This window comes from Jaculus jaculus, chromosome 17, assembly GCF_020740685.1.
Source record: "Jaculus jaculus isolate mJacJac1 chromosome 17, mJacJac1.mat.Y.cur, whole genome shotgun sequence".
Lineage (NCBI taxonomy): Eukaryota > Metazoa > Chordata > Mammalia > Rodentia > Dipodidae > Jaculus > Jaculus jaculus.
This window is the reverse complement of record NC_059118.1, coordinates 9,577,591-9,713,864: the sequence shown is the minus strand read 5'-3', so window position 1 is coordinate 9,713,864 and position 136,274 is coordinate 9,577,591. Positions and strand designations below refer to the sequence as shown.

The following is a 136,274-nucleotide window of genomic DNA, read 5'->3' as shown; positions in this document are numbered from 1 at the left end:
TGAATGGGGCAAGAAAGAAGAGCAGAGAGTGAAGTCAGACTTCCCTCATAACGCTTTCTCCTTGGGACAACCATCCATCAGGCTTCTAAGAGGCACGCGGGAGTGGAGGGCGTCCTTCCTCCCCTCAGACGCCACGCGCGGGAGGCTGCTTGACTCTTCCCGGCCATCGCCTGACACGGATTCACACGATGAGTGTGGTGTGTGCAGGTGAGTGTGCATTTTTGTGTGGGGCTGCACATATGCATGTGGGTGCATGCATGTGTGTGTGCACACACGTGCATGTGGACATCAGATCAGAGGACAACCTCAGGGTCATCCTCAGGTATGCATTCCACTTCATTTTATGTTTTTCTTTATTTGCAAGCAGATATATACATTAGATAGACAGACAGACAGACATAGATAGATTAGATTAGATAGATAAATAGACAGATAGATAAATAGATATATAGGCAGATAGATAGATAGGTAGATAGATAGATAGATAGATAGATAGATAGATAGATAGATAGATAGATAGATAGATAGATTGCCATCCGCTGCAAATGAACTCCAGACACATGCACCACTTTGTGCATCTAGCTTTACATGGTACTGGGGAATCGAACCCAGGCCATCAAGTTTTGCAAGTAAGTGCCCTTAACTTCTTAGCCATCTCTCTAGCCTCCATCTACCTCTTAAGACCATGCCATTCATAGGCATGGAGCTCACCAATTAGGCTAGACAAGCTGATCAACACATCCACGGGATACTGCTCTGTCCACCTCCCCAGCACTGGGGTTTCAGGCACATGTCACAGCTCCCACACCCACCACTGCCCAGCGCCCACATGGGTTCTGAGCATTGTACTCAGGTTCCCATGCTTGCAAAGCAAGCACTTCACCAACTGAGCCATCTCCCCAGCCCAAGGCTCACTTAAAATTTTTTTTTGTTTATTTTTTTTAAATATGTTATTTTTATTTATTTATTTGAGATATATATATAATATATACAGAAATAGGCAGGTAGACAGAGAGAATGGGTACGCTAGGGCTTCCAGTCACTGCAAACAAACTCCAGACACGTGTGCCCCCTTGTGCATCTGGCTAACGTGGGTCCTGGGGAATCGAGCCTTGAACCAGAGTCCTTAGGCCTTATAGGCAAGCGCTTAACCGTTAAGCCATCTCTCCAGCCCAAGGTTCACTTTTTAAATATGCCAGACTTTGTGATTCCAACTGACAGCCAACAGCAGGACAGAACAGAAGCAGCGGAAGCTATGGCTCATACCGGACCTTAAAACCTTGTATTCTTTTCCTTATGCGGTTTGGGACATCTGCTGTGAGTCTTCCTATGAGAGAGACCAAGGGATGGGAACATTGGCACATTTCTAACAGAAACAGTCCCTTTCTGACTGAGGGCTGAGCAGGGAAGGGAAAAAGCAGTAGACCCCTGAGGGAACCATACCACATTCTTCCCTCCTTGGTCTTGGGTATCATTTAAGATCTGTACTGTCGGACTGGAGAGATGGCTTAGTGGTTAAGTGCTTGCCTGTGAAGCCTAAGGACCCCGGTTCGAGGCTCGATTCCCCAGGACCCACGTTAGCCAGATGCACAAGGGGGCACATGCGTCTGGAGTTCGTTTGCAATGGCTGGAGGCCCTGGCGTGCCCATTCATTCTCTCTCTGTCTGTTGCTCTCAAATAAATAAATTAAAATGATTAAAAAAAAAAAAAGATCTGTACTGTCTAAAGAGATGTCTTCTATCTCTCATCGTGGCAAAGTGTGAAAGGAATATATGGGGGTTCCATGTTTTTTAGATAGTGTCTCATGTAGCCAGCAATAACCTCAAACGCGTTCACCATTATTACTATGAATATTTGTGTTTTATTTTTAGTTTTCCAAGGTAGGATTTCACACTTGCCCAGGCTGACCTGGAATAATTCACTATGTAGACTCAGGGTGGCTTTGAACTCACAAAAATTCTCCTACCTCTGCCTCGGAGTGCTGGGATGAAAGGCGTGTGTCACCACACCCAGCTACCACTATTTTTTATTACGTGTGTGTGTTTTCATGTGTGTGAGTATGGGTGTGTTAGTGCCTCAGTGTGTCTGTGGAGGTCATAGGACAACTTTCCAAGGTCATTCGTCACCTTCCACCTTAGTGGAGGCAGGATCTTCAGAGGTTTGGACCTCACCACTCCCCTCCCTTTGCCTGGCTTGAAGATGGTCTTCAAGCTCCCACAGCCCTGCCCTCTCGTGCCTCCCATTTTTCTACTGGAGTGCTCAGGTTATGGAAGCCATTCATGGCTCTTGGCTTGTATGCAGAATCTGGGGATCCAAACTGCAGCCTCAACCTTGAACTCTTTTTTTTTATTTATTTTTTATTTATTTATTTATTTATTTTGGTTTTTCGAGGTAGGGTCTCACTCTGGTCCAGGCTGACCTGGAATTAACTCTGTAGTCTCAGGGTGGCCTTGAACTCATGGCGATCCTCCTACCTCTGCCTCCCGAGTGCTGGGATTAAAGGCGTGCGCCACCACGCCCGGCTAACCTTGAACTCTTGATCCTCTGTCTCCAGCAATCAAGTGCTGGGATGACAGGGTTTTCTTTTCTTCTTCCCCTTTCCATTTCTCCAGACTGGCCTCCAAAAAGTGCTAATCCTCCTGCCGTGACCTCCCAAGGACATGGATGGCAGGAATGAGCCACCACACCCAGCTATGGAGTTGATATTTTAATTTTTTTATTTATTAGGGAGACAGAAAGAGGAAGTGAGTGAGGCAGAGAAACAGAAAGAGAGAGAGAGAGGGAGGGAGAGAGAGAGAGAGGGAATGGATTTTCCATGGCCTCCAGCAACAGCCAATGAACTCCAGACGCATTGTGCCACCATGTGCATCTGGCTTATGTGGGTGCTGGGGAATGGAACCTGGATCCCTAGACTTTGCAAACAAGTGCCTTAACCGAGTTAATTTTTTTTTTGCCAAGTGATCAGGTCTGGTGTTTGAAGAACCGAGACACCACATTTCTTTACGGCTACTCCGATTTGGGTGTATAGGAGGGAATTTTCTCATTCTGGGACCAGGAGCCCTAGGTCACTGTTTTATTAGCTTCTTTCTACAGTCTGTGGACAGTTTTTATATTCCTCATATCCACAAGGAAAGAGACATGCAACAGAACCCACGCACGTTCCCTTCAGAGAGTTTTACAAGCACACGGCAGGGACTTGCTGTGGTGTGTAGATCCGGGGACTTCCTTTGTCACTCTGTGTCACTCTTTTCTCTGCAAGGTCAAGGAGCGCCTCACGCTGTCACCACACAAGGAAGTCAGAATTTCAGGACTGTTTCTTCGAATGCGGACCGTTGATGATGAAGAGCAGGTCTTGGAGACTCTACACCGATTGCTTATGTAGCACACAGGCCTGCTCCGCTATTGCCGCGCTTAGCTAGGCCACCAGAACAACACTGTGTGGGAGTTTGGCTCACCCTGTTGATTTCTGCTTTTGTGCAGCTTCCCTCACCTGTGCGGAGTCTACGTTGTCAGATCATAGAAATGTGAAATGAACTAATTTGGATTTAAGACAAAGGACCAGCCTTATGCATGCCATGCATATGTGTGTGTCTGTGTGTGTGTGTGTGTGTGTGTGTGTGTGTGTGTGTGTGTGTACAGGCTGGGGACTGGGTTGTAGGAAGGGGGTTTTAAGGCCAGGGCTGACTTAACCAAGTTATTGGCAACACAACCAGGTTTTCTGAAGTCCAAAAGGGAATAGGATATGTTAACTGGAATTCTGCAATCCAGAAATATCACTGTGGTGAATACCTTAGGAACTGCTTCCAGGTCAAGCCTAATCAATCATAGCCATTAACAAAGGTGAGGAGCAAGGAAGAGCTGACAGAACCTGCCTGGTGAATTTACTTCTAACTGAGACCATATTGGTCCCAACATTATTGATCAGAGCAGCCACTGATGGTGGAGCTTCCACCTCAAGGTGAGCAGTTCAAAACATGCAAGGTGGTGGCAGGTGTCTCACTGTCCTGAAGGGCCAAGGTCTGGGTGCTTTCTCCTGAGCAAAGCACCTGTAAAAGACTAATGCAGATCTTTGATTCTTGGTAAGCAGCAACGCGCTGGGGTTACCGGGGAATTATGGAAGAGCGCTCATTTAGTAGGCAAGAGGGTGAAACAATTTAAATGAGCAAAAGACGGATGTATTAGAACTCAGAAACTAAGACAAGCCAACAGTCAGAACTTGCCATCACGTATGAAAACTGTAGGAAACTGGGTCACCAGCCGCTGTGCCCACTGCTGTCGGGCATGAAGTGCCTGGCAATTAAAAAGCTGTGACTGGCATTTATGCTGCCCTTGCTCATCTCAGTGTTTTTGCGAAGATGCCTGCTGCACTCATAACTAATTCCCTTGGAGTCTTGAGCCTGATTCTCCATGAAAGCTTACCCTGCTTCTCATTTCCCTGATAACGATAATGAAATAGAAGCAATGACTGTGCTGAAGTCAGATCGTAGCTGTGTGTTTGAGTAACTTTGGACTTTTCCAAGAGCGTGATGGCTTGTCACTGACTCTCCTTAGTTGTAGAGTCATTGTGTTATTGACCTCTTTTCCAAAGGAGCCATGAAGTCCTGAAAATGAGGAGGGAATTCTCAGCAGTAATTATTCTGGCCAAATGTATAAAAGCATATTTTAATATTTTATTTATTTATCTGAGAGAGACACAGAGACAGGGAATGGACAAGTCAGGGCTTCCTGCCACTGCAGACAAAGTCCAGATATTTGAACCATTTTGTCCATGTGCTTTTATGTGGATACTGGGGAATTGAACCTGGCTTTGCAAGAAAGAACCATTAACTGCTGGGCCTTCTCTCCAGCCCTAAAAGCGTATTTTATTCTACTGCAATGATATATCAGTTTCCTTTCTGAGGGTGAGTTAACCTAACAAGTTTCAGTGGGGATGTAGGATGTCAAGCATTCATGGGCTCCCCAAGAACATTAAGGCCGCATCTGAGTGAGCAGGCTGGGAGAAACATGCTTATAATTTGGCCTCACACACCTGCTAAGAAGTAAAACCAAGCAAAGAAGTACAAAGGAAAAAGACAAGGGTGGGTGAGGTTTTAAAATAGAATGTTTTGCATGCATATGCTGTAGGTTCATATGCATCTTCATATGTGGGGGGCACATTTGTATGTGCACATGCCTCTGTAACTGTTCACATTATTTTTTGGAGACAGTATCTATCCCTGATCCTGTAGCCCACTGATTCAGCTAGATTAGTGAACCCCAGGAAACTTTCTGTCTCTACCTTCCCAGCACTGGGATTACAGAGGCACCACCACACCTGGTATGTTTTGTAGGCACTAAGGATCTGAATTGAGGATCTCTTACTTCTGTGGCATGCACTTTACAAATTGAGCCATCTGTGCAGCTCCAAAAAAAAAAAAAAAAAAAAAAAAAAAGTTTTTTTAAGGGCTGGAGAGATGTCTTAATGGTTAAGGTGTTTGCCTGTAAAGCCTAAGGACCCAGGTTCAATTACCCAGTACCCATGTAAGCCAGATGCATAAGGTGACACATGCATCTGGAGTTTGTTTGCAGTGGCTGGAAGCCCTGGCATGCCCATTCTCTCCCTCCCTCTCTCTCCTTCTCTCTCTCTCTCAAATATAGAAAATATTTAAAAAACATTCTAATGCTAGATGTCTAGCCAAATATTACTTGTGAACTTGTTCAAAAACTCTGAAAAAGGAGCATCATTTTATCACTTAGTTCCTGTATTTTGCACATTCTGTGTGCACTCAATGTTTCTGCACCCCAGCCTTGCACTGGAGATCATAGATATTAGCTGTGACACTTTGATCCTTACAAAACAAATGAATAAGTACAAAATAACATGGTATAGAGATGAAGTAAGCTCAGCATCGACTTTAGAAACTGGCTATATGTAAACAAATTGAACAGAGTCAAAACAATTAAGTCGCGATGATAGAGGCAAATGGCCTTGAGGATTCCTACTGATGGTCAGTTTTGCAGGACCTAGGCTCACGTGTGAGGGATTACCCTGACTAGGTTAGTTGGTGGGGGAAGAGACACCCTTGCAGGCAACACCATCCCATGGCTGGGACCCCAGATGGGATGTGAAGGGGATTGCTGGCTGAGCAGCAGTGTTCAGCATTCTCTGCTTCCTCCCTGCTAATGCCATGCCAGCTTCGACGTGTGGCTTCAACCCGACCAGGTTTCCCCCGTCATGATGGACTCTGGAACCGTACGCTGAAATAAACCCTTTCCTTCCCTAAGCTGCTTTTGGGTTTCCATTTTGTTCTAAACAACGAGAAAGTAACTGATACACCATTGGACTTTCGGCAGAGTATGACCATGTCTGAAAAGTTGGACTTAGGTAAATTCGCAGCCAAAGATGTCTGAGGGAAATCTGTTGGGTCACTGGACATCTCGTGGACAATAAGCTACCACATATGGGAGCTTCATGTCAGATGAACTTCTTGCTGGGATGGAACACAGGGTGATATGTTCCCTTCCCGTCATACCCTATCATGGATGGCACCCTGTGACAAACGACAGCTTAACAGGAAGCCAGCCTAACAGATTCAACAGCACACACATGTCCACAAGCACACGATGATATCTGACGTTCAAAGAAGGGCCAGACGACCCAAGGTTCAAAACCTGCTTCCGAGTGAAGAGGGAAGTTGGGCAAAAAGGCACTGGAAGCAACTGTAAAGGGATGCTAGGTGATTTGGGGTATAGGGGTGGGGCCCAAGGGCCAGGGGCAAAGATCCTCTGTCTCTGTGTTGAGTGTTTGGTTTCCGTCTTTCACTGTCTCATGAGTTATTCTTCCTTGGTTAAGGACATCCACATGAGAAGATGTGAATAGACTTGTGTTATTTTTTATGGTGGTTCTAGTCTTCCAGAGAATGAGGAAATTTTATGAGGAAGCTTCTCCTTGCGCATTGGAAAAGGACTAACAGAAGGTCTAGAGAGACGATGGACCGCAGGAGGGTCAGCGAGCCCTTGGTTCAGAAAGCAGGTTTCCAAGCCGGTGCGCATTGTTTCCAAGACCACTGACACAATTCCAGGGCTCCGCGACATGAGTGGATCCTGGAATTCTGCACTTTTAACTTAGCACTTGTGCGATGCCCGTGGATGGACAGATGCCAGTCGGGTATAGCACATGGATTATTTTGAGAAACAGCACACGTAAGAGATGGTATGAAAACAGCGTATCAATAGCGTTTTCAACCACAACCCCCATTTATGGAAAATATCCTTTTGTAAGGGCTTCCCAGTTTGTGTGACAGGAAGTAAAGGATTGGGCTTTCACATGTAAAGATCCATCAGTGGAGAAGGTACTGACCGAAAGCTGTGCGTCCAGCCTTGCTCTTGCCCACTGAACCTACCCTGGACCCCCATGACTACTGTCCACATTGCTTTTGTCCTTAGCTGGGTATCTCCATCAGTACATGAGGTATGCAGGGTCCTTTGTTTCTTTTCTGTCTTTGCTTGTAGAGGTATCAATTATGGAGCCGGGCGTGGTGGCGCACGCCTTTAATCCCAGCACTCGGGAGGAAGAGGTAGGAGGATCACCATGAGCTCGAGGCCACCCTGAGACTACGTAGTGAATTCCAGGTCAGCCCGGGCTAGAGTGAAACGCTACCTTGAAATAACAAGACAAAATAAAACAAAAAAATCAGATGGTATGGTAAGCATCTGTCATTCTAGCACACCCTGGAGAGAAAGAAGGCAGAGACGGGAGATTGTCTGAGAAGTTCACAGCCACGGATGAGCCAGCCTGATGAGCGCAATGGCAAATACCAACGTGAATAGGAGTAACGGGAACAATATGCTATGTAACATTTATGATGGAGTGCAACAATAATAACGGACAAAAGAGACCTGGGTAAAGCAAAGAGAGACAAAGAGAGCTGGCCTTGAACAAGGTGGTGAATTCCCATTTCCACCGCACCTGAAATTGTTCTTTGACTCCACATGCACACCGTGGCATATGCATGCCACACTCTCACATGCAAACCAAAACAGTGGATATCACGTAAGAGAATTACCTAGCTCATATGTGTATGTGTTTATCCTGAACTCTATTCATAACCAGCAGACAGATTAGTAAATCCAGAATTTGAGGGGACTGTTAGAAAGCCACCATGATAGTAGGGTGTGACAGGCCATATATAATACTTACACCTTATTCTCATTAGTGTTTTTACTATATAAAATGGAATGGGAGAGAATAGGAGAGGGTAATAGGGGACAGAATTAATATAAACACATTGTTATACTGTGAACATGTATGAAAATATCATAATAAAGGCCAATGTTATGTATAATTAGCATATGTTAACAGAAAGAGCATAAAATATATTCACTCCAGTGAAATGGAATAAGGACTATAATTAGATACACATCATTATAAATTAGATTTATAAACCAATGATCTAGAAAATTCTTTAAGATTTTTCTGAGCATTTGGATGTAACTTAGGACATACCAATCATGAGCATGTGTTGGATCACCATTTTGGTCTCTTTGAGCCATTTCTTCACTGTCTCCAGCCATGAGTGAGGCCGCTCAGACCCAGGCCCAGGCAAGTGAAGAGGCCACCAAGCTCAGGCTCAAGGGGGAAGTGGGGCTCCCTTCCTTCCTTCTGCTGGGAAGCATGCTGTACATTAGTAAACCTGACAGTGGGACGGGGACATTCGCTTTCCATGTGGGGAAACAATCATTTGATTCTTCTCTCCTCTCTCTGAATAACCAGGCAGATGGGAAGCAAATGTGGTCATCTCCAGGGAAAGTATGAAGGTGAGTGAACTCTAACGGGTTACATGCATCGTGGATAGACTACTAAGGAAAGAATAGGAGGCCAGCCTAGGCAAGCAAGCAGTGCCAGGTGAGAGTCCTGAGGACCTGAGCTGGACAGCTGTAGTGCTTTCTGCAGGCAGCCTGGGCTACCAAGCAAGACAATATATATATATATTTCCAAATGTCTGCCCTGCGACTGCTGAATGGCGGGCTGTCTGAAGCTCACACCTTGCATCAGCGATCTCATACGACGGTCCTCTCAAGTGTCTTTGCTCATGAGGTCCTTTCCTTTTTCTCGCTTACTCATTGACCCAAGACGGGTGATTCTCAGATGGTTCAGACTACAAGCTTAGGGGCTGTGGTGATGTGTTAGTACATAAAGTGCTTGGCACTCCGGCATCAGGACCCACGTTCCTCTCTCCAAAACCTAGGGAGAATGCCAGGAGTCGTTGTGTGAGCCTCTCATCCCAGTGCTGGGGAGCCAGAGACAAGAGGATCCTGAGGCTCAGTAGCAAGCTTGCCTAAGTAGATTGGTGAGCTCTACATTTAACCAGAAACCCTGTCTCAAAGAATAAGTGAAGAGCAATTGAGGAAGACACCCAGTGTCTACCTCTGACCTCCATACATGCTTATACATGTATGTGTGCACCTACGTATGCACACTCTTCACACACACACACAGAGCAAAGCAACAAAGTTCTAGAAGAAATAGTGTTGAACATAAATGAACATCTAAGAGTTTCATCTCATGGGGCTAGAGTCATGACATTCACCAGGATTAAACATCTCCCTTAGTATCAGGGAAAGATTGCTTTCACAACTACAGGAAGCATACAACTCAATAGTCTTGGTACCCAAAGATTTGGGGTTTGGTAAGTCTTTATGATACTATATTGTCACAGCTTCATACCAGGAAATTCAACAAATTACTGGAACTGGGGAAATGGCTTAGCGGTTAAGGAATTTGCCCTCAAAGTCTAAAGACCCTGGTTCATTTCCCAGGACCCATGTAAGCCAGATGCACAAGGGGTTGCATGTGTCTGGAGTCCATTTGCAGTAGCTGGAGACCTTGGTGTGCCCATATTCTTTCTCTTTGCCTCCCCCCAACCTCAAATAAATAGTATTTTTTAAAAATATTTAAAAAAAATTTTTATTTATTTATTTGAGAGTGACAGACACAGAGAGAAAGACAGATAGAGGGAGAGAGAGAGAATGGGCGCGCCAGGGCTTCCAGCCTCTGCAAACGAACTCCAGACGCGTGCGCCCCCTTGTGCATCTGGCTAACGTGGGACCTGGGGAACCGAGCCTCGAACCGGGTCCTTAGGCTTCACAGGCAAGTGCTTAACCGCTAAGCCATCTCTCCAGCCCTAAGTAGTATTTTTTAAAGAACTGGTAACTACTGTACTTGCATCTGTCCTACCTTTAAACTGTTATCACATCTAATTCTCATGATTTTCTAAGTATGGTCTCTCATCACCCTCTACACACTAGAAAACTATGAAATAAATAACTATAAAAAGAAACTGAAGACATTGCCCAAGGGCACACCATCAATGACGGAGCTGGGAACTAAACACAAGGTATCTGGCTCCAGGGGTTCCAGCTGTAGCCATTATGGTGTGGGTGTGAAAGTTCAGATGTCTTTACGAATATTCTGATGACCCTGAGGGACCAGGCCTACAGTTACTTTATCTTGCAGTTTTCCACTGAGGGCCACAAGTTGGGGCAAGACTTTGGCAATATTTTCAGAATTACTATGTTACATGTGCTAGATACATAATTTAAGATTTTTGTTATTTTTAAAATATTTATTTATTTGAGAGGGAGGAGAGAGAGATAGAAAGGGACCAAATGCATGTGCCAGGACTTCCTAACACTGCATATAAACTCTAGGTATCTGCAGCATTTGACATATGGCTTTGCCTAGGTATTGGGAACTTGAAGCTGGGCTAGCAGGCTTTGCAAACACGTACATTTAATTGCTGAGCTCTCTCTCCAGCACCAAATTTTGCATTTTGAAGCAATGTCTCCCTCCATAGCCCATGTTGTCTTGATAATTCACTATGTAGATCAGGGAGGTCTCAAACTGGTGGCAATACTCCTGCCTCTCCCTCCTGAGTATCAAAGTTATAGACATTGTGTATGTGCGTGTGTGTGTGTGTGTGTGTGTGTGTGTGTGTGTGTGTGTGTGTGTGCATGTGTGTGTGCACATGCGGGCATTATGGGGAAGGACAGAGGACAACCTGGCATGTTATTCCCCAGGCACTGTCTACATCTTATGAGATAGGATCTCTCATGGGCCTGTGCCTACCAATTAGGCTAGGCTCTCTGGCCAGCAAGTTCCAGGGTTCCTCCTGTCTTGGCTTTGCCACTACTGGGATTAGAAGTGCACATGACTACCTTGACTTATTTATTTACTTTTATCATGGGTTCTAGGGATCAAGCTCAGGTCTTCATGTTTGCCAGACCAGCACTTTATTGACTGAGATAGCTCCCCAGAATGGAATCACAAATCTTGCCAGGCATGGCGGTGTACACCTTTGATCCCAGCACTCCAGGAGGCAGAGGTAGAAGGATCACCGTGAGTTGGAGGCCAGCCTGAGACTACATACTGAATTCCAGGTCAGTCTGGGCTAGAGTGGGACCCTACCTCAAAAACCAAAAACCAAACCAACAAACAAAAACAAGTCTTACAAATAAATTTTTCGTGTGTGTACATAGAAGGACAGATTGCCAAAGAGCAAATATTACAGTGTGTGCAATTTCAGCTTAATTAGAAGAGAAAAACTATTAGCGCATTATTTTAAGTAATGAGTATCAGGAGCCTCATAAGAATTAAATGACAGTGTGAGGCTGGCTGGCTGGTCATGTACTGTGGGCAAGTTTGCAAGTTTGTCTTTATCAGCAGAATTTGCAAAGTAGTCCTGAAAGGTATGGACCTGGATCCATAGAGTAGCAAGATATAATTATTCAGGTTGAAAAAAAAACCAAAACTAATTAGAAATGTGATAAGCAACAATTAGGCAGCTATTTCAGGAGGAAAATGAACAAAGTGAGTGAATTTCAAATCTGGTGGTTTCACTGAAGGATAGACATGCTTGTTTCAATGAAAATTTCCGTCTGTCACATAGTGACAGGATTTCCCTCAGGACTAGGTGATTAGCATGTCTTCCACATAGAGAGCTTAAGACAAAAACAGCCACCAAAAAACAGGACCGAGGAGGCAAAAAGCGAATCTGGCATCTAAAGATGTTACCCGGTCGAAGGTATTTGGGAGTATATTGCCAACTGCCAATGCCCCTATCCTTGCCTGGAGGAAGGTCAGAGGACCTTGGCTCCTGTTTGGGCTCAGCTGTTGGGGCTGAGACCAGAGCTCTTGTGCATTTTTTAAATTTTATTTTATTTTTAATATTGTTTAAACTTTTGTTTTATTTATTTGAGAGAGGGAGAGAGAGGGAGAATGGGCATGCCAGGGCCTCCAGCCACTGCTAACGAACTCCAGACACATGCACCACCTTGTGCATCTGGCTTACGAGGGTCCTGGGGAATTGAACCTGGGTCCTTAGGCTTCGCAGGCATTGGCCACACATGCTCACTCATTTTCCAATCATTCTTTCAGAATTTCAACAGCTCTCTTTAAGGTCGTGCAGAACTGACTGTGCAACAGAGACGAAAGGGCATCTCCTTCGAGCAGAGTCACGGGGAGAGAGGCGACAGCGAGGCACGCTGCGTGGAAGGAGGTCTGAGATAGGTCCTCATGGGCAGCCCTTTTGCCTTACTGGGGACACCAGTTACTCCAGGAACCAGTGTAAAGAATGGAAACGACTTGATGGCCACACACCAGCAGCAGCTTTCATCTGGGGTTTACGACCCTCCCTGCCATAGATTTTGGACCAGGGTTTCAGAATCAGGCATGAGTTCCCAGCCGTGGAACCTGCCCCAGCTTCAATCCAACAGCATTTTGGTTACCATACAACATACAAGCCACTGTCACTGGTGAGCACGTCTTGCCTGCTGGTCAGCTGTGTAGTACTTAGGATCTACTAATGATTAAAACTGTTGGTAGAGGGCTGAGCAGATGGCTTAGTGGTTAAAGCACTTGCCTGCCAAGCCAAAGGACTCAGGGTGGATTCCCCAGGACCACATAAGCCAGATGTATCAGGTGGCATATGCATCTGGAGTTCCTTTGCAGTGGCTGGAGGCCTTGGCACGCCCATTATCTATGTATCATCTATATTTCTGTCTGCCTATCTATCATCTATCTATCTATCTATCTATCTATCTATCTATCTATCTATCTATCTATCTATCACCTACCTACCTATCATCTATCAACATCTATCTATCTATCTTCCTTTTTCTCTCTCAAACAAATAAAGAAAAATATATTTAAAACTAGCTCCCTCCTTACTAGCCATCAGTGTCTGAAAGTCCTACGGGACCCTCTGGAGGACAATAGTCACCAACAGCATGGATAAGCAGAGCGCCTGCAGACTACAGTCAACCAATTGGAGAAGAAGTGCCCACTTGAGCAACAGCGGCATGTGGCCTCAGTGGGTAACCAACTGGACATGAGATTTCTCAGCAGGTAAGGTGCTTGCGAGTGAAGCCTGATGACCTGGGTTCAATTCCCCAGAACCCACATAAAGCCAGATGCACTGTGGCGCCTGCATCTGGAGTTTGTTTGCAGCAGCTGGAGGCCCTGGTGTGCCCATTCTCTCTACCTATTTCACTGTTCTCTCTATCCCTCTCTGTTTGCAAATGGATAAATAAAAATATTTTCTTTTTAAAAAAATGGAAGGGCTAGTGGAGGAAGAGGGGTTGTCAAAGAAGGGAGGTAGAAGGGAATTATGATCTAGATATATTATGTGCATGTATGGAGTGGTTAGTAAAAAAATAAAATAAAATAAAATAAGTGAAGGAAGCCCTTCCCTTGTTCTGAATTCATTTCTAGATGACCTGACTGTGTCCTGTGAGATTGGCTCTGAGAATCCCTGCGAGGCTGGCATCCGATCTACCCACCTTACAGGGATGGTGGGGGATTAAGTCTAATGCTCAGTGAACGAGACTTTTTCTCCAGACCACTGATAGTCACACTGACAGCCGTTTTCCTGTCAGTGGCTGGATAATAATTCTTTCCCTCCGTGTTATCATTACTCTCTTCCAAATCCACCTTTTTCCAAAAGTGACAAGTGATGCCGACTAAGCAACTTCCTATCAATCGGCTAAGGTGTATTGAAAGCTTTCCAAGTTTAAGACATGAGGGACTGGTGTTTGCTTCTTACCACAGGGTGCACCCTGCCTGTGGTGAGGTTGTGAGCTCTGTTTACTGTTGAGGCCTGGAGAGGCTACTGGCTCCACCAAATAGCTGGTATGCAGCCATTGAAGCTAACAGCTACTGAAATCTAATGATAACAATGCCCACAGAAGAGCCATTTGATCCTTTCTCAACTGAAACGTATTTTGTTCCCCAAAGAATATCTGGCTGTGTCTGAGATGTCGTTGCTTGTCACAGCTATACGGTAGGCATTACTGGCATCTAGGGGGTAAAGGCTAAGGATGCCAACAAAAACCCCATGACAAGACCACCTCTTTCTCTCCAGTGAAGATTCACAACACAAAAGGTCAGCACCACCCTGAGATAGTGAGAAACTTGACAACATAAAACCCAGTTGATAACTCAGAAGCTACCCCAAATCTGTCAGATTCCCGAACAAGTGGCTGATACCATCTTCATCTTGTGACCTGGAGTCAACTGTCCAAGGCGCAGTGAGCTTCCATGGAGAAAAGCTGGTATAAGGCATCCGTAGGACTCGGGGACTGATCTGAAGAGGTAAGGAGAGCACGCCACCTCTCAGCAGTCACCTGCGTGCGAGCCAGGGGACATGGCAGGTGTGCACAGTCTTCACTGTGACAAGCTCTCAAAGCAACAGCCATGTGGACCAGAGCAGTTCCTGGGGTGGAGAGACAGGTCCAGCAGGCACACTGACAGCCACCATGTCAGGACACCGGGAGAAGCTGCAAGCCACTGGTCGCAACTTCTTCCCTTTATATTAGTGAGCTTCTGGTGTGCATTTAAAAATAGTTATTGCCCGTATGGTGGCACACACCTCTAATCCCAGCACCCAAGAGGCAGAGCTAGGAGGATCCCCATGAGTTCAAAGCCAGCCTGAGACTACATGAATTCCTTCCAGGTCAGCCTGGGCTAGAGCGAGACCCTACCTCAAAAATCAAAAAAAAAAAAAAGAAAGAAAAAAGAAAAAAAAAATTGTTCATTCATTCATTCATTTGCACACACGCACACATGCAGATGTGTGCACACACCACGACATGCGTGTGGAGACCAAAGGACAACCTGGAGGTGTTGGTGCTCCACCTTTTTTGAGACAGGACCTGAACAATCAGGCTGCAATGCAATGTCTACCTAGCTGGCTCTCCAGCTTAGCGTTCTGCTAACTTGGCCTTCTATCATCATAGGATCGCAGATGTGTGCTCCATTTTCATCCAACTTTGCATGGGCACTGAAGAACTGAACACTGGCTGGCAAGCTTTGCAAGCAAGCAACTTTAACCACTGGGCAATCTCCCCAGGTCCCTGTACACATTATATTAAGGGACCTGTGATTGCCAGAAGGCAATCAGTGTGGGAAACCCAGAGGTGATTTGCCCACTTATGCTTACTGTGTCTGCTGGAAAATGATTAAGTGAGGCAAATGGGCTTAAGCTGGCTGCTAGGAATTCCAACGAGAGGCAAGAAACTCACCTGAGGACTTTTGCTTTATTCAATCTATTAAACATTTTATATATAATCTATATATAAAAGACAAACAATGCATAGGATGAAAATAAGTGCTTGAGTCTTCTGATATCAAAAGAGTATTCAGAATTCACATTCCTATTTTAATACATGAGTATGGCTGAAGTGTTCCATATAGAATAAAACTTTTTGCCCTTATGTATAGTAGTGAACAAAAGTCAGTATTTTTAGGAACTATAGAAAGTTATTCCTTGGTCTCTTTCTTGAATAAGAAAAATAATAACACAAACAAAACAAGCCACAGTATCACCTGTGTTCCAGTTTAATGCTGTAGATAACCCGGAAGTGAAAAATAAAACACTTTGGAACCCCGGGAAATCCCATTAGTGGGCCAGCATTGTATAAATTCACCACTAGAGGGCGGTGAGCAACAGCTATTTGGATGGAGCAGCAAGCCCTAAGGTGCAAGTAGGATTTGGGGACTTTCCATGGTATTGCAACTAAAGTGTCCTCTGCTCTCCAAGCCCACACACATGGATGGAGCAGGGTGAGTTGAAGTGCCTCCCCTCCTTCCAGCTTGAACATGTATCCTAAAACCCTAGTGAGATGAGACCCTGAACAATGCAAACAGAGGCCACGTGCTCACTGCTATTCCTCACTCGTATTCCTATTGTGAAAATTAAGTAGCTTCAAAACCATGTTTTAAAAAGAGATTTTGTTTTTACTTGCAACACCAACATTTGTTGGCAAATAAGCAAGTTTCCTATTAAAGCTCTTTCTTTGCTCTTGTCCAACTGGACAGATATTTCCTGACTGTCCACTGGACTCTCCTGTGTACATTCAAGTCCTCACTAATAATTTCTGCAAAGGTGGGTACCATCAAGAGACTGGTAACCATGAAGAAAGCTTCTTGGAGCAAAAGTTCCCCTCTCAAATGTGGAGGAAACAATTATTAAGATGTAAGTACAAAAGATTTGGCATAACCAGGACCTCATGCAAGAGGTCCTGTGACGTCCTTTGAATGGTCAGTTTCAAATTCTAACATCAGACAAGGTAGGGACTGTCCTCTTCTGTATCCAGAGAAGGACCCCGTGCACGCATATTTCTTACAAGGAAGCTTGGTTATGGGCAGGTTTATTTCCAGACGTGGGTGGCTATAGGCAGCTAGAAACATAGATGCTTACACTGCAGAATGGGTCTGTGCCATCCTGTTGGGTCTGGAGAGAAATGTGGTCTGGATAGAACCATAAATCATCACCTACTCCCACCTGAAATCTAGACTTTTTTTTTTCTGCAAAATCTCCAAATAGTGCAAAAGTAGCTCAACTCTTTCAAACGCTATGCTGAGCAAGCAAAACAAAGGGGCCAAGTGCCAGAGGACACAGTCCGGACAGTGGCCGTATTGTGTCATTCCAAGCCCCCAACAGGCCAGAATTTGTGTCAGCATTTGAGAGCTCAGGAAGATGGAACCCACGGTGTTGCTGTGGCCAACAGGAGGTGTGACCAACATGAAGCATAATGGCTCCCAGGGGCTGGTGGGAAGGGAGCTGCTTTCACGGAAAGGATGAATTTTGGCAGAGGACAATAGCAATGTAGTTACAGGATTTAAGAGAGAGAGAGAGAGAGAGAGAGAGAGAGAGAGAGAGAGAGAGAGAGAAGAAAAGAATCTCATCAGTAAATAGGGTGGCAATGTTATGAGTAGGGAAATGATCTTTTTTTTTAGTAGCCTGGAAAACTGAAAGCCAAGTGTGCAATGGGGTTGAGTTTCTGAGCTGGGTTGAGCAAAAAGGTTCAGGTTCACAAGGTCAAATATGGGGTCTGGAGATCCAGGGCAGAGTCAGGAGGAGCGAAGGGCACATGGAGTGCTTAAACTTAGTTCCTAGGCCAGGACAGAACTCTTGTCTAGAGAAAAGGAAGGTCAGGATCTGAGACATGGATCCTTCTTGCTAATGCAAAGGTCTCCTCATCCTAGCATCCCAGAGAACCATGGTGTGTGTGTGCGCGCGCACGTGTGCATGTGTGTGTGATTGTCATGTGCTAATGACGTTTCTAAATGGCTTCCTTCTCTGCTTCATTCTGGAGCTCTCCAATAACACCAATTTTCTGGGAATACTTGATCTTTTTTCTTTGTCTCTTTTCAGAATGAATATATATATATGTATATATATATATATATATACATATATATATATTCATATATATATATGAATAGATAGATATAGACATATATAGATATATATATAAAACATAGCTATTCCATATTTATATACAGGCATCAATAAAGTGCAAATGTTATTGGCGGCTGTAAAAATCAACCTCATCTCCTGAGGAACTGCTGGCACAGCTTATCCTATGACAACGTCAAAGGCATTTTTGTCACCCACTCCCAGCTGCCACTGCTTCAGAGGTGCCTTGCAGCTTACAGGGAGGAAGTGAGCCCTTGGTTTTCCAGAAGCATCAGTCAGGGCACCATCCTGCTGCCTCTGTTCTTTGGTAAGAAGGCGGCCTCTGTAGGCTTGGCCCAGCATGCTCAGAAGAGCTATTTGGTAGTGTTCAGCGAACCATCTTCTGGAATCTTCTCCTCTGAGCAGCTCCTGCCGGAGAGTCTGTCCAGATGTTCCAGCTCGCTGAAGCGCTCTGCCACACACTGGGCTGTGAGGCGGGCTTCTGGGTCATGGTCCCAGCACTCAGTCAGTGTCTCGCAGACTATCTGGATGCCCTGCAGAGGGAGGAAGGAGGGGTCCCAAGGTACCATCAATGGGTGAGCTCTACAGAGGTAGCATCAGTACATCATTAGTCAAACTCCAGATTGGAGGTGTGCATTTTACAGGTTGTGAAAAATACAAGGTAGCATGTACCCACCATTACAGATATACACAATAGATTCTGTCTTAAAACCCACACTCTCCTCTTACTTATTCCTTCTTCCCTCCTTCCCTTGCCTTTCATGCTTCTGGAGTTGTAGCTTTTGTAGAATGGCATATGGTTAGATCATACGTACTTGCATATTGTAAGAGGGCTGGGGTGTCCCCAGACTGGCATATACATTAGCTTGGCATCGTTCTGTAAAGTCCATGTTTCATGGAATGGTTCACGAACAGCTTTCAGAGTTGCCAAGGGTGACCCCAGAGACGCCCTGTTCCTCTCCAATGAAATTAAGCTGCGTGACACAGCGATCTTGGTATGTCAGAGATGTACTGTGTATCACAGGGATCTTCCTACCCAGCGACCCCCCACCCACTCCATCCATGAAAGAATGTCTGGGAAGATGGCAAGAGTATTTTTCCCCTAGCTTTCAAGTCTTTTCTGAAAATAAAGCAGGCGGAAGCTAAGTAAATAGTCAGATATATGGAAAGAAAATGAGATCCATCCAACTGAGCAGTCCTCATTCCCAATGGAGATCTACAGATGGTCAAGTGGGACAGCTGCATTTAACACTGTCTTAGCTGGCATTTGCTTGCCAATACGAACACCTTTCCAAACACCCGGGAGTCCCTTCTCCCACTTCTCTAGCCCAAGAGATCTTGATTTTTAAGTTAATTGCATAATTCACCTAATTGACTGTATTGACTGATGGCCCTGTTAAGAGTAGAGTATGATTGTTGGTGTACCAGTAGCATTTATTTTGTTCTGACACTGTAATTATAGGCAGTAAATTAAATTAAATATTAAGCATTAACTTGAAATCAATAGGGCAACAAATCTCATTAAGAGAAAAAAATGCATTATGCAAATTCTTCCTTAAATTTTATCATCATGAATAATGGTTTCATTATAAGAACTTTATGGCAGAGGAGGCGAGAGTTGAAAGGAACATTCACGGCACTCGGGTACCGTCAAGCTTTCAAGTTTATGCATCAATTTTTCATTTTTACGGCCAAGCACTGTATACCTGAGACCCTGGAGGACCACCCAAGCCTGGGAAGCCTGGTTCACCCACATCCTCATCGCGGCGGGGCTCTGGGCGGGGCTGACTCAGAGCACGCTTCCTGCCCCATTCATCTTTGTGAGTGTGCCTCACTTGCTGTTTCTGTTTCTTGTCTGAACTTCCCTGGCCTTTAGGGAAAACCTGACAGCCTCGAAGCCTATGGATAAGGGAGTCTGTCCAAGAGAGGGAATCTAGGGTTTTGTTTGGTGGCAAGAACCAGTTTGCCAAGGAGCCGGGGCTCACTGCTCACCACATACTTCATGGACGGCTCTTTCCTCGGGGTGGTGCACACATGTGGCCAATTCTCTTACTCATTACCCATTGTTGTTTTTACATGCCCGACCACCGTCCTCACCAAGCAGCAACCCCCCTAAACTGCCCCTCCTCCAAGAACAGGGCACTGCCCTGCCTGGGAAGTACTATGGGCAGCCTAACTTCCAGCTATGAGGAAGGAATACCACAGCCTTGGCTTTCCTGCGATACAGCCACCTGTTCCTCAGGCATGCTCACGCAGGGACCCCCACCCAAGCTCTGTGTGTACACACAGCCTTCCAACATCTAGACACCATCAGGGCATTACCTTTACTTCTAGATCCAGCCACCTGATAGGCCTGCTTACTGTCAAGTGTCAAGCACCTCTTTCTGAAGCTACCAAACCCCTGGAGGGAAATATTTGGAACCCAGAGGGAAAGGGACATAATCTCTCTAGGAACAGGCATGGGAGTGGACAGCAGATACTGCAAACAAAATCATCTTCACGCAGAACCAAGGAGTTGAGAATGTGACCAGTGCCCTTCAGTGGCTGCCCGAGATCGTGTGAATGCTGCTGTACTCGGTACATTCTTGTTGAGGGACAAAACTGCCTGGCCAGAGTCAGCCGAAGGGAGGAAGGGTTTTATTTCAGCTTACAGGCCCAGGTTATAGTCTGCCAGAGCAGGGGAGGCGTGGCAGCAGTAGCTTGAAAACATAGCTACTCACAGTCAGTGTACAGCGAGGAAGCAGAGACCAGGGAATACTGCTCAGGCAACTCTCTCCTCTCTACCCCGTCCAGGACCCCAGCCCACAGTTAGGGTGGGTCTTCCCACCTCAAGTAACCTCATCAAGAGAATCCCAGAGGCTAAACCTAATCTAGATAATTCCTTCCAGGTGATGCTGAATCCTGTCAAGTTGATTTGCAACTACTGACTTGTAAGGTGTCCACTGACATCGACATCATCCTTATTAACAGCATCTAACAGAGGTGCAGAGCTTTACAACTGGACCTGCCCTCAGCGGGGAGCCCAGTCTCCCAGGACTCACTCCTACCCACGAGGCTCCTCTTCATGCATCTTTTGACCCTGCAAAGCAGGCACTCCTTACCTGGTGGTTGAGCCAGAAGCTGGGAATTTCTGGCCGTCCTCGGTCTCTCAGCACATTGTCCTTCATGCTTTCCACACAGGGGTGCTCCCTCACCTTGGACCCAAATGGAGGCTCGTAATCTTTCACTTCTGTGAAGAAAGCAGGGCAAACAGCGATCAGCTGAGCAGGTGCATGTGGCTGACAGAAATGAGTTTGGTTAGACGTTTGAGTGTGTAACACGAGGCACTGAGTGTCAGGACACACCTGCAATTACTCAGAATGAGAATTTTTTGTGTGCACTTTCTCTTTTTCCAAGGTAGGGTCTCACTCTAGCTCAGGTTGACCTGAAATTCACTATGGAGTCTCAGGGTGGTCTCAAACTCTCAGCGACCCTCCTACCTCTGCCTCCCGAGTGCTGGGATTAAAGACATGTGCCACCACACCTGGCTGTTTTGTATATTATTTTTTATGAAAGACAAAGAGTGAGAGACAGAGGGATTGAAAGAAAAGAGGGAGAGAATTGGCGCACCATGGCCTCCAGCGACTGCAATTGAGCTCCGGACACGGGGGCCACCTTGTGCTCATGTGCGACCTTGTCCACGCTTGCATCACCTTGTGCGTCTGGCTTATATGGGATCTGAAGAGTCAAACATGGGTCGTAAGGCTTTGAAGGCAAGTGCTTTAAACACTAAGCCATCTCTCCAGCCCCCAACTGAGATTTCTTTTTTAATATAATAGTGAATAAAAACAGGAAGGAAGGAATGGCTATGGAAGTAGCCTGGGAAGTATTCCACTTATGATTTTTCAGTTTTTCCTTCTGTTCAAACCTCCAAAGGCCATTCTTGGAGTGCATGTTTATATGACAGGCATTAAATTAAAGCTGAGGGATCTAACTCTGAATTAAGAGTTACAAAGTACTTGACATTGAAAAAAACTTAAGATTCTAGGCCAGGGATGTAGCTGAGCTGGTAGAGTGCCTGCCTCGCCGTGGGTTCAATCCCCAGTACCGCATGAACTGGCCACTATGTTGCCTGTGATCGTAGCACTTGGGAGGTAGAGGCAGAAGGATCAGATGTTCAAGGTCATTCTCGGCTACCCAGTGAGTTCCAGGCAAGCCCGGACTACATGAGACCCTGTCAGAAAACAATCAATTGACCAATCAAAGTTATCTCGGGTTAGAAGAGGGGAGGACTTGAAGTCTATACACATTGCAAGCCAACCTCGCTCCACTGTCTGAAAAGCACATATTCCTATATCCTTGCACAGCAGATAACAGCACATGCTCTCACTCTGCCTCTTTCCCTCTCTCAAATAATACTAGTAATACAGTGGATGTCTCTGCTAGAAATGTTTCACAAGGAATGGGAGCTGCTTCTGGTTGGTTGTCTTTCATCCCAGCAATGAAAAGGTAACCTCAACACGTGCTTGTGCATATGCACATACGCAGAAGAAAGAAAGAAGGAAAGAAAGAAGGGACTGAGGGAGGGAGGGTGGAGGGGAAGAAAGGGGAGGAAGGGAGAGAGGGAAATAGCAGGGTGGGAGGGTGGAGGGAAGGAGGGCAGGAGAAGGCAGGAGGGAAGGAAGGAAGGAAGCAAGAAAAGAAGGGGAGAGGGAAGGGTGGAAAGGAAGGAAGGGAAGGAAGGAGGAAAGGAGGGAAGGAAGAAAGGAAGGAGTGTAGAAAGGAAGGAGGGAAGGAAGGGAGAAAGGAAGGAGGGAAGGAAATAAGGAAAGAAGGAAGGAAGGAAGGAAGGGAGGGAGGGAGGGAGGGAGGGAAGAGCATTCAGAACCGAGGGCGCTATTCTGCTGAGATGACTTTGTTTATTTATTTATTTATTTATTTATTTATTTATTTATTTATTTGCACACACACAGAGAAGAGAGAGAGAGAGAGAGAGAGAGAGAGAGAATGGGTGCGCCAGGGACTCCAATCATTGCAAACAAACTCCAGATGCCTGTGCCTCTCTGTGCTTCTGGCTTTATATGGATCCTGGGGAATCAAACCTGGGACATTAGGCTTTGCAGGCAAGTGCCTTAACCATTGAGACATCTCTCCAGTCCCAGATACTCATTAATTTATTTTCAGATTGAGAGAGTAGAGAGAGGGCTTTGCCTTCTTAATAAGCTTCCGCGAGTTCTCCGCTCTACTCAGAGCAAGCACAGCTGGCTAGGGAAGCCTGGAGTGAGAACTTGCCCGTCACAAACTGGACAGGTGCGGGACCCACTCCACCTCAGGACATGCAGACCTTTTGCATGGTTATGGCTTAGTTTGCAATGTCTAATGGAGCAAAAGGTACTGACTGTGAAAAAGGTCTCCTGTCCACTGCGGTTATTTACCAGCAGGAAACCCAAGCATGCATACTTGCTGAGTCAGAGAAGGCCTGGCGGCATCTGGGGTGCTGTGGGTGAAGACAGAACAAGAGCCTCTTTTTAACCAAGGGCACCAGAGGAGGAAACAGTGGGCATGGTGTCAGTGCACTGTTTATTCAAGTTCTTGATCCAATGATGTTCCAGTTCTCTTCTGTAAAGAACCCCAAAGAGGACACAAGAGGCTGAGGGGCGTTAATACAGAGAGAACCCTGGACCTGGCTGACCTGTGTGGTGAGAACCATCTCTTAGGGAAAAAGTAGGATTGTTTCAAAGGAAAAAGGAACAGAGCTTAGAAAGACTAAGGTACTAACACGGAAGCTGGAGAGATTGTCCAGTAGTTCAAGGTGTTTAATTGCAACGTCTGATGGCCTGTGGTAGATTCCCCAGGACCCACATAAAGCCCGATGCACAAAGTGGCACATGCATCTGGACTTTGTTTTCAGGGGCTGGAGGCCCTGGGGTGCCCATTCATTCCACCCTCACTCTCTGAATGAAAACAAATATACATATACATATATATATATATAAAATGTGCTGTCTTGGAGCTACAGACATGGTCCCATAGATGAAGCACTTGTCTCAGCCAGTGTGAGTTCCTGAGTTTGAAACCTCAGCACCTAGGTTACAGTAAAACAGGGCACTGGACTGGAGAGACGGCTCGGCAGTTAAGGTGCTTGCCTGCAAAGCCTATGATCTGAGTTCAATTCTCCGGTACCCAAGTAAAACCAGATGCACAAACTGGCACATGCATCTGGAGTCCCTTTCCAGTAGCTTGAGACCCTGCTGCACCCATTCTCTCTGTCTGTCTCTCTTCTGCTTGCTAATAAATAAATAAGAATATTTTTTAAAATTGGAAAAAAAATCAGGACACTGACTGGAGGCATTTGTCATCCACGCCTAGAGGCAAGAAGGCAGGCAGAGACAGGAGAATCCACCAGAAAGCTCAGGGGCCAGTTAGTTCAGCGAATAAAGAAAAACAAAACAAAACAAGAGCGATGAACAACGTTGAGACCCTGCCTCAAAGCAGGTGGGAAGGGAAGACTTACACGCCCACCCCCTAAAAGGGCTGACATTACACATCACACGGACAGGCCATGCTGCTCAGTGTTACCTTGGTCTCGTCATGAAGTAGACATGAGAAAGGGGTATCAAGATTTTCTGACTACAGTGAACAACAACTAATTGTGTGCTTGGAAATAGCTAGTAGACAGGATTGTAAGTGTTCCTAGCAGACTGAAAGGAAACATGTTTGGGGTATCAGGTAAGCCAGTTACTTTGTACTGACACTACATATTATAAGTCTTTATTGAAATATGACACTATCTGTCCCCTACAAACATGTATAATTATGTGCCAGTTAAGTTAGGAAAAAAATGGACAGGGAGATAGCTCAGTTGGCTAAGTAACTTTCTTTGCAAACAGGAGAACCTAAGCTTGATCCACAGAAGCCATATTAAAAAGAAAAATAAAATCAGGGCCGAAGAGATGGCTTAACAATTAAGGTGCTTGCCTGCAAAGCCTAAAGACTGAGATTCGATCCCACAGGACCTAAGTAAAGCACAAGGCGGCGCATGCATCTGGAGTTCCTCTGCAGTGACTAGAGGCCCATTCTCTCTCTCTACCTGCCTCTTTCTAATTCGTTAATAAATGAAATATTTTTAAAAATCACAGGTGTGGGAGTGCATGCTTGCAATCCAGGCTCTGGGGAAGGGGAGATGGATGCCAGGCGCTCACTGGGCAGCCAGTCTGGACCAGTTAGTGATGTCCAGGCCAGTGCGAAATCTTGTCTCAAACAAAGGTGACTAGTACCCGAGAAACAACACTCAAGATTTTCCTCTGCACTTCACATGCCTAGCACACACTTGTGCCCAACCCCCTCCTCCAACATGCACACCCAAGCACGCACACACTCAAACACAGAGCACATCGTTCAAAGACTGTATGCCCTGTTTGCGAGCATTTACAAAGCGCAAAGGGCCGTGGGCGTCTTTCATCTCTCAAGTAGGATTTGTGTCCCAGCTACATTCACCTTCCTGCAGTGGAGACCACTGGACACAGTAGCTTTCTCCAGCTCCCTCCCCTTCTCTTAACTAATCTCCTAATTCCCTCCTGCACTGGCTCTTCCTGCCACCTCTTTCCAAGGGAAGTACTTGAACTCAAATTCTTTTCTCAGCATGGGGTGGGGGGCACCTAGTCTACGGTAGATGCTCCCAGAGCAGTCAAACTAGCCTCGTTTGCATTCTTGGAATGCCGCAGCTCCACCAGGAGTTCTGCAAAAGAATGCCTCCAGTCATCAGGAGTGTCTCAAGCCCAGTCCTCAGTGAGAAACCTTTGGCTGCTCACAGAAGACTTTCTTCACTTTCTTCCCTTCTCCCTTCCCCTGCTGTTCCCAGCAGCCTTTGCACCATAGAAGGCATGGCTGGCGGGCTCTGGCCCCTGCTATTTCTTGCTCTCAGGAAATTCCTCAGCTTCCCTGAAAGAGAAACACCTTGCCCCTCTTAGCAGCTTGGGAGACACGTCCCTGGGACAGTAGCTACTGACGGTCGCGCCCAAGGTAGTACCTCTCTGATTTTATATCTGCTTTCCAAATGGTGCCACCCTGAACTCCAAAAAATAAAGATTTTTGTTCTTGCTCTCCCAGCAGGCTTCTCCCCACCCGGTCCCCCACCTTCCTTTCCTAGTCTTCCTCCAGCCTCGTGCCTTTCTTTCTTCTCGTCGCTTGGCCTGGTTAAATGCTCGCTCCCAGGCTGCTGTCTGGCAGCTACTATTCGAAGGCCCGGATGGCCAGGGACGACATGCCTGAGGTACCTGCTGTGTTACCCAAAGGGGGTCAAGGCAGTGCCCTCACCTACCTCCCGTGCACCACACTGCACACTCTTGCCAGGACCCAAGGCCAACTGCCTGCCCAGGACAGAGGCTCTTTGTAAAGGGAACCAGTCCCCAGGCCTGTCCTTGCTGAAGGCTGTCCTCTAACTTCCCTCTGTGATAAAGCGGTCACACAGCAATCACTCCTCCCATTGTGCCCTCTTTGTAAACATAGTCTCTTCGTTTTCCTTTTTGTATGTGTTCAGATGAATAAATACCAGATTTAAAGCCCCATGTCATCTTTGTCTATCCCTTAAATCTACTGTCTTTTTCTTTCTGAAAGCATCACATTCATTTCATCCCTCCCTTGACATCATATCACTGGTCTGTTCGGTATGTGGTTTTCTGGAGTTTTACCTCTTTACTAGTATTCTTTTTTTCTTTTTTTGTGTTTTCAAGGTAGGATCTCGCTCTAGTCCAGGCTGACCTGGAATTCACTATGTAGTGTCAGGGTGGCCTCCTTCCTGGTGATCCTCCTACCTCTGCCTCCCGAGTGCTGGGATTAAAGGTGTGCGCCACCACGCCCGGCCTAGCCCTTACTCTTAAAATGACTGCTCTTACCAGGTGTCATGGCTAAGGCAAGAGGGTGAGTGAGAAGCAAGTGTGGGGTACAGAGAGAGACCCTGTCTCAAAAATAAAATTACTGGACTGGAGAAATGGCTTAGGGGTGAAGGCGCTTGCCTGTGAAGCCTAAAGACCCATGTTTGACTCTCCAGATCCCCCATAAGCCAGACGCACAAAGGCGAGGCAAGCCCAAGGTTGCACATGCCCAGTAGGTGGCGCAAGCATCTGGAGGTCGATTGCAGTGGCTGAGGCCCTGGTGTGCTAATTCTCTCTCTTACTCTCTCCTATAATAAAATAAAATACTTTTATTTTTGTTGGGTGATGGCTTGGCCGATAAAATATTCCTATACAAGTATGACACCCTAAGTCCAAAACTCCAGCACCCAGGTGAAAGCCAAGTATGGTGTCGTGTGCCTGTCACCCCAGTGCTGGGGAGGCGGAGACCGGAGGCTCCCTGGGGCTCTCTGACTAGCTCAGCAAAACAAATTGATGAGCTCCGCATTCACTCAGAGACCCTGTCTCACGAAAACAAAGCAGACAGCAACGGAGCAAGACCCCCATGACTGGCCTCTGCCCTCCGCTTGCCCACTTGCACGTTCACCTGCACACACGTGTGCCCACAAACCCACACACACATGAAACAATGAATAAATGACTGCTTCATAGTACCATGAACAGTGCCTGACACACAAGAGGTGCTCAGTACATACTTCTTGAGTAAGTGAATGAGTAAATGAATGGATGGATGGATATTTTCTTGGATAAATAAGGTTAACATAAGGGAATTATTTTATTATTTATTTTAAGGCATTCATGCCCATGCAATGCACAAAACCATCTTGGGCTGGAGAAATGGCTTAGCGGTTAAGTCGCTTTCCTTAGAAGCCTAAGGACCCATGTTCAACTCTCCAGGTCCCATATTAGGCAGACGCACAAAGGTCAGGCAAGCGCAAGGTCGCACATGCCCACTAGGTGGCGCAAGCGTCTGGAGTGCAATCGCAGTGGCTGAGGCCCTGACACGCGGTTAAGGCACTTGACTGTGAAGCCTAGGACCCAGGTTCGATTCCCCAGTACCCTCACAAGCCAGATGCACAAGGTGGTACATGTGTGTGGAGTTCGTTTACAGTGGCTAGAGGTCCCAGAACACCCACTCTCTCCCTCCCTCCCTTCCACCCACCCTGTCTCTCTCTCTCAAATAAATAAATGAATAAAATGAAATAAACACAATTTTTTGGAGTTGTCGGAGGTCCGTGGTTGCAGGGAACGCATCGGCATTCACACTTCATACCGGTTCTGCAGGCTCTGTTTTTTTTCTTTTTTTTCCATATATGTGTAGTGTGGATGTGTGTTCGCATGTTTGCAAGCATGTGGGAGGGCACATGTGTGCTGGGGGGAAATACATGCTCACAAATGTGGGGGGTCAGAGTTGACGCCAGGGCTCTTTCTCAGTAGCGTTTTCCTGTAGTAACTGAACGAGGACGTCACTGCTGTAGCCGGACAGCTTGCCCGGCTGTCTGCTTCCTGAGGGCTAGGGTTAGAGGTGGGCCGCCATGCCCATCCTGGCATTTCCATGGGTTCTAAGGTTCTGAACTCCGGGCCTTAAAACTTGTAAGGCAAGCAAGTGCTTCATTGAGCCATCTCCCTAGCCCTCCAGGAGCTCTTTGAATAGAAAAGAAAAAAAAAGAGAGAGAGAGAAGAAAGGAAATGTCTTTGAAATTGACTAGGCTCACCAACCCATCTTGCAAGTTGTTAAGATGAACCAGACAGAAGTCACATCCTTGATCTACTGATGGGCTTTGTGCCAGGAGGAACGGGGGGGGGGGGGGCGAAGGGGGTTGGCTGGATAAGTAGCCTCCCGTTTCTGCAGGGGAAGGAGGACTCTGGGCTTGGATCAAACAAGAGGGCTGGGAGGGGTCCTTTCCGGTCCTGTTGAGGCCATCTGTTCCTATCTGGAAGATTGTAAAAGGATTTTTTTTTCCCCCGAGTCTCACTGATCAAATCATATCCTGTCCCTTCCTCAGGAACATTTGTTTATGCCATCTCTCTTTTTTAGAACTCGTAAAAACGGATGAACTTGGTTCTTCACCTAGATTCTTCCACGGTCAGCAAATATCAACAGGAAGCAGATTTAGTGGGTGACCACAGCGCTAGCCGGGCCCACACAGGGACCCTGGGAGGCTGGCTGCACTGATGGCCGCGGACGGAGCCACGACCCCGGAGCCCGTTTATGGAAGCGTGGCTCAGAGAGCCCGGGGAAGACGCGTAATTCCAGGTGAATCTCCTCCCCCAGGGACGAGGCCACCCTTCCGACTGCACCGCTCTCAGTCCAGTGACTCGTCGTGTAGGCCTGCCAGGGCTTTCAAGCAGAAAAGTGTCTGCAGTTGCCGAAACCTGGTGAAACGAATTTCACTGTACAAGGAGAAATGGAGTTATTTTGGGGAGTGTTTTGTGGGGGGGGGGGGGGACAGGGAATCGCAGGTAGAAAACCAGGATATAATTGAGTCAGCCAGCTAGGAATCGCTGCTCTCTGCAGCAGGGCCAGGCAAAGAGGTGACATGTCAGTCATGGGTGTGGAGGAAAGAGGAGAGCCAGGCTCTCCCCAGGGTGGGGTGGTGGCAAATATATTCTGCAAGGGCTAAAAGCTCTCAGCCAGCAACGAGGCCTATCAAATGTACCCTAGACGATATACTGGCTACATCAGGAGACAAAACTATGGCTAACTGGGCAAAAGAATAACGGCAGTATTGGTTGGCGCACGGTGGCGCACACCTTTAATGCCAGCCCTTGGGAGGACCACTGTGATGGTAAAGTGCCTTGACTTAGGACTTTCTTCTGTTCTGTGCCCATAAACCTTCATGAAATCGGTAGCACGTTGGAGCACGGAGTTGGAGTAACATAAAGCTATGTCCCCGGGCCATGGTCACTCACATCTGGATCGAGAGTACGCTGTCTCGTACGCCCTTTGAGGTAAGAGGTGCGACTTCGGCGTTGGCAGTCTGGACCTACCTCCCACAGCATTGCAGCGCGATGTCATCTCCCAGAGCACCAGAGCCATGGAGTACACGTCCGTCTGCTTGAAGGACTCAACGTTCTCCAAGTTCATCCTGGATTCCAGAACTTCTGGGGCCATATATCTGGCAGTTCCCACCTACACCCGGAAGAGACACCACGTGACATTCACTGTTGGATACTAGGCACATATTTAAGTCTACTGCAGAGCTAGTGCTTACCCGTCTCTCGTGTGCAGATTGTTTTTAATTTAAATTTATTGTTCTTTGAGAGAGAGAGAGAGAGAGAGAGAGAGAGAGAAGCAAAGAAAGGGAGAAAGAAAAAGAAGAGGAGGAGGAGGAGGAGGAGGAGGAAGAAGAGGAAGAAGAAAGCACGCCAGGGCCTCTAGCCACTGCAAACAAACTCCAGACGCATGTGCCACCTTGTACATCTGGCTTACGTGGGTCCTGGGGAATCGAATTTGGGTCCTTTGGCTTTACAGGCAAGCGCCTTAACCACTAAGCCATCTTTCCAGGCCAATTTTTAGTTTTTGAGACAGGATCTCATGTAGACCAGGGTGGCCCCAAACTCCCTAATAGAAGGAAGTGTCTCCACTTCCTGAGTGCTGGGATTATAGGCATGCATCACCACACCCTGTTTATTAATACTGTGCTGAAGCTTGAATCCAGGCTTCAAGCACGCTAGGCAAGCACTCTGCCAGTAAGCTTTGTCCCCTCTGTCCCCAGCCTTGTTAAGACGATCTTTAAGAAAAAAAGAAAAACAAATACAGGCTGGGGATATAGCCTTCTGGTAGAATGCTTGCATGGTATACACAATAGGCCATAGGTTCCATTCTCAGTACTGGAAAAAAAATCGATGTCAATTCCTATGCCATGTAGCTTTTGGGCTGGGGAGATAGTTCAGCAGTTAAAGGTACCTGTTTGCAGGCTGGAGAGATTGCTCAGCAGTTCAGGCGCTTGCCTGCAAAGCCTAAGGACCCAAGTTTGACTTGCCAGTACCTACACAGAGCCAGATGCAGAAAGTGGCACATGTGCCTGGAGTTTATTTGTAGTGGGAAGAGGCCCTGGTGTGCCCATTCTCTCTCTCTGATTCTCTCTATATAAGCACTATATATAATAACATTATATAATATATATATATATATAATATATATATATATATAATAGCTAAATAAAGTAGCATGTTAAAAAGGTTTCTGCTTACAAAGCATTTCAGCTTAACTTTGACTCCCTAATACTCATGAAAAGCCAGGTCTGCAAAGCAAATGACACATGTGTCTGAGTTCATTTGCCACAGCCATTTTCTCTCTCTCTCAAAGTAAAAAAATTTAAAAAATCATAATGCTGTTTTAAATAATGAGAACTACACAGAAAGACACAGCATATATGGTTATTTAATAATAAAAAGATGTTCTTTTTCTGAAAACTCTTTAAAAATTATAAGTAAATCATTCCCAAGCAAGAAGTTCCACAGCTCAGTCACCCTACCTTGCTGCATATTTCATCACATTATTTAGCAATATCTTCACAGATAACCTCGCAGATCATAACTGTGATATTTTAGGTGTTTATGTTTGCTTTTGCAAATGAAACATTTTTTCATACTTGAAACTATAAGACTTTTGATGAAAATAACTTCCATTCCTTTGTTCTGTTAAGAACTATTTATTTCATCTTTTTATATCATTTTATTTCTTAATATTTTTATTAAGTAGCAACTTCTCATGGACACATCATGTGTGGGCACCATTATTTCCCTCCTCCCTGAGGGTCCTCTTCAGTGTTGCTGTTCACCCCAGGACTGTGGATTATGTAAATTGTGAGAGCAGCAATCAGTCACTGTCTGAAAGGAGCAATGCCTCTGCATAGGGCCCTTACAATCCTCCTGCGCCCCTCTCCTGCAAAATTCCCTGAGCCCCTTAAGGACTGTTTTGTTTATCCACGTACCAATGCACCAAGGATATGGGGTGATTTCCACACATGTCTACTAAATTAAAATCATATGAAAGTGTTTTCACCATAAAAGACAAAATCCCCCCTGTAGGGTGATTTTCAGGAGATTGACAGGTCGTTGGGTTTTGAGTTTAGGCTTGTAACATGGCAACATGAAACCCATGCATGAAGGGTAAATTCTGTCTCGCGGAAGGATTTCAAACTTCACTGTGGGACGCTGGGGTGCGGAGCACCCCACCTTGTGTCAGTAACTACCCTACCCTGCCAAGGACCCAGGAAGGTCAACTCGTTTGATATTATTATTTCAGGGGACGGTTCTTATGGACGGGAAAGTGGAAGACATTTTTCTTATTCACAGATCACTGCAGGAGCCATTACCCTGGCACAGTAATTTGTTTGTGTCTCAACATGTCAACCCCAATACCGTGTGTGATGCTATGTTCAGATGGCTGCCTAAGCAGGAACTTAGTCCTGAACATCTGAGGGCTTCAGATGTGTGTTTTTCTACCCAGCCACTGTGCGGAACCAGGACACCCGTCATCCAGAAAGGATGCCCTGGACATTCCCTGTTGCTTCCTAATCGTTCCTTACTTAACCCAAAAAGGTTTCCGTTTGAAACTGTAGCAATGCTTCAAAAATGGAACCGTTCGCTCATTCAACAACTACCAGCTCATCACCATCATTGCCCAGGACACAGCGCTGGGTGTCAGGGAGAAATCGCAGAGACACAGAGGAGACTGCCTTCTAGAGTGTGGGAATCAATGTAACCACTAATAGCACGGTGGAGAAAGGATCAAGGACCACTATCAGAGCGAGGTGAAATGGAAATCTTAATTGTGCTTGAAACAAAGAAAATCATTTGCAAGTGGAAGAGAAATGGAGACTAACTCAAGTAGAAACATGTCTCTTCTAGACCTGGCTGGAATCTGGGACAGAGCCGGTCCCCAAACAGTGAGTCAGGCTAGTGCCAGAAGGTGCTGCATGAGCTCCTGGGGGGAAATGGCCAACACCTATCCAAGCCACATGAGCTCTAAGCTACTCAGCAGCAAACAACCTGACGTGATGCTCACCCAAGTGCAATAGTGGCACACAGCCATGGTGGGTAACCAACTGCTCATGGATTGGCTAACAGATCCACTCAGTGAAAAGGAACTTATAGCTGGAACCGGGAAACAAGTCAGAATCATTTCCAAGTATCCAATTTGCTCTCCAATATCAAGCTCCCTCAAATCCTGGGCTATAAGAGGGCCTACACCTATTAAATTCTCTCTAAACTAACAGTGGTTATCACATTTAACTGGTGCTGACATCACCCTCCATAGGAGGATTTGCTTCTCTTTTTCTAATGGATGCACAGCCTGAGGAGAGACTCAGCCCATTGCACCTCACCAGGGCCCCAGCTGAAACCATAGAGCAATTGGGAATGAGCAAGAGTGCTGCTTTCTTGGCGAAACAGATACCGGTGCAAGGGTGAAGGAGACAGACATAGAGGACACTCAACTCCCACCAAATCAGAGATCCAGAGACACAGAGGCTCTCATGAGATCATCACTGAAGTAGACCTAAAATGAACCCAACATGGTTCAGGGAAATTTGAAGAAGAGGGGGCTGAAAGATTGCTAGAGACATTGCCTCTTCCCCACAACTGACTACTGCCCCCACAATGCATGAATTATATTCCCCATGGAGATAACTGGCACCTGCAATGAGGGGGGTCCCCTCAGAAGGGAGGACAGGGATGAGGATAAGGGTGGTACCAATATGTGTTGTTTACCCACTGAGTATGTCCATAACTAATAAATAAATTAAGAAAAATGTTCCTCCTGACTTGGGAAGGATTTGAGGACACAGGGAAAAGTATTGCCTGTTAGTGAAGGTACCCAGATTAAAAAAAAAAGTGTGAGCTATGTCCAGGTAATCACTCTTTTGGCTGGATTCCCTAAGTAGGTATTCTGTACAGAAACGTTAAAGATAGGCTGGAGAGATGGCTTGGTGCTTAAGGTGCTTGCCTACGAAACCTTAGGACCCATGTTTGACCCTCCAGATCCTACATTTAGCCAGATGTACAAAGATGAGGCAAGAGTAAGGTCGCACATGCCCACTAGGTGGTGCTAGCTTGTGGAGTTCAGTATCAGTGGCTGAGGCCCTGGTGTGCCAATCTCTCTCTGTCTCTCAAAAAGAAAGAAAAGAAAGAAAGAAAGAGGGGGGGGGTGGAGGAAGGAAGGAAGGAAGGAAGGAAGGAAGGAAGGAAGGAAGGAAGGAAGGAAGGAAGGAAGGAAGGAAGGAAGGAAGGAAGGAAGGAAGGAAGGAAGGAAGGAAGACTTAAGAAAAGAGCTGGGTATGGTGGCGCACGCCTTTGATCCCAGCACTCGGGAGGCAGAGTTAGGAGGATTGCTGTGAGTTCAAGGCCACCCTGAGACTACAGAGTTAATTCCAGGTCAGCCTGGACCAGAGTGAGACCCTACCTCAAAAAAACAAAAAAAAAAGAAACGAAAAGAGGCTTGAGGGGGCGGGCCAATAGGTGAGGTTAAAAACTGTCGGGTTACGAGTCCATCTAAGAGCCCATCAGCGAGGGACTGCATAAAGAGAGCAGGCCCAGGTGGCTGCACGTGAGACTTACTCAGCTGTACGGAGGAATGCGATCTGTTGGTGCAGGCAAACAGATGACACTGGAGGCCATCGTGGTAAGTGACACGGTGCAGACTCAGAAAGACAACTAGATGCTTTGTCTCATGTGTGGAATTTAAGGAGGTGAGGGAAGAATGTGGACATTAAAAAGGAGCTATTAGGGATGTGGAAGGAAAAGCAAAAGAAGGCATGAGGGAGGTTAGTGGAGCAGAAAAAGCAGAAGAGGGAAAGAAGAAGGTAACAGCTGGTGGTTATGATAAAACACACTGGAATACCCGTCTAAAATTATCAATGAAAGTAACCTAAAAGAGACAAGAGCAATAGAGAGGATGGGATGAATATTACCAATGGACATTATATACACGGATGGAAATGTCGTAATGAAGCCCATGATTCTACTCAATATATACTAATAAGAATATCAAATGAAACCTTCCAGAATGAAAATCAAAGGGGAGAGGTGTGAAACTAGGTGTGAAGTCTCAGGGATCTAGCACCAGATCTCACTTACCTGTCCACTGTTGGCCAGGTCATCAACAGACAGAGTAGGGTCCAGGCGTAGGGAGAGCCCGAAGTCACACAGGCAGCAGGTCAGGTCATTCTTCACGAGGATGTTGGAGCTCTTGAGGTCCCTATGCACGATGGGCATCTTGGGCCTCCCACACGGGGTGTGGTCACTGTGAAGGTGGGCGATGCCTCGGGCCAGTGAGCTGCCCAGCTTCCGCAGGTCCTCCCAGCTGATGACATGCCTGGTGAGGTACTCCTGGAGGTTGCCCTTGGCATGGAAAGCAGTGATCAGCCAGTACTGTTTGCCCAGTTCTGTCTTCCTCTCCTCGGCCGTGAGGAACTGCAGGATGCTCTCGTGCTTCAGGTTGATGTCGGAGAAAATGTCCTTCTCGGTCTTCCAGGAAGCGTATTCCTCGTAGGGGAAGATCTTGACGGCTACGGTCTCGAACTGCTCGGAGGTGTTCTGTTTCAGCTTGGCCTTGTAGACCTCGGCGAAGCGGCCCTTGCCCACCAGCGTGTCCAGTTCGATGGGCAGCAGCTCCGTGTTGTGGTTGATGTTGTTGGCGCACGTGGAGCTGATGTCGGAGCGGTCGTCCTCCAGGATGATGGCGCAGTGCTCGCTGAACTCCATGATCTTCCGCGGCTTGCTGCTTTCCCACGACGGGCTCAGCTTCTGCTGCCGGTGGACGCGGTAGCAGTAGAAGGTGACGATGACGGCGATGGCAATCCCTAGCGGAGGCAGGAGGCTGATGCCGGTCACCTGGATGATGACTAACAAGAGGTCGGGGCTGCTGGTGGCGTACTCTGATGTGGAGACAAAGCAGAGGAGAGAAAGGGTTAGGCTCGGGTGGGTGCATGCGCCCCCTCAGGGAGGGAGTCTGGGTGCGCAGACCTCCGTGTACTAACATGTGCGGTGCCTTGAGCTTCGAAAGCCCTCCAACAACATCCTATGTTCTGGAAGGTGTGGTCCCGAGCTAGCGGCAGTTGGGGAAGGGTGTGGGGCCTTTGGGGTGCAGAGCCTCGCGGGAGGGTGAGTGTGGCTGGGGATCGGCTTTGAGGTGATGCATCCAAGTGCTGAACGCCGTAGGTGGGCTGCCTCCTCCCTGCTGGTATGTCAAGATGCATTGCCCTCGGGTCTCACCCTGCCAGGTTTTCCTTGCCACAGAGAAACTTCCCTTCATAACTGGAAGTCAAAATAAACTCTTCCCTCCCGTGAGCGACTTTTTTGGTTGGGTGTTTTGTCCCAGCGACGAGCAAGCAGCTGCCACAGTGTCTCTGGGTACTGTGATGTGACTCCCCGTCGCAGGGGTAAGAAGGGGTACTATCCACGACCTTCCTCCCGAGACTGAGCCTTCTCCCGGTCTGACAGTGCCAGTTCTCTATTCTGCTGTGAGTCAGCCACCTGTCCTTGACAGTACTGACTGCCAAGCAGGACTCTGGGTCTGGCATCAAAATCACTCGTGACATCACTCCTGAGTGTTCATTCCACACACAGCGCTAGTCTTCAAAGGGAACCCAGAAGAGGAACGAGGGCGTGCGTGCCAATGCTGAGCGTCGTGTTAAGGAAAAAGGACATGACCCATCTGAGGAATTCTCCCAGAATTGTTCTGCACAGGGCGATCAAAGGGGAAAAGGCTAGGGGAGGGCATGGGAGTGGAAGTGGACAATGTCAGAGGGCTCACATATTTTAGCCGTTTGAAGGAACAAAAAATTAAAAAGTTAAATAAAAACATGTGACAAGACTCCAACGCAGGTGGAAATGAGGATAACTAAGACGTCTCGCAGGGAACTCAGGATCTGGAAGACACCGATCCCACTGCTTTAAGAAGACAAGACGCAATGAGAGGAAGCTGGGCACTGCGGCGCTCACTTCAGTAATCCCAAGGTGCCTATGTCAGGAGAAGTGGGGAAAGGAGAATCCTGAAACTCTGGGCCCAGCTTGTTCGTGTGCCCTGTTGGGACAGCGCTGTGCCTGTATTCAGGAGTCGCGTGACGAATGGTTTTGATGGCAGAGCCTGAGTCCTGCTTGCTAATGTTTGCTGTGGCAAACAATCGTAAGAGAACCTGCCTCAATCGTGATGGAGTGAAAGTACCATCTCCCCGAGCTGCTTCTCTGATTTCCACACATGCACGGTGGTGGCACGTGTGTGCCCACACGCACTCGCACGCACACATACACACTAAAAAAGCCAATTACTAACTGTGTGATGGCTCAGCCATGTCCCTAATTCATTAAAACATGCAAGAGAACTGTTCATTTAGCACTGATCCTATCCTAATTCCTATGTACAAAGAAACATTCCCCTCACTGATTCTTGTTGCACAGTAAGGAAAACATGAAAATGGAAATCTGCTGAAGTTTATGTTTGGTACTGACTGCAGAAGATTCTAGAAACCACCCAGTTCCATGTCACGGACCAGAAATTTATTCTCCCCTCCAACTTCCCATAACTTTCTTTTGCAAACTTACATGTAAAAAAAAAAAAAAAAGTAAGGGGAAGAATGATTGAAAAACATCTGTCAATCTTGAAACTTCAAAGAGGAGGTGAAAGACAGTAACAATGACCACGCAGGCAGGAAGGAAGTTTGGGGATGTGGCTTGATCTAAACAGGAACCACCCAGGCCCTCCACAGCATTAACCCCTGGCTGCTAGCAGAGGAAGCACTGCTGTAGCTGGGGTCACAGACATGTGTCTCCTTTGTGGAGAGACCCACTGGACCTTCCTGCCAATCCCCTCTTCCAGGGGACCCCCCGAGAGGCACACGTGGCGTAACCTGGCTGGGTGCTAAGTGTCCTATGCAATGCTTACATTCAATTGACAGGAAGGCCTTCATTATCACAAGCTTCTCTTGATGGGTAGGGAGGGTGAAGATCGGTTTCCTATCCCAAGATGAACTCCAGGCGACACACCCACTGTCAAGGCCACATTCACAACAAGCTCTGTGTTATTGCATAGAAATTTAACCCTCAAGCCTTAATGTTTCTGACATGTCACATTGGTGAGAGCCAATGAAGAATGACTTTATTGTTCCATAAATCTTTCGTGTGTGTGTGTGTGTGTGTGTGTGTGTGTGATGGGGTTGGCACACATATGACATGGGGCACGTGTGGGGGTCGGAGGTCAGGGTCTCTCCTTGGTCACCACTGTGTACAGCCAGGCTAGCAGGGATTCTCCTACTTCTGTCTCCCATCTCGCCGTGGGAACACTGGGATGACTCACACGTGTGGCCTGAATGGGTTCTGGGGGATCTGCACTCAGGTCTTCAAGCTTGCTTGCGTGGCAGGGGCTCGGCCCGCTGAGCCATCGCTTCAGCCCCCGAGTGGCTTTAACTACCTTCTCCATTTGATCATGGGGTGGTCTTCCCTGGAGGCTGGAGCAAGCACGCTGATGGCTACCGATCCAGCAGTGTTACCGGTTCTCAGAGAAGACATCTCAGGAGGAGCACCATGGATATCGAGGCCATTTTTCCCATTACTCTCAACTAGGAACCAGGGCTGGGTCCCTGTAAATATGCATTTTTCCCCTGCTTTAGAAAAAAAGATTTTGCCTGAGGACGATTCTCAGAGCTTACTCCAGAGACCACAAGAGATGCAGACTCAACACGTAATTGTGCCTGGTGTGGTGGTGTGCAGCTTTGATCCCGGCACTCGGGGGTAGAGGTAGGAGGATTGCCGTGAGTTCGAGGCCACCCTGAGACTACACAGCTAATTCCAAGTCAACCTGGGCTACAGCGAGACCCCAGTAACTGACTGCTGCTCCCACAAAGCATCACCCACACCCCATGGGGAATACCAGCACCCTCACTGAGGAGGGACCCCCTGCGGAATGGGGGCAGGGAAGAGGGAAAAACGATGGTACCAGCACATGCCGCATCCATAAAAAATGTTCTTAATAATAATAAAAAAGGATATAATTGTGGAACTGTTAAAATCTTCCATAAGTAGTTTTTGTGTTACCCGACACAAAACTAGACATAGCACTTGCAAGAATTTCTCTAAGGTTCATGAAAAACGGGGCACCACGCTTTACAATAACACATGCTTTAAGCCTGGGCTTTGTGGATGGAATTGTGTGCTTCGGTGAATTTATATGAGCCAAAGTTGTGCCTCAAATTTTCTCTCGCCTTTAACTAAAATTTGTCATGCCCTCACACTGATATTCGTCGTCCTCATGACTCTGCCACCAGCTCACAGAGATATTCATTCCAAAGGACACCTGGAAGAGACGTCTTGGCTCATTACTTACATTCATCACTCAGGTATCTTATGGTTTTCCATATCTGTTGAGGCATCTTATTATAGGGTTACTGGTAAAATATTAGGATACTGCATTTCAATGCTGTGCCTTTAAGCACATGTGTGCAGTCGTTCATGCGAGCGAGGTGTGTGCAAGCACATGTAGTTGACATGCGTGTGGAGGCCATGTTCAGTGTCGCCGTCTACCTTTTTTATTTTAGGCAAGCCCAACAGACTGCCTTATTTATTTTTTTAATGCAGGACTGAGAATGTGTGTGTGTGTGTGTGTGTGAGAGAGAGAGAGAGAGAGAGAGAGAGAGAGAGAGAGAGAGAGAGAGAGAGAGAGAGAGAGAGAGAGAGAATGAGAGAGAGAGAGAGAAACTCCGGGGCCTCCAGCCAATGCAATCGAACTCTAGATGAGTGCGCCCCCTTGTGCACATGCGCGGCCCTGCACGCTTGCGTCACTGGTTTATGTGGGTCCTGGAGAGCTGAAAGAGAATCTTTGGGCTTCACAGGCAAGTGCCTTAACCACTAACTAAGCCATCTCTCCAACCCCCCCCTTTTTGGGAAGGGTCTCTCATTGGCCAGGCAGCGAGTGAGCCACAGGGATCTTCCGCTCAGTATTGGGGTTACAGGCACGCGTCAAAGCGCCTGGCACTTGTAGAGGAGATTAAACTCAAGTCTTCATGTTTGTGAGTCAAGAACACGACTGACTGAGCCATCTCCATGACCCTTAGTAGTATGTACTTTGTGACTGTTAAAGCGTCAACCCCAGGGTATCTACAGGCTTCACCTGGCATCAGGAAGCCCATGGTGCACGCATACAAGAGGCAGCAAGGTGCCTTTGCCAAAGCGAAGGCGTCCCAGTCCTGGCTTATCTGCCAGCACTTCCTATGGCAAAGCTGGAGGGTCATCAGTCTCTGTGAGATTCTGAGATTCATCCATTCCCCTGGGACACTGGTAACCCGTGCCATTTGCTCCGCCTGGACTGCTGGGTGGTAATCCAGACATGGGCAATTGTGAGCCCCGTCAGAGCTGTGCTCATGTGGGAAAGAGCTCTGTAGTGGGACAGGAAGCCCACCTAGGAACTCTGTGAGCAGCAATAACGACAAGCATACACCAGGCTGGGCGGGTCTGGCTTCTTACGATTTTGAGGGCAATGGGAACTTCTCAAGCCACGGGCTCCGGGTTCCTGTGTTGCCACTTGTAAAGAATTGACAAGGGCAGACAGGCTCAGAAGGGTAAGTTAAACAAAGGTTTATTAGAAAAGAAAGTGACAGTTGGCAGGGAAGCTCTGGAGCTGGGAGGGGTCCCCAGTGGGCAGTCCCCATGGTGACTTGCATCCGTTTTCCTTATAACTTTGGGGATATAAATCAGACACCCAGTTGAGATGAGCCTTACTGGTTAAGTTCACATGTCTGTGTGGAACCTTGATGAGTCAGGGAGGAGAGTGCAGACTCCACATGAGCCTACCATGGGGGCGACCAAAAAGATTCCTAGAGGGAGAAGAAGCAAGAAGTAAAGAGAACAGACTGTCCCTGGTCACCATCTTGGTGAGACAGGTTTAGATTCAGAGTGGAATTATTTGAGTCTCACTAGGGCAGGCTGACATCTATGCTCTCTGGAGACTGTGTCCCCACCTACAAAAACAGACTACCTTTCTCTTTTTATGAATTTATTTGCAAGGAAAGAGAGAGAGAGGGAGAGGGGAGGGGAGAGGATTGAAGGAGAGGGGAGAGGAGAAGAGGAAGGAAAGGAATTGAGAATGGTTGTGCCAGGCCCCTGAAAACACTCCAAATGCATGCACCACTTTGTGCATCTAACTTTCCATGGAGACTGGGGAATCGAACCCAGGGGTTTTATGAGCACGTTCTCACATCGTGGAGGGAGTACTGGGTCCCAGCTGCTTTCACAGCATGTTCACTTGCTTAGCAAATAAAAATCCCTGCCGCACCACCACTGGTGGGTGTTCAGTACCACATGATCCCTGCGGCTTAATGCTCCTGTTCACATCACAGCCGAGGCAGGACGCCCTTCCTTCCCTCCGCCCTACCTCTTCACCAGCACCATTTCCTTCCTGGCCGGTTGCACACATATCCTGTGGCCTCAGATGAGCACGGTGGCGTGTGGCCATCACTGCGTCTAGAGTCAATAATACCTTCCAAAAGGTCTTTCTAGATGACATTCTCCATTGGCTAACTCACCAGTGCACCAAGGTGAACAGAAAACTTGTGTCTTTTTCCAGTGTTCAGATAAATGAGATTTAGTACTTTTTGCCCCAAATGCCTTAAAAATTATCCAAGTACATCAAATATTAGAGTAAGCCCCCAGATTTCATTGTTAGCTGATCCAGTTAAGATTTTTTGGGGGGCTGGAGAGATGGCTTAGCGGTTAAGCGCTTGCCTGTGAAGCCTAAGGACCCCGGTTCGAGGCTCGGTTCCCACATTAGCCAGATGCACAAGGGGGCGCACGCGTCTGGAGTTCGTTTGCAGAGGCTGGAAGCCCTGGCGCGCCCATTCTCTCTCCCTCTCCCTCTATCTGTCTTTCTCTCTGTGTCTGTCGCTCTCAAATAAATAAATAAATTAAAAAAGGATTTTTTTGGGAGGGGGGATGGTTATCTTTATATTTGAGACAGTCTATTATCCAGCCCAAGCTGGTCTAGAATTTGCTTATGTAGTGTAGAACGGCTTTGAACTTTTGATCCTCCTGCCTCTACCTCCTAAGTGCTGGGATTTTTAGGCATGTACCACCATTCCTGATTTATGTGGGATGCTGGGGATCACACTCAAGACTTTTTGCTAGACAAACATTCTACAAACTGAGATATAGCACCAGTCTTTCACGTAGGATTTTTTTTTTTTTTTTTTTACTATGTTTGCCTTTATTTTTTTTTTTTTCAAACTAAATCCTTAGAAGAGAGTTCAATTTAAAGTTCGTTTAGGAACTAATACCTGATTTGTAAGGCTGTTAGAAGCTGTCTGTTTTCACTGTTTTTAATTTTTTTGTTTTATTTTTATTTATTTGAGGGGGGGCATGAGTGAGAGAGGGGCCAGGGCCTCCAGCCACTGCAAACGACCTCCAGATCCATGTGCCACCTGGTGCATCTGGCTGACATGGGTACTAGGAAATCAAACCTGGGTCCTGTGGCTTTGCTGGTAAGCGCCTTAAACACTAAACCATCTCTCCAGCCTGTTTTGTTGTTGTTGTTTTGTTTTATGTGTATATATGAAGGGCTTGAATTAAAAGACAAGATGTTTACATGATGAAGTTTGCTGTCAATCTAGTTTTTTTATGTTATGCTAACATCTGTATATTGCATAAACCAAACGAAAAACAGAGAAAAATATGATTTTAACATTTGTCTAGAAATATGTATTTGTTAAAACTCTGGCATTTGTTATGGTTCCTTAATTTGAATGTAAATCTAGCCTCTGTGGGGCACATGTGGCTGGAAAATTTCAGTTATTAACTGGCCCTGTGGGTTCAGTAGTGGGCAGATAGCTTAGTGGTGTGTAGAATGAAGCCTCTGGAGCTACTCAGGCCAGAAGGAAATGAGGCTTGTCTGCCACCAGAAAATCACCCTAACTTGCCGTTTCTTACCCCTAAAATGAGACAAAGACATAGAAAAGGGATTCTGTGCATCAAATGGGATTACATATTTGAAGTTCTTGGCACATAGCAGGTGCTTCAAAAACAAGTTAAAGGAGATTCCTCTCAAGGGTTTCTGACATAACACACGTGTCCCAGACACAAGGCAAGCTCTCCAAAAATTATTATTCTGATTTGTCTCTTGTAATTTTTTTTTCTGTCCAAAAGAAAACATGAATATAGAAAAGTACATTAAACGGGTGTCTTACTTAGGTAACAGTCTTATAACCACTAGTCAAGTCATAAAATACTCTTGCCAGACACATCACAAGTCCCTTCGGGACCCCAAACTCAGCGACAGACAGCTGGCCCCCGTCCCTGAAAAAGAGCCACTGTTCCCGACGTCCATAACTATAACGTGTTTGCACTTTTTAAAGATGGCTTTACCATGCAAGTGTGCATCTACAGTTTTCTCAGTACCGGCATGTTTAAATATATACTGCAGAATTTGTACTGTTGCAGAGTTATACGCAAAAACTTCCCTACATTTAAAAAACAGTAAAGCCCTTACCAAAATGTCTCATCACAATAATATATAATCAAGTAGGAAACTCTCAGACAAATTCTGAAAGTGCCTGTGTGAAATAAATGATCTGACTTGTTCAAATTTCACCTTTGCCTAAGTATCCATATTTGTATGCATGGATATATATGAACATATGAATTTGTAGATATCGTATATGTGCATATATCATGTATATAATGTGATATATACATATTGTATATACTTAAATATATAGAGACCTCAGTCATGGTACTTGCCATATGCTTTATAATTGGAGAGTTCACAGAACTTCTGAGTACCGTCACCTGCAGCTTTTCTTTTCTTTTTTTCATTTAGAGAGAGAGGGAGAGAGAGAACACACAGAGAGAAAATTGGCACACTAGGGCCTCAGCCACTGAAATCCAACACCAGAAGATTGTGCCACCTAGTGGGCATGTGTGACCTTACACTTGCTTCACCTTTATGCATCTGGCTTACGTGGGATCTGGAGAATTGAACCTGGGTCCTTGGGCTTCACAGGAAGGCGCCTTCCCCACTAAGCCACCACTACAGCCCCAACACCTGCATCTTTAATTATCCTGTTGACATGCTACAGACTCTTGGTCCCCAGATCAGCAAACATCACCTAAGAACTCATGGGAAACAGAAACACAGAATCCTAATCCCTGTCCTAAATTACTGAATTGGATCTGTTTTGAAAAGTTCCCTGAGTTGGTTCCTTTACACAGTAATGTCTCAGTATGTTTCTGCCAAGGTAGTTTAAGTTTCTCGGCCCGAGAGGTGCTTCACTCCTCACAGAGAGGTTTCTTAATGGTATTGTTTACAGAGCGTAAGCACGGCTGCATTCAGTACCAGCCCATAAGAAAATGGTCCATGAGGATGTTCTACTCAATTAACTGGAGGAGGAATGCAGGATGAGATAGAAATCCCCATTCAGCATCTCCATACATAGAAAACTAATTGAAGCCAACAATAAAACATTGTTTTAATTACAGCAACAGACAGGGCTTGCAGGATTTTAATCCCCAGCCCGGTATATTATGGATAGATTTTGAGAATATATGTTTGCCTGAAATGATAGAGGAAACCTTCCCTGTATGTTTTATTCCAATTCTAAAGATCACAGAGCCAAACCATGCCTACCTCTCCCACCATCCCCTGGTTTCCTTCACATGGATTCCCTTCGGTTTTCCTTTCAACAGAACAGTCGATTACTGTCTAGTTCGGGCATATTCCTGTGTGGTAGAAGGTAAGACTTGCAGCAGGAAATTGTATGAGAGGGAACCACCACTTTATCCTCTACTGGCACAAAATCCAAATAGTAGGATACTTTAAAAAATGTCCTTTGGGGTGGAGAAAAGGCTTAATGGCTAAGGCGCTTGCCTGCAACGCCAAAGGACCCAGGCTCAATTCTCCAAGATCCACATAATCCATATGCACAAGATGGTGCATGCGTCTGGAGTTTGTTCGCAGTGGCTGGAGGCCCTGGTGCACCTATTCTTTCTATCTACCTCTCTCTCTCTCCCGTTACCTCTCTTTGTCACATACATACATACATGCACATATTTTTTTTTAATTTTTTATTTATTTATTTGAGAGCGAAGGACACAGAGAGAAAGACAGATATTGGGAGAGAGAGAGAGAATGGGCGCGCCAGGGCTTCCAGCCTCTGCAAACGAACTCCAGACGCATGCGCCCCCTTGTGCATCTGGCTAACGTGGGACGCGGGGAACCGAGCCTCGAACTGGGGTCCTTAGGCTTCACAGGCAAGCGCTTAACCACTAAGCCATCTCTCCAGCCCACATACACATATTTTTTACAATGTTCTTTATATTGAGTTAACCCTGTTGTTGGTCTCAACGGGGAGGTAGAATATTGGGAAAGGAGTCAGATTCTCAAAGAGGCAACGGAAAACTTTCAAATGCTAGACTTTTAGCAAGAAAAGCTTAAATTGCTTGTCCATGCTCGGTTAAAAAGAAATGAACCAGGAAGGCCGGGAAGATGGTTCAGCAGGTAATAGAGCAGCTTGCACTGAAAAACAAGAGGGTCTGAGCCTTATTGTGTTCAGTTCCCCAACAGCTGCTTAAACAATTGGGTGTGACTAGGCATTCCAGTTAACCTAAGATCTGAGCATCACTGGAGTTCACTGACCCCAAAAAAGCGAGTTGAGTGGAAGACTCTGTCTCTAAAAAATACTCAGAGGGACCATAGAAGAAGATATCTTGTGTTCCCTGGGCTTTTCACACTCACACATGGGGACATATGCATCTGCACACACAATGTGCATGAAACACACACACACTCCACAGCAACACACCACACACGCTACACACAAACACACAAAATGAAATGAGAAGGGTAGCTTGGGACTTGGAAATCCTAGGTTAAAAATAAACCAACAACAGGGAAGTTCATGGTCAACCCAAAGCTAAGAGATAAACTGACCAAAAGAACAGTTGGATATTTTCTTCTAACTACAATACGCATTCTAGGTTTGGGAACCACGCAAAACAGCCTTCAACCAGCCACAAAGTTAAAGTGAGGCCTGGAGAGATAGCTTAATGGTTAAGGCGCTTGCCTGCAAAACCTAAAAACCCAGGTTCAACTCCCCAGAACCCATGTAAGCCAAATGCACACAGTAGTGCATGTTTCTGGAATTCATTTGCAGTGGCTGGAGGCCCTGATGCACCCATTCTCTCTCTCTCTTTTTCTCTCACTCAGTGAACCCATTCTCTCTCTCTCTCTCTCTCTCTCTCTCTCTCTCTCTCACACACACACACACACACACACACACACACACATTTTTTGGTTTGGTTTTTCTGGTGGATAATAGGAATCTCACAAAGGACCCAAATCCATGTAGGGTTCTCTTACCTGCCACCACCCATGGGTGTGAAGTCTATTCACAGCTAGGCGTGGTGGCAGGGATAGATCACTTTAAACCCACCGCAATGTCAGCCTTAGGGTCCAGCCACTTGGGGTGACCATTCACACCCAGGGCTGAACCCAGGACAGGGTGTCACGGCTCACACCGGACCCACTCTACCCCGGCTCACGTGAGAATGGGCTTGAGACATGGGCACATGTACTCATGGAGCGGCCCAGCACCACTTATGCACAGGAAGGAAAGAACTCTAGAAAAGTGACTTGTTCTGCCTGAAGTGTCATCAAATCCACTGGAAGCTTCACCTGACCGAACCATAACGCACCATCTTTATTATTTTCCCGTCTAGACACGGATGGGCTGCCTTGCGGTTCAGTGGGCTTTCTAACCAGAATTGGTGCACAGCCACCGAGGGCCCCTCCAGCCCTGAGTCGTCACCCCAAATGCCTGATTGCTGTTCCCTAGGGAAGACACTGCAGACCTCAATCCATAATTTTCTTCCTCTTCTAACAACTTTTTTTTTTTCATCTGAATTTAAACCAAAAAGTAAATCTGGTTTGTTGCTCTCAAAACAAACAAACAAAAAATACACAGCTGGAAAGTGCCTATTTTGAGAGCTGAACACATAGTTTAAAGACAGCATGCCCAGGACCCACGAGGTGCCAAAACACCACTGCCTCTTCTTCCTTCCTTTCCTTCCCATTCCCTTCCTTCTTCTCCTTCTTCCTTCCTCTGTATTTTTCCTTCTTTTTCTTCTCTCCCTTTCCTTTGCTTCTCTTTCCTCCTGCCCTTTTTGGGGCTTTTCTGAAGCAGTCTGTCTAGCCCAAGCTGGCATGGAATTCACTCCAAGCTGGCTACCAATCCTCCTACCTCTCCCTCCCCAATGCTTCTTTCTTCTTCTTCTTTTTTTTCCCTTCTTGAGACAGGGTCTAAAGTAGCTTACGCTGCCTCACCTGCATGCAGATAAGAATGCACTAGAACTTCTAATCCTCCTGCCTCCACTTCTTGAGTGGTGGCATTACACGCGTGTGCCATCCTACCGAGGTTTAAGCTGGGTGCTGGGCAAGCACTCTACCACCTGAGGCACCTCCCAAGCCCTCGCATCCCTTACACTCAAGGGCTACAGGTTTCACCCAGGAAGCCAGCTTCCTCCTGCAGGGGCTGGACCCGCATGCCAGGCAACCGGAGGGCAGCGGGCAGCGCTGCAGACCTTCCCTTACGCAGAGGAGGCGACGCAAGCCCATGACGCGCAGTGAACGTTCTGAGCGGGCGTGCTGGAGGCCCTGAGGCAGCAGCGTTAAGGTTACAATGGGCCCAGAGGGAACCAGCTGGCTGAGATGTTCTGCTAGCAAGTTAAACACAGACAGGAAACCACATGTCTGATACAGTAAAAAAAAAAAAAAAAAAAAAAAAAATCATTAGTCTTCTTGCCAGAATGAGGCTTGCAAACCAAAGAGGCTGTTTTCATTTATAAGAAATTCTACAACAATAAGGAAAAAAAAAAAAAAAAGAATGAAAAGAATGAAACTTCTCAACAGCTCAGGACAAACAAGGGTCTCCATGCGAACTGCTAGAGCCTACAGGTAGCCTGTGGGTCAACAATGGTCAACAATACACACCACTGAGTGATGGCACTCAGAGGCTGCTTTCCCATTGAACTCTGAGTCAAAAGTGATTGCTAGAATCCTGGTTTGTTTGTTTGTTTCCTGTAATTAAAAAATATACATATTTGTGTGTATCTGTGTGTGAGTGCATGCGCGTATGCAAATAGGTGTTTTTGTGTGTTCACACAACAGAAGTTGTTATGTGTGTATTAGAGGTCAGTGGACATCCTCAAGTATTTCTCAGAAATGTAGTTCATATTCTTTGAGACAGAGCCTCTTCCTGGCCGGGAGCTCGCCAACTGTGCCGGAAGTAGCTGGTAAGTTTGGTCCAAGGACTCTCCTGCCTCTGCCTCGCTGGTGCTACAGTTACTGGTGTGTGTGGAGATGTGGGTCTGACAGGAATATCAAGGGATCCAACTCAGCAGGAGGCCACGTGTAGTGTCATGCCTTGCAGATTGCAGCCAGCAGAGGCCCAAGGACTTCTTGCCGCGGGCTTGCTGAGTGGTGACTCTGGGCTGCCACCGAGTGAGTGGGACAGGAGCTTCCTGCGTAAGGTCATCCAAGAGCTGCAGGTGTACACTCGCCCTAACCCGGGGTCGTGGAAGGCGGAGGGAAGGGACACGACTCTCATTCTCCTATGGGCAGAAGGTGGGGAGCTAAGCGTGAGAAAGTTCAAGCTATGGCTACATCCTGAGACTCTCTTCTTTGCCATTAAAATGGAAAAAAACAACTGGGTGAGGTAACGTCATGGATTTCATTTCCATATTCAGAACTTAGGACGATGGGCTGAAGATGTGGCCCACTGGGCAGAGCACTTGCCTGGCCTACATAAGCCCTGAGTTTAACCCCCAGCAGTGACATGGGCATAGTAACCCATGTCAGCAATCCTAGCATTTAGGAAGCGGAGGCAGAAGGATCAGGAGTTCAAGGCCTCCTCAGCTACCCAGCGAGTTCAGGGCAGCCCGAAGGACATGAGACACTGCCTCAAAATACAAGTTACGACTGTGAGATAAGACAGCCCGAAGTAATCAGCACACGTGGGCATGTCCAACCTGCCCCCACTCAGAGAAGCCTTCCTTCCTGCCCGACGTATGCCTGCACCTTCCCTCAGTCTTCACACCGGGCATGGTGCCACCTTGCCTGCATGTTAATAGAATGGCCATGGCACCCCTAAGACCAGGGAGCCAGTCACCCTGAACACCTCCTTTCACTGCCTGCGAGTCACAAGCTCTCCATGCTCCCAGCTCCAGCAGGTGGACACAACACAGAACTGAGGAAGAAAATGATTCAAGTGAGTCCTTTTCAGGACCCCAGTTGCTAGCCGGGAATTTCCCATTTCCCTGGTGTATCCATGTCAGAACATCATCTTGTAAAACACATCCTCAAGACGTTCCTCGAAGTTCTCTGGCTTTGGGAAATCCGGGGAACGATCCTCTAGATGAACAAACACAAGGCTGGAAAGGTGGCTTAGTGGTTAAGGCGCTTGCCCGCGAAGCCAAAGGACCCAGGTTTGATTCCCCAGGACCCACGTAAGCCAGACACACAGGATGGTACATGCGTTTGCAGCTTGTTTTGCAGTGGCTACAGGCCCCGCTATGCCCCCGTTCTCTCTTTATTTGACTCTCTCCCTCTCTTTGTCTCACAAATAAATAAATGAAATATTTCAAAACTAAACATAAGAAACGAGCACAAACATACGTATGGGCAGAAAGAAATGCTTCCTGAAGACAAAAAATGCTCAGAGTCACTCGTGAGGGATGTGCACCTCAAAACCACGGTCAGGCTATCATCACCTCCCAGTGAGAATGGCTGGTATCCAAAAGACAAAAACTGGGAAGGAGGGCTTGCGGTTAAGGAATTGTTTGCCTACAAAGCCAAAGAACCCAAGTTCGATTCCCCAGGACCCACGTCAGCCAGATGCACAAGGGGCGCATGCGTCTGGAGTTCATCTATAGTGGTGCGACCATTCTTTCACTTTCTCTCCCTCTTTCTCTGCCAAATAAATAAATAAATAATAATTATATATACATATATATATATATATATATATATATATATATATATATATATATAACTAACAAATCCTGACAGGGCAAGGAGACAGGAGAGCTGTAAACGTGCTCCTGATCAGGATTAAATTAGTGTAGCCATTATATACATAGCATGACTATCTCTCCTAAGCCTAGACAGAGAACCGCCCTATGACCCATCGATCACGCTGCTGAGTATATGCCCAGTACACAGCAAAGGTACCAAACTCAGTAGGTCAGAGACACTGGAACACCCAGATTCACGGCCACATTATTCATGATTGCCAAGGTATGGAGGCAACCTCAGTGTCCACTAGTGGACGTATCAATAAACAAAGCAGCAAAAAAGTATTTTCATGTGTGTACTCAATGGTTCATAAAAATAGAATGAAATTCTCACATTTGCGGTAACGTGACGACATCAGTCTTACATTCTGTTAAATAAGTCAGGCACAGAAAGACGAATACCACACGTGCTCACCTATGAGAAGATGAAACATTGGCCTCATAGGAGAGGAGACCAGAAGCGGTGACTGGAGCCTGGAAAGGGAACCACCGCAGGGGGATGGGCGGAAGCACGTCTAGTGTTCTGCATAACAGAGCACAGTAACTGGTTGACGGCAGCCGACTGAAGATTTCAGGGTAGCTATGAGAGAAGTCTCTGGATGTTCCCATGCAAAGAAGAGATAAGTGTCTGCAGTGACAGACACACAACCGACTGGATATGGTCATTATACACTGAATATATATACTGAAATATCATACTGTTTCTAAAATATGGACAATTACTCTATATTGACTAAAAAAATCTAAAGTGTATATTATATATTCTATGTATATTTAAAAGAAAAGGGTGGAGAGATTGTTTTGCGAGTAAAGACATTTGACTGCAAAGCCTGACTGCCCAGGTGTGATTCCCTAGCATCCATGTAAAGCCAGATGCACAAAGTGCACATGTGTCTGGAATTTGTCTGCAGTAGCAGGAGGTTGGGGAGTCCATAGTCTCTCACTCTCTCTCTCTCTCTTTCTCTCTCCTCCTCCCAAGTAAACAAATATATATATTAAATATATACATAAATAAACAAAAATAATATAATATTTAAAAATTACATATATATTAAAATATATACATACACATATATTTAAAACTATAGCAGGCTGGAGAGATGGTGCAGCAGTTAAGGCATTTGCCTGTGATGCCTAAGGACTCATGTTCAACTCTCCAGGTTCCATGTAAGCCAGACGCACAAGGTGACTCAAGCACACAAGTTCGCACATGCACACAAGATGGCACATGTGGCTGGAGTTGGATTTCAGTGGCTGGAGGCCCTGGCATGCCATCTTTTTTTCTCTCTCTCGTAAAATCAATAAATGAAAATTTTAAAAAATTAAAAATATAGCAGAGATTTCTCTGCTTTGCTGAAGCCTGGACTTAATCTGATGTGTATCCACACCACACGTGCACACACACTCACAAAATGTATTTGGTACACGCCTTAATGTCGAACTTTCTGTTGTCCTGTGATTCTAAAAAAAAATAATAATAATAATGTAAGGGCTGAGGAGGTGGCTCAGTGTTAAAACTTGCCTGCAAAGCTCGTTGTTGAGGTCTGTCCTCCCCCAGTACCCAGATGAAAAGTGGTCTGTGTGCCTGGGCCAGCTAGTCTGGCGTTCCTTTACAGCAGCAAGAGACGCTGTCTCAAAGAAGGAGGAAGAGCCCGGGCACCTGGAAGCGGCCCTCTGACCTCTGAGTGCACTGTGGCATGCATGCACCCCCCCACACATACATACATACATACATACATACATACATACATACATACATACCAATATACAAGCAGGCAAGCACATAAACAAAACACTTCCCCAGTGGAACGTGTCACAGGGGCAACCTGGGCCTGTGTTCCCAAGCCGTTTGCATCTGTCTCTGCATAGACTACTGCACAATAGCGACCCTGCCGCTCCCTTTCCTGCAAGCGCTGCGGCTCGCGCTGGCTCAGGGGCAAGGCCTTCGTGGTAGCTGCTGCTCTCGGGGCTTCTGAGCATCATTTCCTTGAGTCTCCACAGCAACCCGTGGGCAGCATCCCAGCGCTGTGCGCTCGGCCTCGGCGGTGCTCTTGGGACAGAAGGCCCCGAGCTCGCTGCCACTGACCAGCAAGGAGCTCGGCCAGCAAGGCCAGAGCTGTGACACTCCGCTGCTGATCTGAAAGGCCCTTGAGAGTCGTTCCTCTTTCATGCGGCTGGTTCCCGCTATGATCCCCGAATCAAAACAGGAACAGTGTGCCTAATTTGCAATATTATCCAACAATGTCAGGGCTGTTGTTAGCTTTGATTAGAAATCCTCGACTCAGCACGTTCCCCTTGACTCGGGGAAGGCCCACGCGCTGGGGACGGGGGGAAGGAGGCTGGACGGGATGGAACGGAATGCAAAGCACGTGTCTCCAAACGCAGGTGTGGGGTACCTAGGCCCAGCGAGGAGCTGCATGCTAGGGGGCGGAAGGGAGCTGGCTCCCGGCCACAGACAAGCCTGAACCCCAAGCCCCGTACAGAAACCCCAGATGACGGAGCCAACAGGTGACAGGTAAGAACGGCTTACACTGAGCCGGGCTGCATGCTGTCACTGTGCCCAGGTGCCCAGTCCTCAAAGGGCACCCCTCTGCAGATTTCCATCTTAGGGATGTGAGGACTGAGTCACGGGGGATGTCGGGTGGGAAGGGGTTCAGCTAAGAAGTAATGGACTAGGAAGGGCACATGGGGAGATGGCTCTGTGGATAGACATGCTCGCTGTGTAAGCGGGAACCCGAGTTTGGATCCCCCAAACTTGCATAAAGCTGGACGTCGTGGCTGGAGTCTGTAACCCCGGTTACCTACCAGGAACTGGGAAGCGGAGAGACCGGAGAATCCCTGGGAGCAGGCGGGCCAGCGAACTGGACTTAGGCAGAAGTGTACTGGAGAGCCTGCCTCCAGGCACGGTGAATGGTGAGGGCCACCATCACACATGTGCAGGGGTATGCGCACCCCACGCTCACATACATGAGCACACCCGCACCATAGGCATATACACACAAAATATTTTCTAAGTAGTAAGATGGGATGCAAACTGGTTCCGCACCTCTAGCACTCATCTGGACCCTCCCACTAGCCGGGCCCTCTCTTCCTAAATAGCAGAAGTCATCCCCTTGAATCACGTTCTGCAAATCACGTGTCTTTCCTGCAGTCAGAAACTGTTCCTGAACTGAACGTGGTCACCGTGGCATTTAGAACTAACGGTTCAGGCAGACGTATGGATGTCTGGAAAAACAGGCATGATCGAGGCTGGAGAGATAGCTTAGCAGTTAAGGTGTTTGCCTGCAAAGCCAAAGGACCTTGGTTCGACTCCCCAGGACCCACGTAAGCCAGATCCACAAGTTAGCGCACGCATCTAGAGTTCCTTTGCAGTGGCTGGAAGCCCTGGTGCACCCATTCTTTCTCTCTCTCTTTCTCAAATAAATAAACCAGTAATTTTTTTGCGTTAAAAAAAAAAACAGGGGTGACTTCCAAGGGCACAAGGAAGCTGCTCTGGGGGACTCCTTCCTTTCTCCTCCTAGAGCCTAGGTTGTCCTTCAGTCTTTCTACCCCTCAGGTTCGGCTTGATAGACGGCTGCCACCAGGCTAAGCAAACAAGCCCTCTTCTAGCCTGCACGGTATATCTGGGTGAGGGGAGTCAGCTCTCTGGCCTTTGGAAAAGTGGGATCTTCAGAGTCAGGAAGGGAGACGTGATCAGGGGACAGCTGTGAGGATCAGCCGGGCTTCAGGACGGTGGGGACACTCACAGCAGTCCTGCTCAAAGGTGGGACAAGCCCATGCTGTGGCAAGGCAGGCGCCCCACACAGAAGAGCATGTTTCCTCTGAGTAGTTTTCATTTGCAACAGCACTGAAGGTGAGCACACCTCCATACCCAGAAAATCATGAGTTGCTGGAGACATGACTCAGGAGAAAAGTACCTGCCATGCACATATGAGGACTTAAGTTCAATCACCAGTACATGCATTGAATAAAGACAAGAGGCCTGGAGAGATGGCTTAGGGGTTAAGGTGCATCCCTGCAAAGCCTAAGGACCTGGGTTCAATTCCTTAGGACCCACATAAGCCAGATGTACTAAGGGGTGCATGCATCTGGAGTTTGTTTGCAGCAGCTGAAGGCTCTGTCACACCCATTCTCTCTCTCTCAAATAAATAAATAAAAATAAATGCCTTTTAAAAAGTAAAGAAAAGAGCTGGGCATGGTAGTGCATGCCTATAATACCAGCACTGAGGAAACAGAGGCAGGAGAATGCCTGAGGCTCACTGGCCAAACAGTGTAGCCTACATGGTGAGCTCAAGCTAATGAGACACTCTGCTTCAAAATAAATACATAAATAAAAGGCTGGAGAGATGGCTTAGCGGTTAAGCGCTTGCCTATGAAGCCTAAGGACCCCAGTTTGAGGCTCGGTTCCCCAGGACCCACGTTTGCCAGATGCACAAGGGGGTGCACGGGTCTGGAGTTTGTTTGCAGTGGCTGGAGGCCCTGCTATGCCCATTCTCTCTCTCTCTCTCTCTCTCTTTCTCTCTGTGTCTGTCGCTCTCAAATAAATAAAAAATTTTTTAAAAGGTGGATGGTATTTGAGAAGGAAGGCTGCTGAGGTTATTCATTAGTGTCCCACAGAAACACACATACATGCGCATGCATTCTCATACATGCACGTGGACATGCACAATTACACAAGGACACGAAAAAGAAAATTTTGGGACTCAAGGCACCCCCTTTTCTTCTATAATAAGAAAACAGGCAGTTGTCCCTTGACATTCATGAGATATTGCTTCTGGGATCCCCAGTGGTCACCCAAATCCTCCAATGCCGAAGTCTCTTCTGTGAAACGGTGTCATTTGCATATACGCACGTCATGTTGCACAAAACATGTCCGTGTTACTCCAGCACCTGATACCATGTGCGTGTGCACAAGCTGTCCTCACCCTCTTGTTCGGGGAGCCGTGACAAGATGAAGCTTCTAGACATGTCCACTGTGGCACCTAATACCTCTCAAGTGTGCGCAAACAGTCCCTACACTCTAGTTTAGGGAGACGTGGCTAGAATGAATTATCTACAATGTTCACGTCTGACCTTGGTTTTCTTAGTATTTTCAACTCATGGTCAGTTCAGTCAAAGGGTTCAAAGCCCACAGCTGTACTTATTAGCCATTGGGTGGTTGCAAACCAGAAACCTGGCCGTAGGAATGACCCCTCACCCCACAGCAGCGGAAGACGGAGGAGGTCAGCCCCAGGCCCTTGGGAGGGGACAGCTCACCTTCGGAGAAGATAATGTGGTCGTTGCACTCGTCCTGGTTACAGGAGCACATGAAGAAAGTCTCGCCGAGCACTTTCTTCTCCTTCATGACGCACTTTGGAGAGGCCGCATCTTCCAGGGCGAATCCGTGGTAGGGGAGCTTGGGGTCATGGCAAACCGTTTCTAGTGTGATGTTCTCATCATTCTTCCTCCTGGGGTGCACCGGATCCATTGAAGAGGAGGACAGGGAAAGAGAGGAGAATGGATGAATGTGGAATCTGAAGAGAAAGGCAGGCCAGCTGCACGTGTCACTCGGAGCTGTTCCTAATAGCATCTGAGAGCTGTGCTCCGCCACTCACGGCCCCCCTGTTCGCCCGTGCACCCACCCCGTTAATTTCCCATCATCCTTTGCTTATTCTCGTAACGTATTCAGGACTATATGTATGATGGCTCTCCTTGAGGACTAACCTAAGCGGGTATTTAAATGTTAAGCCTTACTTGCATCCTTAATGAAAAAAAAGAAAGGAAGGAAGGAAGGAAGGAAGGAAGGAAGGAAGGAAGGAAGGAAGGAAGGAAGGAAGGAAAAGAAAGAAAGAAAGAAAGAAAGAAAGAAAGAAAGAAAGAAAGAAAGAAAGAAAGAAAGGAAGAAAGAAAGGGAAAAGAAACATGTGGAAAAACAAATTCTTAAGGGATTGGATCATTTTAAGCCTCATACTTTGAGGGTGCTGCAAGCTCACATTATGTTCCTAGCTTATTTGGTAGAGCTGGGAGCCTTGTCCAACTTGAAAGTTCTTAAAGAACGTGCTTAGGCACTTGCTTGAAAAGCATGCCAACTTCAGTTCAATTCCCCAGCTCCCACATAAAGCCAAATGCACATAGTAGGTCATGGGTCTGGAGTTCATCCCAGCAGCAAGAGGCCTTGGCATGCTCATACTGATCCCCTCACAAATAATTTTGGGTTTTTTTTTTGTTGTTTTTTAAAGAGTGTGCCTGGAGACATGGCAACAGACCTGTTCCACATGCTTGCCTGGCCACAGGGCACTGTGTGTGATGGACATATTCCATGTAAATAGCTGGTTCCAAAAAGAAAATGGCAAGGAACAACCCAAATGAGTTGTAGCTTCCCAAATTCCAGAAAGGAACAAGGGAGTTAAATTAATGAAAACACGGGGAAAGGATTGCAAGAACTTCTTCATACTACAGAGAAATGTTCTACGCTGTCACAAATGAATTACTTCTATAGTTAGTATGGTGGTTTGAATCAGATGTCTCTGATACATTCATGTGTTTTGGATGCTTGGTGGCCAGCTGATGCAAATTTGGGAGGTGGAGACTTGCTGGAAGAGGTGTGTTGTTGGGGGGTTAGGTTTTGGGGTGTTACAGACCAGCTTTCTCCTTGCCAGATTTCAACTCACTATTGCTGCTTCCTGCCAGCTGCTGTGACAAGACATGACTGCCCACCTCTGCCCATGCCTGTGCCCGTGCCCTGTGTTCCCTTCTGTGGTGAAGCTTCTCCTTGAGACTGAAACCAAAGTAAACTCTTTCCTCCCACCCGCTGCTTTTGGCCACATAGTCTGTCCCAGCAACATGAAAGTGACTCTAAAATTCACTGTCCTCTTGTATCACATGTTTGGAGACTAATTTGGCTGAGGACTTGGAGAATCCTCCACAGGGCATGTTCCTTGGGACATTTTCAGTCAATTGGCCTATGTATCTTAAATCTGAAATGACATGATTGGGGCTGGGGAGAATTCTCAGTGCCTAAAGGTGCTTGCCAACCAAGCTCATATCACCAGAACGCATGCAGGATGATTTGCGTGAGTGGTGGACAATTCCAAACTCCTAACACGCTTGCAGCGTTAGGGTGTGGAGTTGGGAGAATCAAGAAGTTCACGGGACAACTAGCCTGGCCTTCCCAGCAGTGAAATAACTAGAGACATCATCTTAAACAAGGAAGAAGGCAAGGCCCAGCAGCCCAGGGCTGTCCTCTGAGTGCCACATGACCACCACGGCGTATGTGTACACACACACACACACACACACACTCACACTCACACACACACTCACACACATGCATGAGTGCAAATAAAGAAAGAAGGAAGAAACCAAAGAAACCAAGGAAGAAAGGCACCATTTGAATAAAATTAATTTTAGTTTCAAAATACTTCTATACTTAGGAAAAGTGTAAGTAATTTGCATGGAATAGATATGCAACTGACCCGTGCTAATGAGTGAATGAATGAATGCAAAGCAATGCTGAACCTGAAAATAACAATGGGACACATGCTCCACAGGAGACTGTCTTGGTGACCACAGTTGGGTCTTTCAAAAATAGCCTCCTGCGAGTCCAGTTGAGATTGCCCAGTAACACAAACTGAGCTCCGAGATGGTCACATGCACATATGGAGAGAGAGTTGTGAGGGCCTGACAGAGGGCGAAGCTGCACAGCGAGGCAGGGCTGTAACCACGGCCTCAGTTCATTTCCCAGAAGCCAGAATGGTCCCTAAAGTTGCCCCACGTTGAGGCAAAGGGGCCAGCCAGTTGTCACGTGGCATCACAGGACGCTCAAAAGGGCCTCAGGGGAAGGCAGCCAGGGGCCACTGTGAGCCATGGAAAGTCCCTGGAGAGATTCAGGGTGGTGTCTGAGCAGCTCGTGCCCCCAGAGAGCAGGTCTTCAGTACCAAGGGAGGGCGGGGGAAGGGTGTGCAGCATCTGCAGCGCTTCCTGTTCCCGTTTCCCCATGGGGGTGTTTGTCTTCACGCAGACAGGTGAGAGTCACGCTTGCTGGCCTTAGTTCCCAAGCTGGGGGAGCCACGAGAGACGGGCATCCCCTCTCCCACACGATCACAACACTCTTCCAAAGATCTGGTTCATATGCAGTTACTGGAGCAGGGCTGGGGAGAGGTCTCAGGTCGGAAAAGATTTGCCGTACAAGTATGACTCCCTGAGTTGAAACCCCAGAACCCATGTGAAATACTGGGCACAGTGATGCGAGCCTACAATCCCAGCACTGGGGAAGCAGAGATGAACGGGTACCTGGGGCTGGCTGGTCAGCCAATCTAGACTACTGGGCATGTACCAGGCCATGAGACCCTTCCTTTAAAAAAAAAAAAAAAAAGACATTACCAGAAGCACACCACTGAGGTTGTCCTCTGGCCTTCATTTACACACACACACACACACACACAGCTACTTGCACCCGAATGCACACACAGAAACATCACAGGGCTTAATTTCTTTCCTTAAAGGAGTGGGCACCCAAGAACAGGGTGGCAGCAGAGAACACAGGCACAGGGTGACGTGTCTATGCCATGTGCCTTACATCTCAGTCTCTCTCCTCGGGCTCACCCAGTCTCTCCAGAGTCCCACTTGACTCTTCACAAGAAGGAAGCCCTCTCTAGCGCTGGGAAACTCTGAGTGGGGAAACCACAAATCTCATTCCTCAGAAGTGTTAGGGGTCTTCCATTGGCCTTCAAGAGTTCGAGATCAGATCTGTTCCACTTGATGGCCTTTCTATTCCTCACAACACAACCCACAGCCACTCGTTGTTAAAGAGCTCAGCTGCTGCTCCAGCCAGTCCTCAGAGGGCATTTCCAAACCTCTAATAACTTGGGCCCTGTCCTCAGCAGAACACACTCTTCACCAATACCCTTCTTCAGGCTGGAAAGATAGTTGAGCGGTTAAGGTGAAGGTTAAGCCTGTGAAGCCTGAGGACCCAGGTTCAATTCCCCAGGACCCACGTAAGTCAGATAGCCATATGTATAAGGTGGTGTGTACATCTGGAGTTCATTTTCAGTAGCTAAAGGCCCTGTGGCACCCATTTTCTCTCTCTCTCTTTCCTTCCCCCCTCAAATAAATAAGCAAAATATTAATAACAAAAAACCCGTCTTCAACAGCATGACCCAGGAGTGCCTGCTTACAGAGCCAGCCGCCACACGAGCTGTCCTGACCGGCCTTTGCTGTTACCATTCCTTCAGTCCTTGAGACAGAAGTCACCCGTGGTACAGAGGGACGTTTGCAAACCTTCCAAATATACCATCAAGGCAACCCCATGCTTTGGAGGGAGTCTCAAGGAACCTCATCCTCCCACGCCAGGAAAGACATGTGGGGTTATATTCTTGTTTTCTGAATGGCCAGGAAACATATACACTACTTTTAAAATACCCATTAGGGGCTGGAGAGATGGCTGAGCAGTGAAAGTCACTGCTTTCAAAGCCTGATGGCTTAGGTTCAGTTCCCCATTGCCCATGTAAACCCAGATGCCCAAAGTGGCCCATGCACCTCAGGTTTATGTGTAGTTACAGGAGTTCCTAGTGAGGCATATTCTCTCTCTCTCTCTGTATCTCTCTATCTCTCTCTCTCTCTGCCTCTTTCTCTCTGTCTCAAATAAAATAACTTAAGAATTCATTTATAATATATTTTGTATTTTATTATATTTATAATATAATAAATAATTCAAATAAACAAATTAATTTAAAAATACTTTTTAAAGATAGCCATTAATTTTGATAGGCCTGCAAAATATGAAATCCCACTAATCAACTCATACATAAAATTAAATTGAGGTCCTTTTAATTATCAAGGTTATTTCTCATGCTCATGCTCTTATTCAACAGCCATGAATTGAAGAAATGATTGATGACTCCCCAGCGTGTGTGGATGCAGAACTATCTGGAGCCAGGCATGGTGGCGCATGCCTGTAATCCCAGCGCTTGAAAGGTCCAGGCAGGAGGATCAGGAAGCAAGAGGACTAAGGCCAGCCTGGGTTACAGGAGACCTTAGCTCAAAGAACAAAACGAAGAAGGAAACGTGTAAAATTAAAGAACTATTTGAGATGTTTGCATAATGGATGGAAGTGGGTTTAAAAACAAACAAACAAACAATAAAAAAAAAAACAGAAAGCAAAGAGAAGATACAAGAGCAGAGAACTGGAGCCACAAAATTATACTGTCCCCATCTTCAGTAAAATGTTATAGGATTAGTCGATTCGGGCTTCTGGCTAAGTAAGGGACTTTTTTCCTGGCCCCCTTAGTAGCTTCCCCATTTGAGGGCAGGGGCTTTTCTTTTCCAAGAGCTGGCCTTTCACCTCCGCTCCTTTAGCAATGCAAAGCTTAGACTGTGTGGTACTTTGAGTAGGAGTCCCCCAGTAGATTCAGCTTTATTACAGCTTCTGAGACCTCCAGTCACCAGGCTGGAGCAGATGTCACTGTAGGCAAGTGGAGCCTGGAGCCCAGCCCTACGCTGTCACTGGGGCAGGACCTGAAGTCCAGCCTAGAGATATGCAGATTGCTTTGTGCTCTGCCTGGGTCTGTGCTTGCTTTGTGGTGCTGGTGGCGTTCTCCCTCCCTCTCTCTCTCTCTCTCTTTCTCTCTCTCTCTCTCTCCATGGACCTGTGAAAGGGGGCCAGCTTCTTCTGCCAAATGTATAACTTTCCTCCTATAAACTGTGCCTGGCTTGGACATTCATCCCAACAACATGAAGCTGACGACAACAGACTGCTTTGTGCTATGAACGTGAAATGTCCCCCACGGGCTCAGTTATGCAGTCATAACAGTGAGAAAAGTTAAGCACCAAATGGCTGGGATGGAGCTTGGTGGTAGGGCACTTGCCTAGCAATGTGCAAGGCCCTGGGTCTAATCTCAAAGATTCCCCCCCCGCCCCCCCCCCCCCACAAGAATGACTTTGGACTACGGATATGTCTCATTGCATAAGCAGACCTCTTGCCACATAATAAGAGTGAAGTCCAGAGCTTGATCCCAGCACTTGGGAAAGTGAAGTAGGTGGATCACCGTGAGTTCAAGGCCACCCCGAGACTACGTAGTGAATTCTAGATCAGCCTGGACTCAAAAAAAAAAAAAAAAAAAAAAATCCAAAGCAGAACAGAGACAGGAGAATCACTGGGGCTCATAGTCCAGAAATAGCAATTTGAGGTTTAGTGAGAGACTCTGTCTCAAGAAAAATAAAGTCATAGAGGAGGCCACCCTACATTCTACTCTGGCCTTTGCACGTGTGTGCATGCATTGCCCATGCTCATGTGTGTGCGTGTTTGAGTGCACACACACAAACACACACTTACTGTACCTCAGGAGAATAATACTCCTGGTGTCACTAGAGTGTACTGAGGAGAGACTGAGATCTCGAAGAGTAAGTGGCAGCTTACCCTTCGTGATAGAAGGGAGGCCTGGTGTCGTGGCTTGAATGAAATGTCCCCCATAAACTCATGTGCTTTGCGTACTTGGTCTCCGGCTGATGGCCGTTTGGGAGGTGGAGCCTCGTTGGAGGAGGTGGACTGCAGGGGTCAGACCTTGACATGTGTCAGCGCCCAGCTTGCCAGGTTTAGTTCAGCTCACTCCCATGCTGCTATTTTCCACCCGATGTTGGCAAGGAGGGATGCCAAGCCTCTGCTCCTGACTTGTTCTCGCCTGTCATCATGGAGCTGTCCCTCAAGACTGTAAGCCCAAATAAATCCTTCCCTTCCCTCAGCTGCTTTTGGCTTAGTGCTTTGTCCCAGCAATGTGAAAGTCACCAAAACACCTGAGGAATATGACGAGCCCTCGTAACTCCTCCTTTGCGTGTATGTGAATGCTAAATGGAAATCGCATTTGGTAACGAAAAGAGAGGCGACCCTGATGAAATGGGAATGGGTGATAGGTGTCTACACTCCAGGGGTGAACACGCAGAGTTTGCACGTCACGAGCATGCATGACTAATGAAAGGGGCAAAACAAAGAAAGTCTTCCCATGAGGTGCCTTACCACACGGCCACACAGACTTCCTGCGGCTTCTCGCAGATGGACGTGATGCTGCAGTTGCTCCTACAGGACTTCTGGTTGTCACAGGTGGATGTCAGCACGTCACAAAACTTGCACAGCTGTGGAAACTTCACGGCGCCATTGCTGTCGCTGGCCATCATGGCGCTGTTGACTAGGAGGGAAAGAGAGAGAGAGCAAACGCTTAACAAATGCTGGGACCCCTCACTATGGCTTCTTGAAGACATGATGCAACGTCAAATAAACCCAATGTCTTTTTTTTTTTTACATTATTAGCAACCATACTTTATTAAATCTCCTTTCACATAATGGTATTTTACTGCTCCAGGATCCCATCCAGGATACGACACTACATGTGGCTCCTCTTTACTATGACAGTTGACCTTCCTTGTTTTAAATGATCTTGAGTGTATCAAAGAGTGTTGGCCCAGTATACTGCAAGATGCCCTTATATTGAAATTTGTATGGTGTTTTTATTATGATTACTCTGGAGTAATGGGTGTTATGGATGAATACCACAGAAGTAAGCAGTCTTTTTTATCACATTTTAGCTAGGATACATGATCTCAACATGCTATATGCCTATTGATGTTGACCTTGATCATGGTCTGAAGTGGTATCTGTAAAGTTTCTCCACTGTAGAGTTACTTTTTCTGTACTGGACTCCGGGTGGAAGTCTCTGCACATGGTTTACAAGGAACGTCTTAAGTAGAATTATGGAGAAAGGTAAAATGGACCCTTCACGTCTCATGATTCCCACATCTATTCTATAGTGGTGGTTGTGGAGGTGAGCTAGCTTCTTTCTTTTGTCCTTGGTGGTCAGGAAACATTCTTTTCTACAAAGACCTTATCAGTCGATAAAGAAACAGGTTGGCCCACCACATAGTCTCTGCTAGACTCAGGTTAGGTGTCTGGGGAGGATGTGGAACTAGGACAGTCACTGGCCCTAAGGATGCTGGGAGATGCTTCTCCAAATGGGTCCCCTGCAAGAACCCTAAGCACAGGGTCGTGTGATCCTGTCTAGAAGGAAGGGCTTCAGTGCCCAGCACAGTCTCTCTCTCTCGCTGCGTGTGTTGACAGTTTCAGAGTTTCTGTCATCAACACTTTTCCTCGCAGCCCTCTTTGTTGCCCGGGCGTAACACCTGCTTCCTGGGTCTCTAAAAATATAAGCACATATATTTAAGATCTGCTTTCTTGTGGTAACAGTAAATACAGAAGAAAAAAATAGGCCCATTCATCCCTTTTAGCCTCAAGTTCATTTCGGGAAGTGTAATTTTAGGTAAAAAAACTATTTTGAAAATCTCGACATCTTCCAGACCAACAGTTCTCTGCTTAGCTAAAAATATAGGCAGAAATGGTTCCTGAGCCTTGTGTTAATTTGGGACTTATACAACAATGAATATACATTTTTTTTTTCTATAATGGTTATATTTGGGTCCATTTGCAAAAAAAATTAACTTGGCCCTTTAGATGTTCTTGTAAGTTATTACAAAAATAATGTGAAGAAAGGTGAAAATATGTTTTCTACGTTTGATACACACACACACATATTAGGTCATGTTCTGAACCAACATCTACTTGCTGGCTGGGAATCTCTGCTGTTTTTATAAATACAAAAGAAAATATTTGGGGGATGGAATTTAGCCTTCTGACATTTTAGTACAGTAGCCCAGATTAGTGGCTACCACCTTTAGGTGTTGGCTGGAATCAGTCCCCGGACAGTTTGAGAAATAGTGAGGCCTTGCTCCTACTTTTATATTACCTGACTGAACTATCTTGGAGGGTGACCAGGGACATTTTAATGACAACATGTTTATATAGGGGCTAGAGATATTGCTCAGTAGTTAAGGCTCTTGCTGCAAAACCTAACGATCAGGGTATAATTCCCCAGTATGCATGTAAAACCAGATGTACAAAGTGGCTCCTGCATCTACAGTCCATATCAGCAGTGGATGGAGGCCCTGGCATGCCCATTCTCTCTGTCTCTCTTCTTTCTCTGCCTGCCAATAAATTAATAAAGTTTTTGAAAAAATATGCATACATTTTTTTAATTTATTTGCAAGAGGAGATAGAGAGAAAATGAGAACAGATGCCAGTGCAAATGATACATGCATGTGTGCATGTGCATGTGCACGTGCACACACACACACACACACACACACACACAGCACCAGCAATAACAAAGTAACACACCAGAAAGCAAATGCACACCTTATGTGATAGTGAAGAAAGACGTTCTGAACAAACCTGGAGGAACTAAAGATCTCATAAGATTAGCTAGCTCACTGGCTCCTTATTGGAGAGGAAATCCTTTCCCTGCAGGCCAGACCTCTAGAAACGCCCAGAAGTAGGAGAGAGGCGACAGGAGTCAGGAGTGACAAGCAGATGAGCCGGGCACCAGAAGCAGCCACTGCACAGACATGTCAACAAGAGTATGTAGCCTAGCTTAGGTCTGGTGCATGGAAAACACACTCAAAAGGGAAGAGACAAAAGAGGCTGACAAATACAAAAAGAGAGAGAAATGGAATAAGAAAGGGAAGTAGTGAGAAAAGAAGGGAGCTAGAGTGGAAGAAAGAAAGGACAAAAGAAGGAAAGGAGAGAGGAAAGAACAGAAGGAGGGAGGGAGGGAGGGAGGAAGAGTGGGAGGGAAGAAGGAGGGTGGAAGGGAGGACGGAAAGATGGGAGAGGAGGAGGAAAAGATGCCAGCGAGGGAGGGGAAAAGGAAGGAAAAAGGGAAGGGTAAGGAAGGAAGAAAGGGAATGAAGGAGAGACCTGGGGACAGCAATTCACAAACCATGACTTGAACCAGTCTATACCAACAAGGCACAGGGCACCAGCAGATGAGGTTGTATGGGTGCAACTCTACAGAGAGATCCAAGAGGAACCATCTCAGTTAGATTGGGGGTAGAGGGAGGCAAACAGCATACCAGACCTTAATCCTGCAAGCAAAGACACTTGGGGGAACAGGACAGTGTCACCATGGGAGTGTGTTATGGTTTGAATGTGATAAGGCTCCTTCCCAGCAGGTGGCGCCGGTTGGGAAGGTCTTGGAACACTTATAGGTGGGTCCTTGCTAGAGGAAGTGGGTCCCTGAGGACAGGCTCTGAGGTTTGATAGCCCCGCCCCCACATCCCATCTACTGTCTGCTTCCAGAGCCCCTCTCCTCCCTCTGCTGCTCATGTTGCTGCCCCTGCCGAGATGGAAGATGTCCCCTCCAAACTGTAAGCCACAGAAAACCCTTGCTTTCTGCTGTGGTCAGTGGCTGGGAGCCACATCCAACCAGACAGTTTCTGGGAGGAAGGCATTTATTTCAGGCTTATAGATCCAGGGGCCACAATGCCTCAGCAGACAAAAAAAAAAAAAGACAGAAAGCCAAAGGGGCCTGAGAGATGACTCGGCTGGTTAAAGTACTTGCCTGCAGGGCCTGATGACCTGGGTTTGGTTCCCTCAGTACACAAGTAAAGCCAGGTGCCCCAAATGACACACGCATCTGGAGTTTGCAGCAGCTAGAGGCCCTGGTGCACCCATTCTCTCTCTTTCCTTGCAAATGAATAAATACAGATATTTTTTAAATCCACCACGGCGCTGGGGAAATGACTCAGCAGGTAAGAGCATTTCCTGCACAAGCATAATGATCTGAGGTGGCCTGAGTCAATCCACAGCTCCTATATATATATTTTTTTAAAGAGATAGATGTGGGCACACACACACCTGTAACCCTCGTCCTGGGGAAGGCAAGGACAGGAGACTCATGGGGGCTCACAGGTCAGTCAGTCTGACCAAAAACAGCAGCTCCAGGTTCACTTTAGAGACCCTGCCTCGAGGAGGAAGCAATGTGGACGAGCAATATCGGAGAACACTCAACGTTCTAATCGGGGCTCCACATGTATGGGCACAGGGTACACACAACTGCATATACACATTCATACTCTCTGTGTGCATACAACACACATCACCACACACACATACACACTCCTCAGTAACTCATCAGAAAACCCTAACTAAAATTCAAGAAGTCCTTCCAATCTTGATTGTGAAATTACTCTAAGAATCTTTAAGCTAAATGTTCTGATATTTAGTTAGAATTATTAAAAAATATTTTATTTATTTATTTATTTATTTATTTATTTATTTGCAAGCAGGGATAGAGAAAAGAAAGACAGACAGGAAGAGAACACGTGTGTCAGTGCCTATAGCCACTGCAAATAAACTTCAGGTGCATGCAATACTTTGTATATCTGCCTTTATTCTGGTTACTAGGGAATTGAACCTCAGGTTGTTAGGCTTTGCAGGCAAGCGCCTTAACTGCTGAGCCATCTCTCCAACCCAAGGTGGGAATATTTTAATTACTGTAGATCTTTTGTGAACAGATGGCCACCCTTGGGGAATTTTCTACCCATAGCAGGTGAATTAGTTATTCATAAATTTCTCAAAAAAGAGGTTTCAGAAAGAATTCACTCTCACCTAGGAAGCCGTTCACTCGGCAGTGGGTGTGGGCAGTTGCTGTGGGCATGTGATAGTGTCATGAGGCCTGTCGTTTTTCACTTCTCTGCAAACAAGCCCACGAGTCATACCAAAACCCTCAGCCCAGGCCACACTGTCTTCCTCATTTCATGTCACATGTGCTCCAGACTCACTGTCTACAAGAGGCGCCAGGTCTTCAGACTGTGCATTAAGTGAATGCTTAACTGTGCTCATTTCTGAACAGACTTTGGAGGATCAGGGTGATCAGCCCAATAATGTTCAGATTTTTCCAGAAATACAGTCGTGACTGTTAATAGGACTTAAAAAAATTGTCACTTATTTTTATTTGCACATGTGTGGGGGTGTGTGTACACAACAGATCTCTTGCCACTGCAAAAGAAAAAAATGCCAGACACTTGCACCAGTTTTTATGCCCTGCCTACATAGGTGGCTTGTGAGTAGGACCCAGACCAGCAGGATTTGCAAGCAAATGCCTTTATCCACTGAACCATCCTTCCAGCATAGTGAAGAAGACTTCACTACCCAGATGCTGTAGATACCTTCTCATTGCTGGGACAAAACACCCCACCAAAAGTAGCTGACAGGCGGAAAGGTTTTACTTTGTCTTGCAGTCTCGAGGGGAGGCTCCACGATGGCAGGGGTCAGTATGGCATGCTCAGAGGCTGGACATCACTTCGGCCACGGCAGGTGGAAAACAGCAGAAGCGACAGCAGCAGAGTGAACCAAACTTTAGCCAAGGGGAGCCGGCTACCACATCCCAGTGCCCAAGCACAGCCACACGCCCCCTCCATCAAGGCCCCGCCCCCAAAACTGCCACCAGCTGGAGACCGTGCATTCAAAACCCGTGACTTTATGGTGGACATCTGATTCTCACCGCCACACTGTGTCTTTGAAATGGTGTCTGCTAGTAGCTGAAAGCTTAGCTAAAAATCTCAAAACTTCCCAAATGATCCTAAAGACGTTGCCAGAAATGCATTCATCCAAGAACTGTTGGTGTGGTTTGGGGGAAGAAATTGAAAATTCATTTATTGTACACACACACACTCACACACACACACACACACACACACACACACACACACACACACCTGTGGATGTCTGGCTTGGTGCTATATATTTCATAGCACGGCCGCTGAAATCCATGCAGTTAAGTATGGAATTTTAAAGAATAACCCATGGCCACCACTGAATACAGAACTCACTATGGCGTAGAGTTTTGCTTCTCAGATATTAATATGCACACGTTGGCCGGCAGGTGTTGGGGAGAGCACTGGCTCACAGCCCCGTGAAGGCTGGCAAGTCTGACATTTATAGGGCTACTAGAAGGCCAGCAACTCAGGTCCAAATGGACGCTGAGTTTGGGGACAGAATTCTTCCCTGGGAAACCTCATTTTGTTTTTCTGATGTCTAACAGATTGACATCATCGGCTACCTCTTTCACTTAAGGTCAGTCACACATTCACAACACCTTCACGGCTGAGCTGAGGTTAGTGTGTGATTAAAGAGTCGCTGTCACCTCCAGCCACATACGCCGAACTCAGCCCGTCCAGGTAGGACGTCTGACACCACCCTCAGGCGGGCAGCTTTACCCCACCCAGCGGCAAAGCTGCCCTTCTCCCTGTGCTCCACGTAGTCGGCGACGAGTCAAATGAAATATTCCGTCTTCCCCTTTTTCCCAGGCATGTCTCATCTTACAAAGATCTTTCCGTCTGCTTTTCTCTCAAGTCTGGCCTCTTAAACGATCACAGACCCGGTCACCATATGGCCCCACACTGAAAGACTCGCTCTCTTGAATGGGGTTTCGTTGCAGCTGGCATTTCAGAGCCAGACACGGAGGCAGCCATCTGGCAGACAGCCATCGTGGTCTGGGACACTGTCAGCCAACACCCCTGGACCTCGAGGGAAAGAACAGGTGGGGGGAGTCCACCAGCCTGTCACGCACCCTGCCACCCCAAACAAAGAAAGGAGCGAAGCTATGCAGAGCTCTCCTGCGACTCTTCATGAAACAGACATTCCCCCCACACCACCATCTACGCAGGCCAATGACTACAGCCTGTCGCACCAATACAAAGCACTTCCTGGTTGAGCCCCAAACAGGACTACTTTGGAATGTCTCCTTTGGACATCAACTTATACTTGAAGCTTCTATTATATAATACTTTGAAAACCGTGACCCTAATTCCCTGCGAGATTTAAGTATTTTGACACAGGAGAGTGGAGTTTTCCTTCGGGTTACAATGCCATGTGGTCACTGGGAACCAGGATTCATGCTACAGGAATCTCACTTAGATCATTGGGAGACCATGGAAGGTGCTAGAAGTTAAGAGACGAGTGGCCTGAAGACAGCAAGGTTCTCCTCGTGCAATGGTTTCATAGTAATAACACTTCATTGAAACCTTTCAAAGATTACAAATACTCTAAAATCTCGTTTATGTCAGTGCTTATAATTCCTGCTTTGCACATGCTAAGGTGTCAACAAATGCCCCAAGAATCAGTGACTGGTATGGGCTGGAGAGAGGCTCAGTGGTTAAGGCATTTGCATGCAGAACCCAACGACCCGGGTTCGATACCCCAGTTACCCTCATGCCAGATGCACAAAGTGTTACATGCATCTGAAATTTGTTTGCAGCAGCCTCCATCTCTACCTCTCTCTACCTCCCTCCCTCTGTCTCTCTCTGTCTCTCTCTCTCTCTCTCTCTCTCTCTCTGCTTACAAATAGCTCATTTGTTTTTAAAGTGACTGGCATGTGCACCAGGGCTTTTCACTGTTGTAAAGAGAGAAATGCTCCTTTCTTTTTTTTCAAAGATTGCATTTTTATTTATTGATTAGAGATAGAGAAAGGGCGAGAGAGGCAGAGACAGTGAAAGAGAAGGGGCATGCCAGGGCCTCCAGCCACTGCAAACAAACTCCAGACGTGTGCACCACCACGTGCATCTGGCTAACGTGGGGCCTGGAGAATCAAACCTGGGTCCTTAGGCTTTGCAGGCATGCGCCTTAACTGCTAAGCCATCTTTCCAGCCCGAAAAATGCTCCTTTCAATCCCAGTTTCTGTCTTTGTCATTAGGGATTAAGAACCTTACAAAGCAAAGCATTTTAACTACATTGCCAGTGAGAGAAATGCAGGTTAAAAATGTATTCTGTACCTCACTTACCTCGTATTGGGAAAGAACAATAAGAAGGGGGGGAGAAACAACAAAGAAAATGTGAACAAGTCACATCACCCGATGAGCTGCTGAACGTGTGAGGGACAGTCATTCTCACTAAGTTGAGTGTAAAGTGGAATTCCATCACAAGAGTTTATGTCGATATCAAAAGTAAAAAAAAAAGAGCAGGGCTGAAGAGATGGCTTAGCCAAGGACCCAGGTTTGATTCTCCAGGTCCCATGTAAGCCACATGTACGTGGTGGCACATGCATCTGAAGTTCGTTTGCAGTGGCTAAAGGCCCTGGCACACGTATTCTCGCTCTCTCTCTCTAATAAATAAGTAAATAAATATCAGGAAAAAATAAATTAAGTACAAAAAGCAAACAGCCAAAAAAATTAAATTAAATTAAATTAAATTAAATTGAATTAAATTAAATTTAAAAAAGCAAACAGCCTCTCTCCCTGGCATCTTCACTTCCAAGAACTTTTGCCGCTCACTGGTAAGTTCATTTCTGTGTCACTATCTACAAGAACTGGTGAAATAAGCAAGATTCATGCAGACAATACACACGTATATGTTCCTCCTGAGATTGATTATATGTGGGTGACGACGCATCAGGGTGGGTGTCGGGACTGAGGAGATGGTTCAGTGGGTATGAGGACTTGCTGCCCAAACATGTGGTCCGAAGTTTGATCTCCAGAACCCACAGAACAAGCCGGGCATGGCTACACAGGTCCGTAACACCAACTCTGCAAGACGTGGGTACTGGTGGGGATTGCTGAGGCTTCCTGGCTAGCCAGAGTAGCCCAAAAACGGGGTGAACCATGGTGCAATGAGAGACCGTTCCTCTGGAAAATAAGGCACAAGAATGATAGAGGATATCCGCTAACCTTCTCTGGCCTCTGCATTTAAGTGAACGAGTACACACATGTGCACACAACACGCACGCACACGTGAATAAAGAGAGTAGCAAACATTCGCCCTTTAAATAAAGAAAAGAATAGCCAAGGAACTGAGATAGAGGAAAAACAGTGTTTTATTTCATGTCCTTTTGTCAATTTGGATTTTTTTTAAAAATCATTTTATGTACTTTGAAACTCTGTTACATAAAATAAGTAAATGCTGGGCAGATTCTGTCAATGGGTGCACCACGTGGGTTTCACTGAAGTGACACACAGTCCAGGCGGTCTCCAAGATCAGTCACGGAGTTGCCGCCCTCTCATTGGATAGAGAGACTTCCGTGTGGGCTGAAGAGAAACAAAGTAACCCCGAGGCATAACTTTCCCTCTCCACACTGCTTTTGTAATGCTAATAGTCTCCTTCAAACTTTACACAGATAGCAGAACCAGGATCTAAAGTCTCTGACAGTGTGGGGAAGTCGCTCTACTTAAAAACCTCCGTAGCAAAGTCATACAGCTGGGCATGGGGATGCAGGCCTGTAATTGCACTTAGGAGGTGGAAGCGAGAGCGTGAGGAGTTCAAGGTCAGCCCAGACCACATGAGATCCTGTCTGAAGAAAGAAAAGAAAGACAGGATACGCAGTTTCCCCACTCTGAAACCGTCCCAGTGTCTGATGTCTCCATAACATTAAGAGACTTGAAAACAAGTTGCCCCTGCCCTCCGGTGGTTTTTATTCCACATTGGCAGGTAAGATAGCACACGGCTCCTCCCGAGAATCAGTACTCGCCTTTCCACGCAAAGCTGAGGTCAGAACTGTAGAGATCTGGAAGGTTATGTGAAAGAAGGCTGGAGACGTTGCTTGTCCAAGGCTGGGTAGTAGTTCTGGGCACGGGAGAGGAAGAGAAGGTATTCCAGGCAGAGAACCAAGCTCAAATCAAGAACTGGAGAGAACTGAGGCACCTGCACCCCCCCCACCAAGGCAGAGATGCATTCTACAAACACAGCCTCCATTTACACGTGGAGGGGCTGTAGCACAGGTATGTTTGGGAATTGGACATTGTCCACAAGATTGCCCTGGGCAAAACTAGGCTTTCAAGAGACGAGGAGAATGGGGAAGGCAAGGAAAAAGTGCCAAGAGAAGCATAATAGTGACAATGATGGATTCTCAGATCCGGTTCAAATTAGCCCAAGTCATCTGATGAAAAGAGAACTCTGCAGATTCCACGCCCGGTTTAGAAACTCGAGAGTCAAGGGCTAGTGAATAAGCCGCTGGGTCTGGACACCCGCAGTCACCCCGACTACAACTTCACCTCGGGCTCACTGAAATGGGGGTTGTTAGGACGACCCAGAGAGGAGGAGACGGGGGTGTGGTGCGCGTATGTGCGCACACAGGTGGGTCGTGGCCCTGATGGTGGGGACGTGTTGAAGGCGTTTTAGGTAGGAGGGTCGCTCATAGGTTGGACAATTCGCAGCAACTGCTATACGAGAACATAAGCACAACTTTGTATTCACCAAGCAAGCAAATGAAGGGATTAGGGCACAATGACCCAAGTTTCAAAGGGATTAATTCAATGGGGTATATCAAGTGAAAAACTGACTGTGCCTGAAGATTTTTTTTTTTTTTAAATACTTTTTATTTAAAGCAGAGAGAGCTAGAGAAGAGAAACAGAGAAAGAAAATGCCAGGGCCTCCAGCCAGTGCAAATGAATTCCAAATACATGTGCCTCTGTGCATCTGGCTTTACATAGGTACTTGGGAATTGAACCTGGGTCCTTAGGCTTGGCAGGCAAGTGCCTTAACCGCTAAACTTTCTACCCAATCACAAAAGGTTTTTGTGTTTGTTTGTTTGTTTTCTGAGGTAGGCTGTAGCCCAGGCTTTCCTGGAATTTACTGTGTAGATCAGGGTAGCTTCGAACTCCTATCTCCACTTCCACTGGGGATTAAAGGCATGCATCATGATATACCGAAGATTTTTTTTAAAAAAAAATTACAAAGGAAATGCTTTGCATGTGTGTATATAATGAGGTGAGGTGGTGGTGATGTGTATGTGAATGTCTATGTAGCATCCTGTGCTATTTCGCCCATTATTATGTGAGCCTGAGTCTCTTACTATCCCAGACTTTGAGATTTCTTGTACTCATGAGCTCCAGTGATTCTCCGAATTCTGCTCCATGGCAGGACTGGGGTTACACACATGGACACACGTGGTCATGCCCACATGTCTATGTGGGTCCTGAGGGTGGAACTCAAGAGCCCTCTTGGGCCTCCTCGGCCCTCATACTCACAAAGGAAGTGCTCTTACCAGTCACCCAGTGTCTCTCCAGCCCAGCCTACAGGGAGATTTTAAAGAAGCCCTCTACAGGAGGAACACAAGCCAAATGGAAAAGTAATCACTTTTCTTTGAGTGACAAACAAAATAAGCTAGCTGGAGTTTTCAATTGCATCCTCTCTATTTAACTCTCCAACTCAAACAGTGACCCCAAGCAGTTGCTACGGATCCAGTTTTCGTGCTTGTCTCTGAGGCTTTTGGATTACCAGGGAATGAAGCGATTTGGCTTCTCCTGAGTCGTCAGTAATCAATCAATCAATCTCTCTCTGTCTCTCGTGTGTGTGCGCGTGTCTCTCCCTCCGTCCCTCCTCTCCGCGCTCCTGCTCTTCTCTCTCTCTGGTGCTGTGCCCCACGATCCAGTCACATAGCAGAAGACACAGCGCTTGAGATGACTCTCCCAAGTGTCAATCTCTGCGTAGTCACCAGGATCGTGTTTCCGAACGCCAGCTGTAGCCTTTGACCTAGTCACGAAGCTGGAGCACTTTCATCTCTTGGTCACACTTCTTCATCTTTAACGGGGGTCACGTGGTTAGAACACACTTTGTGTTGCAGGCGCATGTGTGGGTGGTGGGTGTGCATCCATGAATGCTCCTGTGTATGTGTGTGTGTGTGTGTGTGTGTGTGTGTGTGTGTGTGTGTGAAGGCCAGTGGTCATAATTACTCTTCATCTTATTTTTTTTAATCTATTTATTAGAAACAAAGAGAGGAAGAGACAGAGAGAGAGAGAGAATGGTTGCACCACGGTCTCCAGCCACTGCAAACAAACTCCAGATGCATGCACCATCATGTGCTTCTGGCTTACATGGGAACTGGAGAATCGAACCTGGGTCCTCGGGCTTCGCAGACAAGTGCCTTACCCGCTAAGCCAACTCTCCAGCTCTGAATTCTCTCACTGAACCCAGAACTCGCCTACTCAGTTATATTAGCTGGCCAGGGAGTCCCAAGGAGTCCTTGTCTTCTCACCAGCCCTGGGATCCCAGATATGTGCGGCCACGCCGACTTTTATATGGGTGCCGGGCATTCGAACTCAGCTCCTCGTGCTTGAGCAGAACACACTTTACCCACGGAGCCATCTTCCAAGGCCCTAAAGCACATTTCTTCTTTTTTTTTTTTAAAGGAAATATATTTATCATAGATTTATCTAAAAGTATAGAAACAGAGAAAGAAGAGAGAGGGAGAGAATGGCTATGCCAGGGCCTCCTTCCACTGCAAATCAACTCCAGACTCCTGTGCTACTTTGTGCATCTGGCTTTACGGGGGTACTGGGGAATTGAATCCAGGCCATCAGGCTTTGCAAACAAGCACCTTTAAACCACGGGGACAACTCTCTGTCCCTAAAGCGCACTTCTGAAAGCTGGAAAGAGGTGTGCAATGATTTTAACTTTCCGCTGAGAAGGCTGGCGTTGACGATGCATTTCAGGGAATTCCTGACTACTGAGACAAAGATGGGTCAAAAATGAGAATGGGAGGGTTGGGACAGAGGAAGAAGACTGTTGAATAAAAATATATTACCACATCAAGACAAATAGGATAGGCGATGGAGTGAAAGTGGAAAGGCTCACTATTTCATGCACTTTCAAAATAAGTTTCTGCTTCTGCCCGGGACGGGAGTAAGGCCAGTACTTTACCTAGAGTGACAGCAGCTAAGAACATGATTCTCCTGCAGGTCACCTGACTTGGAGGATACGGCTGCAGCAAGGAGGAAAATAAGGCCGAGACGACGGAAAACGGAGATGACTAACTTTCTCATTGACACTCAAAGCACCACAGTAGGCGGGGCAGCCCCGCAGAGGCAAGGCAGGGGGCATGGCGCGCAGAAAGCCGGGTAACCTGGGTAATGTTCCAGGGCAGCCCAAGCAGAACCGGCCCGGGGAAAGCCGAGGGGCAGGGGGGCTCACACTTGTCATGCCAGCACTCAGGAGGCAGGGGCTGGAGGAAGACCGTGAGCTCAGGTACAGGGGGCTTCCAGGCTGCCCTGGGCTACCTCAAATAACAGTTGAAATAATTCTCTCTCTCTGCCTCTTTCTCTCTGTCTGTCGCTCTGAAATAAATAACTAAAATAAATAAATAAAAACAAGAAGAAAAAAAGGCTGGATTGAAGGCTTAGCAGTTAAGCGCTTGTGTGTGAAGCTTAAGGAACCCGGTTCGAGGCCCGATTCCCCAAGACCCACGTAAGCCAGATGCACCAGGTGGCGCATGTATCTGGAGTTCGTTTGCAGAGGCTGGAGGCCCTGGCGCGCCCATTCTCTCTCCCTCTCTCCCTCTCCCTCCCTCTCTCTCTCTCTCTCTCTCTCTCTTTGCCTCTTTTCTCTCTGTCACTCTCAAATAAATGAAAGTAAAAATAAGTTGAAATCAATAAATCAGCCAAGTGTGATCAAGTACGGGACGGATGCGCTCTGTGGGCTTCGTGTTGGTCGCTGCGGAGGTAATGGCAGAGACGGGGCCCTGGCTGCAGCCTGTCTGACCGCAGAGTGAGGGCAAAGGGCACAAGCACCAGGCCTCAGCGAGGACGTTTGTTGTGTGGTGTCGCTTATAGTCACCTCTGTTCTGGTTTTTGGAAACAGGCTCTCATGGAGCTCAGGCCGGCCTCAAGCTCACTGCACAACTGAGGCTGGCCTTGAGCTCCTGTTTCTCCAGTTCCACTTCCCAAGTGCTGCTATTTATTATACGTGTGTGACAGCAAGCCCAACTCTGTTTACTTGGAAGTTCTCCATTTCGAATTTAAACAATGCTTTTTTAAAAAAATTATATTTATTTATCTGAGAGAGAGAGAGAGAGAGAGAGAGAGAGAGAGAGAGTATGTGTGTGTGTGTGAGTGCGAAATGCCAGGGCCTCTTGCCACTGCAAATGAGCTTGAGACTCATGCAACACTTTGTGCATCTGGCTGTATGTGGGCACTGGAGAACTGAACTCAGACCAGCAGGCTTTGCAAGCAAGTACCTTTAACCACTGCTCCATCTTTCTAGCCTCTTAGCAACACTTTTTTTCCCCTCAAAACCAAAGGGTAAGGGGAGAGAGGACATATTAAAGGTTTTCAAGAAAGGAAGTAGTGGAGGAGAGAAACTATACAGAGAGCGGGGAGAGGTGTCCATCTAAACACATTATCTGAGTCACCTACCTATTGAACTCCTTTTGGAAATGGAGCTTGGGTTTTTGCCTCCACCCAGGGTCCCAAGTGGGGCAGGAAGGTTTGGTTAATTTCATAACAGTATACGGTAGGGATTACCTGATCTTGACCATAGCTATTTGTGGGGACAGAGGAAGGGGAGGCAGCTTTCTTCAAATCTAAGAAGAGGGAGGGCCACGGGAGTTACAAGCTCACAGGGATGCCAAAGCCAAACATGGGGGAGGTTTAAACTTTAGAGATTTCAGAAGCCAAGACAGATCTTGAATAAAAAAGTTTGCAAGCCAGGCCCAATGGGGCACACCTACAATCTCAGCCTCAGAACCCAAAGGCCGGCATCAAGATGCCTACTTCGTCATCTGTGGAGAGTCAGCAGCCATGGCGGTCCACTGGACATGGTACCTGTGGGCTCAGGTCCGCCTCACCCTGCTATTGCTTCATGTCACCTACCCAGCCGCCACGAGGGCCACCTGACTTTTTTATAATTAATAAGATTTAGCCTTCTCATCCAATTCTGTCTTATAATACTAGAGGTCTGCACTGGGATGTCAAAAGTCACAATTTACCTCTCTATTATAGAGATTTCCTAATATGTACTTAACTCGCTAATGTGGATAATCACATCTCTGGTCAAAGACACGGGCCCTGTACTTTAGAGAGCAGAGCTGTGTGATCACAAAACTAATTATTATCATTACCACCATTTGCAAAATGCAGCCCGAATGCTGAACTTGGTACTAAGTGTTATGGAGATGATTTTGCCCATGACAAAAATCGGACCACCTTGCCACCAGCATTTTACTCATGGGGAGATGGAGGCTCACAGAAGCAGCTAACTGATCCAAGGTCAAAGGGCTGGCGATGCAGCTCAGTGGTGGAGTTCTCGCCCAGCATTCGGGAAGCCCTGGCTTCGGTGCTGGCGAGTCATAAACCTTGCGTGGTGGCTCACACCTACAATCCCAGCTCTCAGGGGATGGGAGGCGGAGGGAACAGACGTTCAAGGTCATCCTCGGCTACACACTGAGTTGGAAGTGAGAGAGAGCTAACAGGAAACACAGTCAGCAGAAGCCCTGCACCCTTCTGGATTCTCAAAAATACAACAGATGTCCTGGAACATCAGTTCAGGAGGGGCCCCGCGCATGCTCCAGGAGCGGCAAAGACGGGAGTGCAGCCAACAGGACCTGAAGGGTACGTGCAGTGGGCAGCATGGGGCTGAGGAACGGCGAGGTGCTGAGAAAAGAGTCTGGGTCCCCTGTGGTTGCCTCACATATTTCAGGAGACATCTGTAGCGAGTGCAGGTCAGAGAAGCTCAGGCATTCCCAAGGCCGACAGGGGAGATTTGGGATCTAGCCTTGCGTCTGCTGTGAGGCAGACAGGCTGCTCAGCTTCTTGCAACCTCTGTTTCCTGAGCTGTGACATGGAACCTTGAAACGTCAAGATGAGGAGACTACACGAATGAAGAATTCGTGCTATTCCATAGCCTCTCCTCTGGCTAGAAAAGTAACACAGCACACATCACTCTCTCCACAAGGAAGACTGCAGAAAGGAATGACAAGATCATTAACCCTATGCTCAATCTGTCCCTTCTCACCAGCAGAAGTTGACAGTGTGAATACTCTTGAAAGAATTTTTGGGAAGCTTAAGTGGACAGAGAAGTTGAAATATAATTTTTAATCATCATTACATGTCAAAGCTTAAGAGATGCAATGGAACCAGTCGTTACAAAAAAGTTTCCAAGGTTGCCTATGATCTCAAAACGACTCTTCTAGACCCAAATCATCTGGTCTTAACATATTCCTTAGTGACTGTGAGGACAGCTCTGGCAGAATACTTGTCTTGCACGCACAACCCCTCAATTCAATCTCTAGTATTGACAGCAGTCACAACAACAAAACAAGATGAGGTTCATACCCAGCTCAGGCCCGGCGAGCGGGCAGTAAGTTGAGAATCATGTTCAGTGGTGAAATCTTTTGCTGACTGAGGCACATTTATGGGGTGAGAACACCCTTGCCTTGACAACGGGCTCGTTAAATGAAAACATCCACATGCAGATGGAGAAGCCAAGAAGCGCCTTAAAATTCAGGACTTCTACAAGACTGAAATAACATGTTTGGATTTCCACACCAAGGTTGTCCTCTGGCCTCCACACACACGCCACGGCACATCACCCAAATGCAGACACATGCCAGACGTATACACACACATGCACATACACACCAGTAACTTTAAAAGACAAGAAAATGGGGCTGGGAAGATGGTTCAGTTGGTAAAGGCGCTTGTTTGCAAAGCCTGCCAGCCCAGGTTCAATTCCCCAGTGTCCATGGGAAACCAGATACACAAAGTGGCTCATGTGCCTGGAGTGCTTTTGCAGCAGCAAGAGCCCCTGGCACAATCAAACTCTTCCCCCCCCCTTAAATAAATAAATAACTAGAAACATGAATATAAAAGAAAGAAAAAGAGGCCCAATGTTATCAAGCACTTGGGAGCTGTATCTGTGCTTTCTACCTTTGGGACGTGAGAAATTCTCTTTGCAACTGCTCCTTTTGCTGAAGTTCCCTGACGCCACACCCAGCACTCGAACACAGACTGGGACCTAACCATTGCCCTGAACAACCCGGCAAGGGCAAATTTACAGTGTCATTTGCATCTCACGAGGTCAGAGGAAGGAAAATTATGTCAAGTGACAAAGGATCCATTTCCATGCAGCTGCGGTAGGCATTTCCTCTAATTTTATGGAGGATGTGGAGGAAACGGCAGTGCAGAGCCAAGCATTTACTGGTGAGAATTTAAAGCAGCCCCTGGCGTTCGACGTGTCCTTGCTTACATTGCGCCCACCGGGCTCACCTTGGATGATAAAGAACGGCAGGAAATGCCGAGATGGTTGTACACAGGCATCCTATTGCATAACAACGATTTGGTCACGAGGGAGGAATGAGTGAGGGAACATTCATATTATCTTTCTCGTTTTCCAGCACAAGAACACGCAGGGGTGAGGATTCTCAAATCCCTTGTGGCATGTTCGTTAGCTGCAGGCCTCAGGTCTGCTACATACGTAAGGGTCCGATAAATTTGTATGTGTGAGTTTGCATGTGGCAAATGTTTGTGTTTGTGCCGTGTGTGTGTGTGGCAGGGGCCGCATGTGGAAGCCAGATGTGACCTCAGGGGTCATCCTCAATTTCCCTCCACCCTGTTCCCTCAGACATGGTCTTCTCACTGAACCTAAGCCCACTGATTCAGCTAGACTGTCTAGCCAGCAAGCCCTGGGGATCCAGCCATCTCAATCTTCCCTATGCTGGGAGGACAGGCTCGTTTGGCCACACTCTGTCCACTCAGGTCCTCAAATGCCACGGCCAGCACGTGATCAATGTAGCCATTTCCCTAGGCTCATCAACAAATAGAGATGGAATTAAAAAAAAATCAAAATTTAATGTGGATCTCTTTTTTATCATGTCACCTATTCAAGCTGATTTTCCCCCAAATGCAAATCAGAAACATAGTGTGCTTTCAGGAAATGAAAGTGGAGGATTTTTATTTGTGCCATTTCGGTATCACTGTTTTAGATAACAACAGGTGTGGGCAGGCACAAGTCTGAGTCTCCAGGGGTCAGAAGCTGAATTTTCCGGGGTCTGTGTGTCTTTTAGCCAAAGTTACATGGTAATAGAAATAGAGTCGGTTTATTAAGGGGGAGAAAGGCTCTTCCATGAATGGGAATGGGCTACTGGGATGGAAGCTCTGAGCCAGGAGCCTCGTGGCCCTTTGCCGGGCTGGACCCTTGCATGGCACCGCGTCTCTCACATTTCCATGCAGTGGGCTGCTTCCTGCGCACGCTCACTTGTTACATGCAGTCGACATTTTTCCAGTCTTTTAGTTACCATCACCTACGCTAATCTCTCTCCAAGTCCCTATTCTCCTGAGACAGCATGCAAACAGTGATCACGTCCAGAAGAACCTGGCCGGCTTCTGAGCAGCCGCAGACACGCGGCGTTTGGCTAGCTGGACGAAGTAAGAGGGCAAGGGGCAAGTTCCGACTCCCTGTGGTTTCCAAGATAACACCAAGTCCTTTGAAACCGCCCCTTCCGTGTGTTTTTCAAGCAGAGGAAGTGAAAGAAAAATGTACCAAGTTTCACACATTGTTCTGGCTTCAAGAAAAGACAACAAAGACCAGGAAATTTGAAATGAAATCTGAGAATCTGCCCCTTAAACTGAATGATTTTGCTTGTTTTCTCACAGAGTTCTTGGATGAGAAAGTGTGAGGCTGATGGTTGCCTTTTCCTGGGCGTGGCTCCTTGCTGTCATGTCCTGAATGTGATTTGTAGTAACCGGCATTAAAAAAAGGCCTCTCTTGGGGGAAGGAGCTGAACCTTGCATGATGCTAAAAAAAAAAAAAAAAAAAAAAAAAAAACATGGGGGAAAAGCAAAGCACCTTCCAACGATCCCGCTAAAGTTGATGTCTTAGGTCGTTTGTACAAGTGCCTAACGCTCGGTGTTTTATCAAGAACATTCTAAGACATTTTATTAAGAGTACAAGAATTGGGCTGGAGCGATCACTTTGTAGCTAAGGTGCTTGCCTGCAACACCTAAGAACTCGTGTTGAAATCTCCAGGTCCCGCATAAGCCAGACGCACAGTGACCCAAGCACTCAATGTTTCACATGCACACAAGGGGATGCACACATCTGGAGTTCATTTGCAGCAGCTGACGGGCCTGATGCACCCATTCTCTCTCAAGTAAGTCAATAAATAAAGCATATATTGATCATTTGTTTCTTATATTCTTTTCACTTATGTACGTATGTATGTATGTATTACTGTGCTAGCATGTGTATATGCATGTTCAAATGCATGTGGGTGCACACATATGTGCATGTGTGTGCAAGCAAATACATTTGGAGGCCAGAGGACAGCCTCAGATGCCCTCCTGAGGTATGCTGTCCATTTATTTTTTGATTCAGAGTCTCTCATTGGTTTAGAGGTCACTTCTTAGATGAGACTGGCTGGCCAGGGAGGTTCAGGGACCTTCATTGTGTCCACATGAGTAGGATTACAAGTGCAGCTCCACCATGCCTGGAATTTATACGGGTACTGGGGATCGAACTCAGATCCTCATGCACGTAAGGTAAGCACTTTACCAACTGAGCCATTTCCCCAGGCACTATTCTTGGCAATTGTGAGACTGGAAAGGTCAGGATCAAGGTACTGGCAGGTTGGGTGTCTGGAGAGAGACCTATTCCCTGTACCATGTTGCCACATTTGCCCAAGGGGACATGCTCTGGATCCTCATGTATTAGATGGAAAAGACACAACAGGGGCTGGAGAGACAGCTTAGCATTTAAGGCCCTTGCCTGTGAAGGCTAAGGACCCAAGTTTGACTCTCCAGACCCCACATCAACCAGCACACAAGAGGACACATGTGCAAAGTCGTGAATGTGCACAAGGTGGCTTACACATCTGGAGTTCAACTGCAGTGGCTGGAGGCCCAAGCATGCCAATTCTCCCCCCCCTCTCTCTATCTCTCTCTCTGTTTCTCTTATAAAAAGGAGGACAACGGGACCTGGTTGGCTAACTCCAATCCTTTTACTTGGGCCCAGTCCCATGATATCTCAACCAACTGACATGCAGAGATAAGTTCAACTTGAACTACAGGCGGACACATTCAAACGACAGCTCCTGGTGAGAAGACAGAATAGCATTTCGGGCTGGAGAAGTGGCTCAGCAGCTAAGGGCACTTCCTGCAAGAGGATGGCGTTCTGAGGAGGCCTGAGATGGCCAGAGCCCAAATCCCCAGATCCCACTTAGACAGCTGGGCATGGCCATGCGTGCCTGTCACCCCAGTGCGACAGCGGAGCAGAGACCTGAAAAACATTGGAACCCAGCAAATTCCACAACCAATGAGGAGACTCTGGCTCAGAACGATGGGGCTGGACACCCAAGTCCTGTTCCGGCCACTGTAGCTGAGCACACCCCGCTGAAGGAGAGCACCCCCCTCCACAGGCAAGTGTGTGGGGCGCCACAGCCCGCCCCCCTCTACACATGCACGGCACTTACACCACAGTGTTGTTTGGCTGGCAGTGAGCTTCAGACGAAATCAAGATAGATTCCAGCAACAATTCTTAAAAATATATTTGATTTATTTACTTGAGAGGGAGAAAGAGAGAGAGAGAGAAAGAGCGTGCCAGAGCCTCCGCCCACTGCAAACAAACTCCAGATGTGTGCGCCTCCTTGTGCACCTGGCTTACATGGGTCCTGGAGAGTCGAACCGGGGTCCTTTGCCTTTGCAGGCAAGCGCCTTAACCACTAAGCCATCCCCCCAGCCCCTCCAGCAGCGATTTTAACGAGACAAGTGAAACAGACCGTTTGTGAGGTCCCTTCTTCCGAGCATCTACTGAAACCCAAAGCTGGCTCCTCCCACCCATGAGGAATGGCTTGGGCACTGAATTATCCGGGGCAAAGGGTGGAGTCGGTAATCCAAACCTCTGACCAGGAAGCGAGATTGCCTTCCGGTGATCAGAGGACTTCCGCGCAAGCTCCACCGCCAGCCTGGCTCGGCCCCTTCTTCTTCTCCGTGCCCACTCAAGGACCCTGCTCGCTCAGCCTCCCTCCCGCTGAAGAGAGGTAAACAGGCGCAGCTGGTGACGCAGAGAAAGTGACTGGAGCTGATTTGCACTGTCCTTATCCTTCTCCAACTAATCTTTCCATCAAGAGCACTAAGGTCACCTGCGGGCCCCAGTTCTTGTGGGGTTAAAATATGTGTCCATATATGCAACTCTTGCCAGAAGCAGTGGAGCTAAGAAAGCAAGGGGCGAAGGGCCAAAGCGAGGACCCACAGCCCAGCTCAAGGACAGACGCTGCTTGCTGTTTCCTCCACCCGCACCCTGCCTGCCCGAACCTCTGCCTTGTTCCTCCCGGGACTCGATGCTAGTCTCTGTTCTATCCATATTTATTTGAGAGAGAGAGAGAGACTGAGAGACAGAAAGAGACAGAATGGGCACTCCAGGGCCTCCAGCCACTGCAAACAAACTCCAGACACATGCGGCTCCCTTGTGCATCTGGCTTACGTGGGTCCTGGGGAATCGAACCTGGGTCTTTTGGCTTTGCAAGCAAACGCCTTAACTGCTAAGCTTTCTCTCCAGCCCTAATCTCTGTTTTAATATAACCTTATCTGATTGGTATTCTTCACTACTCCCCTTCTAAAACTTATCTTTGTGTGTATGATATGTGTGTGTGTATGATGTATGTGTATGTGTGGAGGATGTGTATGTGTATGTGTATGTGTGTCTGATGTGCGTGGGTGTGACATGTCACGTTGTGCCTACAGAGGTCAGAGGACGACCCCGGGTGTCAGCCCTCAGGCCCCTCTTGTCAGGGGCAGAGTCTCTGCTCACCGCTGCGTCCATCAGGCTGGCCGAACCCACAAGCCTCTCCGTGAGATCGCCCGTCTCCACCTCCCTTCTCACCATAGGAGGTGGGACTGTGCACGCGTGAGGTTGCGTCTGGCTTCACGCGGGTTCTGTGTATCCACCGTGGGCCTCAGGCTTGCAGAGCTAGCCTTTTTACCCACGGGGCCATCTCCTCAAGTCCCAGGTAGCTCCCAAGGACAGACACCTGGCCTCAGCCTCAGCCCCTCGCCTTGTTCTTCCCGTGTGACACACTCAACAGTACAGTCCTGTTTACTGGTTTGGTCACAGGGACGAGGTCTCGTTCTCTGCTCCACTCTGGGGATGGAAAACACTGGCCATGCTACATTCCAGCTTGCCCTCCATACATCGTTTTCTATTTCCCTGCAACTTCTAAACTCACGCCTCCTACCTCTTCCTTAAGTTCCAGGAAAAATACCTCCCATTCTTCTGCCAAATTCATCTGATACATTTTAAAAGAAAACGCACACACACACTTACAGTTTATGGACAAGGAATGAAAATGTACTTAAAGAGGAAATAGGACAATGCGGGGAGGGGAAGGGAATTGTGAAACCCAGGTATGAGGATATGAACAATTCTTAAAAGACACCAAGCTCGAGGCTTCATCAAAGTTAACAGTCAAAGGACATCAGGTTAGAGGTCAAGGCGTGTTTCTTTTCCAGGAGGAGCTGGAAGTGAAGGTGGAGGGTTCTGGAGCCAAGCTGCTGAGAGAGACCAGTATGTCTGGCAAGAGGTACTGTCATTAAGAAGTCAAGGGCAGGATCTGGAGCCTCGTCTGGGGGGGAAGAGGGGAGCAGAGGGGAGCCATGAGCACACAGGGATTTTCATATTTCAGTTGCGATTAAGACAAATAAAATCACATATTCAACTTTATGCCTCACTGTCCTCTTCCAAGTGCTTCACAGTCACACGTGGGCCAAAACAGAAAGAATATTTTCATGACCACATAAGCCTGTTCTCAACAAATCCCAAAGAACCTGGGATCACCAGCTTCCAGGGATAGCTGAAAATTGAAGGCTACTTAAAATACACAAAAAAAGGAAAGCTAGCCTGACTCCTAAGGGCTGGTGGCTCTGGCCTGCAATCCTAGTACTTTGGAGTCTGGCTGAGGCAGGAGGGTCATAGCAAGTACCAAGCCAGCTGGGCTTCAGATTAAAACCCTGCCTCAAATACAGTAATAATAGGGCTGGAGAGATGGCTTCGCAGTTAAGCACTTGCCTGTGAAGCCTAAGGACCCCAGTTCAAGGCTCGATTCCCCAAGACCCAAGTTAGCCAGATGCACAAGGGGGCACACGCGTCTGGAGTTCGTTTGCAGCGGCTGGAAGCCCTGGTGCGCCCATTCTCTCTCTCTCTCCATCTGCCTCTTTCTCTCTCTCTCTGTCACTCTCAAATAAATAAATAAAAATGAACAAAAACTTTTTTAAAATATGTAGTAATAATAATAATAATTATTATTATTATTAATAAAGATCTCAAGAGAACTGGGAGGGGCTGGAGAGATAGCTCTCCTTCAAAACTCCACAGGAGAAATGAGGAAATGGCTCAGCAGTTAAAGGTACTTGCTTGCAAAGCCTCAAGGCCTGGGATTGATCCCCTGGGATTGATACGGAAATCCAGATACGCAAAGCGGTGCATGTGTCTAGAGTTCTTTTGCAGTAGCAGGATGCCTTGGCATGTCCAGTCTCTCTTTCTCTCTCTGCAATTAAATACATAGTTAGAAAATTAGAGAGAGACTGGGAGGAACAGATAACAGAGCAGGGCGGGAAAAGACATGTCCCTCAGCAGGAACTCATGCCTGGCTGGGATGTCTCTTGAAATCGAAGTTTTCCCCTCCCCCCTCCACCTCCTTGAGAAATGCATCTTGTATTAAATAATTGGCCAAGTACAGCTCTGGTGTCACTTCTGTGACATTAAAGACTAGACAGGGACAAGAACTGAAGCTGCAAGCTAAACCTGCCAGTCATGATTGGCAGCAGCAGAAGGTTCCAGAAGTGAGAGAAATAGACCAAACTAGGTTTGCAGCAAGTTGAAACCTGCGACAGCTTGAGTCAGCGGGCCCAGCCACTCAAGCTGCAAATCCCTGGGCCCAAGATAAAAGATTGTTTTTTTCTTTTTCTTTCTTTCTTCCTTTTTTCTTTCTTTTTTTAAGGAAAGCTTGCCTGACTCCTAAGGTATCAAGTAATTCTTGTTAAACCCCCCTGTCAACGACAGAAACATAACACAGAGCTGAGGCGTACAGATGAAGTTTCCAGCCAAAGCTCAGAGAAGCCGAAAGCAAGGAAACTAATATGTTAGAGAAAAAACATTTGTTTTTTTTTAACTTCCAAGATTTTTAGAGGGAGGACTCGGGTCCCAATATGCCAAACAAGGGTGAGTTCTAGAAGAAGAGAGCAGAGAGGTGGCCAAGGAGGGGAAGATCTGCTCACGAGGGGAACTCCCGGTGCCCTCGGGGAAGGCAAGGCAAGGGACTGCTGAGAAAGAGAACCTGCTTAAAGCGCATTCCTCGGGACAAGCCCGGACCTAAGACCAGGAGCCCCTGTCACTCCACTTGGTCAGCTTCCCTTCCTGCAGCTCCAGGAAGAGGTCTGCGCATTTTGTTTGGCTAATTATGTTTTTATGCTTACATGCCAAGGGATGGGTTTCATTTGGCAGAGTGGGCCTACACAAGTATACGGGGTTCTCAGTCACCCTCTCTACCCGTGGTCTTTCAGTCCTCCTCACTCCATTCCTGCTCCGTTCCACACACAGCCCCACCTTTTCTTCTAATGCTCTGGGTAAGTGTGAACTGTTGAGAACTCCTTCCATCCCCTGCAGAGACCAGAGACCATAAGTATAAGCTATTCTCAAGAGGCAACACTACTTTTCCAGTCTTTTAAAGATCAACACCAAATACTCACATGAAAAAAGCAGCCTGGCTGGACTTCTCTCCAAAAAAAATAATAATTATTATAATTGGAGTACTTCACTAAGGAGTATTTCTAAGAAGTTTTAGATGGCCAAGTGTGATAGCTTGAATGGATGTCTCCCGATATATTCAGGATTTTATGAAAGTTTTTAATTTAGATCTGCAGCCGCCTGGCTGGAGGAGGGGTCACTGGGCGGATGCTAGGATCCAGTGCTCAGGTGTGCGTGGGCAGATGGGGGTGGATGTGGAATTCCAGTCTGAAGGTGTGCAGAGTGCCTGAGCTCCGCCCGGAGTTCCAGAGTGCGCTTGTGTACGGGAGTGTTGGTGGTGGTCTCCCTCTCTCTGTCTCTCTCCTTGGTCCTGTAAAAGCGGGACAACTTCTTCTACCATTCTGGAGCGTCCTGAGTTTCCTTCCTCCCATACCTGTGCCTGGTCAGGAGGTGTCGCCCAACACCCTGTGGCTGACCGCTGTACCAGGTTCCCACAACAGAAGGAGTGTATCATTCCAGAATGTAGGGAAGGAGGACAAACGATTTTCATCAGACTCAGGGCCATTCTCAGGGCTGAGATGACCTGAGGGTGTCAAGGGCAGTGTGGGCTGTGGGGACGGATGCTCCACCGAGGACAGAGGTCGTGTCCATCATGACAATCAGTTCCCACACGGCTGTCGTTTTCTTTGTTTGTTCTGCATTTTTGGTGTATGTGCGTGGGGGATGTGAACATGTGTGTAGAAGCACAAGTGTGTGAGTACGCACGCAGAAGCCAGAGACTGGTGTCAGGTGCCTTCCTCAATCACTCTCTGCTTTTTATTGCATGTATGTGCGCATGTGTGTAACGTGCGTGTGTTTGGTGTATGCATGTGCATGCCCTCGCTTGCCCATCGCGAGGGTCACCTGCCCGCAGTAGCCACAGTGGAACACTGGATGACCTCTCCACTGCCCTTCTCCTCGTCTTATTCTGGGCTAGAATCTCTTCTCTGTTTGTGGAACTTCCAGAACTCCATTAATTCTAGGGTGTCTGCTTCCCCGCGGGACTGGGGTTATAGGAAGATGTGATTGTGCCCAGTGGGATTTAGTCGGGATTTGGAGATTTGATCTCAGGCAGTCTCAGGTCCCCTCAGGCCATCAGGCTTGTGCAAAAAGCAACCTAACCACTGAGCCAGCACCAACCCTCCTTATCTTTTTTTAAATTTAATTTTATGTTATGTTATTTTATTTTTAGTTTTTCAAAGTAGGGTCTCACTCTAGCCCAGGCTGGTCTGGAATTCACTATGGAGTCTCAGGGTGGCCCCAAACTCACAGCGATCCTCCTTCCTTTGCCTCCAGAGTGCTAAGATTAAAGGCGTGAGTCACCATGACCAGCCTCTTTACTTTTTAAATATTTTGTTTTTATTTATTTCAGAGAGAGACAGAGAGAGTGAATATGGGTACACCAAGACCTCCTGTCACTGCAAACGAACTCCAGACACAAGCACAACTTTGTACATCTGGCTTTACATGAGTACTGAAGAATCAAACCTGGGCCATCAGACTTCGCGAGCAAGAGCCCTTAACGCTTGGGCATCTCTCCCCTCCCCTGTCTTTTCTTTTTTTATATATATAATTTATTTTTTAATTTATTTGAGAGCGACAGACACAGAGAGAAAGACAGATAAAGGGAGAGAGAGAGAATGGGCGCATCAGGGCTTCCAGCCTCTGCAAACAAACTCCAGACGCGTGCGCCCCCTTGTGCATCTGACTAACGTGGGACCTGGGGAACCGAGCCTCGAACCAGGGTCCTTAGTCTTCACAGGCAAGCGCTTAACCGCTAAGCCATCTCTCCAGCCCTCCCCTATCTTTTCACTGAGCTCCGGACTCACCCATTCAGCTAGCCTAGATAGCTAGGGAGCCCTGTGTCTACCTTCTGCGCTCCGGGACTACAGCGGCCAAATCTGCACTGCAGCCTTCATACTGGAGTAGCAAGAGTTTGATCCATCGAGGTGTCTCCCCAGCTTCCACAGTCGATCTTAAGACCACTGAGGTTCACTGAAGTGCCACAGAGTCTCACGTCCCGTTTCTCCTTACCCGCACCGTGGTTCAAACCACGGGGTCTAACAGTGACCGCACTGGCTTCAGAGACAAAAAGGCATTTTCCGTCATTTAGAGACTCCACTGAACGGTGCTGCCTGCTAAACTGGCTTTGCCCTTTGCCTTAAATCCATCTTGGGAAAACTCACCCAACCGCTTTCAATCTCTACCTCCCCCACTCCAGGGACTTCTCTCTGTGGCTACACACTGTCCCATGCCCCCACGCTCCCCAGCCTGAAGCCCGCTAAAACGACTAAATGTCATGGAGTACGTGTGCTTGGGGCTGCGCCCAGGGAAAAGCCCACATTAGCCTCCCAAGCAGCAGAGCTTGCAGGTCACGGCCCCCGAGCCAGCTCTCTATGTGCATTGCATCTCGCTTCCCAGCCGCCTACAGGCTATGATGCACGGCGCAAGGTCTGCGCTGAACTCAAGCACGGGCTGGGATATCCTGAAAGGTAGGGGACGTTCAAGGGCTCGTGCATACAGCTTTTCAGCACAACGAAAGAACTACTGACTATTGTTCTTTGTTTGACATAGGGTCTCCTGTAACCCAGGCTGGCTTGGAACCCCAATATATAGTTAAGGATGTCCTTGAATTCTTGATCTTGTAGCTACTGTTTTGAAAGCACATGAAGGGCTGGTAATGGAATTCCAACACATTGTGGGGTTAGAAATGTGGGAGGCCCGGGTGCTGATGTGAAGGACTGGGGGGGGGGAGCTCGTGACTGGTTCTCCCGCTTTCCGCTAAATACCGTGACACTGTGAGAAGAGAAGAAAGGGGGTCCCCTGTCTTTGCGTTGCCAAATCGTGGCTTTGAAGTGGTTTTATCGTGCCATCCCTCTGCTTATTAAGTGCTAGTGACTCAGAACTGCATCTACATTAATATGGCCTGCTGTGCCTGACCCTCTGGTGGTTTGAACTAGACACCCCATACACTCATGCGTTCTGAATGCTACGTCCTCAACTAATGGCAGTTTGGGAACTGGTGCCTCCTGGAAGAGGTGGGTTTCTGGAGACAGGCATGTGGGTGTTACAGACAGCCTCCCCGGCCCGCGCCTGGCTCACTCTCACACTGCAGAGCTCCGCGTGCAGCGGCAGAGGTGAAGTTCGGCCTCTGCTCACGCCGTGTCTTCTCCTGCCATCACGGAGCTTCCCCTCGAGTCTGTACGTGAAAATAAACAACTTTCCTCCCGTAAGCTGCTTTTGGTTAGGTGTTTTCTGCCAGCAATGAGAAGCTGCCTACAACAGACACCAACAGTCGAATTAATTTTTTTTCTAAACACATTTATCGGAAGTCTTACAACCTGTCAGCTCCTTCCAGCTTCGCCATGCCTAGCACTCACCCCCCCCCCCCCAGATCTACCAGACAGACCACAGCAGCAAGGAGGTCAGGTCCGGGGCCGCCCGTCCAGCCCACCGGAGGGAGGTCAGTGCCTACGATCCGCTATTAGCAAGCCACAGGCATCCTGCTGCCTCTGCTCCCCCAGTGCCGGGATAACGGGTATATGCCGCCACGTGTAGCTTTTACAAAGGCCCTGGAACTCCACACGAAGTTCCCGATCCGTGCATGGCAAGCGCTTTACACGCGGAGCCATCACTCCAACCCACGCATGGGAGTTCTGAACCCAGCAAATAACGCTTCTCCGCGATTGGACACTAAGTAAATACCTGGACTCACTCCCTGGTCAAATACCCCATTTGTATCCCATGTGGATGCAGGTGGACTCATGTTTCCCAACATGGTGTCTACATCAGAATCAGCTGAGGATTTGTTAAGGTAATAACCATGCCAGGGCTCTGCCTGCCCCAGGACAATGAATCAGAGCTCCTGGCGTGTTGACTCAGGTACTCAAATTGCCCTACAACTTCTCAGATGGTTCCGAGGTACAGGCAGGGTTAGAAATGAAATACAGTTCTGGAAATGCTACCGTGCACATGGAGTGGGGAATTCAACAGGGGGAAAGACAGCAGTGAGACCTGGACAGGGTGAGGCCGCTGTGAAGCAGTCCCCTCTTAACCTCAGCCTCAGGGAGAGCTCTGCCTAGCCTTGGACTAGAAGATAAATTACAAATGTATGCCGGTGTGGTCAGACCCAGGCCGGAGTTTTCTTGGATGACTCAAACCCTAAAAGTCTTTGTGGGGGTTTGGGAACAGGCAGGAAATATAAACATCAGTGACTAGAGGGGTTTTGGTTGCCATTGTATACATTCTTCCTAGAAAAAAAAAAAAATGGGGCAAATTCTTTACCATGGAATTTACAAGTTTCCATCCATTTGAAATCTTTTGCCAACTGTCATGGAGACAATAGAGTAAAAGGAAAGTATATTTATTTTTTAAAAATATTTTAGTTATTTATTTGAGAGAGAGAGAGAGACAGAGAAAAAAAGGCAGACAGAGAGAGTACATATGGGCACACCAGGGTCTTTTGCCACTGCATACAAACTCCAAACACAATCGCCACTTAGTGCATCTAGCTTTAAGTGGGTCCTGGGGAATCGAACCCGGACCACCAGGCTTTGTATGCAAGTGCCTTTAACTGTTGAGTCACCTCTCCAGCTAGGGAGATCTCTTTCTAAGATCTAGCTAGCAGACTTCCTGGCACAGCTGACTCTCTCTGGCTCCACAAGACAATCTGAATACTAAGTTAAAGAGACTGATGTTGGGACGGGATTCTGGACCTCCAGAGATGCAGCAAAGATGTTAAGGAGACAAATTGTTCCTCAGCTCAGAGGTAACTGCTAAGGATAAACTTGTCCTTCAGAAAATCACAACACTGTATAGACACAACACTTTTAACAAGACACATTTTAAGTCAACATGTCCCTGATCCCTGTGGGATTTTCCATCTCATTAAACTATAACCTTTGGGCTAGAGAGATGGCTTAATGGTTAAAGGGTTTGCCTGCCAAGCCAAAGGACCCAGATTCAATTGCTCAAAACCCACGTAAGGCAGATACACGAGGTGGCGCTGTAATTCATTTACACCGGTGAAGACCCTCTGGGGTGCTCCTTCTTTCCATCTGCCTCTCTCTCTCTCTAAAATAAATAAAACTATAACCCTAGCTATATCCCAAATTTGAAAAAATGACCATTTCTGAAATGCTTAAAATTTGTATACTTTCTGGTTATAGCAACTCCTCAGAATGTAAAAATTACAAGTTTTAAAGGATTACATAAAGAAGGATTATTCTGGGAGATCTATAAAGTATGGAATCCTTTTTTATGAAGCACATACATAAAGAACTAACACCGAAACCTATTACAGTCCGAGGAAAAGTTTGCCAACCGTAATATCAAGTCGTTAATCTAGTCATTGCTTAAGGCAGCTGAACTTTGCTCGAAAATCCCCACTGAGGAGAGGAGAGCCCCAGGCTGCGCCCACAAGCGGCTGCGAACTCATCCTGAGGAATGCTGTCAGGACAGGAGAAGAAAGCAGACCGCATCACCAAGCTGGGGCTCAAAATTAAATCAAACATCATGACTCAACTTCTCGTTTTATGTTGGTGGGGAAATCGCTGCTACAGAGCAAGTTTTAGGTGATCAACAGTGCCAGTGAGCCTGGTATGTTGGCAAACAACATACTACTCTCCGGGGCCTTTCTTTATGTCACGTCCTTTGAAAATGCCATCCTTGTACAGGCAGGTCGTGGTATTATTCAAGGTACACTTGTTCCCTGTTAATGCAAGCTACTAAATACCAGGTGTCCATCTTAACCTGTAGGCCACAGTTCTGTTCTTTGACAGGTCTTTATTCAGACATTCATTCATGTTTAAGAAATTCTTGGGAAGGATTTCAACATCAGTAAATGACTTCCAAATCCACATGATGAAGAAATGTCCTCTTTATGTAAATGGGTCAAAATTCTTTAATGTGTTGGGCATCTGAAGCTCTGGGAAAGGACAGAACCAACCTCAAAACGATAGCATTTGGCACGGTCATTTATTTATTTATGTATATTATTTATGTATATTTTGTTGTTGGTGCATTTGATGTGTGTATGGCGTATGAATATGTATGAGTTCATGTTCATGTGTACAAGTTTATATGTACATGTGTAAGAAGGAAAATTTTCAGCTGTTCATCACTGCATCTGCCAGGCTAGACAGCTGCAAGCTAAGAGATAAGGTCTCATGTAGCCTAAATGGACTTTGAACTTGCTACATAGCTGAGGCTGATCTTGAACTTCTGATCCTCCTGCCTCCATATCTCTAGTGCTGGGATTACAGGCATGTGCTACCATACCCGGATTGGTATAAATGGTAACATTCATCTCTTACCAATGGCGATAGAAGCTCAGGAAGGCAGGCCACGTGGAATTTAAGAGAGAAGTTGTCCCCACAAGAAAAGGGGGAAAGAATAAATGACTCATGGCATAGTTTGAACTCCACTTAAGACTATTGGACAAAACCCTCGGAGAAGTGTGACTTGGAAGACGAAATTCTCCAGCATTAAATATAGCTTCTCGGGGGCTGGAGAGATGGCTCAGCATTTAAGGCACTCATCTGCAAAGCCTGATGACCTGGGTTTGATTCCCCAGGACCCACGTAAAGCCACATGCACAAAGTGGTGCATACATCCGCAGTTCATTGGCAATGGCTGGAGACCCCTAGCATGCCCATTTTCACTTTTTCTGTCTCTTCTATTTCTCCTTGCTTGCAAATAAATAAATGTTACATATATATATATATATATATACACATATATATATGTATATATATGTATATGTATATGTATATGTATATGTATATGTATATGTATATGTATGTATGTATGTATGCATGCATGCATGCATGCATTTCCCATTTTCAAGGCAAGAACAAAGCTTCTGATACCAACCCTCCCCTCGCTGCATCCACCATGTAGCTATAAAACTGTAAAAATATGATAGGATAACAGATCATTATCTTAGACCTAATTACAAACTGAGCAGAGAGAGAACATCAGGTCTGTACGTGGAAAACGTATGAAAAGACAAGTTCATGATACATTACAATGTCTCAGTGGGTGGGCCGTCCTATTACAGCTTAGGCAGAGGGCTTCGTCTTTCTGGGCCTCCGTTTCCACATCTGTAAAACGGGACAATTATACCCTCTCAGAAGGATGTTGCCAAGCTTTAAAAAAATGACATTTAAATGAAAGCATTATATAGATGAAAAAGGCCCTGTATTTATGTAAGGGCTCATGTCAAAGAGTCTTAGAACCAAGGACTGGGGCAGGAGCTCGGTGGGTAAAGTGCCCGCCATGGCAGCGTGCGGACCTGAGTGCAGATGCCCCAACCATGTACAGTGCTGGGCAGGGTGGTGTACGACTGTAACGTCAGACCTACAGAGGCAGAGACGGGGAAGCCCTGCTTCATAAAATAAGGCAGAAAGAAACGGAGGACGACACCTACGTTGACCTCTGACCTTCCCACACATGCCTGCAGCTGTGCATCATCACCTGCAGCAAACCTGAGCCCACGTGCTCATGAACACTGCTACACGCACGCACACCCCGCAGACACACAGACAGACAGTGAGAGAGATTATTATAAGCAGACAGAGTCGATGGGTCTTTTATAAGATTTCTGGCCTATCCTCAGACCCAGTAAGTACTCTTTCCTCAGAAGTCTCACTGACAGTAGTTTTTCAAATTATTTCTCAGTTAGTTGTCATGGTTTTCCATCTCCCTGGACAACTGGGCAAAGAACGGTTCTCATGACATTTTTTGCATTTTATACATTAAAAGCAAAGTAGTGGCGGGCGTGGTGGCGCACGCCTTTAATCCCAGCACTCGGGAGGCAGAGGTAAGAGGATCACCGTGAGTTTGAGGCCACCCTGAGTCTACATAGTGAATTTCAAGTCAGCCTGGACTACAGTGAGACCCTACCTCGAAAACACAAAAAACAAAAAACAAAAAAAAAAAAAAGGAGAGAAAGAAAATGGAATGGTCACACCAGGAAGGCCTCTAGCCACTGCAAATGAACTCCAGATGCATAGGTCACTTTGTGCACCTGGCTTACGTGGGTACTGGGGCATCAAACCCAGACCATCAGACTTTGCAAGCAAGCACCTGTAACCAATGATCCGTATCCCCAGCCTGACATTTTTGCTTTTAAAATACATTTCAGGGCTGGAGAGATGGCTTAGAAGTTAAGGTACTTGCCTGTGAGGCCTAAGGACTCATGTTTTAACCCTCCTGGTCCCAATGAGGCAGATGCACAAGGCGATGCAAACACGCAAGGTCGTACATGTGCACTAGGTGGCACACACATCTGGAGTGTGACTTCAGTGGCTGGACACCCTGGCACAGCAATTCTTTCTCACTATTTCTCTCCCTTTCTCTCTCTCATCAAAACAAACAAAAAAAAATTACAAAAAATACATTTCACATCCATTCTAACAGTGAAAGACATTTTTTGTGTTTCCAGCATATACGAACCAAAGGAATAAATAGTCTAGGGTATTAAGCACACCTCTGGATGTGTCTGAGACAATACTTCCAGAAAAGAGGCGGGGAGGACTACCTTGAATATGGGCACTGTCACCTCATGGGGGTCCTGGACTGAATCCAAAGAAGAAAGGTAGCTGAGCACCAGCTGAGCACTCGCTATTTGCTGACTGTGGAACTAATGTGACCAGCTGCCTTTCGCTCCTGTGGCCACGCCATGATGGACTGTGCGCTCCAACTGTGAACCAAAACCAACCCTTCCTTCGTTAAGATGCTTTTCTCGGGCGTTTGATTACAGCAGCGAGAAAAGCAAGTCATCAGATACAAACGTTCACTAAAGCGACGCTCCTGTATCCCTGGTCCCTACAGGAACTGAGCCTTAAGCTCTGCCGCCAATCAAGATATCATCAACTACTCACTCTATTTTTCTTCTAACTTCAAGACCCCTCAACTCAGGAAGCGAGAGAGCCAGGTTGGTGCCATTGTGGCGTCTCACAGGAAGAGGATTTATGAGAAGTGAGGCCGGGTCAATAAAACCTGCCCAGGCTTCGCAGGGCTGGCAGTAAAGAGCCTCCTGAGGGTAGATAAGCCGTCACAGCACTGATCACATTGTCTCCCAGACCACATATTGTTCTGTTCTTCCTTTCCCAGAACTTCTCTAGGACAAATGTCTGAAGAAAGGTTCAAAGAACAGCTATCTATTATCTAGTCCAGTTTTTTTTTTGGGGTGTGTGTGTGTATGTGTGTGATCAAGAAGTTTCACTTTGACAGAGGTAAAAACCAATGGGCTTGGCTCATAAGGGTTAAACTGAGTTGTGATTCAAGAAGTTAACACGGAACTGTTACATAAAACCTCATGCCCGCCAAGCACTGCGGTGCACATCTTTAATCCCAGCACTAGGGAGGCAGAGGTAGGAGAATCACAGTGAGTTTGAGGCTAGCCTGAGACCACAGAGTGAGTTCCACATCAGCCTGGGCTAGGGTGAGACTCTACCTCAAAAAAATAAAAAATAAAAAGTATGCCTTCTGTCTCCCAAAGACACTCTACGCATCTCATTCATAAATGGGTGACAGGTGACATTCTGAGTTAGCAAAATTTCCTCGTAAAGTGATTATTATATTATCACCACAAGCCTGCCTTCTCAACACTATCATTAAGATCTTGCAAGATAAATGTTTCCAGGAATTTAAAAATCTAACCAAAGGCACGTCCAATTAAAAGAATACTATTGCAACCATTTCTAAAAGGACCAAAGAATATTAAGACCAAGAATATAAAAATTCCATGTTCATCTCCTCCACCCTCAGAGAGCAGGTAAACTTGGGTGCTCATGTGTGTCTGCTTTGGTTTGATTGTGAAGCGTCACCCTTGGGCTCCGGTGTTTGAACACTTGGCCTCCAGGGGGCACTGTGTCCGGGGGCCGGGGGTGTGGACCCCGGCCAGCTGCAGGGTGTTGCTGAGGGTGGCCCTGCCGGCTTCTGGCTGCAGCCTGGGCTCGCTGCTCTCTGCCAAGATGTGAACAAGTGACTCTGTAAGTCCCTGACTTGAGCTGCCACCAACTCCACCTTGCCTCCCCCACCATGCACAGAGACCAGTGTATCCTTCCTGCAGATGTTTCTGTCAAGTTTTCTGTCACGGGCATGGCAAAGACTAGAAGCCTTGAGGGAGTTAGGAAGCCAAGGGCAGCGCCACTGTGTCCGCAGAGGAGCAGCTCTTCTGGAGACGAGGGGGCTCAGAAAGAGCCCACACTTGTGCAGGACACACAACTCCCGATCACATGCTGCCAGGGGCCTCACAGTGACCTTAGGGGGAGATGATGGAAACCATGGGGACAGAGAGGGCCAGAGGCCTCTCAGAACCCCCTTGGAGCCCGGCTTCTGTTCTCCACGTCAGCAAGATTCCATATTCAATTATGAATGGGTCTTTTAAAAATACTTTATTCATTTACTTGAGAGAGAGAGAGAGGAGACAGGTAGAAAGACAGAGAGAATGGATGGGTCAGGTCCTTCACCCACTGCAAACAAACTCCAGACGCCTTGTACATCTGGCTTATGTGGGTTCTGGGGAATCAAACCTGAGTCCTTAGGCTTTGCAGGCAAGCGCCTTAACTGCTGAGCTATCTCTCCAGCCCATGGTTGAGTCTTTCTGACCGAACATCCTATGAAGTGTGACCAGGGTCACCTTTGTAATAAGGACCTCACACGACTCTCAGAGTGGTATACCACTCATCCTGTTCTACTTCTTTTTTCAAGATTCTGTCAGCCAGTCCTTCTGGGCACCCCTCGCACCCCCATGGCAGAAGATAACCTTGTCCTGTGAAGGAAAGGTGGGAGTAGCCAGCATGTGTCCTGCATTGGGAAGTAGAACTTACTTTTCTTTTAAGACTGGTGCAGGGCCCTAGACTCATGGTATCTGGGGCCTGTGTGAAAAGGATCACACACCCGAGAATAAATGAATTAAAGGTGGCTGTGATGTACAGAAAAACAACCGTCTGTACACCCACTCAATGCAGCACCCCCAAATTCACGGAACTGAAGACTGTAGACGGAGTAAACTTCCACTGTAGACAGCAACTTACACGGGGCCTGAACACTTAAGACTCCCCTCAAGTCTGTGGTTCTGTGGGTACCGTGGTTCTAAGCAACAAAGCCCCCGGAATTCACGCTGAGCAAGAAGGAGAGCAGTCTATGCTTACGGGCATGTCTTCAAAAGCAATGAGCTCCAAACAGCACTGAACACAATGCCTAAGTAACACACATTTACAAGGAGCGCGTGCTAAGGACTATGGTAAAACCAGACACCGCAGCTCTCCCCTCGAGGGCTCCTCGTTCTAATAAGGGAATGAGCGCACGCGGTAGGCTGGTGGGCAAGTCCGGAGGGATGAGCCTGGGGGAGGGGCAGCGAGGCAGAGAAAGAAGGGAAATCAAGGTGAGGGCACAGGGCTGGGATGCAGCTCAGTGGTAGTGTGGCTTGCTAGCGTGACAAGGCCCTGGATTCTAACCCCTGCACTGAAAACCAAACGCAAACAAATGAAAGTGAGAACAAAAGGAAGACCCAACTGGAAGGACGCTTTAGGCCAGCATGACCTCAAAGAGCAGATCCACTATACGGAGCAGGTAGAGAATGAACATTTGTATGCATGTATGTATGCATGTATTCATTTATTTGAGAGAGAGAGAGAGGACGTGCCTTGTGCGTCTGGCTTATGTGGGTTCTGGGGAGTTGAACCAAAGTCCTTTGGCTTTGCAGGAGAGCACCTTAACTGCTAAGCCATCTGTCCAGTCCAAGAACGAATGTTTTTAGGGTGGAGATGGATCACACATTGGGAAATATGAAAGCCCAATGGACGTGTAAGAACACTGTGTTCTAGACGAGCCATGAGCCAGTGCCTAGAATCCCCAGCCCTAGGGAGGCTGAGGCAGAAGGAGCTGGAAGCCGACCGAGCTACATTAAGACCTGGCCTCCAAAAGGGGCGGGTGGGGGCTGGGGATGGCTCACTGAATACAGACAGCGCTCGCGGTGAAAGCATGAGGACCAACGTCTGCATCCCCAGAACCCACATAAAGCTGGGTGCTGACATAGCACGCTAGAGCCCCAAATCCCAGCGCACCAATGGGGAGCGGAGACCGGAGCATTGCCCAGGTAGCCTGATGAACACAGCAGTGAACACGAGGCCCCGCCTCGGACAAAGTGGAAAGAGAGGGTTGACACCCTAGCTCGTCCTGTGACCTCCACACACATGTCACGGCAATGCCTGCCACCCACACAAGCACACACAGACGCACGCACGCACGCATGCACACACACACACTCACACTCAAAGCACCTACACACGCGCACATAACCCCCAATAAAGAGGAATGGGAGAGGCTGGAGAGATTGCTCGGTGGTTAAAGACACTTGATTCCAAAGCCTGAGAGCCTGGGTCCACATACCGCCACGTGCACGAAGTGGCCACATGTGTCTGCAGTTCAAGTGCAGTGGCTGGAGGCCCTGGCGCACCCACTTTGTCCCTCTATCTGCCTATTTCTCTCTGTCACTCCTTTTCTCAAATAAAGACATAAATATTAAAAAAATGAATAAATAAAAGAGGAATGGGAGAGGGGAAAGAGCTGGCCTCATCCACAGCGTCGTCATGACTCGGGTACTATGTTCCACCTGCGTGCCGGGCGCTGTGTGAGGGGTCAGGCTCCCACAGGCAGCCTGTGACCTCAGTGTAGGAAGGAAGGCCGTGTGGTCACCAAGATCCACAGAGACAGCGCACAGAAGTGGGGGGGGGGATGTACTGCTGGCAGCTTGAATGTGTGCTGATAAGAGAAGGTGGGGGAGCAGAGATGCCAGTTAGCAGATGTTCACCGATAACAGAAAGCAAGAGCTCCAGTTGGCGTTGTGGTTTCATCACTCAAGAGCAAACATGAAACCGAGTGGCTGTGCATTTCATGTAACTACGCTTCTGTCACAAATAAATGTCTGACAGCAAGACTGTTGGTATTAAGATCCCGAGAGCCGACCTAATGAATGCGTTCAAATGTGATGCAACAGGAAGCGACATGAACTACGGATTGCCATGGGAAACTTTCTGGTTTTTCCTCTGTCCTCTCTTGCCAAGTAGAGCCCAGATGTTAGATGTCAAAAAATTTTTAAAAAAAGAGTCAGAATAAAAATAAAATCAGAAAGTAGCTGTGAGGACTACTGTCTATTGTGGCTGCCATGTTGCTTCAAGCATCAATAACTGAGAAGGACCGAGACTTCTAGAAGACAAAAATAACAAAGACAAAAAAGCTGCCTTCTCCTTGGAAAGAAGCAGAAGTCCTGAAAGCCAGGATGGTTAAAAGAAAATTTTGAGTCAAACTGTTACAGAAAACCAACTCTACACAAACCTGTCATTAATTCGGTGGACACACATTTTGTCTGGTGCAGAATGCCCACATTCTAACAGACGTCATGGTCGAGCACACCCCCAGCCTGAGTTAAAGCCTACGTGCTTTGAGCTTCGAGGAAGACTCATGAAACACTCACTGGGGAAGGCTGGGGAGATGGCGCAGCAGTTGAATGGCCCTTGCTTGCAAGCCTGCTGGCGCAAGTTCAATTCCCCAGCACCCACTTACAGCCGGCCACGGAGCGGCGCACATGCCTATAGTCCCAGCACGTCTCATGCAGCGGGAGGGGAGGGCCAGGAGAGTCCGGAAGCTCTCGTGGCTGGATTGGCAGTATAGGTTTTAGGGAATCAAACATAAACACGACGTGTGGTCACAACACAGTCCCTCCAAGCCAGAGTTAAAAGACTGCTGCTCTGCGGCGCATCTACAAGCTACATGGACATGCGGGACGGCCTCAGCTGCTCCTCCCATGCCGAAAACAGCAGTCTGGAAGCAGCCAGTCTCTAGCACATTCCGTCGTTTCCGAGGATATTTTAAGAACAGCGATGGAGCAACCTTTGAACAGATAATGAGATCACTCATTATCCCCAGAACAAATTCTCATTCTTTTCCCAAAACACATCGAAGCTCTTTGGTGGTCGACTACTCCAAAACCTGGCAAAGGGTTTTGCAATTTTTTTTCACACTTTAGGACAAATCTTCTTAGACAGTTTTACCCGCTCAGAGGAAGAGGAGAATGAAGGCACCGTAATTAACTGAAGGGAAATGGCCTGACCACCAAGCAAGCCTGGCTTGTCCTCAGCTAGCCACGAGATCCAGCTAAAGTGAGCCGGCTACTTTGGCAGGCTGTCCTCTCGGACACCTGCAGTCAGAGATTTCCAAAATAACTGGTTATATGCTTTTCTCTTTTTACCTATAATTATCTTTCTTAAATTTTATATTGCTTTTTATGCATGCTTACGTGTGTGCATTTTCATGTGTGTGTTCACATATGTGGGGTTGCATGTGCACATGCACACGTGTGTGTGTGTGTGTGTGTGTGTGTGTGTGTGTGTGTGTGCAAGTGGGTGTCGTTTCTCAGGAACAGCACACAACTATTTTGAGGCAGGGCCTTTCTCACTGGCATGGGGCTTGACCGTCAGGTTAGAACGGCTGCCCAGTGAGCCTCGGGGAGCCTCTTTTCCATCTCCACAGTACTGGGATTATGGGAATGTCCTACCAAACATGGTGTTTGTTAAAAAAAAAAACAGTACTTATTTATTTTATTATTTTTATTATTATTATTTTGGTTTTTTGAGGTAAGGTCTCACTCTAGCCCAGGCTGACCTGGAATTCACTCTGTAGTCTCAAGTGACCTCAAACTCACAGCGATCCTCCTACCTCCGGAGTGCTGGGATTAAAGGCATGCGCCACCACGCCCGCTTTAAAAATATTTATTTTTGAGAGAGAGAGAAAGAGAGTAAGTGTGCGCATGGGACCTCCTGCCACTGTAAACCAACTCCAGATGCATTGGCTGCTTTTTGTATCTTGCTTTGTGTGGGGACTGGGGAATTGAACCCAGGGCAGAAGAGTTTGCAAGCAAGTGCCTTTAGCTGCTGAGCCATGTCCTTAGCCCCATTCCTGGCATTTTAACATGGGTGCCAAGAATTGAACTCTGGTCCTCGTGTTTTTGAGCAAAGAAACTACCAACTCATCAACTGCACAGTGGGCTACGGGCTTTCGCTCATCATTCCCGTACATTTTCTTACCTCTCACAGGAGCTATCGTCAACCAATTCAGGGAGTCAGTTCTGACCTGTTAGGATTTTGGTTGTTTACTGTTTTAATTCGTTAAGGATTCTGTTGTTGTTGTTGTTTGTTTTGTTTTTCTGGGGTAGGGTCTCACTGTAGCTCAGGCTGACCTTTGTTTGTTTGTTTGTTTGTTGTTGTTTTCTGAGGTAGGGTCTCACTCTGGCTCAGGCTGACCGGGAATTCAGTATATAATCTCAGGGTGACCTTGAACTCACTCCTACCTCTGCCTCCCCAGTTCTGGGATTAAAGGCATGTGCTTCCTCGCCCAGCTATTAGTTAAGGATTTAAATGAGTGTGTTTACTCATGTAAATCTCCTCTTCTAAAATAATTACATGTTTCTTTCAGAACAAAAACAGAGGAACATTTCATCTAGTCCCAAGCATGTCACGCAGAGGGAAAGGAGTCACAGGGGGTCGACTTCCTGAGCAGGCCCCTGGGAACAGGTGAGGGCTGGTGCGTTTCCAGTTCTCACCAACTGTCTGGAAGGCAGTCTCACTGATTTCAAAGTAAGGGTCAGCCCCGGGTTACCTTTCACTCAAGATCAAGGTTTTGTGGTAATTACAACTTTTCTCCTTGGCAGGGACTACAGCCTAGGCAAATGATGAAGGGTTTAGCTAAAGGTGAGGAGGAGGGCTTCGGTTTGCTAACACAACAATGTCCACAATCTCTGCAACAGAGGGAGGGGAGAAGTAATCAAACATTTTCATCTAGTCCAATAACTGAGCTCTGCCATTCAGCATCACTTCCAGTCTTCTGGAAGGTGAAATTTATAAATTTTAGGGGCACTGTTTAAGAAAATGACAAAAAAATTGAGAATAGAAATTTGGATGTCAGAGTGGATATTCATGTAGAATTAGTAATGCGGTATTTTGTCTAAGAATTACAAATTTCAAAAAGATACAAACACCAAATATAGAAATTTTAATTAAAAAAACCATATTTTTATCTGTTAGCATCTTAACACTTCTCTGAGTAGTTTTCCTGCATTTTTCATATTTTTTAAATATTTTGTTTACTATTTGAGAGAGACAGAGGGAGGCAGATAAGAGAGAGAATGGGTGTGCCAGGGCCTCCAGCCCCTGCAAAGGAACTCCAGACGCACGTGCGACCTAGTGCATCTGGCTTACAGGGGTCCTGGGGAGTCGAACCTGGGTCCTTAGGCTTCACATGCAAGCACCTTAACCACTGCCCGCCTCTCCAGTCTCATCTTCCCTGAATTTTTGTTCATATGACCTTGGATCACCTTTCCCAATGATTGTGCAGAATTCTCTACTGAAAATAGAAAAATAATTCAATATATTCTCTAGAATTCAAATCAGAATTTATCATTTATTCTTGGCAGTTATAGGCCCTGAAGGACTACTACTATTGGGGGGGGGGCTAAATGGATATATTTTTCCCACCTAACTACCCTTTAAATATTTATGTTTTTCCCAAAAATGAATGGGACCTTGCCCTTTTGGTTAGAGAGGCTTCCCCTTTCAGATGGCGGGCAGTGACTCCTGGGTAGACTCAAAACTCATCAACGTGCTGAGACGTGACAGCAGAGTTTCAACACTAGTGAGACATCTCTATTACACCCTCAGGGGCATCTCATTGTGGAAGAGGTGGGGGTGAGAACGTAAGAGCTGAAGGAAAGTGAGGAGTGCTTTGGAATGCTGTCTTCCAGACACACAGTGGCCATTGCGTTCATGACCTCACAGTGGCTAACGCTGCCTACACAAGACTTGAATAAAACGGGGAAGATGATGACGCATCAGACTAGAAGAGACCCGTCCAGAAAGAAGAAGAGATTCAGTGGAGTGGGGTTAGGGGAAGAGGGGCAAAAGAAAGTGGTGGGAAGGGATTAAGATCAGTGTCGATTCTGTATGTGCCTGGAGGTTGCCTATAAACAGTTTAAAATATTTAAAAGAGGTTTTCATTTGTTCTTGAATACTTTTGCAGATTTTCTTTCCACTTTATAACGCATCTTAGGTAACATCGCGTGAGTTTTGTGGACTGCCTCCAAATTTAAGATGACCTCTTCCAGGGAAAGGAACACCTTTCACTTGTAAACCATGAAGAGTCCAGGTATTGCAAGCTTCCTTAAATATTGCTGACTTTGACAATGCTTGTTTAACCCAAGGCCGGGACCAAGAGCTGGGGACTTATACCAGGGAAGAGCCTTGGAGAAAGTTCCACCCATTTCATAGTAAATATACCTGGGTCCGCCACATGTGCCCCCCCCCCCAACACGTCTAATACACCCTTAAGTCCTTCCCGAGTCCTTCCAGCTAAAGTACCTGTTTTTTACTGGGGCTATTTAACCTCCCCAATGGCATAACTAGGAATATATCTCTGGCAGTCAAGTCTTTATTTTACCCTCGAGATCACATCACAGGCATAATATTTTATTACCTGGTGTACAAACATTATTTTACCCCACTAAGGAAATTAAACAATCATATATGAAAATACTAAAGCATTAGAAACATGTTACTTCTCTTAACCTCTAGAGTCTTCCAACTCCTTGACATAGTGGGCAATTTGTTTATGGCAACCGAGAAAGCCTAGACTCGGTATAGCCTAGCAACTAGGGTCTCCCATTCCCAAACCAAACCCTGCTGGATCCAATCCCAGCAAAATCATTTGCCAACTGGGTAGCCTCAGGCAAATTTCTCAATCTCTAAAAGACTTCCTCTGAGGATTAGAAAATCCACCTGGGAGAGGGAGCCCTATGTAACACACAGGAAACGCTCAGTGTGATCCGGAAGGAGAAAGATCTTAGTAAGAGAAACACATACTTGATGCTACATGGTTCTTGCCATCCATTTCCAGAGAGAAACTACAGGGTGCGCAGAACTGTTTTATCTCTGTGTAGAAAAGCACACAGACTTGAGGGGTGAGGGAATTCATCTACAACGCATCTTTTTCGTGATTTCAAGCTTTAATGGGTAAAGAACTAATGCCAAAAATATGCACTCAAGCCCCTCGTTTCCTTTAAAGACCTGTGTGTGTGTGTGTGCGTGCGTGCGTGCGTCCAATCTGAGTGTCTCCAGGGTACACAATTTGAACATTCCTGTGCCTTTTAAAGCGTTGGAAGGTTTCTCCCTTCTCTGGCCTGTCCCAGGATCCTCACAGTCTTCAGGAGGACTTGACTAGTGATAGATCACTCAAGTGAAATACTATCAAAGCAGGGGCTGAGGAGCTGCTGTAGTAGGTAAAGCACCCCATAAAAAGCAAGCTTGTTGGTGCAGGCCTATATTCCAAGCACCTGGGAGGTAGAAACGGGAAGATCCCAGAGCAAGCCAGATAGCTAGACTAGCCAAATCGACGAGCTCTGGGTTCAACAACAGACCCTGTTCTCAATAAATACGGTAGAGAATAATTGAAGAAAACAAAAAATTATCGACTTCTGACTTCCACACGAATGAACACACATATATGCACTCACACACGTACGAATATATATATGCATCATATCAGATGCAAATATATATGTATGTATGTGTGTGTGTATGTGTGTGTGTTTGTGTGTGTGTGTGTGTGTGTGTATGTATGTAACAGTAGAAAAATTATCCCCAGGGCTGCAGGGATGGCTTAGCAGTTAAGGTGCTAAGGCACTTGCCTGCGAAGCCTAAGGACCCAGGTTCAATCCCCCAGTACCCACATAAGCCAGGTAGATGCACAAGGTGGCACATAGGCCTGGAGTTTGTTTGTAGTGGCTGGAAGACCTGGTGTACCCATTCTCTCTCTCTATCTGCTTCTTTCTCTCTCTCACACAATCTCAAACAAATAAATAAAAATTTTAAAAATTAAAAAAAAAATCCCCATGGAGTTTTACCTTGCACTGATGATCTCAATACCCAGCGGAAATGAAAGCAAGACAAGGAAAAGTCCAAAATCTAGCTGCAACAAAATTCATCAAATGGATACGTGGACAGACCCTTCCTGTTCCTGCAAGAAAACACCAAGTGTGGCGCAAGTTTTCCAAAGGAAGCCCGCGGAGGGCGATGAGCAGCCTCTCGTTATTAATGGCATGTTGTGTGCTCTGAGGAAAATATGATGCCATCGATGAAAGCTAACTAACCTGTCCCCCAGCCCTTCTCCAAAGAGATGCCACTGATGCCAAGTCGGTTCCAGACACTGGAAGGCCCAAGACAAGAATGCAAATACCGACCAATACCTTTGACCAGGGAAAGTCGGGGCTAGGGCGATGGCTCCGTGGTAGAGTGCTTGCTGTACAGATATAAGGACATGAGTTCAGGTCCCCAGGAATCCACGTCATGTCAAAGGCTGGGTGCTATGACACAAGCCTGCAACCCCAGTGCCTGGGAGACCAAGACCTCCAGGGGCTCACTGGCTGATGAGTATGGCCTAGTCAGTGAGCTCTAGTTCAGTGAGGATCCCTACCTCAAAGAACGGAATGGAGAGCAATTGAGGATGGCCCCCGACGTCAACCTCTGACATCTGCACACATGTGCACCGCCGTACACAAATGCGCGTGCGCGCACACACACACACACACACACACACTAGGTGAAGTCACAAACCGAGCTCACACACTGCTGAGTGACACAGGTTATGTCCTACTACTGTTTTGGCTGACAAGTAGAACCTCACCTCCCAACATTTAGAAGGCCAAGTTGAACTTTAGAACTGCCATAGTCTTAGTTCAAGAGAGAAGGCTCAGCAGTTTAGGCGCTTGCTTGTAAAACGTGAAGGCCCAGGTTCGATCGCCTGGTACTCATGTAAAGTCAGAAGCACAGAGTGTAGCGTATATCTGGAGTTCATTTGCAGTGGCAGGAGGCCCTGGTGTCCTCTCTCTCTCTCTCTCTCTCTCTCTCTCTCTCTCTCCTTGCAAATTAATGAATGAATGTAAAGTATTGTTTTAAAAATGCATTCCTGAGAAATGTGTGAGGTGGGGGTGACACGGACTTAAGCTCTAGCTATCAAGACAGGCACTGGGGTGGAGACACCAAGAAGGTTCTTTTCTCCCTCTGTCTCAGTCCCCCCTTTTTCTTTCCTCTCCCCTTCTCTCTCTCTCTCAAACACACACACACACACACACACACACACACACAAACAGAGCCATGCCTTGGTCACCCTGGTGTAGAAGGTGTCCATCAAGTGAGAGGCTGCAGGTGTAGACTCTGGGCAAGGGTGTTTGGAGTTCAGGTACCCTAACCTCATCTAAAATGGGGAAAAGGGCATTGAACTAAAAGGTTAAGGAGTGCCCCTACCTATGCCATGGGCATGATCTGGGCAGAGTACCCTCGAATGTCCTAGGCACAGGTTCCTTTTGCCCACATGTCAGGCTCATAGTTTTGTGGCAAAGCTGAAAAAAATGTGGGAACAAAATATTCCATCAGACAGCAAGGGGAAGAGGCTGCATGCCTTTACCGGTCCCAGATAGGACCTCACAGTCACAGGTACTTTCCCTGCAGCTAATCCTTTTTGATGATTAAAGCTCTGGCCCAGGAAACAAAACACAGATGCCAGGTCCCCCTTAGGAGCCCAGCCGGAGGCTCGAGGTTGACGGAGTCCTCTGCAGCCAGGGTGGCGGTTCCTCCACGGGGAGTGTGACCGTACAAGGTACAAGGCGGAAGCTGTCTGATGGATTGCGGTTGAAAAAGAATCCTCGCCACCTGCAGGGTTTCAAGTTAGGGGACCTGGAAAGTCAAATTGCCCCATCTCCCTTACATAGGGTGAAGTCTGTTCTTGTGGCCAGCAATGGCTTTGGCCCTACATGATGATGCTATGTGCCTCGAATTTAAGGCTTGTACGTCTTTGAACACAGTGTGTGTCCAACATCTGGCAACAGCCCAGGTCTCTCTCCATGGCCTCCACCACCACGATGCCATGGTCAGCCTAGAAACTGGTCACTTTGAGCAAAGGAGCTGTGCTACCTTGATTTTCTTTGGTACGAAGGCGATCAAGAGGCACACTATATTTTGATGAAAATGTTCTTAGGTAACACAGCACAGTACCATGGACACACCCAGTGAAATTTAAAAAATAGTAATAAAAAGAGACGGTAGATTCCTCAAGCAAAGCAAGACCACTATGAGTAATAAACTGAAGACATTAGATGGTAAGTTCTCCCTTTCTAAAATATGATGTCCCTTCCAACTTCCAAGCTTCTTCTTGGTATGCACGTGTGTGCATACACAGACTAACACAGACACACACACACGTTCTCTATTTTTAAAATAAAGACAGTAAGATTTATCTTCCAGATTTCTTCCTGTGATTAAATTAAATAAGTGATGCCAAGTTTCTGGCTCAGGGGAAAGTCTACAACATGGGTTCTCTCTGCCATCGTCTCTTTTCTCTGACTGGCTTCCAGTATTGCCAGGGTACCTGTGCAGCCCTCTAAGCCTTTCCACCTACCTGGCAAGAATCATACCAATCATTAGCTTGCCTGAGTCAGAGGTGACAGGTGCCTGCACCACAAATGGTCCCAAGGAAGGAAGGCATGCAAAATAAGTGCTCTGTGTTTTACTGTTGGCATATCTGCAAACTTCTGAAATCGAAATTTCGATCAGCTGAAGTTGTATGTAAGAAGTGGAGATCAGACACTGGCCAGGTGTAAAGTGAAGCTTTTATACAAAACCTGGCTAACGAACGCCAGATCCAGGAAGCATGTCTCCCTGAAACCTGCTTTGGCGTTTGCATGAGCTAAATTATACCCAAGATGTTCTGCCGTTGACCTTGCCCAAGATAAGACATATTGGGTTCTGCTGCTTAAAAACCAAAACACAGGGCTGGGGAGATGGCTCAGCAGTTAAAGGTGCTTATTTTCAAAGCTTACCAGCCCAGGTTCGATTCCTGGGTACCCACACAAAGCCAGATGTAACATGGTGCATGCATCCAGAGCTCCTATGCAGCAGTAGGGGCTCTGTTGTGCCCATTCCCCAAGCCCCCTCTCTAACACACATATAAACACACAGACAGACAGGCAGACCAAAAATAAATGAACCAAAACACAAAAACTTGGTAGACAAATGAAAGCTAAAAAAAAAAAAAAAAAAAAAAAAAAAATGAGGTAGTCTGGGCATGGTGGCTCATGCCCACAATCCCAGCACTTGAGAGGTTAAGACAGGAAGTAGGAAGCCAGCCTGGGCTGCTCCGTGAGACTATCTCCAAACAGACAAATCAACCAAACAACAAAGGGGAGGGGGGAGATTAATAGATCCAACACTGCATTTTTAAATTAAGCTTACCTTCTATAATTTTCTAGACAAAACAAAAAAAAAAGGAGGGGGAAGAAAGAATTCAGCATTTCTAAATAACTTTATTGGCAAAAACTTCTTTAAAAGTTCTGTTATGGCTTTGAGGGCTTTTTTTTTTTCAGTCGCTTAAAATTATGTAAGAAGTTGAAATACCTTTTTTTTCCCAAATTTCACCAAAATTCAGGAACCAATTATACATATAAAAATAACCAACACAGGGCCTGATGGCCCAGACCTGCAATCGTGCATCTCTGCAGGCTGAAACACGTTGAAGGCTGAGCTCGCAACTGTCAGGGCAACTTAATGAGACCCTGACCCCGAAAAAAGCCTGCCGGGGACCAAGCTCTGCGGGAGAGCACTTGCTTGCCATGCATAAGGCTGCAGGTTCAATCCCAGACACGGCCACATAAAACAAAAGGGTAAATTGCTTCAATGCCTTACCAGAAAGGAAAGACTTAGGCACTCAGACCAAATGACCAATAGGGACAGCTCAGTTGTGCGACGTTCAGCCTCAATTGCCCTGTCTCCAGCAGGACGCAATGGAAGCTCTGCTCTGTGTTTTCTGGATCCTGTGGCATATGCCAGCACCGGAGAGCCCTGGAGGTGGGCACTGAGAAAGACACCCTCCTTGTCTTTGAGTAGCTGCGGGGTCCCTGAGCAAGGGAATCTCATACAGGTGGCGTGCTAGGTGCTGTTAGGAGCTGAGAGGTGAGTCACAGGGTGGAGCATCACCTCCACCTGAGGCACTGAAGGCAGGTTTGCTTGAGGGGCCTCGGGGCCAGGAGATGACCCATTAGATTAAAAACGCTTGTGCCAATGCGACCACCTGAGTTCAGATCCCCAGAACCCACATCAGGTTGGGCACTAGAGCATGACAGTCTGGCATGGCTTAATGTGCCTGTGATAAGACAGAAGATGGAGACAGAGACCCTCAGGAAGCTGATGGGCCAGCTGGCCTGGCATTTCCAGTGATAAGCAGCAAGACTGTGCCTCACACAACATGGAGGGACTTGTAACCTCGACACTTGAGACACGTGCACACACGCACACCTACGCCCACATACACACACACACACACACACACACACACAGTTTAAAAAATGGGTTTGGAGAGATGGCTTAGAGTTTAAGGTACTTGCCTGAAAAGCCTAAGAACCCATGTTCAACTCCCCAGTAAACACGTAAGCCCAATGCACATGGTGGCGCATGCACGAGCAGTTCATTTGCGATGGAAAGACGCCTAGGTGGAGTGTGTTAAGTTCTCAAAGATGAGGCAAGGTAAGCAGATAGCAAGGACTTCAGACACAGGTAGCAACGTGGACGTAGACGTGGCTGCCTAAACTGTTCACAGCCCTCATACACAGAACTTAAGGTGGCATGGGAAAGGGCAGGCTTCAGGGAAGCGTGGAGTTGGGTGGGAACTAGGCCCCAGGGGCCCTGCTTAGGCCTAATTACAGAGTTAACAATAATCAGGGTTTGTGTCTGCCCAGCACTTACTAGGATGTGCATGCTGTGGGAAGTCTTTGCCAGCATTATGTTAACTCACCCTCCCCATAACTCTTAGACGCCCATTTTATAGGCCTGTACACTAAGGGCTAGAAAGTAAATGTAACAAGTGACACAGCCATTAAGTGAGAGGCAGGTCTGATGTCAAGACTGGCCCTTATTCCTCCACCTCAAGACCATCATTATGGAAAGATGGGCTGGGCACAATGGGTCCAGCTCACTGGCTGTAGAAGGAAGAAGGGGGACTAGAGAGATGGCTCAGCAGTTAAGGTGCTTACCTGAAAAAGCCTAAGGACCTGGTTCGATTCCCCAGTATCCACCACATAAAGCCAGATGCACAAGGTGGCACATGAGTCTGGAGTTCATTTGCAGTGGCTAGAGGCCCTGGTATATCCATATCCCCCCCCCCCGTGTGTGTGTGTGTGTGTGTGTGTGTGTCTTTGTCTCGATCTGCCTCTCTCTCTCTTTGTCTCTCTTTCAAGTGAATAAATCATAAAATAAAAGAAAACAGAAGGGGGCCAAAGGCAATACAATTGCTGGACTGTAACGAGGCAAAGACAGAACAGTGATATAATGAATCAATGCAGAAAACACAGAGGACTGGAGAAGATAGCTCAGTGGTTAAAGACACTTGCTTGCAAAGGCAGCCAGTCTGGGTTCATTTCCCCAGCCACCCACATTTGCTTGCAGAAGCAAGAAACCCTGATTCAAAAGTGACACACACACAACGAAAAATCTTAAGGGCTGAAGAGATGGCTCAGTGGTTAAGGTGCTTGCCTGCAAAGCCTAACACTTGGGTTCAATTGCCCAGTGCCCACATAAAGTCAGATGCACAGTGGTGCATACATCGGGAGTTGGTCTGCAGTGGCTGGAGGCCCCAAGGTACCCATTCTCTCCCTCTCCTTCCCTCTCTCTGTCTCTCTCTCTGCTTGCAAATAAAAACAAAACATTTTAAAAAGAGACAATGAATTAAAAATGTGGTTAGCATTTTGTTTAAACCATCACTTGTTAAAAATAAGACGTCATTAAAGGAAGTGGCACATGTCGTTCGAGTGACTGCAGGAACACTTGATCCCTATGATGCTGTCACCAATGTTTAATCCTCACAAAGAATCTTTTTGTAGGTGTCTGTGAAATAATGACCACATTTTTCAAATCTGAAGTTTGCAGGATGTATGACCCCCAAGAGTCAATTCTGAAGTATGGGCATTTAGGAAGAGTGAATATATTACATCACAAACAAAAAAATTGTCAAAGTACAGTTCTTCGGTGTATGTGTGTGTGCCCCCGTATGTGTGTAAATGTTCATATGTGTATAGATACACCTATGTATGCTGATAAGCACTGTGGAGACCAGAGACAACAGGTCTCTTTCTCAAACATTTCCCACCTTATTTTTGGAGGCAGGGTCTCTTGCTGAACCCAGGCCTCACCTATTTGGCTAGACTAGCTGGTCAGCAAGCCCTGGGACTACAGGTACTTGCTACCACACCCTTTGTTCATGGGAGCTGGGGATCCGAACTCAAGTCCTCATGCTTACAGGGGAAGCCTTTTACCGACTGAGCCACAGCCCCAAACCAAAGTCTACTCCTCAGTGACAGTTCTTATACTGAAAACCTTTGCTTACTTGACAACCTTCTAAGCAAAAGATTGTGTTTTTTTTTTTTTTCCCATAACTGACAAGGACTCTATAAGCAATTTCATTCCTTCATATCTTAACTGGCATAAAGATATTTTGAAAAATATTCTTACTGCTTACTGATTATGTCAGAAAAATCCTGACTCCACTCACCTCCATGGAAAACTAAAATATAAGAGGAATTAATTTCTCTCTTCACAGTAGCTGTCTTCCACCTTTAACCATCTTTAAGAACTTTAACCAAATGGGTATAATTCAAAATGAATAGTTCGACCATTTTGAAGCTTCAATTCCATAAAATCATGAAAGCTCTCTGTTTTATAAAGCCAGTAAAACCCTGAATAAAAGCCAGCAGGCCTTAAAACTAATTGTTTAAAAATGTATGTATAAATGACTCATGAACAACTGAGTCTGAAATTCGCAAATCATAAACCGTATCCCATTAAACAAAACGTAACAAAATCGGTTCCTGCTAATTTCTTCCTTTCCTGATCCAAAGCAAAAGTTTAATGCACACAGAAAAGGAAGGGCATTGTGTTCAGTATTTATAAGCCAAACCGAACTCAGTTTTTAAGAGTCTGAAATAAAATCAGAGACAAGTGACATTGTGGTACCGCAACTTTCAGAGACCAGCCATAAACAAAACAAGGGATTTTCTGAAGCTGCAGAACGGTAACAAGGCGGCTGGGGCTTGGCTTGTCATGACTCTTCTTCCTCCTTCCATGCAAACCTCCCCTGCATGCTACTTTGGGTGAGCCACACCCTTACAAAAGCTCCCCATTCACACCAGATGTTGCCAGGCAGGTTCCATTCGAACCGTGAAGTTCTCTAACACTTTACCCCAAATCTACTCAGGCCAGCCATAAGTCACTGGAAAACATGGCGGAGGTGGGTGAAATGTCAAAGATGATGGGATGTACCCTTATCCAAACCCAACTGTCATTGGACAGGGAAGGAAACTGAGGCCCAGAAATATACTACCACTCGCCCAAACAGTAGTGTCAACCACAGATGCGCGCGCGCGCACACACACACACACACACACACACACACACTCAGCTCACTGGGGGATGGCAACTGTAAAAAAAAAAAAAAATTCTATCTTTTGAGTTAAAAATTTCAAAGGTTTTACATTTTCCAAAACAGCGAGTCTTTAAGAACCAGTTCTGGCATTTTCCATCCCTACGCACACGGGCCAGGTGAACAACTGCAACAGGCTTTTGTACCCCTGTAGTCTCCCCATCAAATGACATCTGTAGAGAGCCGCCAGCTCCGGGAGGAAGGCAGGACCAGTGCTCCAGGCAGCACCCCAATAGCCTCGCACCCAGTAGCTACCCAGTAAGTAAGTGACTCTCGGCCATCCACACCGCATTGGGTCTCTGCCCTCGCAGGCAAAGACAGTAGGGGCAGACGACTGACTGTCCTTTACTTAAACTTGTATCCAAGCAAGTCTGGAGCCCAGAATGTAGCCTGGGCTTGGGGGGGGGGGAGGGGGGTAAGGGTAGTGGAGTTTGGAGCTGAGGGTAACAGCCCAGGGACAGGGCGACAGGGCGTCTGGAGAAGGCCAGGGGTCCCAGGTGTGCGGATGGTCTACAGGATGGCCCAGCCGACTATCCCGGCCGCTGCTCCCCAGCCTCGGGCAGGCAGAACAGCAACTTCAGGAAACTTCCCTTTCCGGGGGTGCGGGCTGCCGGGCAGGCTCGCCTTGGCTGGTGTGCGCACAAAGGGGCCAGGCGCGTCCCCAAAATCCAGCCCCCGGGCCCCGCGAGTGAACTGTCTTGCTTTCTACTTTTTCCCCCCTCTCGAAACAACTCCCGACATCGGATCCTCCTTGGCCTTGGCCTGGGGGAGTTTGCAGATCTGCGTGGGGGCCTCCTGGAAACTTCCCGTTTCCGCCCTGTCAAGCGCAGCAGCCCCCAAGACACAGAAGTCAGGCTCTTTGGGGAGCCCACCCCAAAGCCCCCAGCTCCACAGCGGGACACTCACCAGACTTGGGGACGTGCGGCGGGATGGTGCTGGCGATGCGTGTCCACAGGACGATGTGGAGTGGCCACAGGCCCCGGAGCAGCCCCCGACCCATGGCAGCCCTCCTCCTCCTGGCGGATCGTCATAGACCAGTGCCGGGGCGCCTGGGATCCAGCTTGTCTTCCCCCCCTCCGACCTCCACCCACCTCTCTCCCCTGACCCGGGGAGGGATGGGTGCTGCGCCCCGGCTGCGCTCCGCAGGGGCTCGGGGACCCGCGAGCGCGCGCCCGGGCCAGCGGTGCGGTGCCGGCCAGATGTGGCGCGCGACGGCCCGGCGACGGCTCGATCGATCGATCTGTGGCTGGAGTTGGGGTGTGCGTGCGTGCGTGTGTGTGTGTGTGTCCGGGGCGGGGGGACGTGGAGGCCCCCCGGGCGGCCCGGCCGAGCGGAGCTGCGCAGGAGGAGGCCCCGCTCCGTCCCGGACGGGCGAGTGCGCGCGCGGGGGTGTCGCCAGGCCCGGTGCGCGCGAGTGACTCACTCGTCAACTTTACCCGCCGCCCAGGGAGGGGGAAACAGGAAACTCCTCGCCAACAGCTGGGCAGAACCTCTCCGCAAAGCCCCGAGAACCTCCCAGCCCTCGCCCAGCCGCCAATCAAGGCCTCCCCCCACCCCAACCCGCCCCCGAACCAAGCCCTCCGCTGCCCCTTCCGTCGCCCTCCCAAGCCACCCGTTGGGTTCCCAGAGCTCCAAGGGACTAAGGACTCCAGTTTCGCAAAGTATCTGGAACCTGGGGAATGTTTACACTTTGCCTAGCTCCTCCAGAAAGCGTGCCCTCCAGTCTCCCGAGCCTGCTAGGGACTGTTGCAAGCTGTTTTGCAACTGCATTTTGTAACTTAAAAAAAAAAGTTGGGAGGAAGCCCTGAAATCTAAGCTGGAGAGTTGAGAGAGCCCTCTCTAGTAAAACGATGGTGTGAGTATTATGTGTGTGTGTGTGTGTGTGTGTGTACATGGGCACACTGTGCATTTCTTTTTCTTACTGTACTTCAAAATCTAGAGGCTTTTTAAAATCTGACTTTAAAGTGCATATTGGGGGCTGGGGAGATGGCTCAGTGGTTAAAGGAACTTGCTTGCAAAGCTTGTCTGCCTGGGTTCAGTTCCCCAGTACAGTGGTAAAGTAAAGACACACAGGGTCTGTCACGTGTGACTACAGTTCCTTTACAGCTGCTGGAAGCCCCTCCCCGTGTGCCCACTTTCCTCCCTCCTCCCCTCCTCCCTCTTCTTTTCCTTCCCCTCTCTTAGATAAATAAATAAAAACTATTTTTAAGAAATAAATGCATATTAATCCCCTGGGTTTTATGGATTTTTGCTTCATTTTTAAAGTTTGTTTTATTTTATATTTTCCTCATTCTTTTACAATTTCATACATGTAAATACTGTATTTTGAACATGAATTCCCCCCCCCCATTACCTTCTTATTCCCCTCCCGATCTTGCTGACTCTTCTAACTGCCACTTACCAAAGTCTATACCATTGAAGAGAATGACCCCTCCCCAAACAACCGTTCAGAGCCATTAACTCCTGAGGGGGGGCAGCTTCGCGGGCCCCTCCCCATCCGTGAGTGGATGTGGATGTGGATGCGTTTTGCGCGGTCTTATGCCAGTTGCCACAGCTGCTGTGAGTTCACATTCGCGAAGGTCACGTCCTGCCGTCCACACACTCCGCCCCACCCCACCCCCCAGCTCTTACATTCCTTCCGCCCCTTCTTCCCCCAGTGTTCCCAGAGTCTTGGAGAAAGATCACCTGTGGATCTGACTAAAATGCCTAATCTGGGGCTGGAGAAATAGCTTAGCAGTTAAAGCACATGCCTACAAAGCCTCAGGACCCAGGTTTGATTCCCCAGGTCCCACGTAAGCCAGATGCACAAGGTGACACATGCATCTGGAGTTTGTTTGCAGTGGCTGGAGGCCCTGGTGCACCCATTCTCTCTCTCTCTCTTTCTCTGTGTCTCTCCCTCACTCTGTCTGTAATAAATAAATAAAAATAAAACCTTTCTTAAGTTAAAAAATAAAATAAAACGCATAATCTGATTGAGTAGGTCTCTGCACAGCTCGTTTTCACTGCTCCCTTAGACCACTCCTCTCAGTGGGAATGGTTACCTGGGCAACATCAAATTACCATACAAGCAACCACCCTAGTGGTCTTGAGTCCTGTGATCTTGAACCAGAAGGAACCAGAGGGGACCCAGTCTCAGACAAATCAAGCAATCAAGAGTTTAATGAGAGCAGGTAAGTAAGCAAGCATACACTTGTGAAAAAGGGCAGGTGGGGCCAAGCTTTCACAGCTTCTGCCCCCGCAAGCACTGGGGTTTTTATATCTCATCTCCTGCACTCCTCTCATTGTGTCTCCCCCAGGGTGGGTACTTCTCAGAAAGTGGATGTGCTGGACTGGAGAGATGGCTTAGTGGTTAAGACACTTAACTTGCAAAGCCTAAGGATCCAGGTTCAATTCTCCAAGACCCACTTAAAGCCAGATACTCAAGATGGTGCATGTGGCTGGAGTTCATTTGCAGTGGCTAAAGGCCCTGGAGAGCCCATTCTCTCTCGATCTGCCGCACTGGCAAATAAGTACGTAAATAAAATACTTTTAAAGACTTTCCATAGTCTTTATTTTATTTATTCCTTTATTTGAGAGAGATAAAGAGAGGCAGATAGAGACACAGAGAGAGAATGGGCATTCTAGGGCCTCCAGCCACTGCAAATGAGCTCAGGACACATGTGCCACCTTGTGCATCTGGCTTATGTGGGTCCTGGGGAATTGAACCTGGGTCTAGGCTTCACAGGAAAGACCAATAAAAATTTTTTTTTAATATTTATTTATTTGACAGAGAAAGAGGGAGAGAGAGAGGAGAGAGAGAGAGAGAGAGAGAGAGAATGGGTGCGCCAGGGCCTCCAGCCACTGCAAATGAACTCCAGATGCATGTGTCCCCTTGTGCATCTGCCTAATGTGGGTCCTGAGGAATCGAACCAGGGCCCTTTGGTTTTGCAGGCAAGTGCCTTAACCACTAAGCCATCCCTCCAGATCTAAATATTTTTTTTTAAAAAAAGAAAGTGGGTGTGCTTTTATCAGAAGCCTATTTTACCCAGAATTCAATCTGTTATAAATAGATATAGTAGAGGTTCAAATACTAGTAAAGTAGAAAACCGGAGAGGGTAAAGCCCTCTATGCATGGTCCCCTGGAGGGGAGTCTTGACTTTACTTCAGTCTGACCTAGTTCGTGTGGGCCACTGTCCCATTGTCCCTTACGTCCTGTTTTTGAAGTTGTTCATCTCTGTCTCTGGCGTTAGCCATCAGTCAACCTCCACCATTATCTTTAGTGCCTGTTTGTAAGGACCTTGAGTTGGCCCACCCATTGTTCACATCTTATCACGGGGAGTCTATTGGTCGGTCCCTTCGAGAGCTACCTTCCTGCCTAACGGTGTGAGGGTGAGGAATGCTACCCTCAGAGAGCTGAGTGTGGGGCGGGGCTGAGAGATTAAGTGCCCACGATCTGCTCACTGCTTTGTGCTTGCAAGTGAGGAAAGACAATACTGGGTCTGTAAGTAGAAAGAAGGACCCCAGGGCTGCAGAGATCCCTCGGCTCCCAAGGGCACTTGCTTGCAAAGCCTGAGAATGTGGTTTCAACTCCTCAGTTATCTCGCAGAGCCAGATGCACGAAGGGGTGCATGTGTCTGGAGTTGGTTTTCAGTGGCAGGATCCCCGCATGCCCGTACTTGTCTTCCTTCTCTCTTTATTTCTCCCTCAAATAAATAAATAACAATATTCAACACAGAGAAAGGGTGAGCCTAGAAACATGACAAGATGTCCTTTCAGGGTTCCTCCTTGTTGGGGCAGCCAGGTTTGCATGAGACAACTTTGGTTTATGTGATTTCTACATTCTCATAGAGTCCCCTTTCTCTCAGATGTGTCAATTGGATAATGAATTACATGATCAAGCTACTCCCAAGCTCTCAAAGACATAGATTCCAAACCGCCCACTGCGCTGGAGGTCTTTGGGCCGTTGGCTGTTCACCAGTGAATTGCCTTACATGAGACAGGCTCTCTGCCAAATCACTGGGAACGAAGACAAACAGGCCTCCCTCCAAATCCAAACCCTAAGGTGGACCTTAGGGGGTCAAGAGTACATTTGTTTCATCCTGGAACTTTGATTCTGTATATTTATGTGTATATGGTATACGTGTGTGTGTGTGTGTGTGTGTGTGTGTGTGCATGGATGTAGGCATATCATATATGGACACCAGGAGTTGACTTTGCGGTCTTCCTATATGTTCCTTCCCTTCATTTATGGAAGCAGGGTCTCTTGGTGAACTCAGAGCTCACCATTTCAGCTAGTCCAGCCAGCCAACTTGCCACAGGGATCCCCAGTCCTGGCTTCTAAGCACTGGTATCCCAGGTGAGCCGGCACGCTGGTGTGACCATTTGTGTGGGTTCTGCGTGTCTGCACTCGGGTCCTCACGCTGCCTGGCAAGCACCTTGTCCACGGAACCATCATCTCCCTGGCCCCGGATTCTGGAATTTTTATGTCTTGCTCAAACCAGTGCCAAAAGCCGATTCTGGGTATGTCTTCTAGGAATATGCCACTTCCTGCCTCTGGAACAACAGATACTGGAAGTGCCAAGAAAGGCACCAGGAGGTCTGAGCACCTCCATGCCCACCAACAAACAACCTTGCCAGCTTTCCAGTGCTCAAGTACATCTGTGAGGGGGAAAGACTGACTTCTAAGTTCACTTCTCACTTCCTTCTCCACTGCTGCACCCAGGCTCCTGCTGTCCCTTGAGTATCTTGTCCCTCACATTCACCCGTAGGCAAGGCCATTCTGGTCTCTTCCACTCCCCTTCTCAGATCAGGGCTGAAGGCAGATCATCAAAATGTGCATACTCTCAAAAAAATAAAAATAAAATAAAAACCCAGCCAGGCGCACGCCTTTCATCCCAGCACTCAGGAGGCAGAGGTAGGAAGGATCGCCATGAGTTCAAGGCCACCCTGAGACTACAGAGTGAATTCCAGGTCAGCCTGTGCTAGAGCGAGACCCTACCTCGAAAAACAACAACAAAAACCCAAAATGTGTGCTCTCTCGCTAGCATCATTTTTTTAAAAATATTTTTTGTTCATTTTTTATTTATTTATTTGAGAGCGACAGACACAGAGAGAAAGACAGAGGGAGAGAGGGAGAACGGGCGCGCCAGGGCTTCCAGCCTCTGCAAACGAACTCCAGACGCGTGCGCCCCCTTGTGCATCTGGCTAACGTGGGACCTGGGGAACCGAGCCTCGAACCGGGGTCCTTAGGCTTCACAGGCAAGCGCTTAACCGCTAAGCCATCTCTCCAGCCCTAGCATCATTTTTTATTGAGACAGAGTCTCATGTCGTCCAGGATAGCCTCAAATTCTATATGTAGCCAAAGATGACTTTGGACTTTTGACCTTTCTACTTTGACCTGTCAAGTGTGCCACCACGCCAGGCTTGTATGATACTGGGGATGCATCTCAGGGCCTGCGCATCCTAGGCCAGCACTTTACCATATGAGACTTCAGTAGCGTCATTTAAAAGCTCCTATAGTTCTGTGAACTACGGAAGATAGACACTGGGCCGGAAGGATGGCTTAGCGGTTAAAGCATTTGCCTGCAAAGCCAAAGGATCTCGGTTCAACTCCCCAGGACCCACGTAAGCCAGATGCACAAGGGGGCACATGTGGCTGGGAACCCTGGAATGCCCCCTCTCTCTCTTTCTCTCTTCCTCCCTCTCTCTTCCTGCCTCTTTCTTGCTCTCAAATAAATAAATAAAATATATTTTTAAAAAAGAAGATAGACACTGACTTGTTGGACACGTAATTGAGCCACTGCCTTTCCAGAAGCCTTGCGTTTGCCTGCGTGCTTTGGCCTGTGTATGTGTGCGCCCTAAACAGAGCCACCAACTGACCTTCCTTTTCTCTGTGCCGACTGACTCATGCCCCGCTGCTGGGGCAAGCTTTCCTCATCTCCCTGAGTAGATCTGGTACTGTAAATTCTCTTGGCACCGTATGCTTGTCATTTTATTTATTATATTGTGTGTGCATGTGTGTAATGTAGTATGTGAGTGTGTGCTGTGATGTGTAGGGGTGTTATGCACACACACGCGCTCATGCTGCCCCCCCTCCGTGTAGTGCGCCACGGCCTGTCGTGGGGTGTCTTCCTCCGAGGGCGCTGGAGCAGAACTTCGCAGGTCCGATCTACAGCTCTTCTTTCTTATTTGGACCTGAGCCTCTTACTGATCCTGGCGCTTGCCATTTTCTCACGAGCTCTGGGTAGTTTCAGGTCTCGGCTCCCCTACAAGGCTAGTGTTAGAGAGGTAGGTAAACAGGCCCGGCTGTTTCTTCAGTTCCGGGGGGGGGGTGGGGGGTGGGGGGGGGTTCAAAGTGAGCAGTCTCTCAAGCCTCCTGGGGGCCTCATGCTTGCACAGGAAGTGCTGTTAAGTGCTGAGGAATCTAGGCGATCTACTTTTTTGTTTGTTTGTTTGCTTGTTTTGTTTTTACCTAAGGCAGGGTCTCGTGCAATCCAGGCCTGTCTCCAACTTGCCAGGTAGCCAAGGCTGGCCTTGAACTCCTGATCCTCTTGCTTCCACCTCCCAAATGCTGAGATTACAGCTTCCTTAATAGAAGGTATTACAGTTATGGTGTTATAATTACTTGTGTCATTATTTAATTTCAAGGTTCTCCCTCCCCCACCGGCCCACTCAACTTTACGTTTCTTAAGGGCAAGCACTATATAGGTTTTTCCCTCTATTGCGTTGCTAGCACCCAGCACATTACAGGCATTTAATAAACATGTGTTGAATAAGTGAACGTGTGGATAATAAAGGTTCAAAACAAGAGTGTACCCGGTGTCCCAGTTAGCTGTAACTCTGGAGAAAGCAGCTGTGACCTAAAAACTTACAGCTCTAAAGAGACTGGATTTCAACAAGGGCAATGGCAACATGACTGACTTCCTTTTCCGAAGAACAGAGAACTATATGGGTTCCTTAATTTCTTATTTCCCTAAATTTGCCCAAGTTCCCCTGCACGAGATTGCTGGTCTTTCCTTTCCTCAAACACTCAAAAGCAAATCAAGGACAAAACAATCCCAAAGGTTATCTTTAGAGGGGCTGGGAAAGTAGCTCAGTTGGTTGAGTGATTGCCTAACGTACATGAGGAGCTGGGTTTGATCCCCAACACTGGACAGATGGTGTGTCCACAGACACCTGTGATCTTAACCCTCCTGACTTGGAGGCACAGGATCTTGGGCTTCAGGGTCATTCTCAGCGACACAGTGAGCCTGAGGCCAGCCATGTCTGTAATCCCAGCGCTCCTGAGGTGTGGGCAGCGCAAGGTCACCCCAAACGACGTAGTCATCTGGAGGCCAGCACCCCTCAGCAGAATGGGGGTCAGGGAGGATGAAAATGGTACCAACATGTGACGTGTGCATCCAAAGTTTCTACTTAATAGAAAAGAAAAGAAAGGGCTGGAGGGATGGGTTAGCAATTAAAGGCATTTGCCTGCAAAGCCAAAAGACTCAGGTTCAATTCCTCAGGACCCACGTAAGCCAGATGCACAAGGTAGTGCATGTGTCTAGAGTTTGTTTGCAGTGGCTGGAGGCCCTGGCACACTCACTCTCCCTCTCTCTTTCTCTCTCTCTCCCCCACTCTTTCTGCCACATATATATATGGAGAGAGAGAGAGAAAAAAAAGAAAAACAACCACAAATACAGTTATGACAAGGTCATTTTTTCTTTTCTTTTCTTTTCTTTTCTTTCCTTTTTTTTTTTTTGGTTTTTCAAGGTAGGGTCTCACTCTAGCCCAGGCTGACCTGGAATTCACTATGTAGTCTCAGGGTGGCCTTGAACTCATGGTGATCCTCCTACCTCTGCCTCCTGCCCCCTCAGTGCTGGGATTAAAGGCACGCAGGCACCACCAGGCCCAGTGACAAGGTCATTCTTTACATTGCCTGAGGGTGGTGGCTCTGAGACATCTGATTCCCTGCTGGGACATTGAGCTGCTGTTCTTGTCATCACATACCACTCCTAGAGCTCTCAGTTGTGTTTACCTTTCACGTCTATGAGCCCATCGGGCCACCTGTGAAAGCAAGCAGAGCTGAGAGCAGCCCAGCCCAGCGCAGAGCAGTCACGCGGAACTCACCCCGTGAGACGGCGGAGCTGTAAACCCAGCACATCACAAAGACGCACTGACACATTTTCCCGACATTTAAAATTCTTATTTTTTTTTGCAATAGTTTTTGCCTTCTGTTTAGGATTCTTGTAGAAAGGAAAGGAGACTGATACATTCAATCAATAGATTGTGTTTGGGGTGGGCATGTGGCTCAGTTGGTAGAGTGCTTACCTAGCATGTACGAAGTCCTGGGTCTGATCCCCAGCTCTGTCTATGAGACACGGCACGGTCACACACGCCTGTGATGCTAGCACTCAGGAGGGGGAGGAAGGAGGACCAGGAGTTCAAGGTCATCCTCATCATCAATGGTCGCATAGTGGGCTCAAAGCCAGCCTGTGTGGGAGACTATGTCAAGAAAAGAAAAAGAGAGACTAAAAGAAAGCAGGGAAGAATGGGGGGAGGGAGGAATGAAGGAAGAAGAGAAAGAGAGAGAGAGAGAGAAAGGAAAGAAGGAAGGAAGAAAGGAAGATAGAAAGAAAGATAGATAGATAGATAGATAGATAGATAGATAGATAGATAGATAGATAGATAGATAGATAGAAAAGGTGAGGAAGAGGGAGGAAGGTAGAGAAGAAGGGAGGAAAGGAAATAAAAAAATGGAATCTAGTGTGTTGCTTTATGCCCATAATCCTAGAAGTTGGGGGCCTGAGGTAGAATTACTACAAGTTTGAAGCCAGGCCAGCAGGCTAGGCTACATAGTAAGACCTTAATTTAAAAAAAAAAAAAAAAAAACAATGGAAGACAGACATTATTTTCACACACAGGTTGGGTTGTGTTAGTATGTAACCACATATATTCACATAAGCATTTAGCAACTATATGAGGAGGCTCTCCTCGGTCATTTACAAAGTGAATCCAAGCAATGAAAGTAAGTACGCCAGGGTCTAAGCAACAAGGAAGGGAGGAAGGGCCATGTTAAGTTCTGAGTAGGTTGAAAAACAGAGATGAACTTTTACCAAGGTTAACCAACTTGACCATGGCTGCCTTTCCACTTACACAGTCTGCACACACACACACACACACACACACACACACACACACACACACACACAAACAATTAAACTGAACCAAGGAGCTGTCGATGTAAACCCAGCACTCCTCCCTGGGGATGGACTAACAAAACCTCGCTCTCCAGTCTCTTCCTGTGTGTGTGTGTGTGTGTGTGTGTGTGTGTGTGTGTGTGTATGTGGTGTGCATGAATGCAGGTTTGATCACATGTGTGTACCAGTGTGCACGCGTGCCACAGTAGCTAGCTGGTCCTTGGAACCCCCAGTGCTGTAATGAGAGCCCACACCGGGCATTTCACATGGGTGCTGGGCACTGACCTCAGGTCCTCGGGCATCAATCAGTAGCCCTCTGCCCGCGGAGCCAGCTACCTCTGCAGCCTCACCGTAAACTTGATTTTCATTACAGAATGCTGTGTTTTCCATTTTCGTTTCTTTAAAACATATTTTATTTATTTATTTGAGAGAGAGAGAATGGGCACACCAGGGCATCCCCTTGTGCATCTGGCTTACATGGGTCCTGGAGAACCCAACTGGGATCCTTTGGTTTTGCAGACAAAAGCCTTAACCACTAAGCCATCTCTCCATCCTTCTTTCTTTCTTTTATAATTTTTTTTTTTTTTTGAGGCAAGACCAAAAGACTAGCCTTTTTAATGTGAGGGGGCAAGAGAGAGAGAATTGGCATATAGGGCCTCCAGCCACAGTAATTGAACCCCAAATGCATGTGCCACCTTGTGCATATGTACAACCTTGCACGCTCAGGTCACCTTGTCTGTCTGGCTTACATGGGTCCTGGAGAGTTGAACATGGGTCCTTAGGCTATGCAGGCAAGCGCCTTAACCACTAAGCCATCTCTCCAGTCCTGTTGTTTTAAACTTTTTATTGACAACTTGCATACATGCAGACAATATAACATGATCATAATCCCCTCCCACCACTCTCCCCTTATCCTCTTCTGACTCCCTTTCCACTGAATCCCTTCTTTCCAACTCGTCTCTCTTCTGTTTGGGGGGTAATTTTTTTTTATTAATTATGAACTTTACTGTGTGAACATATCACATGTCTCATAGTCATATTCCCATCAGGCTATACATTTATATTCCCTCTCCCCTGCCCCCATTTCATTGAGAGCTCTCCTCGGTGGGGTTATTGGTAGTCACTGTTGGGTCATGAACACACAAATCACTTTCTGTGGGAGGATGGGGACAAATGCTTTGGGATACTCCTTCCCACCTTGTGGCCCTTACAATCTTTCTGCTTCCTCTCCCCCGTGTTCTCTGACCCTTGGTAGAAGTATTATAAGTCTCCTTTAGTGCTGAGCTGTGCGTTCTGAATTCCTGCTTTGATGAGTTCTGAGTCTCCTGAGCGTCTGCCACATAGTCCCATGAGGTCCTCAAACTCCTGACATGCGGCTGTGGGTGGTACTTGAGCCAAACCCATTGACACGAGACGCCTTGCCTTGTGAAGCTGTGTTTTGGCATTCCTAGCTCCTACCTCTCGGGCCAGTTTTCTTTCTCTTGTGAAAGAAGCTAATACACCTGGATCAGTAGGTAACATGTGAGGGTCCCCATTCTTTCCCATGATGCTGACTGCTCCAGGGAACTGTGGGCTCCCCACAATGAACGGCTGATCACCCCTCTCTAAGGAGGCCCCAGGGAGGACACTCCACCTATTTTCCAGTGTCCCATTCTGGCATGGACTCCATGCTGGTCCTTTGTTTACATTTTACAAATCATAAGAGCATCTATTTCAAGTTAGATTCCCTCTTCCATGTCCTGCAGATTCACTGTCTCCGATAGGGAGTGCAAATCTGTTCCCCTAACTTATTGTTTTGTTTGCAGCTATCTATAGACATTAATAGACTCTGTAATTATGCCACGTGTTGGCAAAATGTATGAATAGATTCTTTTTGAACCCACATCGCTTTTATAAATTCCAAGCTTAATATATGTTAATCACAAAAAAGTAAGAAATATAGATAAACCCAGACCAAGGGGGGAACAAAAAGGACCGTAACTCTGTTAGACAAAGATGACTATTGTTAACATTTGGGGCAAGCTCTTGCCACACCAGCCTGATCTTCCCTTTCCAGATGAAGAATACAGAGGATTAGCGAGATTAAGTGCTTGGCAAAGGTCACAGCTAGTAGGAGACAGAGTCCAGGCTTGCACTGTGCCTTTCGGCTCTAAAGCTTACTCTCTGTGAAAAGAAAAGTCGGTTAGGACAAGCCACCTCTCAACGCGTGTTCCTTTGGTGTAATGACCATGACCACCCCACTCCACCACCCCCTGCCCAATTGAAGTTTCTGCCAAACAGAAAAATGCAGGGAGGAGTTTGTTTCTCTCCCATCCAAGTGCTAAGCACACCTGACCTTGCTTAGCTTGGGAGCAGGTGACACAGGGCACACTGAGGATGGTATGCCTGTAGACAGGAGTAGCTATCTCGAACACACCTCATTGGCCTGCAGAGAGATCCTTCCGAAAGCACTCGATTGCCATCAGCACCTTTCCTGCAAGGTTCACCTATCGCAGGAGAAGAGACTAGAAGTGGGTGTATAATATAATAAATTCATATAATATAATATAATATAATATAATATAATATAATATAAATAATAAATATAATATAATATGACATAAAAACTATGAGTGGCGTACATAAACACACACACTGTGACCTGTTCCAGGGATTCATTACTTTTTCCACAGCACAACGTGCCATCCTTTGAGTGGTCACCCAGTATCCAGGCTACTCTAAGATCTCCTTGGGGCTCTGCATACTCCGTTTGCAATCCTGCCGTGCCCTCATGAAAGCCTTTCTATCTCTAAGTTGCCGAGTTTTCATAGCCTCGGTCTTCACCTGCAAAGCGAGCACCGGATGGCTTTCCCCAGTTTGCTTGTGAATTGTACAGATATGTTGTCAACGCATAAACGTGCAAAATTCTATAAGTTCAGCGTTTAACTCGTGCTGACATTTTGGAGGCTGAGGTAGCCACAGACTGACCTGGACCTCTCTGCAATCCTCCTAGCTCAGCCTTGACTCTGCACTGTGAGGCAGGGTACAGACATGTCCAACCACGCCTGGCTTTTGACGTGGGGCCCCCGGCCGGACTCGCTCTCTTCATGTTTGTGCAGCAAGTGCTTTACCACTGAGCCCACTACCCGACACCATCATTCTCCAGGTTTAATTCTGTTTATTTTTCATTTGAAAGTAACAGACAGAGAAAGAGGCAGACAGAGAGAGAGAGAGAAAATGGGCACGCCAAGGCCTCCAGCCACTGCAAACGAACTCCAGATGCATGCGCCCGCTTGTGCATCTGGCTAACGTGGGTCCTGGGGAATCGAGCCTCGAACTGGGGTCCTTGGGCTTCACAGGCAAGTGCTTAACTGCTAAGCCATCTCTCCAGCCCAACCTCCAGTTTTTTTTTTAACATTTTTTGTTCATTTTTTATTTAGTTATTTGAGAGCGACAGACACAGAGAGAAAGACAGATAGAGGGAGAGAGAGAGAATGGGCGCGCCAGGGCTTCCAGCCTCTGCAAACGAACTCCAGACGCGTGCGCCCCCTTGTGCATCTGGCTAACGTGGGACCTGGGGAACTGAGCCTCGAACCGGGGTCCTTAGGCTTCACAGGCAAGCGCTTAACCGCTAAGCCATCTCTCCAGCCCCCATCCTCCAGTTTTAATAAGCAGTTATTAGCTAAACTATATCCCAGTGCTTCAATGTCAGACATTTAGTCCAACATAAGTTTTTGCTCTCATTGCAGCACTGTTTCATTTGTTCATTGAACAAAACAACAAGCGATAGAAGTTCATCTACTTAATTTTAATTGCTAAGGTAGATTTAGTTAGTTGATGTCAGACAAGTAATGGTAATAACCATTTAAAGATGTAGCTTTGTGGGCTGGAGAGATGATTCAGCGGTTAAGACACTGGCCTGTAAAGACTCAGGACCCAGGATTCAGTCCACAGAACCCACATAAAGCCAGATGTACAAAGCGGTGCATGCATCTGGAGTTTGTTTGTGACTGGAGGCCCTGGAGTGCTCATTCTCTCTCTCTTTTTCTCCCTGCAAATAAACAAATTAATTTTTTTTTAAATGATGTATCTTTGGGGCTGGAGTGATTGCTTAGTGGTTAAGGCATTTGCCTGCAAAAACAAAGGACCCAGGTTGGACTCCCCAGGACCCACGTAAGCCAGATGTACAAGGCTCCCTCATCTGGAGTTTGGTTGCAGTGGCTGGAGGCTCTGGTGTGCCCATTTTCTCCCTCTCTCTCTCTTTCTTTATTTCTCACTCTCAAATAAATAAATAAAAATATTTTTTTTTAAAAAAAAATATGTATCTTTGATATTGACTTCGAATCCATGGCATTACATGTTTGGTTGCAGCATTTTACTAACATGACCATTCCCTATTAAATATATTCCTCGCTGCACATACCTTTAATTTCAGCAGTTGGGGGGCAGAGGTAGGAGGATCGCTGTGAGTTCAGGGCAGCTTGGGACTACAGCGTAAGTTCCAGGTCAGCCTGGGCTAATGTGAGACCCTACCTTGAAGAATAACAAAGCAATTAAAAAAAAAAGTCTTCCTAGTGTGCATGAGGACTCAGAGCCAGCCATCCTTTGTGTTCATAGACTCCAGTTTGATGTTGGTTTGCTAGTCAACACTAGCCCACGTGGCCCAACTCAATTTAGGAGTGGCTAGTTTAAGATGGTGCTGTTCATTTGTTCGTTTTAACTTTTTGATGCACAATTTTCACAAATATATAATGTACTTTGATCATAATCTCCTCTACGACTTTCTCTTTTCGCCATCCATCAGCCCCCTTCCACTGAACGCCTTCTTCTTTGCAGATCGACCCTCTCCCACTTTGATGTGATTTTCTTCTGCACCCTCCTTCACCATTCATGAAGGGGTGGCGATGGGCCCAACATTATGCAGGTCTTGTGCCTGTAACTACAGCTCCTCGGAGGTCATGTGGGCAACGCCCGCTTCGTGTCCAGAACACAGAGCTCCAGAGCACTGCTCCCCATCTTCTAGCTCTTATCTACTCTCCGCCCCCCATCTTCTGCAAGGTTCCCTGAGCCTTGGGGAGGGTGATAGAGATGGCTCACGTGGTGCAGAGCTCTCAACTCGCGTCTTTCATTGTTAAGAGCTACCCATCTGCAAGGATGTGGGGGCCTCGCGTCCTCCACTTGCCATCTCTCCCACCTTCCAGCCGCAGCCACACGCCTCTCCACGACGAGCTGCCTTTGGTGGCTTCCTTCCCAGCAGTTCTCGCAGTGCTGAGAACGACCAAAGAGCAGGTCTGGCGGCCCAAGGCCTGGGCTTTAGTGCATCAGGGCATGCGCCCTGTGCCTCGTGCTGACTCGCAATCGGTTGTGCAGGGCTCGAGAGACTCTCAATCATTAACCCGGTGAGTCAGGGGAAAAGCATGAGCCTCCTGGACCTTCAGGCAGTTCAAAGAGCCGCCTCCTTCCTGAAGTTCACAATGAAATGTTCACTGCAGCTTAGAATTGCCAAGGTAAGTGCTAATCATCTCCAATAATAAAACCAAACCCACCGCTCCTCCGGAAGACGTCCCCACCTGACGGCTATGAGCAGGTGGCCAGTTCCTTCGGACTGCAGAGAAAGTCATCCAGGGAGGCGGCTCTTGGCATCTCTCCTTTCCTATCATCTTGCCTCCATGAGTAAAACAGAGTCATGGAAGACAATTCAAATATCATGCTAAGTGCACTGGACACCTAGCGTGTATGTCACTGGTTTTATGGACTATTCTCTCTCTCTCTTTTTCTTTTTTTGTCTCAGCTATCTGCCCCCGATCAAACATATTTGCCTCTTCCAGATCTTCTCAAATTAACGCAGTGGCTCTCTGAGATGGAGTGCTGGTTAGAGACTCCACCATGATCTGCCATGGCCAGGACCATGCAGAGGGTGATGCTGCAGACCATCAAACTCTTCTTCAGATATTGCAAAATCAGTCTTGGATGAATCTGTGAATAAGAGATAATGTGGGTAGAAGGCATCACCACTGGTTTTGATGAGCACATGAACCTGGTATTAGATGATCAGAGGAGAGTCTTTGTACTAAAAGAGTCAGGAAAGAGGATGAGTTGACTCACGGTAAATGGAGCTGATGTTCTTCCTCTCCAATGTCTCTCCAACTACAAATGATCCATGAAGTGAAAAGCTGTTGAAAAGGCAACCTAAGCTTTTGTGTTCTTTGGTTGTTACAGTTTGCTTCATTTAGGTGTCCTTTGCTGAGAGAATGTTCTGGAAGTTTTTTTTTGTTGTTGTTGTTTTTTTTTTTTTAGTATTTATTATTTTGATGACCTTTGCATTACTACTGCGTGGAAATTTAAGTAGAAATATTTATTATTGGGGTTGGAGAGATGACTCAGTGGTTAAGGCGCTTGCCTACAAAAATCTAACAACCAGGTTTGATTCTCCAGGACACACGTAAAGCCAGATTCACAAAGTGTCACGTGTATCTGGCGTTCAGTTGCAATGACTTGAGGCCCTAGCACATCCACATTCACTCTTTCTCTCTATCGCTCTTTCTCTCCCTCCTCTCTCTGTCTCTTTCTCTGCTTGCAAATAAATAAAATATTTAAAAGTATATTTATTATTGATGTCAGGGCAGGGGCTGTTTTTGTATTTAAATTTTACATTGTTTCTTTTTTTTTTGTTTTGTTTTTTGAGGTAGGATCTCACTCTGGTCCAGGCTGACCTGGAATTAACTCTGTCATCTCAGGGTGGCCTTGAACTCATGGCGATCCTCCTACCTCTGCCTCCCAAGTGCAGGGATTAAAGGTGTGCGCCACCACGCCCAGCTACACTGTTTCTTTTTAACAACAATTGAAGACATTTTTTCTCTTGGATGAGCAGCCCAAATAGATCATGGTTTTGCTATAGGACTTGAAAGCTTTCCATATTTGGCCCTTTGCATAACTACCTTCCAAAAATAGCAACTCCATGTATTTTACATTCTACTTCTGGTTAATGAGTGCAATGTCTAGTTAGACCTAAAAATAATCTTGGTGTAAGCCTTTTTTTTTTTTAAATTTTATTTATTTATTTATTTGAGAGTGACAGACACAGAGAGAAAGACAGATAGAGGGAGAGAGAGAGAATGGGTGCGCCAGGGCTTCCAGCCTCTGCAAACAAACTCCAGATGCATGCGCCCCCTTGTGCATCTGGCTAACGTGGGACCTGGGGAACCGAGCCTCGAACCAGGGTCCTTAGGCTTCACAGGCAAGCGCTTAACCGCTAAGCCATCTCTCCAGCCCGTGGTGTAAGCCTTTTTTTAATTCACAGTGTCATCATGTACATTATCTGGTTCACGCTTCATGAAAACCATGATATGAGGTGTTTTTACGAGTATGTGTGTGCATTTCCATGTGTGTGGGCACACATGTGTGTAGTTGTATGTGTATGTGTGTGCATTTCCATGCATGTGGGCACAAAAGCATGTGTATCGGTACATGTGTACATGCGTGTGGGTGCTAGAGGACAATCTTGGATGTCATTCCTTAGGAATACTGTCTACCTTTTAAAAATATTTTAATTATTTATTTTAGGGAGAGAGAGAGAGGCAAACAGAGACAGAATGGGTTCACCAACTCACCACAAATGAACTCCAGATGCATGCATTCACTTTGTGCATCTGGCTTTATGTGGGTCCTGGGGAATTGAACCTGGTTCCTTTGGCTTTGCAGGCAAGTGCCTTAACTGCTGAGCCATCTCTCCAGCCATTGTCCTGGAGCTCTCTAAGTAGGCTAGACTGGCTGGCCAGCAAACTCCAGGGAGTGTCCTATCTCCACATCCCCAGCACTGGGATTAGAAACACAAATCACAATACTCAAGCTTGTTAACATGATATTACTGTCAGCTTCACATTGCTGGCAGAAATCACCCAACCAGGTTGTGTGGGTAAAAAAGAGGTTTATTTTGGCTTACAGGCTCAAGGCGAAGCTCCACAATGGCAGGGGAAAATGATGCCATGAGCAGAAGGTGGACATCACGCCCTGGCCCTCATAAGGTGGACAACAGAAACAGGAGAGTGTGCCAAACACTGGCAAGGGGGCACTGGCTATAACACCCATAAGCCCGCCCCCAACAATACACTGCCTCCAGTAGGCTTTAATTTCCAATCTCCATCAGCTGGGAGAGCTAGCATCTGGAACACCTACGTTTATGGGGGACCCCTGAGTCACAGCCCCACACGTGAGTTCTGGAGATTGAACTCACACCCCCTTGCTTGTGTAGCAGCTGACTGAGTTATCTCCCCAAGCCCTGATGTGAGAGATTGTTAATGTGCCATTAGTATCACTTAAATAAGGTCAGGGGCTCTTAGCTTACAGATGAATAAACTGATTATTACAAGGCAGACATTAGTGAGTTTCCCAAAATAACTGTATCTGGTCAAAGCTGAAGTCTAAGTCAATTGCCCGACTGTCCTTTCTTCTGCTCCTCGTGGCTCCCTCTACTCTCTCTTGGCTTACATGTCTTAGATTAGCCTTCCACTTCTGCCACCAGCTCAGGGCACCCTGGCAGGCTTACACTCAGTCCCTATGCCCAAGCCCTCTATTTGGTTCTCGTCCAGAAAGCAGCAGCCCACAGGACACCAGACCCAAAGTTCCCTCGGGACTTTTCCATGGCACATCCAACATGGTGATGATTAATTAGGAAATGATGTGTTCATAAACAAAACAGACCAGTGAAGCCATCTGCCTGAGGGTGTCGCCCCTAAAAGGAGTGGGAGAAGCATGGGATCCTAGAGCTGGGTGTCATCTGTCACTGCTTTGAGGACATGTGATTCTTTTCTATGACTGTCTTCAGCTCATGAACGACCCTGGGACTCTTGATGCTGAAACGCACTCTTGACCAATATGTAACCTTCCAGAAAAAAATGATCTCTTATGGTCTTATACATGTGGCTTGTCTCTCCCCTATACATAGTTCTACAACAGGCTTCTTTTACCAAAGTAGGAGAGTCTAATTAGAATTTATCCAAATGACATTAGAAATGTGTTTTATTACTTATATAATGATAGTCTTTTTATTTCTATGTTTTCTCTCTTTTTCTTTTGCCTCCTCTCCCCTTTTCTTTCATTCTTCCATACATTCTTTTTGAGATAAGGTCCCATGTAATCCGTACTGATCTCATATTCCCTATGTAGCCAGTGATGACCTTGAACTCCTGATTCTGCTGCCTCCACCTCCCAAGGGCTGAGTCTACAGGTGTGTGCCACCATGCCTGGTTTACGAAGCATGGCAACGAAACCCGAGGCTTTGTGCATGCTATGCAAGCACGCTACCAACTGAGCCACATGCACTCCACAAGATTTACGTCTGCCTGTACCAGGTTCTCAGAGTCTGGGGTGGAAACAAAGGAAGTCAACCAATAATATTTGGATTAACAGATTGAGAAGCCAAACCCTGAACAGGTACCTCTACCTCTGTCACCTGATCTGACACTTCCATTGGATTCCTGTGTTTAAACAAAGGCATCCACATCCACAGATAATGCTCCCATCCTGACAGAAGTCTCAAAGGCTGTCCAGAATCCCCTCTTATACTCTGCACCCAGCTGGACATCATAATCAACGAGCATAGCATCTCCTTAGCCGCCCTCCTCCTCCACCTTCAGCATGCCTGACTTCTTTCCTTTTCCTTGTCATCTCCCGTGTAAGTAATTTCATATGACCTATGCCTCTAATGTTCTTTGGGAAACTTCCTTGGCTACATCCATCTTTCCCTGAGGTTACATTAATAATCACATGTCGAGTTCCTGAACATACTATTTACTTCTGTACATTGGACTGCTGAGTGGTTTAATAAGTAGGGCTTTGATTGCCTCCCTAAATCCATCTGACCCATGCCTGCCTCTGCCTCCAAACCTTTACAGCACTTCCTTCCTAGACTTCTTTATAGCTTTTGTTTGAGTGCTGTTTTTCTGTAGATGTACATTATCTGGAAAATGGATGTGTCTTTCCTACGCATCTCGAAAGGATCTGCATTCATTCATTAGCCTGGGTTTATCAGGCTGTTGTTTCATTAGAGGTTAAGACATGGGTATGAGATGCACTTCTGGCCAGACAAAAAGAACTCCAGATGCATGTACCACCTTGTGTGCATGTGCAACCTTGCACATTTGCATCACCTTGTGTGATTGGCATACATGGGATCTTGAGAGTCAAACACAGGTCTTTAGGCTTTGCAGACAAGCGCCTTGATCACTAACCCAGCTCTCCAGCCCTGGTTGGATGTTTTGTTCCAGTGATGAGAAGTCAACTGCTACACTCACTGAGCTTCTCCATTAGACTGAAACAATCTTGTGCATTCATTCAACCCAATCTCTGAGTTCTTCCCATCAATGGTCTATACATTTTCAGGGTTTTGTATGAGTGGACCTTATATTAGGGCAGTAAACAGCACACTTTAGAAATATTGCTTTACTTCCTTTGGCAATTGAAGGTTCTGGTGGCCTGGCCCTCAAGGGTTCATTTCACCCCTTCTCCTCTGGGCAGTAGACAGAAAGTTTAAATGAACTTGAGTGTACTTCAGGCTCTAGAGGTAGCAATTGGCTTTAGTTGATCGACATATTTATGCCTTCTTGAAATTTCTAGCTTGGGGAAGATAACATGGTTTAGCAAACTACTACAAACAGTGTGGAACTTGGGATGTTCAATTGATGTTTGGGATAAAAGTAATGTCCTCCACCTTGAAGTGGAGAAGGAAGGAGGGGCGCCCAGAAACCCTGTCTTTCATCTGGAGGAAGTTAGCCTGAGAATGAAGAAAAACACAACAGGTGAAAACAGGGCTACGGGGAAGTGTGACCCAAGGGCATCATGGGCCATTTGATGAAACCTAACCTCCACCCTCTGTTCTGAGCACTCCGGCTTCTGGAATAACACACCCTTGTGGAAGCAGCCTAAATGGGCTTCCTGCCACAGGCATTCATTTACTAACCTGACATAAGCCTAGTACAGTTAAAACCTATTACAGAGCCGGGGAGAAAGCTCAGTTGGTAAAGTGCTTACTCTGTAAGCATAAGGACCTGAGTTCAATAACCCCAGAACCCAGGTTAACAAAAGCCAGGGGTGATGGCATGTGTTTTTAATCCCAGAGCTAGGGTGGTGGAGACAGGAGGAGCCCTAGAAAATTCACTAGTATAGCCTAATCAGTGAGCTCCAGGCCGGGGAGAGATCCTTTCTCACAGCATACGCATGGTCCCTGAGGAATGATACCCAAGGTGGTCCTCTGGCTTCCTTATGCATGCGCACACATGTGAAGCTGCACACAAACATGCAGAGATATACATATGTACACACATGTGAAAAAATAAAAACCTATTCCCAATGAAGACCATGCTCCCCACCTGCTCAATGAGGGTACCAGCCTCCTTGCAGAGAACGGAGTTTGCCTGGGTACAATTACATGCTGCTTAGGGATGATTCAAGTCATGACTGCACATAGGTACCAATCCTTCATGTTGATTTTTAAAATTTATATATTTGTGTGTGTGAGTGTGCGCACACACACGTGCACTTGCCATGAAGTGTGGGTGGAGGCCAGAGGACCACCTTCAGTTGTCTGGGCTCTTCCTCTATCTTTCTTGGGATAGGGTCTCTTGCTGCTGCAAAAGAATGCCTGAGGAGAAGGCCCCTGAGCTTCAGGTTCACCTGGCTCCACTTCCCATTGTTACAAGTGCATTGGGATCACACACCAGTTTGCATCCAGCTTGATGTGGGGGCTAGCGAGGATCAACTCAGCCTGGCAGGCTTTGCAAGCCAGGACCGTTAGGTGCTGAGCCATCGTCTCAGCCCCATCAACCTTTCTGTTTAAAAGAAATGACACCAGTGCTTCTTTGAGGCTAAGGCTGGAGTTCTGAACACATCTCCTATGGGAACTTAAGTTATACAAGTCTACAGCTCAGTTTCCTTAACACAGAAATGAAATGTTTTGTGACAGAGTACCCCCACACACGCACACACATATATATACACATATGTGTGTATATACTTATATGTGTGTATATGTTTACTAAATTATGAGGTTTACAGTTTCTTACTTTGAGACAGAAGTTTGAATTTTAAGATCCTGATATGATATTTATCAAAGAAATGAGTGACTGAAACTGGAAAAGATTTCTATTAAGATCATTTTATTGAAAGCTCAAGAAAACCTTATGTTCAGTCTATAGGGAGATCTAGAAACCGTCAGATATTTACTGGAGATGAAGAAGTGGGGAGACAACTGACATATTCTTGCTCAAAAGCTCAAAACCATATTCAACATCTGAAGTTCAATATCAAAGGATCGAGCGAGTGGAAAGTGACATCCTGGCTGCGACGCTCAAAGTGAGTCATTATCCATGAGCCTGCAGTTGAAAAGGCTACATTATGCTGACGAGGAACTCCTCCAGCTTCAGGAAACCTTGGCCCTACTCTACCAAGAGATTTACAATCTTCTGTAATGAGAACTTGACCTTGGGCAGTAAAATAAGCAGTAGCTTAATGATTTTATCACTGCCTCTCTGCTTTGATCAGCTTTTATCCTGACTTCGACCCTCTGATAAAGAATAAATGTCTGAATGCGTCTTGTCAAGAGCCATGGTGAAGCAAGAGCAAGAAGGAAGGACGGCAGGAGGCGGTGGCAGAGAGTCTCTGCTGGCCCACTTATGAAGGGATTTTGCTATGTCCAGGAATCTTCAGGGTGCCCACTACTGTTTTGATTTTGAACGCCCCCCGCCGCCCACCCCCAGGATCCATGTGCTAAAGGGTTGGTCCTTAAGATGGTGACACGGGAAGGCGGTGGCTCTTTCACAGGTGAGGCCTCGTGGGAAGTTTGAAGTCATTGGGAGTGGCTCCTTGAAGGGGACTGTGCCTCCTTTCCCCTTCTCTTTTGTTTCCTCGCCACGAGCTGAGTTGTTCTGTTTGACCACATAGTCTTACTGTGATCTGTTACCTTGCCATGGGCCCAGCCCAAAGCCATGGAGCTACCTAAGGATAAACTAGAGCCTTCGAAACTATGAGTGAGGTACTGGAGAGATGAATCAGCAGTTAAGGTGCTTGCCTACAAACCCTAACAAGCTGGGTTCAGTTCCCCAGTACCCATGTGAAGCCCAGATGCACAAGGGGATACATGCAGCTGGAGTTCATTTGCAGCAGCTGGAGGCCCTGGCACACCCGTTCTCTCTAACTCTCTCTGTCCTCTCTATCTCTCCCTGCTCATAAATAAATAAGTAAAAATATTGTTTTAAAAAGCTATGAGTGAAAATAAGCCCTTTTTCTTTATGCATTGCCTCTTTTTTTAAAAAAAATTTTATTTATTTATTTGTTTATTTATTTATTTATTTATTTATTTGAGAGCGACAGACACAGAGAGAAAGACAGATAGGGGGAGAGAGAGAGAGAATGGGTGCGCCAGGGCTTCCAGCCTCTGCAAATGAACTCCAGACGCGTGCGCCCCCTTGTGCATCTGGCTAACGTGGGACCTGGGGAATCGAGCCTCGAACCGGGGTCCTTAGGCTTCACAGGCAAGCGCTTAACC

General features: G+C 47.0%; 1 protein-coding gene across 2 annotated transcripts; it reads right to left on the bottom strand.

Annotated features, from left to right (window-relative positions):
- Positions 1 to 15,554: 15,554 nt before the first annotated feature.
- Positions 15,555 to 113,948, bottom strand: Tgfbr2 (transforming growth factor beta receptor 2). Of its 2 annotated transcripts, XM_004662080.3 has the most exons (8): positions 113,505 to 113,948; positions 93,050 to 93,124; positions 61,674 to 61,842; positions 54,941 to 55,131; positions 34,715 to 35,514; positions 29,621 to 29,762; positions 20,840 to 20,967; positions 15,555 to 18,271 (listed from the first exon to the last, which is right to left on the bottom strand). In XM_004662080.3, exons 1-8 carry the CDS (start codon positions 113,596 to 113,598, stop codon positions 18,092 to 18,094), a joined length of 1,779 nt encoding a protein of 592 aa, XP_004662137.1. In that variant the 5' UTR covers positions 113,599 to 113,948; the 3' UTR covers positions 15,555 to 18,091. The 2 variants fall into 2 exon arrangements, with proteins under 2 accessions (XP_004662137.1, XP_004662138.1); XM_004662081.2 differs by lacking the exon at positions 93,050 to 93,124 and having other exon boundaries at positions 113,505 to 113,947.
- Between the last annotated feature and the right edge of the window lie 22,326 nt (positions 113,949 to 136,274).

What these genes read in the sequence shown, in the direction of transcription:
- Tgfbr2 (XM_004662080.3), bottom strand. Translation starts at nt 113,598, where the DNA reads ATGGGTCGGGGGCTGCTCCGGGGCCTGTGGCCACTCCACATCGTCCTG. An exon ending in GAAGTCTGTGTGGCCGTGTG is followed by an intron (nt 55,132 to 61,673) that starts GTAAGGCACCTC and finishes GGTGCACCCCAG; the next exon opens with GAGGAAGAATGATGAGAACA. An exon ending in GCGCTGCAATGCTGTGGGAG is followed by an intron (nt 20,968 to 29,620) that starts GTAGGTCCAGAC and finishes CTTTCTTCACAG; the next exon opens with AAGTGAAAGATTACGAGCCT.